The sequence below is a fragment of the Leuresthes tenuis genome, unplaced genomic scaffold, assembly GCF_036924035.1.
Source record: "Leuresthes tenuis unplaced genomic scaffold, fLeuTen1.0.hap1 SCAF_4, whole genome shotgun sequence".
Taxonomy (NCBI): Eukaryota; Metazoa; Chordata; class Actinopteri; order Atheriniformes; family Atherinopsidae; genus Leuresthes; species Leuresthes tenuis.
The window spans coordinates 1,513,125-1,654,414 of record NW_027325358.1 but is presented as its reverse complement, the minus strand read 5'-3'; the positions used below and the strand labels follow the sequence as shown (position 1 = coordinate 1,654,414).

Below are 141,290 nucleotides of genomic sequence, written 5' to 3'. Positions count from 1 at the left end.
TCATACTTGACCTTCTTCACTTTGGCCTGAACCACCAGGAAGTGGATGTACATCTCAGTCAGGGTCTTGGGCAGCTCTCCTCCCTCTCTGGTTTCCAACACATCCTCCAGAACTGTAGCAGTGATCCAGCAGAAGACTGGGATGTGGCACATGATGTGGAGGCTTCGTGATGTCTGGATGTGGGAGATGATGCTGCTGGCCTGCTCTGAATCTCTGAATCTCTTCCTGAAGTACTCCTCCTTCTGTGGGTCAGTGAACCCTCTGACCTCTGTCACCATGCCAACACAGCCAGGAGGGATCTGATTGGCTGCTGCAGGCCGTGTGGTTATCCAGAGGCGAGCCGAGGGAAGCAGGTTCCCCCTGATGAGGTTTGTCAGCAGCACATCCACTGAGGTGGACTCTGTAGCATCAGTCAGGGGCTCCTTGCTGTGGAAGTCCAGAGGAAGTCGACACTCATCCAGACCGTCAAAGATGAACACAACCTGGAACTGTTCAAACCTGCAGATTCCTGCTGCTTTGGTTTCAGTAAAGAAGTGATGAACAAGTTCCACCAAGCTGAACTTTTTCTCTTTCAGCACATTCAGCTCTCTGAAAGTGAATGGAAACAGGAGCTGGATGTCCTGGTTGGCTTTGCCTTCAGCCCAGTCCAGAGTGAACTTCTGTGTTAAGACTGTTTTCCCAATGCCAGCCACTCCCTTTGTCATCACTGCTCTGATTGGTTCATCTCTTCCAGGTGGGAGTTTAAAGATGTCTTCTTGTCTGATGGATGTTTCTGCTCTGCCTGCTTTCCTGGATGCTGCTTCAATCTGTCTGACCTCATGTTCATCATTGACCTCTCCAGTCCCCCCCTCTGTGATGTAGAGCTCTGTGTAGATCTGATTCAGAAGGGTTGGGTTTCCTGCTTTAGGAATCCCCTCAAACACACGCTGGAACTTCTTCTTCAGAGCAGATTTAACTTTACGTCCACAAAGTTCTGAATGAGGACAAGAAATAACATCAGTAAACAGACATTTCCACCCTGTAAAGAATGAGTATTTGAACATGTGTTGTTCTGTGAGCTGAGACATCAGTAAATGTGTCATTTATCCAGCAGGTTAAATCTTTAGAGAAATCCTCTTACTGCTCTGCAGACGCTCAGCCAGCTCCTCCTGCTTCATTCTCCTCAGGAAGTGAACTGTGATCTTCACTAATGCCTCTCTGCTGCTCCTCTGCTCTTCATCCTCACCCTCCCTCTGACTCTCTAAGCATTCTGGGTAATCTGCACTCAGGACCTTCTGGATCTTCCTCAGCTCCTCCTTCACAAAAGTGAGCATGTTGTCCTCCAGCAGCTGGAACAGAATACTATATGAATGAGCCAATCAGGCTGAAATCATGGAGCCAAACATCAGATCCATGTTGGACACACTGACAATCCGCTGGTCTGCAAAGTGCAGCCTGGAGATGACTGTGAACACAATAGATGGAAAAGTAGCTGCTGTACATGTACAGACCATAAATATGGAGTCCAGCTGTGTCTGATGCTGCTGGGCAGACTGACCACTGGGAACCTCTGAGCTCTGCTGGTCCACTCTGTGGAGGAATGATGAAGAATGAGCTCACATTGTGTCTGTCCACACAGAGACAAACACAAGGTAAAGGTCCATGGAGGGATGTGTGGATGTGAACAGTGAACCAGAGGACTCCCTGCAGTGGGAAAGCTTTACTGGTCCTGCTGATCCCGCTGAGAATCAGCAGCTCAGTCTGCAGCTGCTTGGAGCTTTCAGCTCACTTTGGTTGGGTCCAACAGCTCTCACCGAGCCCTTCAGAAAGCTTTCCCTCCCTGCTGAGGTGCCCTGGAGCAAGGCAGCCAGAGTGTGTGCTTGGATCAGACTGGTTGTTCTGGGCAGCTCCCAGTGTGAAGGCCTCAGACGATGACTGTACAACATCATCTGATGATTATCTCCCAAAGACAGGAGGCAAACTTTCACTGTAGCTTCCTAAAGCTCAGTTTAGTTCACTGGAAGAAGCAGAGTTACTGCCTGTTACCAAGTTTCATTTCAGTCTTTCAGGACGAACTTTTGTTCTGTTGCTCACTAATTTGAACTTCTCAAAGCTTTAAGCAGCTAAGCAGCAGCCTGCTGACTGTTCCTCTCCTGAAGCTGGAACACAGCACCTCCATCAGCTGGATGGGGTTCAGACGTACAGCTTTTTAATTCTAAATAAATCTATCTGTCCTCCTCCATCCAGCAACACCTGCCACCTGAGTGGAAGTTCCTGTTAGAGCCAAAGCCCAAAGGTGCCACCTGCTGGACCAGCTGCTGTCCTGCAGACACTCAGAAACACCTCCTCCAGCATCCTTCTTTCCTCTTTGACTGCTGTGTTTGTGGGAAACCTCCAACACACACCGCTTCACATATGAACATAGAAATGGATGAGAAACAGAGCTGAGCTCACATTAAACACATGCTGGAATAAAAGCTGTTCAGACCGACTCTGCTACATTTTACTCTGTGACAACATTTACACTCAGCTCACCTCCGAGAGGACGGATGTTGGCCTGATTTGATGTCAATAGGATGCTCCATTGACCAGTCACTCTTCATGGACACACAGCTGGGTCCTGGTCCAGGTTGGATCCTGTGAATAAAGGTGGTTTGGGGATGTGAGCTCTGACATGGAGAAGAGTCATGGACAGTTAGAGACGGTGGTCTCACCTCTGAGAGGATGGATGTTGGCCTGATTTAAAGTCATTATAACGACCCATTGAGTCGTCACTCTTCATGGACACACAGCTGGGTTCTGGTCCAGGTCCTGGTTCAGGTCCAGGTTCAGGTTCAGGTTGGAGCCTGTGAATAAAGGTGGTTTGGGGATGTGAGCTCTGACATGGAGAAGAGTCGTGGACAGTTAGAGATGGTGGTCTCACCTCTGAGCTTTGCTCCGGCTCTCATGTTCCCCACACAGAGTGGTTTTAGTGTCCTCACACTGATCCATGCTGCTGGATTCACATCAGCTCACACACTTCCTGCCTTCAGCTGCAGAGGAAACACAGATCATTCATCTGCACATCAACTCAAACCCTCCTTCCATCATTTGGGCTGTAAAAAGATCAGCTCCTCTGATTGGCTCAGATTCTCTGCCATCAGCTGCTGCACTTCTACTGTCAGTCCACTAGATGGAGATTATTTTACTGAGAAAGACGCACTTTTTAATGAGAAAACTGTCAAGAAATCATCAGATTCTCTTCTTTGTGTCTTCAAAGAGTCTTTCAGACACCTTCTACATGTAAATTTCTTCCCAGAAGCTGTAATGTGAACTCAAAGCTCATCAAAAAGTGGTCAGATAAGAGGATTATGAGGGAACACGGTTAACTGTTCACTCTCAATGTCAGAAGTCAGCACAAGATCAAGAGTATGATTAAGGCAGTGAGAAGGTCTGTGAATTAAAGGAAAGTTTGAACTTACACTTTGTTCACAGTTGAAGAAGAAGAAGACTCTCCGCTCCACAGACTGAGCCACAGGTGAGCTGCTTCCTGGAACCAGTCAGAGCTCCACCTGTGATGGAGGCGGGAAGGACCGGTCCAGCCGGTGGAGTTCATGTTAAAACACACCTCCAAGTTCCTGAACAACAAACTGATCTGACAACATTTCTTCTGTCTGAATGTCTTCTTGGATCCAGCCTGTAAATTCCAAAATCCAGAAATGTAGACTGTAGACACTGTTTTCTTTGGATTTAAAGCTAAAAGTGTGTTTGATGCACAGCAGCTTAACAGCATCAGAAGGTGAAGCTGAGACTCTCAGTAAAATCTGTTTTATTTGGTGTTTCAGTTGCAGAATAACAAGAGAACAAAAACAGAAACGAATGGAATTCATTTGTAGCTGTTATATGTTAAAGTCATGTTCAGAGTTCCTCTGTGAGCCTCAGTTTGGAAGCTTTGATATCTCTGCCAACATTAAGCTGATGATTTAGACCTCCATAAAGGACGCTCTTTAGCATCCTCCTCACAGCTCCTCCTGCAGCCTCCTGTCTCCTTCAGCTACATTTCAAACACTAAAACGAGTTTGAGTTCGGAGGACAGAGGAGAGGAGACAAGGAGGCACAGATGTAGGAGATGAGGTGCCTTCATCTTCACAGCTTCCTTCTCAGTTGACCAACATGGACTCAGAGATGCTTTTTCACATCTGAATCTGCTACAGCTGCTTCCCAGAGTCAGAGTTGTCAGAAAAACTCTCCTCCTCCGGCTGCTGCTGCTGCTTGGAGCTGCTGTGATCCTCCACATGTCTGCCTCCTGCTCTCAGGTGATGACTGCCGCCTCCAGAGGGCTCTGCAAACAAGGCTCATGGCTCCCGAGACACTGCGGTCCTCATAGTGTGAGGACCCAGCTGCTTGTGTAGCAGCAGGCATCCAAAAGGTGGCGATCTACAGCTGAGGCAGAAAAAGTACAGGAAGGAGGAAGCTCAAGTCCAAAGCAAGGGTGATTTAATGTGGGCATGGCAGGAAGACAACGGGGAGGAGAGGCTCGAAACGAACTGGATCAACAGACGGACAAACAACAGATGTGGAGACTTTATACAAGCTGAAGAGGACAGGAAGCAAAGCTACAAATCACACAAAGGGTCAGGATTACAGAGATAAAACTTCATGTCCACACGACTGATTTTACTGTGTTTCAGTGCAGAAAGCAAAGAAACTCACATCAGCTGTGAAGCACGGTGGTGGAAGTGTTTTGGTTTGGGGACAAGGTCAGCAGGTCCTTTTTTTCTCTTTTTTTCCTTTTTTTCCCTTTTTTCTCTTTTTTTTCTTTTTTTTTCCACTTTTTTCCATATTTTTTCCTTTCTTCCTTTTTTGTCTTTTTATCTTTTTTCTATTTTTTTTCTTTTTTCCCCTTTTTTCTGTTTTCCATTTTTTTCTTTCTTTTTTCCCCTTTTTTTCCTTCTTCTTTTTTCTTTTTCCCATTTTTTCCCTTTTTTTCTCATTTTTTCTTTCTTTTTCCCTTTTTCCTTTTTTCCGCTTTTTCCCCTTTTTTCCTTCTTTTTTCCCTTTTTTCTCATTTTTTCTTTCTTTTTCCCTTTTTCCTTTTTTCCGCTTTTTCCCATTTTTTCCTTCTTTTTTCCCTTTTTTCAAATTTTTTTCTTTCTTTTTTCCACTTTTTTCCACTTTTTTCCATTTTTTCCCATTTTTTCTGTTTTCCCATTTTTTTCTTTCTTTTTTCCACTTTTTTCCCTTTTTCCCCCTTTTCCTTATTTTTTTTCTTTTTTTTTACAGCAGGTCTTTTGAGAGAACACTAATCTTGTTCAACTGCAGACAGAACGTCATGGCATCAGGTGCGGCCGTGATCTCAGTGTGACCCGTTTACACATGAACTGGTTCTGCTCCAGCATCAGTGCAACGCACCAACAACTCCTTTATCAGAGTCTCAGTCATCATGGTAACCCCAAATGCATCAATGAACTCAACTGGACTTCTCCCCTTTGCTCTAAAAACTTTCATAATTTCTCTTTGACAGCACCTCACCTGTCTCAGTTTCTGTGAAAGCCCTCCTGATGATAATCTACCTGCCTGCTCACCCTCCTATGGCTCCAGCAGCCATCAGAGACCACCAGTGGCTCCCCTCTGAAGACCCTAAACAGTAAGACAAGACGGTTGTTGAAGGTAATTCCATCTGGATTCATCTCTGGATTTTCATCCACCAACTTTACTTTACTTTACTTTCCCTCCGTGACTCAACCCTTGTGTCTGAACAGACTCCCGGATTCTACGTGTTCAAGAAAGCTTTTGTACTGTTTATAATGTTTTATAACTCCATTGGTGTCTTTACAAGTCGTGACAGAAGCTCTAGATTAGCTCTGCACAGTTCATAGCTCTGAGTGGTTTGTTCAGAATGAGGGACAGCTTTCTCTTGAACGAGAGGACCTGGCTCATCGGTTTCCTGTTTGGTCGATATCTTGGAGGTTTGGGAAGGGAACCATGGTCTGAGAACATGCTCAGTTGTATTCAGAGTATTCAAGCATCAGCTGAGATCCAAACATTCGTGTTGGAGCCAGAATCTGCTCCCAAACATCAAAAGACAAACATCTAAATAAGATTTCAGCAGGACGTGAATCTGCTCAGTACCTGCTGGTAACTCTGATACTGAGGGATTAAAACTACTAAAACATGATTATAACCTTTTTTTAAAAAGCTTTTAAGGTGATGATTCATTTCAACGCTGCAGATAAGCCTGAAAACATGAAAAATCAGGCCTTTAGAGCTTTGAACGTGCACAGCATCATATGTGTTCTAAGAACTTTAACACAAAGCAATCACTCGCAGAACACATCCATGGACTGTTTTACAGAAACCAACATAAAACGTTCTTTAAAATCAGTTTCTGCTTCACGGTCTACAGTTGATGTCCAGTCTGGCTGTTATGACGCCTCATTGGTCTCCCATCCTGTAACCACACCCAGCTATTTCTGTAAATTAACGTTTGCACTGGGTGGGCAGCACATTTTGATGGCTTATCTGGCTTCATGTGGCGCCTCCTCACCTCCTCTGCTGGGCAAAACTCAAAGCTTCAGTACTATTCCCCAACCCTCATAAGTTTCCCATTGAATATGGAAATGTGACACTCCTAGATGAGGTCAGATGTAATGTCACTGACTTGTGTTTAACTACAGAATGTTTTAAAGTTGGTCTACAGCCCAAAAATTACAGAGGCTAAAAAGTTACAAGGCTCCAGAAATGTGGCATGGCTCCGTTTTACTCTGAAATTGTGACATTTACATGTTTTGCATGAATTCAAACTGGGGGACGGGTTCAGTTCTGAGATTGTTCCAGGTCTCGAAGGGTTAATAAATCCCTCTAAAGAGGCAGGAAGGCGGCTGGATGATCCTCAGCTTTCATCCATTTATGTTGAAGGCCAACATGTCACAACTGTTTATTCACAATCATTTTAATCGTTTTAATAGTCACGGATCTCCGTTACGGTCCTGTCACATGGAGGCTTCCCACACACAAGAGTCTCATGATTTTATGGAAGTATAAGATCATAAAACTCTCTAACATCTGCACTCACAAAGACGGTTTCTTACCTGTAACTTATTTTTACTTAATTCAGAGTAAATGAATGCATTAAAACCATCAAAGTTGTTATTGTGCAGCATTATTTCCTTTGTCACGGCATGAAGAGAAGGTTTTTAATCACATGATGAACACAACAGGAAGCAGCCACACTTTAGGGGTCAGAACTCCCATTGTGTGTGTTTGTTCCCTTTGATTTAGGGCTGTTGTGGAAATATTTCTTATCTGGACTGAGCAGGTGTGTTGACACAACACAACTAAAGCTGCTTCTATATGGGATGGATCAGGCAGATCTCTGATGTGTTATAAGTCTTTGTCTGTGTCGGTGTATTGCAGTATTAGATTTAAATGTTGAAATAAAACTAAGCTAAAGGGGGGGCAGGGAGTCCAAAATGCTACAAACACAAAACAGAGCTAAGTAAACTGAATTTAATGATACTTTATTATTCCCCAAAGGGAAAAGTTAAATTATTGCAGTATGAATTATGGATAAAAACCATTAAATGAATAAATAATAATGTTAAAAAAGTTAAATAACAATTAGTTGACAAACTATTTGAGGTGTAGCAGTGAGAGAGGTGTGACTCAAACCTCCAGAGACCATCATGCTCTCATTGGGGTGTTGGCAGGTGACACAGGCGAACTCTACCATCAGACTATGGATGAAAACTCAAGTCAACAGTTGAATATCCAGACTGCAGAGATGCTCCTTCTCAGTGTCACATCCAGGATTACAGGATCTGTTGTTAACAGGCAGCCCCTCTGCTTTACTGTTACCGTTCTGTCTGCAGTCTCTGTCTGACAGCAGGCTCTGACAGAAGAGTAGAGGTGTTAGGCCTGGAATAGACTCACTTTTAATTATACACGACTGCCTTGTTTGGTGTGTGATTTGCAATGTTTAGGTGACCAGATGAGGCAGTTTTAAAGACAATCTTTTAGAGATTACCCGTACCTTTATGATGTGCCACAGTGACACTTATGCTAAGTGAACGTTGGCCTGACTCATCTGGTGTGCCCCTCGCAGATTCCCCAGGCAACAGGTGGTTAAGGTTAAGGCTGATGGTCGAGGGCCCCTCAATACAGAACCAGTGGCTGCTACCACTGGTGATGGTGAGGTTGAGTGGGGCTCCTTGTTAGGTGGTTGTGTTGCGGTGGTTCCCTTAGATCAGGGATGTCAAACTCCGGTCCTCGAGGGCCGCTGTCCTGCAGGTTTTAGATGTTTCCACATCTCCAACACACCTGATTCAGATCGATGCCTCTTTAGCTGGTTTGTGCAGAACTTAACAATCTTTCGAAGAGATCCATTTCATCTGAATCAGGTGTGTTGAAGCAGGGAAACGTCTAAAACCTGCAGGACAGCGGCCCTCCAGGACCGGAGTTTGACATCCCTGCCTTAGATGCTGGTGCAGGAGTGAAGGAGTTATGGGGTGGAAACGAGGTGAGCAACAGTTCTTCTTCACCAGCAGGATGGAGTGCAATCTGCTTCCGAACCTAGAGATGTACATCAACCACTGCATTCCACTTAACCAGCAGGTCCAGCCCGATGATGCAGGGGTCTTGTATGTTGACTGCCCAGAACATATGGCTAGCACTGTGATCCTTAACAGTCTCTTGGTCACCTTTCCCTCTGCATTTTGGTGCATTCACCAGTGATGGCGGTTATACGGCGCTTGGTGCGTCTCCAACCCTGTGGCCATGGGTGCCAGGCAGGGTCCCAGGGTAGATCTGGGAGATGACGGACCCACTGTCCACAGGAGCTGCATCTGATGTTGGAGTTCACGAACAGTCGTGTGCTCTGCCCAGACAGCTGAGTCGAGCGGGAGGTTGTCATGGTCACATGTGACAGTTCAAGCATTGTGCCATTTTACTTTAAAACCAACTGGACTTCTTGGGATGGGCAGCAGCATTCGATGTGGCCTGGTTCCCTGTACCAATATAGACCATCGGCCAGCCCTCCTGGCTGCCTGTCGGGGGGTTGGGGGGTAGCTCTCTTGCACCCAGCATGTATTCGGTGCATTCGGCTTCACTCTGGGCCTCAGTCAAAGTCTTTGGAGTGCACAGAAGGATATGTTCTTGGAGACTTATAAAGGCCAGTTCTTCCTGTGCAACTAACTGGATGAACACTCACTTATGGTGCGATCGTTTTCCATCATAACTGACAGTAATCTAATAAAACAGGTATGAAACAGCACAACACTGACTGCTGCACAAACAATAAGATAATAAGATAGAACTTTATTAATCCCGAAGGAAATTCCTGTGCCATATAGCTCCAAAATTACAATTACAATATAAGAAAAATAAGTGGAAAAATAAGTGTAACAAGTAACTTAAAACACACTCAGACCCAACTATTGTTTCCTAAACAAGGTGTCACAATGCATGCTGGGAAGGATCGTCCAGATACACCACAATACAATCTTCCATCTCCCTCCTAACGTTTGTTTTGAGCAAAGCATGATGTTTTGGGAGAAACACAAGATGTAGACATATGACTTTACTCGAGGGCAGGTCATGTGTTAAACAACAGCAGAAAACCTGTGTGTGCACTTTTTATGTTAAGTTAAAAAGTAATTATCTGAGGCTTAATACAAAATACAAAGAAAACGTTGATGCCATTGTTTGGCTACTCTGAAAAATGCTCTCTGTGCTGGTTTTAGCTTTTAACTCTCCTTAAGTTTCATGTTTTACAGCATTTCTGCAGACAATAAAGTCTCACGTATACCCAGAATGAATATCTCATGTCTCAGCTCAAAGTACTGCAGCAATCATTCTGATGGTCTATATTACAGCTGGTTATAAAAGGCTTCAGTGACTGATTCCACAGGAAGCTGGTTCAGCAACAACAGCTCAAAGAAACTGAACGACAAAAAGAAAAAGCTTTGTGCTTTGGTCTCTAAAGATGTTTGGAGGGTGGTGGACGTTGCACAAGCTGCTCATTATAATGGAAAACAACATAAAACCTACTGTTCAAACACGAGAGTCATTGTTTAGAGACTCCACTGCAGTAAGAACCATACAGCAGATATGATATATAATCCCAGATATTCCCAGAGATGGAAGTAATTCCTGAAGAAGAGCTCTCTGAGCTACATTTTTGTGGATGTCAACCACAGCTGTTGTTTTTTCTGCCTTAAGTTTACTGCCTGTTTGGAGAACTACTTCTTCTGCTGAATTACAGCTACAACGACTCACAAAAAGTTAGGGATATTCGGGTGAAATTTCAGGACAAACCTTAAGCACATTTTTTTCCCTTGTCCTGTCCAGCTTTATGGCGGCAGAATTGTAGTCTGAATACCGTTTATGCCAAACAGATTTCCTTTGCCAAGGGAAGCTTTATGAATGTAAAGCTCCCCTTGATGCCCATTTATTTATTTTTGTTTACAATATTTAACATGTAATAGTGCTGAACCGGACCTTGGGACAGGGGAAGAGAAAAGAAAAAGAAACAGAACAGAAATAGAAATAGAAAGAAAAACCAGGCAACCAGCTGCTACACCTGTGAAAACAAAACAGAAAGACAATCCAAGGCCTCTGCTGGGAATTCAGCCTTAGAGCAAACAACAAAAAAACCCACAAGTAGCAGCATGCAACACAACTGGGGATATAGATGACCTCAAACCACTGGATAACACATCAACTGCTTAGCGAGCATGCTACTGGGCTAATGAATGTGTGTGTGTGCATGAACTTTTCAGAGAATCTGTGGGACAGCCCAATAATAAAGAATTACAGTCATCCAATCCTGAGGTAACAGATGCATGGAGCAGTTTCTCTGCATCATCTTGAGACAGGATGTTCCTGATTTTAACAATATTACGAAGGTGAAAGAAGGCAGAAACCTGTTTTATATGTGTGTCAAATGATAAATTCTGGTCAAAAACAACTCCAAGGTTCCTCACTGTAGAACTAGAAGCCAAGTCATCCAGGTCTTTATGTCTTTAAGTTGGAGTCTGACCAACCTATTGGTTTCATCTGGTTTCATAGATAAGTACAGCTGAGTATCATCAGCATAGCAATGGAAATTTATGCCATGCTGTCTAATAATGTTACCTAATGGAAGCATGTATAAAGTAAAAAGAATCGGTCCAAGCACAGAACCCTGAGGAACTCCATGACTTACTCCGATGTGTGAGGAAGATTCTTCATTTACAAGAACAAACTGGAATCTATCAGATAAATATGACTTAAACCACCCTAAAGCAGTTCCTTTCATAGCAGTTCATAAGCATAGGGAAGAGGCCCCCCGGGAACCAGGAGTAACAGCCCACGACCCCGCCAGGCCCCAGCCACCCAGGCCCCAGCCACCCAGGCCCCAGCCACCCAGGCCCCAGCCACCCAGGCCTGGGCCGTCACCCCACAGACCCAGCAGAACAACTCTTCCTCCTGGCCCCAAGTAGCAACCAGGCAACGGGGCTGTAGGAAGACCCCTCCCCTCGCCCCTCTGGCTCTTCAATATCTTCCAGTGAGTGAGTAAAATTGAGGGGCAGGCAACCCTGTACAACCGGAGCCCCGCCCACCATATAGAGCCCCGCCCACCAAGTAGAGCCCCGCCCACCAGATCTGCAGGTGAACCTAATGTGACCTCCTGTAAACTTGCACAGGTCCAACTGCTCAATGTTTCAGTACTTTTTGCACAAGTTGCTGCTCTCTAACAAGGAGAAACAGGTGTTTGATCCATGAGTCGACCAATAGATTTCCTGGTTCAATTAGAATTGGTATTTAAACAGTCCTCCTCATTATGTTCACATTTTGACATGACGAGACCAAGAGGACATCAAACCATTGATCAACAGCACCTCGCCACTGCGAGGCTTCAAACAGGATGTTCTCAGATGGATGTGGCGCCCTGCGGAAACGGATGATGACAACAGAGATACAGAGAGACTGGGACAGTCACAGAAAGGCAAAGAAATGGACGTCCTCCGGCCACATCCCACTCTGGTGACCGCTTCTTTGTGAACAGCGGAACCGGGTGATGAATGCCACTCAACTCCAGGCTCATTTTAGGGAGGTGAGAGGTCCCCGAAGTGTCATGTAAGACCATTCGAAAGCGTTTACATCAGAGTGGTCTGCGTGTTAGACGACCTGTGAGGGTACCTGACCACACCACCAGCCACAGGTGTCAGCGCCTTGCATCCCTGCACTTTGTGAATGGTACAGCCCATACTACCTAATTTCACCTTCATGGACGACAATGCTCCAGCTCATCGAGGACAAAGTGCCTTAGGAAACGGCTGCTGGAGGCCGGGGCAAATGGAGTGGCCTGAAAATCTATTTGTTTTAATAAATCACTTGAGGTGAGGAAACCATCAGTGCATGCTTCTACTTAAATAGCTGTAGCTCAGGAGGAAGAGCAGTCGCCAATCGGAAGGTCGGTGGTTCGACTCTGGCTTCCCCAGGATACATGTCGAAGCGTCCTTGGGTTGCTCCCCCAGTGTGTCATTGGGGGTATGAATGTGTGTGAATGCTGAGTTATATCTTAAGACGTGCTGAATGAATGTGTGTGAGTGGGGTGAATGCGGCATGTAGTGGAGCGCTTTGAGTGGTCAGTTAGACTAGAAAAGCGCTATACAAGTACAAGTCCATTTAAATGCTCTACTTTCAGAATATAATATAATTTTAGCGTGAACTTTTTCCATTTTCCAAAACCTTCACCCCAAAGCCAAACATCCCTAACTTTTTGTAAGTAGCGTATCATTATTTCTGGATGTAGGCTTTTGTTTTCTTAATATAAATATTGTTTAGATTTGTATCTGCAAAGATAAATGTGCTCCATGCAGTGCATCATCCTGCATTCAGGCTTTTCTGAAGAGTGCTCTCAGCATTTCTCTTCATATAAATCTGTGGCAGTGTTTGGTGTCTGCTCAGCTGTTGGTGTTTGTATGTTTTATAGCCGTCTTAGTTTAATAATCGGAGGTAGGATACTGAAGGAGAGCAGATTGTAACGAAACATCTGTAACAATTACAGATTACTGGAGGAGTGGAAGTAAAAGGAAGTAATAAACAAAGGGGAGGCTCTGCAACATAAACAGGAAGTCACAAAGAACAAAGTGCAGCTCAGTGATGGAGGTCAGTGGCCAGCAGATGCACGATTATGTTGATCCGCTTCATCGTCAGTGTGGTTCAGTTTCCCCATTTGGTCTCTCATTTCCTCTTCACTTCAGCAGGTTTAACTGTTGTTAACGACTTTCAGCCAAACTAAGTGTAAGTGTTAACCAGTTTACCCAACAGCTGGCACCGTTAGCAGAAGGAGATCGTTGCAAGCTGGTTCCTCACGACATGCAACACAGATAACCACAACCCCATCAGGAAGAGGCCTGCAGACACGGTACAGATGTGTTGATGCTTGTCTTTACTCTTGCGGCCAAACAGAGAAACTCCTGGTGCCAGATGCATATGTGTGAAGGTGCATGATTGAAGCTGTGTTTCTGCAGAAAGACAGAAATCAGCATTAATTCCACCAGCTTTTAAACCCTGTGTGAAACTAAATGAACAAACCTGATTTCTGCTCCTGCTTTCAGCCTTTAATGGATGTTCTCTGCTTTGTCATTTAGATATGAATGAACCACTAAATATGAATGTTAGGAGAGAAGAAGCACAGTTTACTGGAATAAAACAGAGACACTCAGCAGTGAAGCAGAGAAAAGGGAAATCAGGCTGTTTTGGTGTCTCAGTTCTGTCATTATGAACAGAAAAAGCAGCTAAAAGTGATGAGTTCTGTAAGTTCACAGCAAAGAACCCTGCAGAGGAAACGCAGTAAAACATTAAGCAGAACAGAGGAGATATGGGCAGGGGAATATCTGATCTGAAAGGCCGTTGATGCAAAGTCAAAGCAGATGGAAATATATGCAAATCACACATCAGTCTCTCATGTTTCCACACTTTGAACTTGGCTAATGGTACCTGCACATGTTTTCATATAGAGCGTCTTGAGGTAATTCTGAACAGGTATTAATAAAAGTTCCACACAGTCAAGCCTCCCACAGATGGAGGAAGTCTGGGCCCCTGCAGTCTAAAAGCGTGAACCACACTGAGAGAAACTGTGTCCTGTGGTTGGTTTCTGCAGAAGTGAAGCAGGTATCACGTTGTTTCAGTGGCTTTAGCTTCATGTAGGTCATGTTGTGGTGGCTGGACAGAGACAGCATATGTCTCCTTTTATCTGCCTTCATGTTCTTGGTTTGTGTGGAACAGGAAGAGATCAGTTTCCTTTCAGTCGGCCTAAAGAAGCCTCAGATGCAGAAGACCCGTCTGCAGCTTTTTACAGTATAAACCCCTGCTTCATACTATCTGTGCTCTCAGAAACAGGGATCTGACACATGAGGTGTTCTTGGTTTGAATCCTACCTGATAAAATCTACTTTTTAATTCTTCTCTTCTGCCTCCTGCTTGTTTATCTTCACCTTCCCGTGTTTCACTTTGCCAGCACAGAGCCACAAACAGCTGTGAAACCATCACAAAACATATCAGATATTATTACCATCAACATTTTATATGTTTTAAATGTTCTTTTATGAATAACATCTTGTTTTGGGAGATTTTCCATCCGTGGCATCCTGTTTTTATTCAAAATGTTGCACCATGTCCCCATCTTCTGGGAACTGGAGGTGTACAAAATGCTTTATAAAGCATGAGGGAAAGATGTCAGGGTTCATGGTCAAAAACTGGAGGAAAATTACCCAAAAGCAGGGAAGACTGGCAGAGCCTTATTAAAAAGAAAAGACATTTTCTAACGCTCTACTTTTTATATTAAACTAAATATGGAGGAGAATTTCCCTCCATCTTAAATATTATCTTTCTGATTTAAAAACATCTTTTTTTGGAGCGGATGACGTCAGTCCCATTCTGATTGGCTGGTTGACTGCAGCCTGAACACAGACGCACAGATGCTTTCAGTCTGCTTCAGTCTTCGTGCTCATGTCGGGTCGTGATGTCTGTCTCCGTTTAACTTCGTCATGGAGACGAGGCTGATATTTATTTCCCTCTGCCTTGGTAAGTGAGCAGTTTGTTCTGTTTGATAGAAACCTGCTCAGCAGGTAAAGTTCAGGGTCTCCGGGTTTACGGAGTCTAAGCAGTCATCAGATTACAGCGCAGCACATTCAGCTCAGAGTCCGTTTTTATCTTTATTTCAGTATTTCTGGTAGTTTGGAAGGTGCAGCTGACCGTCTCTGCCTCGAACTGTTACCTGATAATCATTTATTGATCTGCTTCATGCATAAGATGCTCGATAGAGGGTTGGGCTCAGATGAGTTACTTTGGATAAACGAAAAGGAATTCCGGGATGTTGTCGCGGTTTATGTTTTAATATTCTTGTTTTCAGGTTCTTTATGTTTCAGGTTCATGTTTTTCCCCTGCCGCTTAGTTTTAGTCACCTGTTTCTGTTCCACAGCTGCACTTCATCACCAATCACCCCCCCACAGCATTTAGTTTCCAGGTTCAGTCACAGTCTCAAACGCTAAGTGTGGTTTTACCTCATAGTCTTGTTCTTTATTTCAGCCATAGTCTTGTTTATCCACAGTCTTGTTTATCCATAATCTTGTTTATCCATAGTCTTGTTTATCCATAGTCTTGTTTTGCTAACCCACAGTTTAAGTATTTTTGATAATTCGGCTCAGCCGCGCTTTTTGTTCTTGCTCCTTGTCTTTTTGGAATAAACCTTTTGAATTTGAAGTTCTGCATCTACTTTCCACCACCGTAGCCTGACAGATGTGTTTGATCTATTAAAATAATCAGAATGAATCTCTGAGATATATAATATCTGGGTTTTCGGGCTCTTGAAGGAGCCGCAAAGTCCAGAATCTCTCCGCAGGTTGAGCTGAACTCAGATCAGTCGGTCAGTGTCAGTATGAGGTGGATGGAGGTTATTTCTGCTTTAAACACAGAAAAGACTCTAAATGCTGCGGCTCCGCGTGGTTTGACGTATTTTATTTGTGTTACTTCGTTTTTTTCTTTATTGCAGTTCTAAATTGGCAGATTATTGTGATCTTGAAATATTAAAATAAAATGATATTTTATTATTTTTATGCATTTATCAAGACTTTCATCCCCAGGTATGGAGAAATGTAAGAAAAGAAAAATATCTGAAGAAAATGGAACATTTAATGATGCCTGGACAGATTCATTTGCTTTTACCTCTTACAGTATGCTTAATTTGTGGTGACAAAGAGACCTTCAGCTCGGCTTTTTTATTATTATTGTTGTTATTATTATTATTAATATGATTATAAGAGTTCAAAATGTGTTCATTACAGAAATAAAATTACATTTTCACCGTAGTTAAAGGTTGGCGACTCCTGGTCTGAAGGCTTCAGAGGAGTCGCTGATAGTTCTTATTAATAATGTGTGAGAAAAGAGGAGCAGAGTGTGGCAGGGTGGATGAGTGGGCCTAAGATTGAGCCCTGTGGAACACCTTTTAAAATAGACAGGGGTTGGGACGAGATGCAGTCAGATTTCCCAAATCGAACCAGGCTAACGAGCTGTTTGAAACACAGAATAACAGCTTGTTCGGCTTTTAGTGTGAGCTGCGGATGATTAGTTTCTCATTAAATGTGATGCTTAAAAGGGTTCCAGGTTCGAATCCCGGCTGGTTCTTTCTGTGTGGAGTTTGCACGTTCTCCCCGTGGATGTGTGGGTTCTGGCCGGGTTCTCCGGTGACTCTGTGTGGCCCAGTGATGGTGAACCCTGCCTCTCCACCCTGAGTTGCATTAAGCGGGTACAGAAGATGCTGTGATCAAAAGAGAAACTATAAAACTGAAAGTGAACGTGGAAATAAGATAATAAACTGTAAAAAGTACCAGACTTTAAGTCCCCTGCAGTGGAGTTTCCGTTTGGTTAGTAGATAAACAGGAAAGTCTTTATTTGCATCATGTCTCATGACAGCTTTTACATAAGATAAGCCCAAACAGCGTCTGTTTACTGAAAACAGACGAGCTGAAGGGCACCCTTCAGGCGTCCTTTAAATAATTAAGGACATGGATTAATGCTATCCCTCCATTAAGAGAGTCCATCAAAGCTGGACTGAACACACAGAAGCTTTTAGGCACTAAATTAGAAGCTGATAAATTCACATCCGCAGACTTTTAACTTCCTCAATGAAGCAGTTAGTCCTCCCTGTTTTGCCTGTTTTGCCATTTCAGTTTCCTGGAACAGTGTCTCTGAGGATGTGCTGACGGTAAAAGATGCTTTCAGTACTGACCATCAGCTGGATTGATGCTGCTCAGAGGGAGGCTCGCCTTTCTGAGGATCCAACCTGGTTTACTGCAGAAGCAGGATGTGATGATGGAAAACAGCGGGATGCTAAAGCAAATACAGGATGCAAATCCGCCCTGTTTTCTTTCTGTGTGCTCAGACCAAACAGTGGAACTACTCTGGTAGTTATAAGCTTCACATGAGGCCTCAGGAGTGCTGCTGAGAGGTTCAGCCTAAGAAAAACAGACTCCAGAATCATCTGTAGATCCAGAGACTTAAGTGCTGGGTGCGCTTGCATCATTACTAGCTGCAGTTTAGCCACAGGATGCACATCTGTAATTAAACTCTGTGTCAGTGGGAGGCTGGAACTCACATGATTCAACAGGGATGTAGATGTTTGGGGTGAAGTTCTCAGGTTTTCAAACAGAACACGAACCCTTTTAAGAAACTAGAGAAGCGTCTGGTTTGCTGATGGCTTTTAGAACTGATCGACTTATTTAAGGCGTTTCTTTTCTTGAAATGTGGTTCTTATGAGTCGTGTCTCAGTTTGGAGAAGCAGAAGCTAAAAGCTGCAGAGGCCAGAACCTTTTCAGCCTTCTTAAGATGAGTCAAACCTCAGAATGTGTTATTTCTGTATTTGTTACATGAACTGGGTCTGTGCTGCAAACCAGATCGTGTTGCAGCAGAACAGAGGCTTTATGTTCTGTTTCACCATGAACCGCAGACTGTGCTGCAACAGCAGCCGTCTGTGGTGGGAAATATGGTGACAAAATACAGAAAACACTACATAAGGCTCAGATTCTTCTAACTTCTGTGTTCTGGGCCGTTCACACCGAGAACAATCACACATCTGTCATTTAAAAAGTTCTGTTTGATTTATTTGGAACTTGTTTTTCCTTCTTTGAGAGCTTTACTTCCTGCTTTATATTGTAGAGCCTGTTCCCTTTTGTTTACTTTAACGTCCCGTTTCCCACCTGTTCAGTTACTGATTAACTCAGTTGTTTAGTTAGTCGTGTTTAATTCCAGGTTACTGTTGCTGTGTTAGTTTTCCTCATTGCCAGGTTACTGTTGTCTTCACCTGAAGCTCCTCCCAGCTGTGGCTCCTCCTCTCACTCAGCACCACTGTGGGACTAATGAACCCATCCATCCATCCATCCATCCATCCATCCATCCATCCATCCATCCATCCATCCATCCATCCATCCATCCATCCATCCATCCATCCATCCATCCATCCATTAATCCATTAATCCATCCATCCATCCATCCATCCATCCATCCATCCATCCATCCATCCATTAATCCATTAATCCATCCATCCATCCATCCATCCATCCATCCATTAATCCATTAATCCATCCATCCATTAATCCATCCATCCATCCATCCATCCATCCATCCATTAATCCATTAATCCATCCATCCATTCATCCATCCATCCATCCATCATCCATCCATCCTTCCCTCTGTCCATCCATCCATCCATCCATCCATCCATCCTTCCCTCTGTCCATCCATCCATCCATCCATCCATCCATCCATCCTTCCATCTGTCAATCCATCCATTAATCCATCCATCCATCCATTAATCCATCCATTGATCCATCCATCCATCCTTTCCTCGGTCCATCCGTCCATCCATCATCCATCCATCCATTAATCCATCCATTGATCCATTGATCCATCCGTCCATCCATCCATTAATCCATCCATCCATCCATTGATCCATTGATCCATCCGTCCATCCATCCATTAATCCATCCATCCATCCATTAATCCATCCATTGATCCATCCATTAATCCATCCATTGATCCATCCATCCATCCATTAATCCATCCATTGATCCATTGATCCATCCATCTGTCCATCCATTTTCTATACCCGCTTAATCTGTCGGTCGGGTCTCTGGTCGTTGGGCGAGAGGCGGAGTCACCCTGAACGGGTCGCCAGTCCATCACAGGCCACATAGAGACAAACAGCCACAGACACTCACTCCTAAGGACAGTTTAGAGACACCAGTTAACCTGACAGCATGTTTTTGGACGGTGGGAGGAAGCCGGAGAACCCGGAGAGAACTACACAGACAGAACCAGCCGGGAGTTGGACCTGGAACCTCTGCTGTGAGGCGGATGTGCTGACCTCCTATCCCCCTGCAGCCCCCAATGAACCCAGTTTCACATATAATACAAAATGAATCTGAGAGCAGAACAGAAGTCTTGGAGGAAACATTTCAGGTGTTTTTGTTGGAAAAGCAGCTGCTGAAGTCTGGCAGAGAGAAGAGGCTCAGCCTGCAGGGCTGAAAGTTGGAAGGCTGGAGAAGGCTGGAGAAGTGATGCCATGGAAACAACCAGGTGGGCTGGCAGCGGTTCCCGGAGACCGACTTTGATCTACAGAAAGCACCTAAACACAGATGGAGTTTCAAAAACAGCTGCCACCCTGATGGATGATGGAATAATAATAAACTGGCGGGAAACCAGGACAGAAATCCTGTTGCAGCTCGACTGAATCCCGTTTGACTGCTCTGCCTGCAGCGGTTATGTTAACTCATCCACCCACGTTAACTTATGACCCATGCTTCATCCAGATGTGGCTCGTTGGGGGCGGAGCCTCAGCTGCTCTGTCAGCAGCGGTTAGCAAAGAGCAGGTTTCATGTCAGAACCTGAAACTGAGATAAAAGGCAGACAAATATTTGTCTGACGGAGACCAGAACTCATCGATCCATGTTCTTTACCTGCTTCATCCTCGTTGGGGCGTCAGCTGTGAGAAGAATCTCCCTGCAGATGTTTTCCCTCTTATATAAAATGTTATGAAGGGAAAACCAAGCCAGGCGGCAGATGTCGTGTTCCGTACCTGCGAGCTTGTTTATGCAAATATTCACTCAACAGCTTCATGAGCCTGTAGGAACCGGTTTGTAGTGTGTGCAGAACAGAAGAGTCAAAGCTGAGTCCATTATTATGATGATAAAAGTTCAAAATGTGTTCAGAAAATACAAAAACAGAAATACAATTCAATTTTCACTGTAGTTAAATGTTACCGACTCCTGGTCTGAAGGCTTCAGAGGAGTCACTGATAGTTCTTATTAATAATGTGTGAGAAAAGAGTGTGGCAGGGTGGATGATCTCCACCTTTAAAAGAGTCAGTTTTTGTTTTTAAAAAACTGAATAGGACTGGGCCTAAGATTGAGCCCTGTGGAACACCTTTTTAAATAGACAGGGGTTGTGACGAGATGCAGTCAGATTTCCCAAATCGAACCAGGCTGACGAGCTGTTTGAAACACAGAGGGAGAACTAGAATGTGACCTGAATTTCTTCAGAAGAACAGCTTGATCGGGTTTTAGTGTGAGCTGCAGATGATTAGTTTCATTCACTCATTTTAAATTCTCAACAACTTCATGAGCCTGTAGGAACCGGTTTGTAGTGTGTGCAGAACAGAAGAGTCAAAGCTGAGTCCAAACCAAACAGCGCAGAGTGGAAAGTTTAAAGCATGTTTGACTTGCTTTAGAAACATCTGGCTTTTTGCTTCCAGTTGTTACCGGTTTGCATCGTGATGCTGTGAAGATTCACATCGTGTCTCCGGCTCTGTTCAGTGTTCCTGTTGGTGAGACCGAGTCAGAGTTTGTGCAAATTAACTCGGAGAAACAAATAAAACCAGTAAAGTCTCAGGACTGAATTCCCTGCTTTTAAAAGTAAGCCAACATGCTGTGTTGGTCCATCTGGACTCTGTGTGATCCCTGTTGTATTTGAAAGGTTTTCCCTGCTTCCCTCCTGGATGTTTTACTTCCTGTCCTCCTGTTTCTTCACAGCTGTGTGGCAGCAGTTTCTCTGTCCTCCACAGCTTTCTTTGTCCTTTCTCAGGCTTCGCTGTAAAGCCACACATCCTTCAGACAGCTGTGAAAACATCTGGGACACACTTAGACAGCTGTGAAAACATCTGGGACACACTTAGACAGCTGTGAAAACATCTGGGACACACTTAGACAGCTGTGAAAACATCTGGGACACACTTAGACAGCTGTGAAAACATCTGGGACACACTTAGGCAGCTGTGAAAACATCTGGGACACACTTAGGCAGCTGTGAAAACATCTGGGACACACTCAGGCAGCTGTGAAAACATCTGGGACACACTCAGGCAGCTGTGAAAACATCTGGGACACACTCAGGCAGCTGTGAAAACATCTGGGACACACTTAGGCAGCTGTGAAAACATCTGGGACACACTTAGACAGCTGTGAAAACATCTGGGACACACTTAGACAGCTGTGAAAACATCTGGGACACACTTAGACAGCTGTGAAAACATCTGGGACACACTTAGACAGCTGTGAAAACATCTGGGACACACTTAGACAGCTGTGAAAGCATCTGGGACACACCCAGACAGCTGTGAAAACATCTGGGACACACTCAGACAGCTGTGAAAACATCTGGGACACACTCAGACAGCTGTGAAAACATCTGGGACACACTCAGACAGATGGAAAACATCTGGGACACACTCAGACAGCTGTGAAAACATCTGGGACACACTTAGACAGCTGTGAAAGCATCTGGGACACACCCAGACAGCTGTGAAAACATCTGGGACACACCCAGACAGCTGTGAAAACATCTGGGACACACTTAGACAGCTGTGAAAACATCTGGGACACACTCAGACAGCTGTGAAAACATCTGGGACACACTCAGACAGCTGTGAAAACATCTGGGACACACCCAGACAGTTGTGAAAACATCTGGGACACACTCAGACAGATGGAAAACATCTGGGACACACCCAGACAGCTGTGAAAACATCTGGGACACACCCAGACAGCTGTGGAAAACATCTGGGACACACTCAGACAGCTGTGAAAACATCTGGGACACACTCAGACAGATGGAAAACATCTGGGACACACCCAGACAGCTGTGAAAACATCTGGGACACACTCAGACAGCTGTGAAAACATCTGGGACACACCCAGACAGCTGTGAAAACATCTGGGACACACCCAGACAGCTGTAAAAACATCTGGGACACACTTAGACAGCTGTGAAAACATCTGGGACACACTCAGACAGCTGTGAAAACATCTGGGACACACTCAGACAGCTGTGAAAACATCTGGGACACACTCAGACAGCTGTGAAAACATCTGGGACACACTCAGACAGATGTGAACACATCTGGGACACACTCAGACAGATGGAAAACATCTGGGACACACTTAGACAGATGGAAAACTCAGCAGCTGACGTGAAACAGGACGTGTTACTGTTCACTTTGATGGGAGCTGAAGCTGACTGTTGTCTCTGATTGTTTTACAGGAACCATTTTATCTGCAGCTGAAGAAGTGAACCTGACAGGTGTTGTAGGAGGAAGCATCACTCTGCCCGACTCCCTGCTGGAGAGAGGATTTCTTTTATATGAGGGAATGCTCATTGCTTCAGTGAGAAACAAAGTCTTTCAGATCGAGGAGGAAACTTATCTGAACAAACTTCTCTGGGACACAGAAACTGGACGCTTTACTATCACAGACCTGCAGAGGAACAACTCTGGAGTTTATAGATTTGACTCTAAAAAAGGACGTAGTCTCAAGTCATCTTATCAACTTACAGTTTACGGTGAGTCCCATTTCCTCCTAAATCTATCCTGATCAGTGTATTGATTGTTCTAGAAACAGCTGCATGTGGGACCAGATGTTACTTCAGGATCATCCGTCAGTCAGTTTCCCACAGACGGTCACTGACTCCAGCTTCATTAAATGTTTGCTGCAGCTTCTTCTTTCTTTGAGTCTCATGCTTCTGCTTTCAACCAATCAGCATTCGACCTGCAGATATTCTCTAATCTCATTGGAGGAGACTCCACAAGCAGATCATAGCCGTGCTGCCATGAATCCTGCTTCATGAGATGGAGAAGTGGGTGAAAAGACCCTTTGAACAACTCAGGAGAGATGATTTTGTGTATTTTTATAGAAAGAAATATCAAACACATTGTGTTTACTGTAATAAATACAGAGTTGATGTGCTTTGGTGCACAGCTCAGACTTTTACTGACAATAAAACCTCTAAAAATGCTGCCAGCTGTGATGCAGCCCACCCTGAGGGCGGCCCCCGTCTGACAGATGATGTCACTGCTCTTTTAAACTGACCCAGTCCTCCATGTGCAGCAGGATTTACAGGCAGAAGTTCCCTCTGCGATGCCACTGGCGTTAATGTGCACAGCTCTTCCTTTTGGAGGAGGTCATGTGGATCCTTGATGCTGCAGGTGGTTTATTTGGAGCTGATAGTGGATCTGAGGAGGAGCCATCAGCTGCAGGACATCTGCCAGCAAAGGGAATCAGTCCACATCCATCCACTGCACCGTCTCCTCCCACATCATCAACATAAGAACAGAAGCTTACCCAACCTTTGCTCATGTTTACTGTGCATGTTTGTTGCTCTGTGCACGTCTCATTTTAAGGGTCCAGCTCTGCATGTATGAATCTGTCCGATTAATGAGTCTGAAGGAGAGTTTTCTTTATTTTGTTGGTAAATGATTGTTTATTACATTAAATACAGACACGACAAACCAAGACTTTCATTGGACTGATGACATGTTTATTACTGCATAATAAAACTTTTGACCTTTGACCTTTAACAAACGTGTGGAGAGAAAGTGAAAACGAGAAGGTTTGATCAGAGCTAATGAGGAACACAGTCTGCCTGATAACCTGGAACAAGCAGCAGCAGCAGCTCCTGTTACAGAGACTGTCCAACTTTATTTAGTATTTACTTTATTTTATTTATTCTTTACTGTCCGTATCACAGTAAAGAAGAGTTTCACAGACATTTTCAGTCCAACTTTATCTATGAAACGCCATCGTTATAATCGTTACGTAATGATTCACAGTCAGTTCCCTTTTTCTGGAACTTTGTGGCGACAGTTAGGGACAGAACTGCTTCAGTTAGAAGCAGTTGGGAAACAGAGGAGGAACCAAGAGAAAGAACAATATCAAGATAAACAGGCCGGTTTGGTGAGTAAGTTTCATAAAACACGAGCTCATATCCGGAGAAACTAATTGCTAACGTTCAGTTTGACTCGGCTGTTATTTACACTTCTGAGACAATGAACCTGAACACGTTAAAACTGCCAAACAAGAGATAAAGATCAGATTTATTGTCATGTACAGAAATACATGAAGTTACGCCTGTTAACCCTTCCAGGCACCTGGCTACACTGGAGCCCGGGGAGCATGGGGTACAGTGCCTTGCTCAAGGGCACCTTAGCCACGGCCAGGAGGTGGACTGACACCCCATGGGGGTACAGTGCCTTGCTCAAGGACACCTTAGCCACGGCCAGGAGGTGGACTGACACCCCATGGGGTACAGTGCCTTGCTCAAGGGCACCTTATGGCAAGGAGGTGGACTGACACCCCATGGGGGTACAGTGCCTTGCTCAAGGACACCTTAGCCATGGCAAGGAGGTGGACTGACACCCCATGGGGTACAGTGCCTTGCTCAAGGGCACCTTAGCCATGGCAAGGAGGTGGACTGACACCCCATGGGGGTACAGTGCCTTGCTCAAGGACACCTTATGGCAAGGAGGTGGACTGACACCCCATGGGGGTACTGTGCCTTGCTCAAGGACACCTTATGGCAAGGAGGTGGACTGACACCCCATGGGGGTACAGTGCCTTGCTCAAGGGCACCTTAGCCATGGCCAGGAGGAGGACTGACACCCCTCCAGCTGTCAGTTTCACCAATCTTTGAGTGGCGAGAGTGGGGATCGAACCGCCAACCTTCCGGTTATCGGGTGCTTAAAGTGGAAGCACCTGAAGTAGACACTGCTTGGACCCCTTTTGTTGTAGCATCGATTTGAGCCTTAAATTAGCTGCAGGGCATCTTCAAAGTCCTGGTGCGTGGAAAGGGAAACGGGTCTGAGATCGCTGAACAGCTTCCACCATGAGTTCATCGTGCTGCTCAGCTGATTGAGCAGGCGTCTACAGAGGCTTAGTTCCTAGATGCTGCCATCCTGGGGTCGAGACCCAGCCCTTTGCTGTATGTCCTCCCCCTTTTCTGTCTACCTACTTTCAAATAAAGGCCTCTGGTTCACAACAAGGCTTTAAAAGATTCATCTAACCAGGCATTTTAAATATTGTTTTCCAACCTTCAGAGGCAGCTCAGGTTCAGCAACACGTGCCTAAAAAACTACCACCTGACTTCCTGAACATGCTAAATTACCTGTTTTTACAACAATAGATTATTTCTCCCCTGATCACACGAATATATTACAACATCACAGTGTCAGGATTCATCAGGGTTAGATTGAGAAAGAGTGTTTCAGGGAGCACGAGACATCATTTCCACACAATTCTCTCTGGAAATGAATCTTGCGACACAGTATGAGCTTATCCAGATGATGCCACAGTGAACATGTGCGTAATTAGAGTTAAAGGTGGTGCAGTGACTGGTTTCAGGCGTAATCAGAGTTAAAGGTGGTGCAGTGACTGGTTTCAGGTGTAATCAGAGTTAAAGGTGGTGCAGTGACTGGTTTCAGGCGTAATCAGAGTTAAAGGTGGTGCAGTGACTGGTTTCAGGTGTAATCAGAGTTAAAGGTGGTGCAGTGACTGGTTTCAGGCGTAATCAGAGTTAAAGGTGGTGCAGTGACTGGTTTCAGGTGTAATCAGAGTTAAAGGTGGTGCAGTGACTGGTTTCAGGCGTAATCAGAGTTAAAGGTGGTGCAGTGACTGGTTTCAGGCGTAATCAGAGTTAAAGGTGGTGCAGTGACTGGTTTCAGGTGTAATTAGAGTTAAAGGTGGTGCAGTGACTGGTTTCAGGCGTAATCAGAGTTAAAGGTGGTGCAGTGACTGGTTTCAGGCGTAATCAGAGTTAAAGGTGGTGCAGTGACTGGTTTCAGGTGTAATCAGAGTTAAAAGTGGTGCAGTGACTGGTTTCAGGTGTAATCAGAGTTAAAGGTGGTGCAGTGACTGGTTTCAGGTGTAATCAGAGTTAAAGGTGGTGCAGTGACTGGTTTCAGGCGTAATCAGAGTTAAAGGTGGTGCAGTGACTGGTTTCAGGCGTAATCAGAGTTAAAGGTGGTGCAGTGACTGGTTTCAGGTGTAATCAGAGTTAAAGGTGGTGCAGTGACTGGTTTCAGGCGTAATCAGAGTTAAAGGTGGTGCAGTGACTGGTTTCAGGCGTAATCAGAGTTAAAGGTGGTGCAGTGACTGGTTTCAGGTGTAATTAGAGTTAAAGGTGGTGCAGTGACTGGTTTCAGGCGTAATCAGAGTTAAAGGTGGTGCAGTGACTGGTTTCAGGCGTAATCAGAGTTAAAGGTGGTGCAGTGACTGGTTTCAGGTGTAATCAGAGTTAAAAGTGGTGCAGTGACTGGTTTCAGGTGTAATCAGAGTTAAAGGTGGTGCAGTGACTGGTTTCAGGTGTAATCAGAGTTAAAGGTGGTGCAGTGACTGGTTTCAGGCGTAATCAGAGTTAAAGGTGGTGCAGTGACTGGTTTCAGGCGTAATCAGAGTTAAAGGTGGTGCAGTGACTGGTTTCAGGTGTAATCAGAGTTAAAGGTGGTGCAGTGACTGGTTTCAGGCGTAATCAGAGTTAAAGGTGGTGCAGTGACTGGTTTCAGGCGTAATCAGAGTTAAAGGTGGTGCAGTGACTGGTTTCAGGCGTAATCAGAGTTAAAGGTGGTGCAGTGACTGGTTTCAGGCGTAATCAGAGTTAAAGGTGGTGCAGTGACTGGTTTCAGGCGTAATCAGAGTTAAAGGTGGTGCAGTGACTGGTTTCAGGTGTAATCAGAGTTAAAAGTGGTGCAGTGACTGGTTTCAGGTGTAATCAGAGTTAAAGGTGGTGCAGTGACTGGTTTCAGGTGTAATCAGAGTTAAAGGTGGTGCAGTGACTGGTTTCAGGCGTAATCAGAGTTAAAGGTGGTGCAGTGACTGGTTTCAGGCGTAATCAGAGTTAAAGGTGGTGCAGTGACTGGTTTCAGGTGTAATCAGAGTTAAAGGTGGTGCAGTGACTGGTTTCAGGCGTAATCAGAGTTAAAGGTGGTGCAGTGACTGGTTTCAGGCGTAATCAGAGTTAAAGGTGGTGCAGTGACTGGTTTCAGGTGTAATCAGAGTTAAAGGTGGTGCAGTGACTGGTTTTTTGTTGTTGGACCAGTGCAACAGCCCTCAAATTAAGAAATAGAGGTTTGCAACAGCCTTTCCATGCGTCAGGGTCAAGCTGGGACATGAAAGTCGGCGTCCTTCGGAAGCTATTTACCAATACTTTAAGGCGTTCGTTCATTCATTCATTCTTCTTAAAGTATTGGTGAAATAAAGACAGATAATGCCTTATTTAGAGGCTGCATCCTCTAAGCCCCGTTCTCTCCGTTATATGGATCTCGAGTTATCTAAATATCTTCTGAAGGACGCCGACTTTCACCAAACTGTTCTCAGTGAGCAGATGAACGTATTTCATGCCAGAAATAAGGTCCAGGTTTAAAAAAAACAGAGTTCCCCTTTAAATCTAAACTAAATACACATTTTCCAACCTATTAGAAATAGAAACTACAATGAGGAACTGACGGCTGAAGTGACCACAGCTCATGATGTGTTGAGATGCTCGCTGCAGCGTGACTCTTCCTCATCTTACCCTCACATGATTCCAGCAAGCACAGGAAGAACATGTTTAAAACAGAGCCCAAAGTGTCCAAAGTTCTGGTAGCACAGCTGACCCAAAATATGGTATGAATGGAACCAGGTTATGATAAGCCTTCCACACCGGAAGGAGCAGCCAGGGAGTTTAGGGTCTCACTCATCACCAACTCCACGGCAGCAAGGTTTCAGGGGTGGATGGGATCTGCCCTGAGTTCCTTAGACCTTGGATGTTGTTGGGCGGTCTTGTTTAACACGCCTGTGCATCATTGCATGGAGGTCTGGGACAGTGTGTCTGAACTGGTGGAACGGGCTGGTATTTAAAAAGGGGGACCAGAGGCTGTGTTCCAGCTGTGGAACACGGGAGTTTGCCCAACCAGTCCTCGTGTGTTTCATGGATTATGAAGGCTGATGATCGTGTCCCTCATGGTGTCCTGTGGGAGGTGTTCTGGGAGAATGGGGTTCAGGCCTCTTGTTACGGGTCATCCGGTCCCTGTACAACTGCAGTGAGAGCTTAGTTCGCTTTGCTGGCAGTAGGTCAGAGGCGGTGCTGGTTGGCGGTGCTGGTTGGCGGTGCTGGTTGGCGGTGCTGGTTGGCGGTCCTCGGTTGGCGGTGCTGGTTGGCGGTCCTCGGTTGGAAAAGGGTCAGAAGGGGAAGCTTTCCATTTAGTTGATCTCCAACCCTGACCCTACGGTCACGAGCTGTGGGTAGGGACCGAAGGATCGAGATTACAAATACAGGTGGTGTAATTCTCCACCAAAAGTCACCAATGAATGTGATCATTTGTTTGATTAATAAAAAACCAAAAGAAGACCAGATTCAATTCTTTAGATATAACTTTCCGTGGCCCAGGAGGCCCTGGGTGTTATCGAGGGTTTCACCGCAAAGAATGATGTTTGGTTGCTGACCGACTCTGATGAAGCGAACTTAAATTCACAAAATATTAACAAAGTTGACAAGCTAAAACTGGCTTTCTTGAAGAAAAACTAACTGTGATAACATCTGCAGCAGCGGAGGTTAAAAACCTGAACAGACATGGACGAGATGACGATGGACGAACGAAAAACGTATCTTTCTACGACATTCTGTTTCTTTCTTGGCTCGGATCTTCTCTCTTCCTCCTCATCTTTCTATCCTGTCTTAGTCTTTCCACCTTCTTCCTCATACTTCTCTTTTCCTTCTAACTTTGGATCGCGGGTTCCGGGGTTTGATTCGCAGAGGCGGGGCATGACGGAGGCTTACGCTACACCTTCAGCCAATGGTATGCCTGAACCTGTTGTGACCTCTGCTGGGCGTGTTTTTTAAGACGATCTCATTCTGGCGTTTAGAGATTTTGGATAAACAAAGAAATTCGATTTCTTCATTTCTCCGTCTCATAAAACATTTGTCTAGTTGTTAAGATATGAAGGTTAAAGATATGACCGATTTATGATATAAAGACTATGATTTTTCATGATTATGAGTCTCAGAATTCAGATGGATATCTGTAAAGTTATGACGTATGAATAACGAACCAAACATTGTTATCTTCCTGTCTTAAAGAAGAAACAGCAAGAAACATTGGTTAACGGTTGCATTATTTCATATAAATGTTCGGTTATTGTTTAACTGTTCAATACTACGGACCACTAGGGGGCAGTGTAGCTACATAGGCTGGTTAGTCCCAAAATAATGACTTCTTCGGTATTCTTCATTCTTCATTTCGTACGTCTTCCATGTACGATCGTGAAAAAGGTCTTAAAATGCAACTGAGCACTTGAAAGAACTTGTACAAAGATATAAAGCATATTCAATACAGTTTCAAGAATCTGGGTGAGGTTATTTTGAGAGTCCATGAGGCGTCTGTCTCTCGTCTGGCCGGGTCAGAGCAGATGTCACCTTTGTTTACTTTGTCCAGATAAGGAGTGTTTTAGCCTGGTTATTCTGCAATGTTCTGCTGAGAGGGTTGTTGTTTGTTCAGCTTCGTTAGCACTAAGTCGTTAATGCATCCACCGAAGTTTATGGTGCAGATCTGTGGAAGGAGGGGCTGAGAAACTCCCCAAAATACTTTCACAGGGCAACAGTTGTTGTAAATTAGAGACAAACATCCCCACACAGGAATGTGGGAGTTTCCCAAAGGTTTAAGTTTGTATTAAATTAAAAACGTTACAATTCTAACATTTTATCAGCCATGAGCCAATAAACTGAAAACTATTTACTGCCCAGATTTTAATTATAAATCGTGTGGTTTATAATAAACTTTCTTTGTTTCTCTCTCCTGCAGAAGATGTAATTCATCTCATTCTTCTGCTTTTCAACATCTGCACCACAGCAGGAAACTCCGAACAACTGGTTATTTCAAAAGGTTACTTCCTGGTCATGTGATCAGGTCACATTCTGGTCAAACAAAAAAAGGATAAACTAAAAGAAAGACTTCTCTTTAAAAGTGTTGCTGTATCTGTCAGTAAACTGTCCCACTCAGCGGCCTTTAGCTCACACAACACTGCAGCCAAAGACACGCTTATCTACATCCTCTTATCGACTTCCTCCTGCAGCGGATAACGACTCGATAACTTGTGATTGTATCGAGTCAACACGGGTTTATTATTTCTCTCCCTCTTTGAATTATTACTGCAGGAACTGCCAAGACTAATGATGCTGGTTCCCAGCTTTAAATGTGTTATTACATTAAAACATATTGATGTTACCATCACCCAAACCTTTTAAACCCTGAAGAACTCCCACACTGCTGAGGTAACTCTGGGCCGAGCGTCTCTCTCCCACCTGACATCCTCTCTCACAACGTTTAAAATGAGCCTCCCTCTGCTTAGCAAAGATAAATATTGAACCTGGATGTGTCCAGACTCTCTGTACCTGCATGCATCATGAAAGCTGTCCACTAACTGCTTGGTTAACATTGATAAGAGTTGTTTTATAATTCCACCTGCTTCCTCTGAGGTTGTTTTCATGCAGAACATCTGGAGCGAATGCATTAACCTCAGATAGAAAGGCATGTGTGTGCATATCAGTGAAAAATATCTCTGGGCTGCTATAGAAAGGCATGTGTGTGCATGCAGAACATCGGGGGTGAATGCTTGTGGGATTTTATTAACCTCAGATAGAAAGGCACGTGTTTATTTTCTATTAACCTTTATTTATACAGGTAAAATCTCATTGAGACCCAGGGTCTCATTTACAAGAGAAACCTGTTTTAGGCAGCAGCAGAACCCAAAGTTACAGATTAACTGAACGTACAAGAGACAAAAACAGGAACATATGATCATTAATAATAATAAAATTAAAGAAAAAAGGAGCTAGTTAAGTACAGAACATGTGCAGACCCCCACTGACTGTCTCACCAGCCTTCCTACAAGTCATCTGAAGTCCTCTAGTGAAATAAAACTGGACAGCTTCAGCTTCTGTTGGAGCCTGTTCCATGTTACAGGAGAACGCCTTTTTAACAAGTTCAGTACAGACTGAGGGGCAAATGTGATGAAATCCAGGGACCGGAGGCTATGATCAGACTGTTTCTGTGTCAAGTCTGTGGGCAAATAGGAGGGGAGTCGTCCAATGATGGATTTATAGATAAACAGATACCAGTGGGTGGTTCTGAGCATGGAAAGTGAAGAGTACAAAGTGCAGTGATGTGTGAGGGCTTTACAACCAGTTCTGAACCTCAAAGATCTGCAGCATCCAGTAGATGTAAGGAGTGAGCAGAGGCATTATATATATATATATATATATATATATGTATATATCATATAAACAACATCACCATAATCCAGGAGTGGCAGGAAAGTGGCTGCAACAATACGTTTTCTTGCATTAAAAGAAAAACAGGCTCTATTTCTGAAGAAAAACCCCAGTTTTAATTGAAGTTTCTTCAGTAATTGGTCAATATGGCATTTAAAAGAAAGGCTATCGTCCAATGTTATGCCAGGGTATTTATAAGTGGCCACAGACTCAGTATGGGTACCCTGAGCAGACATCATACAGGGAAAAACAGCAAACATGTGTGCATATCAGTGAAAAATATCTCTGGGCTGCTATAGAAAGGCATGTGTGTGCATGCAGAACACCGGGGGTGAATGCATTAACCTCAGATAGAAAGGCATGTGTGCACATGCTGCTTTTAAAGTCAAGAATGCAGAGTCTGAGCCAACATTAACATTTATCCTGAAAGTAAACACAGAGATAGCGGGTGATTTATAATGTTGAGGCTGAAGGGAAGCGTCAGATCCACGCCTGTCTGATCACACCCATGTCTGTAAAAACAAGCCTATTTAACAGCTTAAGAAGGAGGGCGGAGCTTAGCCCCCAAACTTAAACAACAGAATCTGATAAAAGTCTATGAGCATTAACGCGGGAGGGAGACTGTGTTTGTTGGGTGAATAAAGTCAGGATCGACTCACACTTCACAGTGTGCAGTTCAGAGCAGCTCATCTGCATCCTCCTACGCTGATGAGAAGCATTTCACCGCTCTCATAACGCTGTTGTCTCCCGACCAAATGGTGCTCCAGCTATTTATGTTGTTTATGCTGATCACACAATGTTATGGGAAAAGGTGCTTTTCTCACCATTCATTATTATGGGAAGGAACATAAAAGGTGCTTCTCACCAGTTAATATTACGGGAAAGACTAGTACCAGAGTCAAAACACTTTTGCTTGAATCATAGAAGAGGAAAAGATGGAGAGAGTCTTCTGTCATAGTATAACTATATAATTTTTCCAACATGGCAGCAGCTCCTCTTACAGCCACTGTCCTTATTAAGTGTTTTCCAGGCATCTAATCACTGAATCGTGTCCTCCCCGCTGTTCCGGCCTGTAAGAACCTGTTTGGCCTTCCATTCAACCTGCAGATGAGTCAGGAACTCACCTTCACCCTAACCAGTATTAATGGATGTGGGGGAGGTTGAATGTTGTTGGGATTTTTACCTCCTGAGTTCCGCTTTATGTTAGAAAACAACTGAATGCCTCCTTTATGACTCCTGATCATCTTCAGAGCAGTTTCCTGTTGAATTAAACTGAGAGATTAAACTCCCTTGTGTTCTCCATCCATTTCCCCTGCAGACTCTGTTCCGCCTCCTGCAGTGAAGGCACTGAGTGTGAGCTCTGACGGCTGCTCGCTGCTGTGTTCGGTGGACAGAGAGGCCACGCTGCTGTGGTTTAAAGGCGAGCAGATCCTGAACCAGAGCAGCTCTGCGTCCTCTCTGCCTCTCACTGTGAACACAGAGGACCTCAGATCCTCTTACAGATGTGTTGCTGCCAACCCTGCAGAAAATAAGACTCTGACGGTCAACATTAATGAAACTTGCAGTGAAGAAGCTACAACACGGATTCTGTCTGACAAAGGTCAAAGACATAGTAAGTTTAATTTCAACACAGATTTATTTAATTTAAACACAGTTCCTGTTGATCTCATTACTTTTCATTTACAGATTATTGGATCATTGGACCTTTAATCTCCATCGTGTCTGTTGTATTAATTATTCTGGCTGTCTGGATGATTAAGAGAAGATGTTTTCCAGACCAAAAGAGGACAATCAGTCAAACACAAGGCAGGTATTAGTCTTTATTTATTCATTCCCACAGATATAGTATTGATCATTGATTGTATTTGTCTACAGACTGTAGGATATTCTGTAGGACTGTTGCTCAGTCTGAGGTTAAATGAGGCTTCAGTACGGTTTATTAAGTTCTTCGGGTTATAAACGTGTATTTCTCTGCATTTATTTCTCATCTGTGTGAAGTGCTTTGAACGACATTTGTTGGTTCAGTTGGTTTTTTGTTGTGGGATGGATGGAAAATCAGTGATTGCATCATCAGAAAGATCCACTGAGCGTTAACTCAGTAACGTGATTCTTTTCATGGGCGCCATTATGTCCTGCCAGATGGTTTCTGTTTGCATTCAGACCAGAATAGAGGGTGATTTCCATGTTTTATTGTGTCTCACAGTGTAGTCAGAGCCGAGGGACATAATGGCCTCAGATAACATCACCGTGTTTAAATAAAGACCCTTGTTGAACTTGGTTATTTTAGGTACTTTCCAAAGCCACAATTCAGACCAGTTAAAGTATCAGGTCCCAAAACCATATATATAATATATAATATAAGAATAAATCTTAGCAATAGTTTATTAGTCCTGCTTACAGTAAAGAATAAAGACTGATTCAGTTGGAAGGTTTTATATATCAGGGCAGAATAAAAAGAGAAATATGACCAGGTCATATTACACTGTGTCATTATTTACTGAACAAAACATAGAGAGATAGGCAGTGAGTGGAAAAACTAAGTAAACTGCTCCCACAGGAACTAAGAGTAGCAGCCAGCTGCTGCTGATCAATGCTCTGATTAACTGATCAATGCTCTGATTAACTGATCCTCAGTCAGTGTGAGCAGCTCCATAAAAGCAGAGGTTCTGTCAGTTTAACACGATGCCAAGGAGGAAAGACACCAGCAATGATCTCAGAGAAGCAGCTGCTGCTGCCCATCAGTCTGGGAAGGGTTATAAGGCCATTTCCAGACTATCTGGAGTCCATCATTCTACAGAGAGAAAGATTATTCACAAGTGGAAAACATTCAGGACAGCTGTCAATCTTCCCAGGAGTGGACGTCCCAGCAAGGTCACCCCAAGGTGAAGAAGCCCAGAGCTACATCTCAGACTCTACAGGCCTCAGTTAGCATGTTAAAGGTTAAAGGTCACCCCAAGGTGAAAAACCCCAGAGCTACATCTCAGACACTACAGGCCTCAGTTAGCATGTTAAAGGTTAAAGGTCACCCCAAGGTGAAGAAGCCCAGAGCTACATCTCAGACTCTACAGGCCTCAGTTAGCATGTTAAAGGTTAAAGGTCACCCCAAGGTGAAGAAGCCCAGAGCTACATCTCAGACTCTACAGGCCTCAGTTAGCATGTTAAAGGTTAAAGGTCACCCCAAGGTGAAGAAGCCCAGAGCTACATCTCAGACTCTACAGGCCTCAGTTAGCATGCTAAAGGTTAAAGGTCACCCCAAGGTGAAAAAGCCCAGAGCTACATCTCAGACTCTACAGGCCTCAGTTAGCATGCTAAAGGTTAAAGGTCATACATCTCAGACTCTACATGCCTCAGTTAGCATGCTAAAGGTTAAAGGTCATGACAGCACAGTTAGAAAAAGACTGAACAAGGACGGCTTGTTTGGAAGGGCTGCAGGAGAAAGCCTCTTCTCTCTAAAAAGAACATGGCAGCACAGCTTAGGTTTGCAAAGCTGCATCTGAACAAAGCTCAAGACTTCTGGAACAATGTCCTTTGGACAGACCAGAGCAAAGTGGAGATGTTTGGTCCTAATGCACAGCAGCACGTTTGGAGGAAACCAAACACAGCATATCAGCACAAACACCTCATACCAGCTGTCAAGCACGGTGGTGGAGGGCTGATGATCTGGGCTGGTTCTGCAGCCACAGGACCTGGGCACCTTGCAGGCATTGAGTCCACCATGAACTCCTCTGGATACCAAAGTATTCTAGAGTCAAATGTGAGGCCATCTGTCCCCCAGCTAAAGCTGGGCTGAAACTGGCTCATCAACAGGACAAAGATCCCAAACACAGCAGCAGATCTACAGCAGAATGATTCTCAATTCAGAGAGTTGAGGACTCGTACGTCTGTTTCTTTTGTCTTATTGTTCCAAAGGTTCAGGGAAATCAGTGCCTTGGATGGAGATTCCAACCCGCTGATGTGTCTTTTTTAGTTTAATCTCTTGACTTTGACAAAGATTGCTGCAGAAAACAGGAAACAGGATGTGAGTAAAGTGCGTCAAACGCTTTGTTTACCGTCAGAGTGTTTGTGGCACTATTACATCACATTATGGTCTGCTTTGTGCTTCATCTTCGGGTTACTGACGGTACGAGTTCATACTGGGATAAAAACAACCAGTGCCTTTATTTCCTGTTGCTGCTCAATAACCTCACATCACCCAGCTCTGAAAAATGTTTCCATACTTATTAACTCCAACATCTTGGGGTTCAAGCAGCTCTTAAAGCCGCCCTGAACACATTTTTTTCTGAATGGTGAGACATAAATGTTGATAAATGAGAGGAAGTTCAGTTAAAAGGCTGTGAAAAGACAGAGACTCTTCAGTTATTAGATAACATACTGGCATTTGTCATGAGACACTGCTCAGTTTACAGACTCTTTGTATTCATCATGTGAATCTGCCGATGACTCGCACGCACATGTGAAAACTTATATTGTTGAGCAGCCTTCCATCATATCTAAGCAACCACAGTGTGACATGACAAGCTTTGGTTTCCTGAGGCAATGCGAAGCATTTCAAACAGAAAGAGACTCTTGTTGGTGCATGAACTTCAGTTATATAATACTGTTGATCCAGCCTCGTTTCTCCCTGTTTTCCCTCCAAGCAGCCAGACTTTCCTGTAACCTTTAAAGTGTCCTGATCAACAGTTCTGCAGCTTTCTGTAACCTTTAAAGTGTCCTGATCAATAGTTCTGCAGCTTTCTGAAACCTTTAAAGTGTCCTGATCAACAGTTCTGCAGCTTTCTGAAACCTTTAAAGTGTCCTGATCAACAGTTCTGCAGCTTTCTGAAACCTTTAAAGTGTCCTGATCAATAGTTCTGCAGCTTTCTGAAACCTTTAAAGTGTCCTGATCAACAGTTCTACAGCTTTCTGAAACCTTTAAAGTGTCCTGATCAACAGTTCTGCAGCTTTCTGAAACCTTTAAAGTGTCCTGATCAACAGTTCTGCAGCTTTCTGTAACCTTTAAAGTGTCCTGATCAGCAGTTCTGCAGCTTTCTGAAACCTTTAAAGTGTCCTGATCAACAGTTCTGCAGCTTTCTGAAGCTCTTTCAGAGTTTTTCTTTGGACATTTTCTGCTTTTTCCCTCATCTTCAGTCCTTGTACCTGAGCATTTTCAGTGTTTTTTCTTTGTTCAGCCACTTAACTCTGACCTTTGACCCATTCAGGCAGAAAAAAGGCTCCTAACTCAAGGGATGAACCAGTGTTGTGTCGAAACAGAACAGACAACTTAGCAAAGAAGCCATTTTAAACTGGATCTTTAGGCACTTTGTTACCAGCAGCCTGTCACAAAGACACATAATTTGTTCCTGTTTCTTTAGCTGCATCTATGAAAAACAGCAAAGAAAACACAGTTTGACAGACAGAAAATAGGATTTCTGCAGCAACAAGGTGATTCCCAAAGAGCTATTAGCTGAAAACTTGGCATATCTCAGCATGGTGTGCAGTGTGTCCTTAAAACATTTGAGGAAACTGGACAAGTGGAGGACAAAAGAAGAAGTGTCAGGCCTAAAAAACTATCTACAGCAGATGAACAGGATCTGAAAGTGATGTCCTTAAGAAAGAGGAAAAAATCCAGCAAAGACCTTTTTTAATCTAAAAGAGATTCTGACCTGTGGAGTCCCACATGGCTCGCTGCTGGGCCCCTTCTTATTCTCCTTATTCGACTCTCACCTCGGCCCTGAAGTCTCCTGTTTTCTAACTAAAAGCTGTTTAAGTCGTGTTGAATTAACATTTGTCTTTTATCATCTCGAACAGATCATCCTTTGTTTTTGTATTGAAACCAAGAACCACATTTTGTGACTAATAAAGGCGCCGCAGCTGTTTTTCACTGTTTTATTCTGGTTTCCTGTGAGGTTTAACATTTAATTAGAAATCTAATATTTTCAGGCAGATTTTGCTCATCACACATGTTCACTTCATCCGAACAAAGGTCCCACACTGAGCTGCAATCAGGAGCTGAAATATGTTCATGTACCTTCTCACAAACCTGAATGTCTTATTGTCTTAATGCAACACGAGTTACTGCTCCGTTCCCTTTTTGTCCCGTGAAGCACTTTTTTATCACAAAACAAATTCACTTTGTACCTTTGTATCTTTGCAGACTCCGTGCGAAGCGAGAGCGAAGTCCAATATACGCAAATTCAAGTATGCAGTGACAGAAAAACTCAGGTAAGTGTTTTTTTTCTTGTTGCTAGGTTACCCAACATTAGCAGCAATGTCGAAACATCCTGTTCACTGAGCTCACTGTGGCTGTGCAGAGGTTACCGTTTCATGCCCTGAGCCACTTCACTGGAAGTTTGCTGCAGGCAATAAGCATTTTACATTATTTAAGTGGACTGAAAAGTGGAAAGATGGGTCAGAAAACCACAGTTCTGACCACTTTATGTTTATGTTTATGTATTTAGCAGAGGCTTTTATCCAAAGCGACTTACAGGTAGGCAGGTAGGGTAAGGGGGTCTTGCCTAAGGACCCCTACTGGAGGTAATAGTACCTTTCATGCAGGGGATTTGAACCCAGGACTCCCACATGGAAGGTGGCAATCACACCACTAACTATCCAGTCTACAAAATGTATTTTTACTACTTTGAAAACATTGTAGGTTTGGAAAGCTGCTTGGCTCCACACTTAAGTTGCCCGATGACTGCTGCTCAGACCTGTGTGCTGCCCTGTGGGGAAAAAAGTGGAAAGATGGGTCAGAAAACCACAGTTCTGACCACTTAAGAGCATTCTCACTGGTTGGATCTATAGCCGTGCTCTGAACTAATTCACTCACGAAGGCATGGAATCTGTAAAACTGCATGTTGCATCATCTCAACGGCTCAGAAAGGTAACAGGGTCAGACCTTAGAGACATAAGTCATGAACTTAGATGTATCCGAACATACTGATGACACCTAACTGGGCGACCATGAGGCCAGAGACTCTGAGGTCGAGCAGACGGAGGATTGGGTGTCATTTAATGAGTAGAAAGGTGAGCCGGGGTGTGTCTGAGCACTGCAGGGTCCCAGTTCTCGGAAGCAGGTCTGTTTGGGAGGTTTTTTTAGAAGAAAGTGATCCACAGAGACAGAAAACGAGGTTCATGTGAAGGCTGAGACAAAACAGAACCCAAAGCTGAAAGCCAGTCTTCTGAGGATAATGACTGGAAACAGATTACAGGTAGATCAGGGCTTGATTATAGAGGAGAGGTGAGGCTCAGTCTGTCTCAGTCTGTCTCTGTCTGCTGTGCATTAACATTAACTGAGCACTAACGCACCATTAAGGCAGCAAAACAAAGCAGAACCGATGAGCCGACTCAGGATGCTGTTAAAGCTGCTGATGCAGGCTGAAGGAGCAGAGCTCAGACTGGGGCAGTTTGAACTGAGTTCTGGGGATGGTTTCTGTTCTGTACTGATTTAATTTCAGAGTCAGACATTAAGAACAGAACCAGAGAGCTTTAAGCTATGGCAGGGATGTTACTGAGCGGGTTCTGTTGTTTCCGTCAGCTGAAACGGAGGAGCTGCTTCCTGTTTGCTCTGTCAGCAGGATGAATGTGAACTCAACCACCTCCAGGGTGGAAAAGGGTTCGTGTTATTCTGCTGGACGCTCACTTCCTGTGTTTTTTGCTTCTTCAGGAAGGAAATGGTCAAGATTCCTGTGGAAGTGTGGTGGATGAGTCCAATTTAACCACAGTCTACGATCAGCTGCAGGCTCACCGCATCACGCAGACAGATGCTGCCGTTAGCGTTTAACTGCAGATTTCAGGGTCTCAGACATTCATTTCCTTTGCTTTTTATCTCCTCTTATGTGAGAGCTGCAGGAGGATCTCAGGTGAACGTTTCAATCATTTCATATTTATTTCATCATTTCTGCTGCATTTATCTGTCGCTGCACATTATTTTTTCAGTTGTGCATTACATGTCAACACATTTCCAATCACGTTGTGAAACTACTGAGATAATAAAGATGCTTTGTTTGGCAGCCATAAGGAAGAACTCATCATTTCCTCAGCTGACAGTAAAGCTTTGTGTGTAAAGTCTGACTTTATGGAACAAGAATTGGAGGAATTTTGTGGCGGATAAACACAGAAAGCTTTATTTCTGTTATTTTAAAGGTAAAAATAACCCGACACAACAGTGTTCCCTTTGTTTTCCGCAGCATATATTCTCTTTGTGCTCCATCTGTTGTGGTGATGCCAGAAATGTCTCCAGGGGAAAAGATGCTGTAACGAGACACGAAAACACACCCAGCTCACAGTGTCTCCTTTAAACCGGTGCTTCAGCTTCATGTAAAATGCATTTCATGGAGGAAATGTTGGAAAAATAACAGAAAAACCACAAAATAAAGCATAAAAACAACCAAATAAAACAGGAAAAAACAGACTGTTATTATCTTTTGAGTCTGTAGCTGCCATTAGGAAGGAGTTCTGCTGCTGGAAATAAAGACATTAATTCAAAGCTGGAAAACAACAACAACATAGAAAGACTTTAAGATGAATGACATCATAAAGCAGAAAAACACTGAATAAAACACCAAAAATAACAGAAAAAACACAAAATAAAGCATAAAAACAACTGAATAAAACATGAAAAACATCAAATAAAGCATAAAAACAACCAAATAAAACAGGAAAAACACAGACTGTTATTATCTTTTGAGTCTGTAGCTGCCATTAGGAAGGAGTTCTGCTGCTGGAAATAAAGACATTAATTTAAAGCTGGAAAACAACAACAACATAGAAAGACTTTAAGATGAATGACATCATAAAGGAGAATAAAACACCAAAAATAACAGAAAAACCACAAAATAAAGCATAAAAACAACCGAATAAAACATTAAAAACATCAAATAAAACAGAAAAAACATCAAATAAAGCAGAAAAACCACAGAATAAAGCATGAAAACAACCGAATAAAACAGGAAAAACAGAAAAAACACAAAATAAAGTATAAAAACAACCGAATGAAACATTAAAAACATCAAATAAAGCAGAAAAAACACAGAATAAAACAGGAAAAACAGAAAAAACACCAAAAATAACAGAAAAAAACACAAAATAAAGCATGAAAACTACCAAATAAAACAGGAAAAACACAGACTGTTATTGTCTTTTGAGTCTATAGCTGACATCATCTGTTGGAAGCTTCATTTTGAGGCGCGACCGCACAGCTGAGCTCAATAATCACAGCTGGAAGGATGAAGATGAGCTGATGACTGAACGGGAAAAACCCAAATGTCTGTCAGACTCATCAGGATGACTCTTCCAGACGATGATGATAATTCTCCCTGTGAGGGGGGTTGTTATGGCCTGCATGGAATTTTGTGGCGGATAAACACAGAAAGCTTTATTTCTGTTATTTTAAAGGTAAAAATAACCTAATATATTCTCTTTGTGCTCCTTCTGTTGTGGCGATGCCAGAAATGTCTCCAGGGGAAAAGATGCTGTAACGAGACACGAAAGCACACCCAGCTCACAGTGTCTCCTTTAAACCGGTGCTTCAGCTTCATGTAAAGTGCATTTCATGGAGGAAATGTTGGATAAAGGTTTATTTTCTGTTGAAAACATTCAATTTTACAGCTAAATTAAAAAAAATCTGAACAAAATTCATGCAGTTAGTAATAATAATTAGCCTGAATACATCTATTCATCCTTTTTATCATTTCATCTCTTTATTATTCAAAGTTTTTTCATCACTTTTAGCACTTTGGTTTGTCTTTCTGCATAAACACTGAATATTAAAGTCTTTCTACGTTCTTAAAGGCCTTAAAAACTCACCTTTGCATGTCGGACTTCCATATATGAAGGTTTTTCTATGAGTAATCCCTGTTGCCTGAAATGTCTTTACTCTGCAGTTAGATACAAACATCTCGACTGCACAGACTGTATCTTTAAAGTGCCTTGAGATGACATTTGTTGTAATTTGACTTTATGTAAATAAAACTAAACTGAATTGAGTTGACATGCATAATTTGGGTCAACCGCAGGGCAGATGAGACATTTTCAACCAGGAAAACATGAACAGGAAGTGATGACTATCAACCGAGTTATCTCTATCCGGTCCAATTTTTAGTCAGACTAAGGTGTATACATGAACTTAGTAACTCAGTTTTATTGTAATCTAATTGGGTCTGTAGCTGCCATTAGGAAGGAGTTCTGCTGCTGGAAATAAAGACATTAATTCAAAGCTGGAAAACAATAACAACATAGAAAGACTTTAAGATGAATGACATCATAAAGCAGAAAAAACACTGAATAAAACACCAAAAATAACAGAAAAAACACAAAATAAAGCATAAAAACAACCGAATAAAACAGGAAAAACAGAAAAAACGCCACAAATAACAGAAAAAACACAAAATAAAGCATAAAAACACAGAATAAAACAGAAAAAACACCAAAAATAACAGAAAAAACCACAAAATAAAGCATGAAAACTACCAAATAAAACAGGAAAAACACAGACTGTTATTGTCTTTTGAGTCTATAGCTGACATCATCTGTTGGAAGCTTCATTTTGAGGCGCGACCGCACAGCTGAGCTCAATAATCACAGCTGGAAGGATGAAGATGAGCTGATGACTGAACAGGATTCATCAGGATGACTCTTGGTTATGGCCTGCATGGGCGCCACAGACACATCTGTCTTTAACTCTGTAATGTGCCGAAACATCTGGACTGATCAGCTTCACCACATTCATCTGACTCTCTAAAAGAGATGATTTTTACCAGTTCAAACTTCCTTAAATAGTAGTTTTATCAGTGAAAAATATAATAAATCACAGCCCAACTCCTCCCTCTTTAGAAAGAAGACACTTTAGTTTTTACTGAACCAGGCTGTTCATTTAGGAGGCCTGCTGATGAGAAGGTTTATTCTAAGAATGATGCGTTTATCCAAACTTTAGCATCACAGAGGACGGAGAGTCTCACAAACGGGTCAAAAACACCGGCTGAGGAATGTTTAAACTGGATGTGGACGTGTTTTTACCTGAAGGTCACATTTCATCTGATTTTATTCTTCATTTATTTAGTCTTTATCGGCTTCAGGTCGGCTTCAGGCCGACTTCAGGTCGGCTTCAGGCCGGCTTCAGGCCGGCTTCAGGCCGGCTTCAGGCCGGCTTCAGGCCGGCTTCAGGTCGACTTCAGGCCGGCTTCAGGTCGACTTCAGGTCGACTTCAGGCCGACTTCAGGCCGACTTCAGGCCGACTTCAGGCCGACTTCAGGCCGACTTCAGGCCGGCTTCAGGCCGGCTTCAGGCCGGCTTCAGGCCGACTTCAGGCCGACTTCAGGCCGGCTTCAGGCCGGCTTCAGGCCGACTTCAGGCCGACTTCAGGCCGGCTTCAGGCCGGCTTCAGGCCGACTTCATGCCGGCTTCAGGTCGACTTCAGGCCGACTTCAGGCCGGCTTCAGGCCGGCTTCAGGCCGACTTCAGGCCGGCTTCAGGCCGACTTCAGGCCGACTTCAGGCCGACTTCAGGCCGGCTTCAGGCCGGCTTCAGGCCGGCTTCAGGCCGGCTTCAGGCCGGCTTCAGGTCGACTTCAGGTCGACTTCAGGCCGGCTTCAGGCCGGCTTCAGGCCGACTTCAGGCCGGCTTCAGGCCGGCTTCAGGCCGGCTTCAGGCCGGCTTCAGGCCGACTTCAGGCCGGCTTCAGGTCGGCTTCAGGCCGGCTTCAGGCCGGCTTCAGGCCGACTTCAGGTCGGCTTCAGGCCGACTTCATGCCGACTTCAGGCCGACTTCAGGTCGACTTCAGGCCGGCTTCAGGCCGACTTCAGGCCGGCTTCAGGCCGGCTTCAGGCCGACTTCAGGCCGACTTCAGGTCGGCTTCAGGCCGACTTCAGGTCGACTTCAGGCCGGCTTCAGGTCGGCTTCAGGCCGGCTTCAGGCCGGCTTCAGGCCGACTTCAGGCCGGCTTCAGGCCGGCTTCAGGCCGACTTCAGGCCGGCTTCAGGCCGGCTTCAGGCCGGCTTCAGGTCGACTTCATGCCGACTTCAGGTCGACTTCATGCCGACTTCATGCCGACTTCAGGCCGACTTCAGGTCGACTTCAGGCCGACTTCAGGTCGACTTCAGGCCGGCTTCAGGCCGACTTCAGGCCGGCTTCAGGTCGACTTCAGGCCGACTTCAGGTCGACTTCAGGCCGACTTCAGGTCGACTTCAGGCCGACTTCAGGTCGACTTCAGGTCGACTTCAGGCCGACTTCAGGCCGGCTTCAGGTCGGCTTCATGCCGACTTCATGCCGACTTCAGGTCGACTTCAGGCCGACTTCAGGCCGGCTTCAGGTCGGCTTCATGCCGACTTCATGCCGACTTCAGGCCGACTTCAGGCCGGCTTCAGGCCGACTTCAGGCCGGCTTCAGGCCGACTTCATGCCGACTTCAGGTCGACTTCAGGCCGGCTTCAGGCCGACTTCAGGTCGACTTCAGGCTGACATCTTGTGTTCAAACAGAAGAGTTACTCTGTTATTAAAACTATACATTAAAATTAAATACAAGCTAAACTGGGAGTTTGTTTTCACATTGTTGAGCAGTGTATTATGAAGCCTTTTACTAAGCATCATGAAATTGTAATTTGATTGAATATCATATTAATTGCTGTTGATTATATTTAAATCAGTTCAGCTTACAGCACTTTAGTTGTTTTAAATGTGTCACTGAAATAATCTTCAACTTGACAAACACACACATATATTCCTAATTTGGAACTAAATGTTACATTTAAGAGTCATTATATTATTATCATTATAGCACAGCAGCAGCGGTCACCACCAGCTGACCTTTGACCTGCCAGCTCTGTAAAGGAATGAGGTCCAGTAAGAACTTCCTGTTTTCTGTTCTATGCGACTGAGTTTATCAGTTTCATTTGCAGCTTTTAAACTGCTCATTAAACAAATCTGTGCACAGAGACAGTAAATATATTTGTTTGGTTTGTTCTGAAGATGCACTGCCTCCACAGTGACTGCAGCAAACTATTTTCTTCCCTTTTTCCCCTCAGAATAACCCAAATAATTACTTCTCAAACCAAAACAAGACAAGATACGAGACAAACTGCAACTCTTTTCATGATTTCTTCCTCAGTTCATGCACCTTATTGTTTGGGAAACACAGATAAATACGTAGAGTAAAAGCTTTTCTGTTCGGTCGGATATTAGAAATAAAAACAGCTCCTTATAAGAGCTGCATATGGACTTTAAGGCAGTTATATTTAGCACATTCCTGGATGTTAAGACTACATTTCACAAGCATTCAAATGGAAATAAAAGGTTTAAGTTTGTTTTTAGGCTGAAATAAAGTTTAGTGACTTCAGTCTTTTCACAAACTGCTCAGATGACTTTTCAAGCACTGAAGATAAAAACATTGAATGTCATGAACCGAGTCAGGTTTGTTCATATCAAACATCAAAGCTTCTGTGGTCTGAGTCAAAGTCTCAGCGGCTCAGACGGAGGCTGCTGAGCTTCTCCTGAAGACAGCTTCTGATCAGAGGTCAAAGGGAAAGTTTGGGATGGTTTAAGCTGTTAAACTCAGTTCAGACTGAATCTGGATCCGGTTTCATATGAACGTTTATGTCGGTGTAACTCCTCCAAACCTGCAGCTGCTGCTGAGAATCATCGTTTTTATTCAGTTCATTTGCAGGTGGAGAGTTTATAGATTTAATTATCTGTAACACGGGACTTAAAGGCAGTTAAATATATCACATGGAATCATAGAAACTCTAACAGAGTCTTTATTACAGTACTGTGATGAGTTATTATTCTCCTTCAGACTTCAGCAGCACATGCAGCCATTTATTAGACGTATATATTAATATAATATGACAAAATACATATTTAACAGAAGCTCAGGCATCAAATACGGAAAAATGTGTAAAAGAAACACAAAGAAATCTGCTTAAAAAGAAAAAAGGTTTGAAAAACAGAAAGAAAATTCTCCAATTCAACAATAACTGGTTGTTTGGCTGTTTGACCACAAGATGTCAGTATAATTAAGGAGAAAACCCTCCTCCAGCCTCCAGAAACGTCCTAATTACACATTTGTCTTTCGTTTCCTCGGCCTTTGGCAGAATATTCTTCCTTCTTATTTGCTCTGTGACGGTCGGTCTTTGTGGAAAAGACTTTTTTGTTTCCAGCAGAGAGCCGAATCTTTTCCTTTAGCAGCCGTACGTCACAGGAGGAAAGCTTCTTCCACACTTTGTGTTCGGCCTCAAAAGTCTCCTTCCTAACACTCAATTCTTCTTCTAATCTAACATAAAAGCACATCTACCTTTACTGTTTGTTCCACGCCACGAGGCAGCATCAACAGTTCTGTTAAACTCGATAAAGAAGACTTCAGTTTGCAGTTAAAGTCCAGCTGCAGCGTCTAATGAGACACTTTTATAGCAGACTGTTGTCAGACAGGAAGGCTCAACAGCTGCTGATGAATCTGGGAAATTTCCTCCCTGAAGAAGTAAAAACACCAGAGATGAGTGCAGATTCATAACATCGGTGCCGTAGTTCACAAGCTGTGTGGTTCTGTTCTGATTCGCTGAGCTTGTTCTTCTCTGCTTTGACATTAATGTTCGACTCGGCTGCTTTCCACCATCAAACATCAGAACCTCAACCTGCTCCAGCTTGAGCCTTGTTCTGTTAGCCTGCTGGATATTTAGCTGCAAATTAGCACCGTTGGAGGCATAAGAAGCACCTATTTCAGAGTAAAGATGGACATAAATTAAACTGTACTTAATCAGGCTTGAATTTAAAGAAACCCTCCATTAAAAATACTGATTCTGACTTTATTAAAGCATCTGTGGAACAGGACATGAGCTAAATTAGCCCTCCGTGCTGCAGCTGAGGGTTTCTGCTGTGAACCTGCAGAGAACCAACCACAGTCTCAGAAAGACGAGGTGGGACATCCCAAATGTTAGAACCCTGGAGGAACCGATGGCCTGCTGGGAGGAGCTGTACACCTGTTCTGTGTCTGCTGTGTGGAGCCTATGGAGGAAGAAGTCAGCCGGGGGTGAGTGGGGCTCATTAATCGCCCCTGGGGGGCAAAGATATGAGCTGGGGCATAAAGCTTCTGTCTAACAGGAGTTCGGTAACCATCTACATTAAAACATCTGCGTGTTTGAACTGTGGGAGACTCGAACTGGAGCTCATCAAACTGCTCAGAGACAGACTCCAGCAGAGATCTGAGCTGCACTAAACCTGAACATCAGCATTAAAGACGCCCTGAAGGCATCGCATTGTAAAAAAGTACCGACCTGGATGCGTCTGTCACCACATGATGGGATTTCAGTATATTGGACTTTTGTCTTCAAAGAATCTGCAAAGATTAAAAGTTGAAGCTACATTTGAATTTAATATAACCTCAGACTGAGCAACAGTCCTACAGAATATCCTACAGTCTGTAGACAAATACAATCAATGATCAATACTATATCTGTGGGAATGAATAAATAAAGACTAATACCTGCCTTGTGTTTGACTGATTGTCCTCTTTTGGTCTGGAAAACATCTTCTCTTAATCATCCAGACAGTCAGAATAATTAATACAACCGACACGATGGAGATTAAAGGTCCAATGATCCAATAATCTGTAAATGAAAAGTAATGAGATCAACAGGAACTGTGTTTAAATTAAATAAATCTGTGTTGAAATTAAACTTACAATGTCTTATCTTATTTTCAGCCTCACTCTCTGTGCTGTTCAGACCACACTTTGTCCTCACATCCACCGTCAGAGTCTTATTTTCTGCAGGGTTGGCAGCAACACATCTGTAAGAGGATCTGAGGTCCTCTGTGTTCACAGTGAGAGGCAGAGAGGACGCAGAGCTGCTCTGGTTCAGGATCTGCTCGCCTTTAAACCACAGCAGCGTGGCCTCTCTGTCCACCGAACACAGCAGCGAGCAGCCGTCAGAGCTCACACTCAGTGCCTTCACTGCAGGAGGCGGAACAGAGTCTGCAGGGGAAATGGATGGAGAACACAAGGGAGTTTAATCTCTCAGTTTAATTCAACAGGAAACTGCTCTGAAGACGATCAGGAGTCATAAAGGAGGCATTCAGTTGTTTTCTAACATAAAGCAGAACTCAGGAGGTAAAAATCCCAACAACATTCAACCTCCCCCACATCCATTAATACTGGTTAGGGTGAAGGTGAGTTCCTGACTCATCTGCAGGTTGAAGGGAAGGCCAAACAGGTTTAAAACTCAGTTTAATTCAACAGGAAACTCTTTTAAAAGTGAAGACAAGTACATTTTATTAAGGCTCAGACTTCTACAACATTCAACCTTCCTTCATGTCTGTTAAGTTCTGTTTGATTAGTTTTTCTCATGAAGCAGGATTCATGGCAGCACGGCTATGATCTGCTTGTGGAGTCTCCTCCAATGAGATTAGAGGCTATCTGCAGGTCGAATGCTGATTGGTTGAAAGCAGAAACATGAGACTCAAAGAAAGAAGAAGCTGCAGCAAACATTTAATGAAGCTGGAGTCAGTGACCGTCTGTGGGAAACTGACTGACGGATGATCCTGAAGTAACATCTGGTCCCACATGCAGCTGTTTCTAGAACAATCAATACACTGATCAGGATAGATTTAGGAGGAAATGGGACTCACCGTAAACTGTAAGTTGATAAGATGACTTGAGACTACGTCCTTTTTTAGAGTCAAATCTATAAACTCCAGAGTTGTTCCTCTGCAGGTCTGTGATGGTAAAGAATCCAGTTTCTGTGTCCCAGAGAAGTTTGTTCAGATAAGTTTCCTCCTCGATCTGAAAGACTTTGTTTCTCACTGAAGCAATGATTTCTGGTCCATATAAAAGAAATCCTCTCTCCAGCAGGGGGTCGGGCAGAGTGATGCTTCCTCCTACAACACCTGTCAGGTTCTCCTTCACTTCTTCAGCTGCAGATAAAATGGTTCCTGCAAAACAATCAGAGACAACAGTCAGCTTCAGCTCCCATCAAAGTGAACAGTAACACGTCCTGTTTCACGTCAGCTGCTGAGTTTTCCATCTGTCTGAGTGTGTCCCAGATGTTTTCACAGCTGTCTGGGTGTGTCCCAGATGTTTTCACCGCTGTCTGAGTGTGTCCCAGATGTGTTCACAGCTGTCTGAGTGTGTCCCAGATGTTTTCCAGCTGTCTGAGTGTGTCCCAGATGTTTTCGCAGCTGTCTGGGTGTGTCCCAGATGTTTTCGCAGCTGTCTGGGTGTGTCCCAGATGCTTTCGCAGCTGTCTGAGTGTGCCCCAGATGTTTTCGCAGCTGTCTGAGTGTGCCCCAGATGTTTTCGCAGCTGTCTGAGTGTGCCCCAGATGTTTTCGCAGCTGTCTGAGTGTGCCCCAGATGTTTTCGCAGCTGTCTGAGTGTGCCCCAGATGTTTTCGCAGCTGTCCGAGTGTGCCCCAGATGTTTTCGCAGCTGTCCGAGTGTGCCCCAGATGTTTTCGCAGCTGTCCGAGTGTGCCCCAGATGTTTTCGCAGCTGTCCGAGTGTGCCCCAGATGTTTTCGCAGCTGTCCGAGTGTGCCCCAGATGTTTTCGCAGCTGTCCGAGTGTGCCCCAGATGTTTTCACAGCTGTCCGAGTGTGCCCCAGATGTTTTCACAGCTGTCCGAGTGTGCCCCAGATGTTTTCACAGCTGTCCGAGTGTGCCCCAGATGTTTTCACAGCTGTCCGAGTGTGTCCCAGATGTTTTCACAGCTGTCCGAGTGTGTCCCAGATGTTTTCACAGCTGTCCGAGTGTGTCCCAGATGTTTTCACAGCTGTCCGGGTGTGTCCCAGATGTTTTCACAGCTGTCTGGGTGTGTCCCAGATGTTTTCACAGCTGTCTGAGTGTGTCCCAGATGTTTTCACAGCTGTCTAAGTGTGTCCCAGATGTTTTCACAGCTGTCTGGGTGTGTCCCAGATGTTTTCACAGCTGTCTGGGTGTGTCCCAGATGTTTTCACAGCTGTCTGGGTGTGTCCCAGATGTTTTCACAGCTGTCTGAGTGTGTCCCAGATGTTTTCACAGCTGTCTGAGTGTGTCCCAGATGTTTTCACAGCTGTCTGGGTGTGTCCCAGATGTTTTCACAGCTGTCTGGGTGTGTCCCAGATGTTTTCACAGCTGTCTGGGTGTGTCCCAGATGTTTTCACAGCTGTCTGGGTGTGTCCCAGATGTTTTCACAGCTGTCTGGGTGTGTCCCAGATGTTTTCACAGCTGTCTGAAGGATGTGTGGCTTTACAGCGAAGCCTGAGAAAGGACAAAGAAAGCTCTGGAGGACAGAGAAACTGCTGCGACACAGCTGTGAAGAAACAGGAGGACAGGAAGTAAAACATCCAGGAGGGAAGCAGGGAAAACCTTTCAAATACAACAGGGATCACACAGAGTCCAGATGGACCAACACAGCATGTTGGCTTACTTTTAAAAGCAGGGAATTCAGTCCTGAGACTTTACTGGTTTTATTTGTTTCTCCGAGTTAATTTGCACAAACTCTGACTCGGTCTCACCAACAGGAACACTGAACAGAGCCGGAGACACGATGTGAATCTTCACAGCATCACGATGCAAACCGGTAACAACTGGAAGCAAAAGATCCAGATGTTTCTAAAGCAAGTCAAACATGCTTTAAACTTTCCACTCTGTGCTGTTTGGTTTGGACTCAGCTTTGACTCTTCTGTTCTGCACACACTACAAACCGGTTCCTACAGGCTCATGAAGTTGTTGAGAATTTAAAATGAGTGAATGAAACTAATCATCTGCAGCTCACACTAAAACCCGATCAAGCTGTTCTTCTGAAGAAATTCAGGTCACATTCTAGTTCTCCCTCTGTGTTTCAAACAGCTCGTTAGCCTGGTTCGATTTGGGAAATCTGACTGCATCTCGTCACAACCCCTGTCTATTTAAAAAGGTGTTCCACAGGGCTCAATCTTAGGCCCAGTCCTATTCAGTTTTTTAAAAACAAAAACTGACTCTTTTAAAGGTGGAGATCATCCACCCTGCCACACTCTGCTCATCATTTCTCACACATTATTAATAAGAACTATCAGCGACTCCTCTGAAGCCTTCAGACCAGGAGTCGGTAACATTTAACTACAGTGAAAATTTAATTGTATTTCTGTTTTTGTATTTTCTGAACACATTTTGAACTTTTATAATCATAATAATGGACTCAGCTTTGACTCTTCTGTTCTGCACACACTACAAACCGGTTCCTACAGGCTCATGAAGTTGTTGAGTGAATATTTGCATAAACAAGCTCGCAGGTACGGAACACAACATCTGCCGCCTGGCTTGGTTTTCCCTTCATAACATTTTATATAAGAGGGAAAACATCTGCAGGGAGATTCTTCTCACAGCTGACGCCCCAACGAGGATGAAGCAGGTAAAGAACATGGATGGATGAGTTCTGGTCTCCGTCAGACAAATATTTGTCTGCCTTTTATCTCAGTTTCAGGTTCTGACATGAAACCTGCTCTTTGATAATCGCTGCTGACAGAGCAGCTGAGGCTCCGCCCCCAACGAGCCACACCTGGATGAAGCAGGTAAGGAACATGGGTCATAAGTTAACGTGGGTGGATGAGTTAACATAACCGCTGCGGGCAGAGCAGTCAAACGTGATTCAGTCGAGCTGCAACAGGATTTCTGTCCTGGTTTCCCGCCAGTTTATTATTATTCCATCATCCATCAGGGTGGCAGCTGTTTTTGAAACTCCATCTGTGTTTAGGTGCTTTCTGTAGATCAAAGTCGGTCTCCGGGAACCGCTGCCAGCCCACCTGGTTGTTTCCATGGCATCACTTCTCCAGCCTTCTCCAGCCTTCCAACTTTCAGCCCTGCAGGCTGAGCCTCTTCTCTCTGCCAGACTTCAGCAGCTGCTTTTCCAACAAAAACACCTGAAATGTTTCCTCCAAGACTTCTGTTCTGCTCTCAGATTCATTTTGTATTATATGTGAAACTGGGTTCATTGGGGGCTGCAGGGGGATAGGAGGTCAGCACATCCGCCTCACAGCAGAGGTTCCAGGTTCAACTCCCGGCTGGTTCTGTCTGTGTATGCGTGGGTTCTCTCCAGGTTCTCCGGCTTCCTCCCACCGTCCAAAAACATGCTGTCAGGTTAACTGGTGTCTCTAAACTGTCCTTAGGAGTGAGTGTCTGTGGCTGTTTGTCTCTATGTGGCCGTTTGTCTCTATGTGGCCTGTGATGGACTGGCGACCCGTTCAGGGTGACTCCGCCTCTCGCCCAACGACCAGAGACCCGACCGACAGATTAAGCGGGTATAGAAAATGGATGGATGGATGGATGGATGGATGGATCAATGGATCAATGGATGGATTAATGGATGGATGGATGGACGGATGGATGGATGGACGGATGGATGGATGGATCAATAGATGGATCAATGGATGGATGGATGGATGGATGGATGGATGGATGGATGGATGGATGGATGGATGGATGGATGGATGGATGGATGGATGGATGGATGGATGGATGGATGGATGGATGGATGGATGGATGGATGGATGGATGGATGGATGGATGGATGGATGGATGGATGGATGGATGGAGGGTTGGATGGATCAATAGATGGATCAATGGATGGATGGATGGATGGATGGATGGATGGATGGATGGATGGATGGATGGATGGATGGATGGATGGATGGATGGATGAAGGATGGATGGATGGATGGATGGATGGACAGATGGAAGGATGGATGGACAGATGGAAGGATGGATGGATGGATGATGGATGGATTGATGGATGGATGGATGGATGGATGGATGGATGGGTTCATTGGTCCCACAGTGGTGCTGAGTGAGAGGAGGAGCCACAGCTGGGAGGAGCTTCAGGTGAAGACAACAGTAACCTGGCAATGAGGAAAACTAACACAGCGGGTATAGAAAATGGATGGTTGGATGGATGGATGGATGGATCAATGGATCAATGGATGGATTAATGGATGGATGGATGGACGGATGGATGGATGGACGGATGGATGGATGGATGGATGGATGGATGGATGGATGGATGGATCAATAGATGGATCAATGGATGGATCAATGGATGGATCAATGGATGGATGGATGGATGGATGGATGGATGGATGGATGGATGGATGGATGGATGGATGGATGGATGGATGGATGGATGGATGGATGGATGGATGGATGGATGGAGGGTTGGATGGATCAATAGATGGATCAATGGATGGATCAATGGATGGATCAATGGATGGATGGATGGATGGATGGATGGATGGATGGATGGATGGATGGATGGATGGATGGATGGATGGATGGATGAAGGATGGATGGATGGATGGATGGATGGACAGATGGAAGGATGGATGGACAGATGGAAGGATGGATGGATGGATGATGGATGGATTGATGGATGGATGGATGGATGGATGGATGGATGGGTTCATTGGTCCCACAGTGGTGCTGAGTGAGAGGAGGAGCCACAGCTGGGAGGAGCTTCAGGTGAAGACAACAGTAACCTGGCAATGAGGAAAACTAACACAGCAACAGAAACAGAAACCTGGAATTAAACACGACTAACTAAACAACTGAGTTAATCAGTAACTGAACAGGTGGGAAACGGGACGTTAAAGTAAACAAAAGGGAACAGGCTCTACAATATAAAGCAGGAAGTAAAGCTCCCAAAGAAGGAAAAACAAGTTCCAAATAAATCAAACAGAACTTTGTAAATGACAGATGTGTGATTGTTCTCGGTGTGAACGGCCCAGAACACAGAAGTTAGAAGAATCTGAGCCTTATGTAGTGTTTTCTGTATTTTGTCACCATATTTCCCACCACAGACGGCTGCTGTTGCAGCACAGTCTGCGGTTCATGGTGAAACAGAACATAAAGCCTCTGTTCTGCTGCAACACGATCTGGTTTGCAGCACAGACCCAGTTCATGTAACAAATACAGAAATAACACATTCTGAGGTTTGACTCATCTTAAGAAGGCTGAAAAGGTTCTGGCCTCTGCAGCTTTTAGCTTCTGCTTCTCCAAACTGAGACACGACTCATAAGAACCACATTTCAAGAAAAGAAACGCCTTGAATAAGTCGATCAGTTCTAAAAGCCATCAGCAAACCAGACGCTTCTCTAGTTTCTTAAAAGGGTTCGTGTTCTGTTTGAAAACCTGAGAACTTCACCCCAAACATCTGCATTCCTGTTGAATCATGTGAGTTCCAGCCTCCCACTGACACAGAGTTTAATTACAGATGTGCATCCTGTGGCTAAACTGCAGCTAGTAATGATGCAAGCGCACCCAGCACTTAAGTCTCTGGATCTACAGATGATTCTGGAGTCTGTTTTTCTTAGGCTGAACCTCTCAGCAGCACTCCTGAGGCCTCATGTGAAGCTTATAACTACCAGAGTAGTTCCACTGTTTGGTCTGAGCACACAGAAAGAAAACAGGGCGGATTTGCATCCTGTATTTGCTTTAGCATCCCGCTGTTTTCCATCATCACATCCTGCTTCTGCAGTAAACCAGGTTGGATCCTCAGAAAGGCGAGCCTCCCTCTGAGCAGCATCAATCCAGCTGATGGTCAGTACTGAAAGCATCTTTTACCGCAGAGACACTGTTCCAGGAAACTGAAATGGCAAAACAGGCAAAACAGGGAGGACGAACTGCTTCACTGAGGAAGTTAAAAGTCTGCGGATGTGAATTTATCAGCTTCTAATTTAGTGCCTAAAAGCTTCTGTGTGTTCAGTCCAGCTTTGATGGACTCTCTTAATGGAGGGATAGCATTAATCCATGTCCTTAATTATTTAAAGGACGCCTGAAGGGTGCCCTTCAGCTCGTCTGTTTTCAGTAAACAGACGCTGTTTGGGCTTATCTTATGTAAAAGCTGTCATGAGACATGATGCAAATTAAGACTTTCCTGTTTATCTACTAACCAAACGGAAACTCCACTGCAGGGGACTTAAAGTCTGGTACTTTTTACAGTTTATTATCTTATTTCCACGTTCACTTTCAGTTTTATAGTTTCTCTTTTGATCACAGCATCTTCTGTACCCGCTTAATGCAACTCAGGGTGGAGAGGCAGGGTTCACCATCACTGGGCCACACAGAGTCACCGGAGAACCCGGCCAGAACCCACACATCCACGGGGAGAACGTGCAAACTCCACACAGAAAGAACCAGCCGGGATTCGAACCTGGAACCCTTTTAACCATCACAGCACCTTCATTTCACTGACGCTGACCCTGGATCTGATATTTATCTTCATTTAATCATCCGCAGCTCACACTAAAAGCCGAACAAGCTGTTATTCTGTGTTTCAAAGCTCGTTAGCCTGGTTCGATTTGGGAAATCTGACTGCATCTCGTCACAACCCCTGTCTATTTTAAAAGGTGTTCCACAGGGCTCAATCTTAGGCCCACTCATCCACCCTGCCACACTCTGCTCCTCTTTTCTCACACATTATTAATAAGAACTATCAGCGACTCCTCTGAAGCCTTCAGACCAGGAGTCGCCAACCTTTAACTACGGTGAAAATTAAATTTTATTTCTGTAATGAACACATTTTGAACTCTTATAATCATATTAATAATAATAATAACAATAATAATAAAAAAGCCGAGCTGAAGGTCTCTTTGTCACCACAAATTAAGCATACTGTAAGAGGTAAAAGCAAATTAATCTGTCCAGGCATCATTAAATGTTCCATTTTCTTCAGATATTTTTCTTTTCTTACATTTCTCCATACCTGGGGATGAAAGTCTTGATAAATGCATAAAAATAATAAAATATCATTTTATTTTAATATTTCAAGATCACAATAATCTGCCAATTTAGAACTGCAATAAAGAAAAAAACGAAGTAACACAAATAAAATACGTCAAACCACGCGGAGCCGCAGCATTTAGAGTCTTTTCTGTGTTTAAGGCAGAAATAACCTCCATCCACCTCATACTGACACTGACCGACTGACCTGAGTTCAGCTCAACCTGCGGAGAGATTCTGGAGTTTGCGGCTCCTTCAAGAGCCCGAAAACCCAGATATTATATATCTCAGAGATTCATTCTGATTATTTTAATAGATCAAACACATCTGTCAGGCTACGGTGGTGGAAAGTAGATGCAGAACTTCACATTCAAAAGGTTTATTCCAAAAAGACAAGGAGAAAGAACAAAAAGCGCGGCTGAGCCGGATTATCAAAAATACTTAAACTGTGGGTTAGCAAAACAAGACTATGGATAAACAAGACTGTGGATAAACAAGACTATGGATAAACAAGACTGTGGATAAACAAGACTATGGATAAACAAGGCTATGGCTGAAATAAAGAACAAGACTATGAGGTAAAACCACACTTAGCGTTTGAGACTGTGACTGAACCTGGAAACTAAATGCTGTGGGGAGGTGATTGGTGATCAAGTGCAGCTGTGGAACAGAAACAGGTGACTAAAACTAAGTGGCAGGGGAAAAAACAAGAACCTGAAACATAAAGAACCTGAAAACAAGAATATTAAAACATAAACCGTGACAACATCCCGGAATTCCTTTTCGTTTATCCAAAGTAACTCATCTGAGCCCAACCCTCTATCGAGCATCTTATGCATGAAGCAGATCAATAAATGATTATCAGGTAACAGTTCGAGGCAGAGACGGTCAGCTGCACCTTCCAAACTACCAGAAATACTGAAATAAAGATAAAAACGGACTCTGAGCTGAATGTGCTGCGCTGTAATCTGATGACTGCTTAGACTCCGTAAACCCGGAGACCCTGAACTTTACCTGCTGAGCAGGTTTCTATCAAACAGAACAAACTGCTCACTTACCAAGGCAGAGGGAAATAAATATCAGCCTCGTCTCCATGACGAAGTTAAACGGAGACAGACATCACGACCCGACATGAGCACGAAGACTGAAGCAGACTGAAAGCATCTGTGCGTCTGTGTTCAGGCTGCAGTCAACCAGCCAATCAGAATGGGACTGACGTCATCCGCTCCAAAAAAAGATGTTTTTAAATCAGAAAGATAATATTTAAGATGGAGGGAAATTCTCCTCCATATTTAGTTTGATATAAAAAGCAGAGCGTTAGAAAATGTCTTTTCTTTTTAATAAACTCTGACTCTGCCAGTCTTCCCTGCTTTTGGGTCATTTTCCTCCAGTTTTTGACCATGAACCCTGACATCTTTCCCTCATGCTTTATAAAGCATTTTGTACACCTCCAGTTCCCAGAAGATGGGGACATGGTGCAACATTTTGAATAAAAACAGGATGCCACGGGTGGAAAATCTCCCAAAACAAGATGTTATTCATAAAAGAACATTTAAAACATATAAAATGTTGATGATAATAATATCTGATATGTTTTGTGATGGTTTCACAGCTGTTTGTGGCTCTGTGCTGGCAAAGTGAAACACGGGAAGGTGAAGATAAACCAGCAGGAGGCAGAAGAGAAGAATTAAAAAGTAGATTTTATCAGGTAGGATTCAAACCAAGAACACCTCATGTGTCAGATCCCTGTTTCTGAGAGCACAGATAGTATGAAGCAGGGGTTTATACTGTAAAAAGCTGCAGACGGGTCTTCTGCATCTGAGGCTTCTTTAGGCCGACTGAAAGGAAACTGATCTCTTCCTGTTCCACACAAACCAAGAACATGAAGGCAGATAAAAGGAGATGCTGTCTCTGTCCAGCCACCACAACATGACCTACATGAAGCTAAAGCCACTGAAACAACGTGATACCTGCTTCCCTTCTGCAGAAACCAACCACAGGACACAGTTTCTCTCAGTGTGGTTCACGCTTTTAGACTGCAGGGGCCCAAACTTCCTCCATCTGTGGGAGGCTTGACTGTGTGGAACTTTTATTAATACCTGTTCAGAATTACCTCAACACAAACCTGCTGTTACCAACACGAGTAACGTCTACAAGTGTGTTCTAATCTGATCAGAGGATCAACTTCCAGACGATGAAATGAATTCCTGGAAGAGTCGGGATCATTAAAAGTCCAGAAACGTTTCCATTTTTCCATCTTTTAAACGTAAAGCAGGAAAAGTTGCTGAATAAATCAACACTCAGTGTAAAGTGACACACAGTTCATATTCAGAAACTGCTGCTATGACTCCTGGGAAAGTGTGATGTCACAGTCTCAGTGTGGAGCCAACGCAACACGATGTTGATGCTGTCGAGGCTTCGTTCCTCTGCAGATAAAACAGGAGTTCGTCCTCCTGGAGGGACGAATGAACTCGTGTTCTTCTCCAGTTTATTAACCGGCCACTTTCTTTTTTACCTCTGCAGGGTTCTTTGCTGTGAACTTACAGAACTCATCACTTTTAGCTGCTTTTTCTGTTCATAATGACAGAACTGAGACACCAGAACAGCCTGATTTCCCTTTTCTCTGCTTCACTGCTGAGTGTCTCTGTTTTATTCCAGTAAACTGTGCTTCTTCTCTCCTAACATTCATATTTAGTGGTTCATTCATATCTAAATGACAAAGCAGAGAACATCCATTAAAGGCTGAAAGCAGGAGCAGAAATCAGGTTTGTTCATTTAGTTTCACACAGGGTTTAAAAGCTGGTGGAATGAATGCTGATTTCTGTCTTTCTGCAGAAACACAGCTTCAATCATGCACCTTCACACATATGCATCTGGCACCAGGAGTTTCTCTGTTTGGCTGCAAGAGTAAAGACAAGCATCAACACATCTGTACCGTGTCTGCAGGCCTCTTCCTGATGGGGTTGTGGTTATCTGCGTTGCATGTCGTGAGGAACCAACTTGCAACGATCTCCTTCTGCTAACGGTGCCAGCTGTTGGGTAAACTGGTTAACACTTACACTTAGTTTGGCTGAAAGTTGTTAACAACAGTTAAACCTGCTGAAGTGAAGAGGAAATGAGAGACTAAAGAAACCCCAAATGGGGAAACTGAACCACACTGACGATGATCGACGTAGTCGTCCATCTGCTGGCCTGAATCACTCACTCAGTGTGTTTTAAAAGAGAAGAAACAAACCAGAAAACCCTGGAAGAGGCTGTAATTCTGGCAGCTGATGATGGACGGATGCAGCAGTGTGAACTCAGTCTGTTCTCGACAGTTTGACTCTATTCTCAGATTTTCCACTTTATTCTTCACATTTTAGTCTAATTATTGAAGTTAGAAGCAGTTTTAAAGTAAATCTCAGGTTGATATGAGCAGGGATAAAACAGGAAAACTGATAATTATACAATCTAATCAGTACCTGCTGAGGTGTCATCGATAGATTTGGCGAATGCTTTTTGAGCTGAAAGAATCAATCAGAAACTATAGAACTCGCCCCGTGTTGTGGAGCTCTTATGGACAGGTCTGAGGATGTTTTCATGGATTTCAACACTAAACTGTTTCTGTTTGACAGCCAAATAAAGGCCTGAGCGTGAAGCTGCACAGTGAACCAACTTGAGCTTTTCCAGGCGACACTTTGGGTCCTCCAGCCTCTCTGAGAGCAGCTTCACTCCACACTCTCCTGGATGGTTGTAGCATGAAATGGAGCTCTTCAAAGGACTGCTAAGTTCTGCAGAAACCTGCTAATGAGGCATTGATCTGAATCAGGTGTGCTGACGCAGGGAAACATCTAAAACCTGCAGGACAGCGGCCCTCGAGGACATCCCTGCGTTAGTTGTCCATCAGCAGACCAGAACCCAGGCTCGCTGGGTGATGTTCGGGTGGAGGAGGCATAACCCTAAAGTCAAGCCTGTGGTAACTCCCACTCAGCGACACACCCACTGACGACAAAACCCAGGTAACTGATAGCTCTATAGTCAGAAACGTGGCTTTAGAGACACCAGCAACCATCATCAAATGTATTCCAGGGGCCAGAGCGGGCGACGTAGAATCCTATTGAAAACTGCTGGCTAAGGAGAAAGGTAGACTGTTATTCACACAGTTACTGACACCCGGTTACCAATCGGAGGTCAGTAAAATGAAGCTTGCATCAGTGGGTAACTTTCCCAAAGAAGAAGAAAAACATCAAACTATTAAATGTGGTTTGCTGAATATTAGATCTCTCCCTTTGAAGTCTCTGTTAGTGAATGATTTGATTTGTGATCATCATATTGATATATTTTGTCTTCCAGAAACCTGGCTGCAGCAGGAGGATCATGTTAGCATTAATGAATCAACTCCCTCTGACTATTTAAATGTTCACGTTCCTCCAACCACAGGCAGAGGAGGAGGAGGAGTGGCAGCTATCTTCAGGTCAGGGTTACTAATCAGTCCTAGACCCAAGATTAGTTTTAGCTCTTTTGAATCTCTGATTTTCAGTTTTTCCCAAAGTGGAAATCACAAAAACCTCTTCTACTTGTTGCTGGGTATCCTCCACCTGGCCCTTATTCTTTAATTCACAGACCTTCTCACTGCCTTAATCATACTCTTGATCTTGTGCTGACTTCTGACATTGAGAGTGAACAGTTAACCGTGTTCCCTCATAATCCTCTTATCTGACCACTTTTTGATGAGCTTTGAGTTCACATTACAGCTTCTGGGAAGAAATTTACATGTAGAAGGTGTCTGAAAGACTCTTTGAAGACACAAAGAAGAGAATCTGATCATTTCTGGACAGTTTTCTCATTAAAAAGTGCGTCGTTCTCAGTTAAAGAATATTAATTTCGGTCAGATTCAAAACAGCCTGATTGCAGCGCATGAACAGATTCTGTCCAGACTTCACAGCCTGTTCTTTTCTTTTTAAGTTGAAGAGGTTCTGTGTGCTTCAGCAGCCTCTGAAGGAGTCAGAACCTGAACACACCTGGACACACCTGTTCTAACGCACAGACAGCAGAGAAATGTCCCGGGCAGAGTGGAATTTACAGGCTGGATCCAAGAAGACATTCAGACAGAAGAAATGTTGTCAGATCAGTTTGTTGTTCAGGAACTTGGAGGTGTGTTTTAACATGAACTCCACCGGCTGGACCGGTCCTTCCCGTCCCGCCTCCATCACAGGTGGAGCTCTGACTGGTTCCAGGAAGCAGCTCACCTGTGGCTCAGTCTGTGGAGCGGAGAGTCTTCTTCTTCTTCAACTGTGAAGAAAGTGTAAGTTCAAACTTTGCTTTAATTCACAGACCTTCTCACTGCCTTAATCATACTCTTGATCTTGTGCTGACTTCTGACATTGAGAGTGAACAGTTTTCCACTTTTTGATCAGCTTTGAGTTCACATTACAGCTTCTGGGAAGAAATTTACATGTAGAAGGTGTCTGAAAGACTCTTTGAAGACACAAAGAAGAGAATCTGATCATTTCTGGACGGTTTTCTCATTAAAAAGTGTGTCGTTCCAGTAAAATAATCTCCATCTAGTGGACTGACAGTAAAAGTGCAGCAGCTGATGGCAGAGAATCAGAACCAATCAGAGGAGGAGCAGCTGATCTTTTTACAGCCCAAATGATGGAAGGAGGGTTTGAGTTGATGTGCAGATGAATGATCTGTGTTTCCTCTGCAGCTGAAGGCAGGAAGTGTGTGAGCTGATGTGAATCCAGCAGCATGGATCAGTGTGAGGACACTAAAACCACTCTGTGTGGGGAACATGAGAGCCGGAGCAAAGCTCAGAGGTGAGACCACCGTCTCCAACTGTCCACGACTCTTCTCCATGTCAGAGCTCACCTCACCAAACCACCTTTATTCACAGGATCCAACCTGGACCAGGACCCAGCTGTGTGTCCATGAAGAGCAACGACTCAATGGATCGTTATAATGACTTTAAATCAGGCCAACATCCGTCCTCTCGGAGGTGAGCTGAGTGTAAATGTTGTCACAGAGTAAAATGTAGCAGAGTCGGTCTGAACAGCTTTTATTCCAGCATGTGTTTAATGTGAGCTCAGCTCTGTTTCACATCCATTTCTATGTTCATATGTGAAGCGGTGTGTGTTGGAGGTTTCCCACAAACACAGCAGTCAAAGAGGAAAGAAGGATGCTGGAGGAGGTGTTTCTGAGTGTCTGCAGGACAGCAGCTGGTCCAGCAGGTGGCACCTTTGGGCTTTGGCTCTAACAGGAACTTCCACTCAGGTGGCAGGTGTTGCTGGATGGAGGAGGACAGATAGATTTATTTAGAATTAAAAAGCTGTACGTCTGAACCACATCCAGCTGATGGAGGTGCTGTGTTCCAGCTTCAGGAGAGGAACAGTCAGCAGGCTGCTGCTTAGCTGCTTAAAGCTTTGAGAAGTTCAAATTAGTGAGCAACAGAACAAAAGTTTGTCCTGAAAGACTGAAATGAAACTTGGTAACAGGCAGTAACTCTGCTTCTTCCAGTGAACTAAACTGAGCTTTAGGAAGCTACAGTGAAAGTTTGCCTCCTGTCTTTGGGAGATAATCATCAGATGATGTTGTACAGTCATCGTCTGAGGCCTTCACACTGGGAGCTGCCCAGAACAACCAGTCTGATCCAAGCACACACTCTGGCTGCCTTGCTCCAGGGCACCTCAGCAGGGAGGGAAAGCTTTCTGAAGGGCTCGGTGAGGGCTGTTGGACCCAACCAAAGTGAGCTGAAAGCTCCAAGCAGCTGCAGACTGAGCTGCTGATTCTCAGCGGGATCAGCAGGACCAGTAAAGCTTTCCCACTGCAGGGAGTCCTCTGGTTCACTGTTCACATCCACACATCCCTCCATGGACCTTTACCTTGTGTTTGTCTGTGTGGACAGACACAATGTGAGCTCATTCTTCATCATTCCTCCACAGAGTGGACCAGCAGAGCTCAGAGGTTCCCAGTGGTCAGTCTGCCCAGCAGCATCAGACACAGCTGGACTCCATATTTATGGTCTGTACATGTACAACAGCTACTTTTCCATCTATTGTGTTCACAGTCATCTCCAGGCTGCACTTTGCAGACCAGCGGATTGTCAGTGTGTCCAGCATGGATCTGATGTTTGGCTCCATGATTTCAGCCTGATTGGCTCATTCATATAGTATTCTGTTCCAGCTGCTGGAGGACAACATGCTCACTTTTGTGAAGGAGGAGCTGAGGAAGATCCAGAAGGTCCTGAGTGCAGATTACCCAGAATGCTTAGAGAGTCAGAGGGAGGGTGAGGATGAAGAGCAGAGGAGCAGCAGAGAGGCATTAGTGAAGATCACAGTTCACTTCCTGAGGAGAATGAAGCAGGAGGAGCTGGCTGAGCGTCTGCAGAGCAGTAAGAGGATTTCTCTAAAGATTTAACCTGCTGGATAAATGACACATTTACTGATGTCTCAGCTCACAGAACAACACATGTTCAAATACTCATTCTTTACAGGGTGGAAATGTCTGTTTACTGATGTTATTTCTTGTCTTCATTCAGAACTTTGTGGACGTAAAGTTAAATCTGCTCTGAAGAAGAAGTTCCAGCGTGTGTTTGAGGGGATTCCTAAAGCAGGAAACCCAACCCTTCTGAATCAGATCTACACAGAGCTCTACATCACAGAGGGGGGGACTGGAGAGGTCAATGATGAACATGAGGTCAGACAGATTGAAGCAGCATCCAGGAAAGCAGGCAGAGCAGAAACATCCATCAGACACGAAGACATCTTTAAACTCCCACCTGGAAGAGACGAACCAATCAGAGCAGTGATGACAAAGGGAGTGGCTGGCATTGGGAAAACAGTCTTAACACAGAAGTTCACTCTGGACTGGGCTGAAGGCAAAGCCAACCAGGACATCCACTTCATGTTTCCATTCACTTTCAGAGAGCTGAATGTGCTGAAAGAGAAAAAGTTCAGCTTGGTGGAACTTGTTCATCACTTCTTTACTGAAACCAAAGCAGCAGGAATCTGCAGCTTTGAACAGTTCCAGGTTGTGTTCATCTTTGACGGTCTGGATGAGTGTCGACTTCCTCTGGACTTCCACAGCAAGGAGCCCCTGACTGATGCTACAGAGTCCACCTCAGTGGATGTGCTGCTGACAAACCTCATCAGGGGGAACCTGCTTCCCTCGGCTCGCCTCTGGATAACCACACGGCCTGCAGCAGCCAATCAGATCCCTCCTGGCTGTGTTGGCATGGTGACAGAGGTCAGAGGGTTCACTGACCCACAGAAGGAGGAGTACTTCAGGAAGAGATTCAGAGTAAAGAAGCAGGCCAGCAGCATCATCTCCCACATCCAGACAACACGAAGCCTCCACATCATGTGCCACATCCCAGTCTTCTGCTGGATCACTGCTACAGTTCTGGAGGATGTGCTGAAAACCAGAGAGGGAGGAGGGCTGCCCAAGACCCTGACTGAGATGTACATCCACTTCCTGGTGGTTCAGGCCAAAGTGAAGAAGGTCAAGTATGATGGAGGAGCTGAGACAGATCCACACTGGAGTCCAGAGAGCAGGAAGATGATTGAGTCTCTGGGAAAACTGGCTTTTGAGCAGCTGCAGAAAGGAAACCTGATCTTCTATGAATCAGACCTGACAGAGTGTGGCATCGATATCTCAGCAGCCTCAGTGTACTCAGGAGTGTTCACACAGATCTTTAAAGAGGAGAGAGGGCTGTACCAGGAGAAGGTGTTCTGCTTCATCCATCTGAGTGTTCAGGAGTTTCTGGCTGCTCTTCATGTCCATCTGACCTTCATCAGCTCTGGAGTTAATCTGATGGAAGAACAACAAAAGAGGTTTAAATCATTCAAAGACAAAAAGAAACTAAAATATCTCCATCAGAGTTCTGTGGACAAGGCCTTACAGAGTCCAAATGGACACCTGGACCTGTTCCTCCGCTTCCTCCTGGGTCTTTCCCTGCAGACCAATCAGAGTCTCCTACGAGGCCTGCTGACACAGGCAGGAAGTAGCCCACAGACAGGAAGTAGCCCACAGACAGGAAGTAGCTCACAGACAGGAAGTAGCTCACAGACAGGAAGTAGCTCACAGACCAATCAGGAAACAGTTCATTACATCAAGAAGAAGATCAGTGAGGATCTGTCTGCAGAGAGAAGCATCAATCTGTTCCACTGTCTGAATGAACTGAATGATCGTTCTCTGGTGGAGGAGATCCAACAGGCCCTGAGTTCAGGAAGTATCTCCACAGATGAACTGTCTCCTGCTCAGTGGTCAGCTCTGGCCTTCATCTTACTGTCATCAGGAAAACATCTGGATGTGTTTGACCTGAAGAAATACTCTGCTTCAGAGGAGGTTCTTCTGAGGCTGCTGTCAGTGGTCAAAGCCTCCAACAAAGCTGTGTAAGTACAGATATGGAGGGATGTGTATGAATATACTGCTGCTGTTTTTATAGGAGAGAAAGTCACAGATTTATCTCATTATTCCCTCCTCAGACTGAGTGGCTGTAACCTCTCAGAGAGAAGCTGTGCAGCTCTGTCCTCAGCTCTCAGCTCCCAGTCCTCCAGTCTGACAGAACTGGACCTGAGTAACAACAACCTGCAGGATTCAGGGGTGAAGCAGCTGTCTGTTGGACTGAAGAGTCCAAACTGTAACCTGGAAGCTCTCAGGTCAGGATTTATTAACCTTTTAATCTGAGAGTTGATATAATTCTGTCTTAAATGAATGATAAAACAACTGCCAGGTGCCTTCATCAATGAAGCAGATTAATCTGTTCTGGTTATCTGGCTTAACTAACCTGAACAATCGATATCATGCAGTATAACAGTGTTGGATGTGGAATGTAATGTGGATTATGTGATGGTGTATATCTCCACTCAGTGTTTCTTCTCACCCTCACCACACACAGTGGAGCCATATAATCTGTGAGTGCAGTAGATGAGACTCAATTAAAAACAAGATCAGCAAAACAGTCGTAGAGACTCTCACACTGGGGTGAAATGAACCAAGTGCACACCAGTTTCTTCTCACCCTCATCACACCAGTGGTGTGAGATGATTACATTATAACAAAGATGATGATGTGCTGAAGATAGATATATGAACATAGATGCTGCTACCTCCCCAGCAAACCACAGCGTAGAAGGATGATGATGATGATGTGCTATCGACAGACAGACAGACAGACGCTGGTACAACATCTGCAGCAGTTTATTGCAGATGTTGAAGGACCCCAGCCTTCTCAGGAAGTACAAACAGCTCTGTCCTTTACTCTGTACAGATGCCAGATACTTTTTCACCATGTTTTTGAGCATTGAAGAAGCTACATTATCAACATTTCCTCATTTAATTTGATTTAACATGTAAGAAACTTGGATTAATGAAGTTAAACCAGTTGTGTTTGCAGCCTGTCAGGCTGTCTGATCACAGAGGAAGGCTGTGCTTCTCTGGCTGAAGCTTTGACCTCCAACCCCTCCCATCTGAGAGAGCTGGACCTGAGCTACAACCATCCAGGAGACTCAGGAGTGAAGCTGCTGAGGGCCGCACTGAAGGATCCACACAAACTCAGGTATGGAGAGGTACACCTGGCTCAGAGTCTGTGTACAGGTGTGCTCAAAGAATTTGGACGACTCAAAAGACTGCAACTGCTGGCGCATCGACTCGTGCCACAATATATGGCCGGCATGACACCGTGACGTCATCATGGAAACCATACTGGGGCCTTAAAACAAGCTTTAGCCATCTTTGCAGTTTTACTCTGAACATTTGTGCTGCTGATCTCTGATGAAGGATGTGGAACTCTGACTGAATGAAGCAAAGAACAACCTGGAAGATACAAGCTAACCATATTTTCTAGTTGAGATAGCTCTGTAGCATGAATTAAAAGCAGCTGTACTGATACACTCACCGCTGTTGTGCTGCTAACTTTAACAGCAGCTCTAATAATCCAAGAAAAGAGGCTGCAGCTCTGGGTCAGATCAGGAGTTTTTGCAGTGTTCCTCATGTGAAGAGATGAAAAGGAGAAGATGGCTGAAGGAAGCAGTTTGTACGTGTCAGTGTTGGTCAGCTTTCATTCTAGTTTCCAGATGCTCCATTCCAGTGGATGTGTCCAGATGTTGGACTGTTCCTCTCTGTGTAGAACAATGTGTGTGAGAGAGCCATGTAATGTCCATGTGTGCATGCTGAAAGAGACTCTCTGACCCCCCTCCTCCTTTCAGGGTGGAGCCTGCTGGAGAACGATGGCTGACACCAGGTCTGAGGAAGTGTAAGTGTGTTCTTCATCTGATTCATGACATCCAGCCATCTTCACTGTCACATCACTCGCTGATCAAAGTGAACAGATGATAGATCAATAACTGCAGCTGGATTGTGTTTGTTCTCTCCATCAGATTCCTGTCGACTCACCATCGACACAAACACAATGAACAGAGAACTGAAACTGTCTGTCAACAACAGGAAGGTGACATGTGTGAAGGAGGTTCAGCCATATCCTGATCATCCAGACAGATTTGATGGCTGGCCTCAGCTGCTGTGTAGAAATGTTCTGACTGGTCGCTGTTTCTGGGAGGTCGAGAGGAGTGGAACAGTTTATATATCAGTGAGTTACAGAAGAATCAGCAGGAGAGGAGGCAGTGACTGTTTGTTTGGATGGAATAATCAGTCCTGGAGTCTGAGCTGCTCTGATAGAGGCTACTCTGTCAGACACAATAACAGAGACACACACATCATACCTTCCTCTTCCTTCTCCTCCTCCTCCTCCTCCTCCTTCCTCTACTCCTCTGTCTCTGACAGAGCAGCAGTGTATGTGGACCGTCCTGCTGGCACTCTGTCCTTCTACAGAGTCTCCTCTGACACACTGATCCACCTCCACACCTTCAACACCACATTCACTGAAGAACCTCTGCTTCCTGGGTTCAGTTTCGGGTTTCCTGGTTCCTCAGTGTCTCTGTGTTGAGCATAAAGAGTTTCCTCCTGTCAGAGAATCACTGTTGAACAGATAGTTCAGTCTGTACATGTCTGTCTCTTTCACTCAGAAACACCTTTTCAGATTCATGGATTCAGTCAGTTTCTGTTTGAAACTCTTCTGAATGATTCCTTGGAAACTTCTTCCTCTTCCAGTCCTTTAAAGATGGAAGCTGCCATTCTTCCAGGATGTTGTTTTTCTGTGTTTCCAGTCAAAGCTTCACACTGAATATCAGTATGTTGTGTTTCTCTGCAGCTGAGACCATTCAGCTGCTGTCAGCTGCAGTTAGTTTGCTGCACATGTGACAAACTGTGACATCAGAGAGGAATCACTGAGCTGCAATCAGCCCAGATGAATTTCCAACCTGCTGACAGATCTTCTCTGATTCTGCTCCAATGAGCAGACGTTTGCTGAGCAGCCAGGGTTCATGCTGATGTTTGTTCACATTCACTTCCTGTTAGATGATGAAAGGACAGCTGGACTGGAGCTAGTCTCTGATGGCAGAATGTTGCTGAATGTTGTTGTTGAACGCCCACAAAGAGGACTGAACTGATCCTTTTCCTCTTCCTCCCGGCTGGAGTGGGAGAAGAGAAGAGCCCAGCAGCCATCCTTTCTTTAACTCATAGCAGCCTTTTGTCCCCCAGCAGCCACCGTCCTGTTTCTACAGACTTTAACAGTCCACAACATCTGCTTTGGATTTAAAGTTCCTGATGTTCAACATCAGAATCCTGCCACTGTTTCACTCTTAGTTTATTTGGCTCATTCTGTCTTTATTTGGACTTTTTGACATTTTTACATGGTGAATTATAGATTGAATTATTGATGTTTCATCTCAGAAATGGGCATGTTTTGCCTCATTATTCACCACAAAGTATTTTTTACAAATTTTTCATTGATTATTTTATTAAAGCTCAAAGTTTGTGAAATTTTGTCTCAGATCTTTTCTTTCATATTTTTATTCTTTATCTCAGTCATGTATTTGACTTTAACTAGAAAATATTGAGTATTTATCTCAATATATTTTATATTCTATTTTATAATATTTGATATTTTTTACTTTTATTATAAATATCTGAGTTTTTCAGGCAACAGTAAGAATGAATATTTAATGTTGGACAAACAGGACATCAGCAGGTGTGCTGATGTTTCTGTAAAATCACTGATACATTCACTAACTCAACTATATCATTATTCACACATGAATTCAGGACGCTGCTTTTACAAAATGTATTTCTCCCAGAAAACATCCTGGTGGAACCTGGACTGCTGGTGTGGAGTCCCGTCAGGTCAGTAGGTCCTTCAATGTGGCCCAGGATGGATTTGTGTTCACACTGTTCTGAGAATGTGGACACAAGTGTCACAGAGCACCTCTGACTGTGGTCTGAGCCATCGGATCTGAATGCGTTCACACCTGTATTTAGTGCTGTCCACCTGTGATCGGATCAGCCAGGACTCATGTTAGCAGCAGGTGTGAACAGACTCTGTGTTCAAAGCCACATTGTGCAGTTTGTGGTTTCACCACCAGAGGGCGACAGCAGACATGCATTAACGCTACATCCTAAAAAGAATGTATTTCAGCCCCAAACCTGATGTTTTCTAACCCAAACCGAGAAATTTTACCTTTTACTTGTTTTTGTCCTGAACTAGCCTCAATTGTCAATAAGATAATTTTGTGGTTTCTTCAAAGAAATGCTTGAAATCTAATTTTTTGTCTGTTGTGGAAATGTTCAGTGGGCATTTTTTTGCTGCAGCTCTATTTAGTTTTAAATTCACAGAGAAGGATAAACACAAAATGAATGAAGAATAAAATCAGATTAAATATGAACGAGTTGGACCTTCATGTAGAAACACGTCCACATCCAGTTTAAACATTCCTCAGCCTGTCTTTTAAACCTGTTTGTGAGACTCTCCATCCTCTGTTATGCTAAATAACTCAGTGTGGATGAATGCATCATTCTTAGATTAAACCTTCTCAGCAGCAGGAATCTTGTGTCGGCCTCCTAAATGTACAGTTCATCCTATGTATTCCATATTCAACAGAAAATTAATCCTCCCATAGAAAATAATTAATTCCCTCCTATAAACGTATTCTCATGGAATTCCAAAACATATTTGTGGTTTGGTTCCATGTGCTTACACAATCTCCAGCCTGCCTTTTGGTTCAGTAGAAATAAATGTGTATTTTCTAATAGATGTGCCTCTCTCCATGCAGGAGCTGGGTTGTGAGTTGTTGTTGCTCAGGCCCCGCCTTCGCCTGCCACTCAGCTGATATTGTAACTGACGTTGAATATCCTTCCCTCGATTGGTGAGCCAATGTGAGGGTGGTCTCCTGTTTCTTCAGGCACTTGCTGGTGAACCCAGGCCTGACTCTGTGGGGTTGCCCCAGTTTCCCTTTTCCAGGTGAGGTGACTCTCTTACATTTGTGCTGACGTCTTTCAATTGCTCTTAGTCTGACCCCTTTCCAGAGACTAGTTTGCCATGGGAGACTCTATCAGGGACTAAGACCCTCGACGACACAGCTTGTAGGGTTATGTGGATACATAAACTGCTCCACTACTTTAAGGTAACAATTCTACGGAGGGGATACATTTCCTACAATGTAATGGAGTACTGAACAGGGGTGAAAGTAATTTTAAATTCTTGCTGGTACTGCTACCAAAACCTTCCTCTCTCTCTCACTTCATGCATTCTAAAATAGCAAAGTCTGAATTAAATAAAAACATTTCTATATTTTACAGAAGTCTACTTGTAGGCCCATGGAGTAGGCAGGAATTAAAAACATTTGACAATTTGGTAAACTATTTCCTTACATATATTATTACAGACCTTACAGCCCTCCGTGTGCCAGCCAGAGGTTCCCTGACTGCCTTTAGGTGCCCGAGGGAGTGGGAGGCCCCTGTCCACTTTGGGCCACCTTTATCTTTTATCAACACCAGGTGGTGTTTAAGTTGAGCAAGTATTAACTTTCGGCCACCCTTGGCATAGGAAAAGTGTGCCAAATTGAACCATCTTCTAAAATTAGTCCAATTTGGCATACTTTTTCAGTGATGAAAGTGTTCCAAAGTGAAGCCTTTGTTTACATGCTGCATTTTCGAACCCTTTTAACTGATGAAAAGTGTGTCATATTTACTTATTTCACCTTGGGGAACTTTAATCAGTTAAAAGTTTCCAATATTTACTTGCTTCACTTTGGGAACAAGGACTTAGCAACCTCATCCGCAATAAAGCACCCCTCCTCTGGCACACACAACCAGGCTCCAGGCCCCCTGACCTGGCAACTGTACCCGCAATTGAGCACTCCTCCTCAGGCATAGAGTCCATTCAGAGCCCCTTGGTACAGCATGGTACTTTGAAAAAGAACCAGGCTCCAGTTCCCCTGACCTGGCAACCTCACTGGCACATAAGCACTCTTTGTTGGGTACATACTCCCGTTAGCACCCGATGGAGCTCTGGTTACCATCTGCCGCCTCTCCCCGCCTCCGGGAGCAAGGCTCCAATTTGGTCTACTCCAATTTGGTGCACTTTTCCCCAAAGAAAAGTGCCCGAAACACGGCCGTCTAGCTGCCACTACCACCCTCATCCACCTTCTCAACAAACCTCCAGGAGCCAGGCTCCAATTTGGCGCACTTTTGCCCCAAGAAAATCTCAGAAATTCATCCCCGTCAAGCCGGCAGCACCCGCCCTTGAGCTCCCCCTTCCGGTAACTCATCCACTGGTTCTCCAAACCTCCAGGAACCATGTCCACCAGCCGACCCTGTGCACCCACACTTCAGCACCCCCCTGACGGACTGAGCAATCCATCCGCACCCGCTGAAACTCTACGCCCCTGGTACTATAAACATTTTTAAAAAGTGGCCCAATTTGGAAAAAAGTATTTTTGGGGCTCCTTTTTTTTATAGTTTCATAGTACCAGGGGCGCGAAGTTCCTGCAGATGCGGCTGGATGTCTTAGTCCATGGAGGGATGCTTAAGTGTGGATACACAGGGCCGGCTGGTGGGCCTGTTTCCTTGAGGTTTGGAGAAGCAGTGGATGCCTGACCAGTCAGGGGTGCTCAAGGGCGGGTGCTGCCGGCTTGACATGGACAAATTTCAGAGACTTTTCTCGGGGCAAAAGTGCACCAAATCGTAGTATCGATAAAAGTTTCCTAAACTGAAGCTGGTAAGAATGGGCCACTTTTTTATATTTTTAAGGGTCCGAAAATGCAGCATGTAAACAAGCAACTTCTTCAGCTAGTTGGAATGCTTCTTTCTTCAAAGAACAAAGAAGTACTCAAAGGATCCAAGTTGTGCCTCTTGTTCATTCAGATATAGGACATGGCACAAAACCCTCACTTCATCTTCTCCATATCAAGAATTGTCATGGTCCCACTTGTCAGGGTTAAGGACTGTCATTTGATTTATTGTAAGTGTCTACTGGGATGACGTCATCGACTCCCACTGCTGCAGCACAGCTTATTCACTCCAATAAGAACGTCCATCTTACTCAAAATTGTCATCCACATTGTCAAAATTTGATAAATATCCTGCCATGTTGCACAAAACTATCAGCAGCAAACTCTGTGTGAAGTTAGCCGACTGTCACAGAGCACGGAGTGAATAAACTGTGCTGCAGGGGGGCGTGTGGATGAAGTGGTCCCAGTAGAGTGCCTGTGTAGAAATCCCTCCGTTAGCTCTCCTATAGCTGCAAGTAGCCACATAACAGCAGCTATGAGCTAACAGAGCTATGAGCTAACAGCAGCTATAGCACACGTTCATTCATTCATTCTTCTTAAAGTATTGGTGAAATAAAGACAGATAATGCCTTATTTAGAGGCTGCATCCTCTAAGCCCCGTTCTCTCCGTTATATGGATCTCCAGTTATCTAAATATCTTCTGAAGGACGCCGACTTTCACCAAACTGTTCTCGGTGAGCAGATGAACGTATTTCATGGCAGAAATAAGGTCCACCAAATGTCACAGTCTGCTCTGCTCCTCCCCTGCTCTGCTGCTCAGCCACAACCCTCATCAGTCTTACTGCTTTCACCTGCTTACCATCTCCAATCAAGCCAGTATATATGCACCCTCACTCCACTCACTCTTTGCCAGATTGTCTTTGCTCCCATGCCTGACTCTCCAGCACTTTTTCCCGGATTGCTTACCTGGTATCGACCCGACTTGCCTCCGACCATCGCCTCTCGTCTCTGCCCCGGTAAACCCACCAGCCCTCTGTCCCTGACCACGAGTTTGCCTGCTGGTTTTCTATTCTTTGTCTGCCTGTGGCTGGCTGGCACTTGGCCTGTTCCTGCTCCACTCAAGGATCCACCTGATCAGCTTCACCTCTCCAGCTCACATCCTCTGTTCCGCTTGGTAACTGCTTTTACCTGCTGATTTTCCAGACTGTGCCTCAGAATTTTACTTGCAAGGGGAGAACAACACACAAATCTTCTCTCTGCAGCTTCGCAAGAGTTCTCCAACAAGTGGTTGCCTCCCTTGCTCTTTTATTAGGTGACACACACACATACATACAATCATACATACATACAGGTAGAATAATAGTGAACAGTATTTTACTTTCCATCCATGTTTTCCTGGTTGAAAATGATCAACTGTCCTGGTGTTGACTGATGTTATGTATCAGTTCATCCGCAGACCATTTTAGGGCAAAAGAGATTGTCCAATAAAAAAAAAAAAATGTCCAGAAGAAAATCTGTGAAGAAAGCTCTGGTAAAACAATGTGAGAGATGTGTGGATCTTTAAGGTGAAACTGATGGAAGCCTAGAGCAAATTAAATAAATATATGTACTTTAGTAGGTTCAGTTCAGATCAACGCTCATCCCCTACGTCCAGCAAACACAGACTTCACACCCTTCTGTGCCCATATCCTCCCTGTCACACCCCTATAATGTCACCTTCCACCTCAGTCACGACTCTGAACACAGCCTCACCAACACCTCCCCCCACATCAGGACACATTGAAATCTGTTGGGCGTATCAACATGTCTGCAAGAAAGGACTTAAGGGACTGTACTTCTTAAGGAAACTTAGATCCATCAGTGTTTGTATCAAGATGTTGTATATATTCTACTGTTATACATAATATATATGAGTCTGTTGTGGAAAGTACAATCTGCTTTGCATTTGCATTTCTTTTGTTTTGTTTGTATTTAAAATTAGGCGATTGTTCCCACCTTACTTAATAATCCTTGATTAAGCCTGATATTGGTAAGTGATTTAAGTGATTTCCTCCTCAATGCTTCTTTGAAACAGCATCTTTGTTTGAAGTTTGATCCCTGCCTACCATGTTAACAGGTTAAGAATTAATCTGTTATCTGGGCTTAAATTGAAATTATTCTATTTGTCAGTTTTATGCTCCACATAAAAATAAAATTGTGTTTCTCACATTCACCAGTCTATAAGATAACATAGACTATATAGACCATAAGATAATGATAAAAAGCAATAATAAAAACGAATAAAAAGATATTTCCAGAACAATCTCTTATGTGCAGTTCACGTTCTCTGTTTAAGCGAATTACTGTGGGGGGAAAAAAGCTGTTTAACAGCTGAGCAGTCCTCTAATCTTCTGCTTATTTATATTTTCATGAACAAGCCATAAGGGGCATGAGTTGAGTCTTTTATAACAGTAAATGCCAAGCTGTATTGTCATGTGGTGGTTAGCACTGTTGTGGAGATCGTCTCTTTGTCTCCATGTATCCTGTTACCCAATGACAGCAGGGATAAGCTCCAGCCCCCTGCGACCCTGAGTTGGATTAAGTGCGTATAAAAAATTGAATAATAATGATTAATAATAATAATGCTGAATGCTCCCCACATGCAACCCTGTGTGGGCGTCTTGCCACACTGAGTGATACCACCACATGTGCAGGCACCACCTGCTCCTGTCTGTTTGTCCTGCACATGAGCAGCATGCACTAAAGCTTGTCTGCCATGAATGAGCAGGAATCTGCACCATAGGGAAATTAGGCCCCTTTGGAGGAATAAAACTATGGAACATTTCAACACACATATCACATTTCTTATATTCCCCTCAGCTATCCATAGCAAGTTTGTGTTGAGGTAATTCTGAACAGGTATTAATAAAAGTTCCACACAGTCAAGCCTCCCACAGATGGAGGAAGTTTGGGCCCCTGCAGTCTAAAAGCGTGAACCACACTGAGAGAAACTGTGTCCTGTGGTTGGTTTCTGCAGAAGTGAAGCAGGTATCACGTTGTTTCAGTGGTCTCTGCTGTGCTTAGCTTAATATAGGTCATGTTGTGGTGGCCCAGGAGGCTGGACAGAGACAGCATATGTCTCCTTTTATCTGCCTTTATGTTCTTGGTTTGTGTGGAACAGGAAGAGATCAGTTTCCTTTCAGTTCCAGCTCTCAGACAGAAGACTCATCGAGCTATCAAGTCAAGTCAAATTTATTTGTATAGCACATTTCATGTACAAAACAATTCAAATTGCAGCAGGAAGAAGCATTAAAAATATGTAAAAGAATATAAAGAGAAACAAATAAAGTAATTAAAATGAATAAAAACAAGTCTCGATAAGTTAAAAGATATCATGCAGATTTCATGCATAAACACATGAGAAAAGAACTGTTTTTAACCTGGATTTAAAAATGTCTCCATTTGGTGACAGTTTCATCTCCTCTGGCAGTTTGTTCCACTTGTTTGCAGCATAGCAGCTAAATGCTGCTTCTCCAGGTTTAGTCTGGACTCTGGACTGGACCAGCTGACCCGAGTCCTTGGATCTAAGAGCTCTGCTGGGTTTATATTCTCTGAACATATCACAGATTCTGGGATTTGTAAAGCTGGTGTGATGTGTTCAGATCTCTGAGTCCTGGTTAAAACTCTAGCAGCAGAGTTCTGGATGAGCTGCAGATGTGTAATGCTCTTTTTGGGAAGTCCAGTTAAAAGACCATTACAGTAATCTCCTGGAGATGAATGCATGGATGAGTTTCTCCTGGTCTTTTTGGGAGAGAAAACCTTTAATTCTTTTGATGTTTCTGAGTTGGTAAAAAGCTGAAAGTCAGATCTGAGTCTATCAACACTCCAAGGTTACGAATTTGGTCAGTGATTGTAAGGGCCCGAGTCTCAAGGTATTTACCAATGCTGACCCTCTCCTCTTTGCTACCAAACAGAATGATCTCAGTTTTGTCTTCATTTAATTGTAAAAAATTCTCTCTCATCCAGATGTTTATTTCCTCCAGACACTGACACAATACATCTGCTGGGCTGCAGTCGTCTGGTGACAGAGACGCATAAAGCTGTGTATCATCTGCATAACTGTGATAATTGATGTTAAAGTTCTGGAATATCTGACCCAAAGGGAGCATATACAAGTTAAACAGAAGAGGTCCAAGAACTGACTCCTGGGGGACTCCACAGGTCATGGCCACTCGCTCAGATTCATAGCTGCCAATTGTAACAAAATAACTCCGGCCTTCTAAATAGGACCTGAACCAGTTAAGGAGAAAGTCCAGAAAGTCCAACACAGTTTTCCAGCCTGCGCAGCGTTATTCTGTATCAGGATACAGTATCAAACGCAGTGCTGAGATCCAACAGAACCAGGACTGAAACAGAACCAGAACCAGTATTTAACCTGATGTCGTTTCCTTCTTTCTTTACGAGTGGCTTGGCAGCTGTCTTTAGTGAGTTGGGAAAAACGCCTGATGCCAGTGAGCTGTTAACTATTTGTAGGAGATCACTTTCTACTGAGGTAAAAACAGTTTTTAAAAAGTCAGATGGTATTATGTCCAGAGTGCAAGTTGTTGATTTCAGATGCTGAACTGTTTACTCCAGGATTTTTAAATCAATAATATTAAATTGTGACATAACGTCAGAGTTATTTCTAGGTTTTACACACAGATTAGTTGAATGCTTTGTCTAATTGTTTTGATTTTTTGGCCAAAAAAAGTTGGTGAATTTGATGCATTTCTCATTAGAGACTAGGTCTGGGTTTGACTGTTTGGGAGTTTTTCAACAGCAAACAGAGTTTGCAGCAACAAAGACTCCATGTTCTGTGGACTTTGTAGATTATTTAGGTCTAAATAAGTCTTCTGTCAGTGTCTGAACTTTCTGGCCAAAAGTTTAACACATTTCCTCTTTTTAATTTTTTTTTTTATCATTTTCTGTTTTTGTCTCATCTACTTGTTAGTTCCTCTCTTCTGCCTCCTGCTTGTTTATCATCCTACCAAGGAGGAAAGACACCAACAATGATCTCAGAGAAGCAGCTGCTGCTGCCCATCAGTCTGGGAAGGGTTATAAGGCCATTTCCAGACTATCTGGAGTCCATCATTCTACAGAGAGAAAGATTATTCACAAGTGGAAAACATTCAGGACAGCTGTCAATCTTCCCAGGAGTGGACGTCCCAGCAAGTTCACCCCAAGGTGAAGAAGCCCAGAGCTACATCTCAGACTCTACAGGCCTCAGTTAGCATGCTAAAGGTTAAAGGTCACCCCAAGGTGAAGAAGCCCAGAGCTACATCTCAGACTCTACAGGCCTCAGTTAGCATGCTAAAGGTTAAAGGTCACCCCAAGGTGAAAAAGCCCAGAGCTACATCTCAGACTCTACAGGCCTCAGTTAGCATGCTAAAGGTTAAAGGTCACCCCAAGGTGAAAAAGCCCAGAGCTACATCTCAGACTCTACAGGCCTCAGTTAGCATGTTAAAGGTTAAAGGTCACCCCAAGGTGAAAAAGCCCAGAGCTACATCTCAGACTCTACAGGCCTCAGTTAGCATGCTAAAGGTTAAAGGTCACCCCAAGGTGAAAAAGCCCAGAGCTACATCTCAGACTCTACGGGCCTCAGTTAGCATGTTAAAGGTTAAAGGTCATGACAGCACAGTTAGAAAAAGACTGAACAAGGATGGCTTGTTTGGAAGGGCTGCAGGAGAAAGCCTCTTCTCTCTAAAAAGAACATGGCAGCACAGCTTAGGTTTGCAAAGCTGCATCTGAGCAAAGCACAAGACTTCTGGAACAATGTCCTTTGGACAGACCAGAGCAAAGTGGAGATGTTTGGTCCTAATGCACAGCAGCACGTTTGGAGGAAACCAAACACAGCATATCAGTTTCTAACTCTCTGCTTTTTATGTCAAACTAAATATGGAGGAGAATTACCCTCCATCATAAACATTACCTTTCTTCTTTCTTTTTAAATCTGTTTCTGGTTCAGCCTCTGACAGATGACGTCAGTCCCATTCTGATTGGCTGGTTGACTGCAGCCTGAACACAGACGCACAGATGCTTTCAGTCTGCTTCAGTCTTCGTGCTCATGTCGGGTCGTGATGTCTGTCTCCGTTTAACTTCGTCATGGAGACGAGGCTGATATTTATTTCCCTCTGCCTTGGTAAGTGAGCAGTTTGTTCTGTTTGATAGAAACCTGCTCAGCAGGTAAAGTTCAGGGTCTCCGGGTTTACGGAGTCTAAGCAGTCATCAGATTACAGCGCAGCACATTCAGCTCAGAGTCCGTTTTTATCTTTATTTCAGTATATAAGAGAAAACTAATTCCAGGATGTGTTTCATCTATTAAAATAATCAGAATGAATCTCTCAGAAAAAGAATATCTGGGTTTTCGGGCTCTTGTAGGAGCCACAAAGTCCAGAATCTCTCCGCAGGTTGAGCTGAGTTCAGCGATCAGTCGGTCAGTGTCAGTATGAGGTGGATGGAGGTTATTTCTGCCTTTAGAGAAAAGACTCTAAATACTTTAATAATTTAAGTATCTAATTGAAGTATTTTATTTGTGTTACTTCGTTTTTGTCTTTATTGTAGTACTAAATACTAAATTGGCAGATTATTGTGATTATTATTATTTTATCTTTATTTTCATATTTTTTGTTTCTTTTATATATATATATATATATATATATATATATATAATATAATATTAAACTTTATATTTGATCATATTAAACTTTAACATTTGCCCCAGTAGTTTGAATCGACTGTTTTGGAACAACAGGTTTTGTGCTACGTATATTTTAGTTGTAATTAAAGTTTTTTACAGCCGCTATGACCCGTTTATCAGAACCTTAAACACTTTTTCAAAGCTGTTAACGCACATCACACCACATAACACACAAATCCCCAAACAGTTCATTTCACGCTCAAAACCCTGCAGTGTAACACTTCCAAAATACAATAATACACTCACACAGTTCACTAAATGTAAAAAAAACCGTTGTCTACAGAAACATTTAGTTTCAAAGTGTCGTAAAAAACACCGACAACTGACAAACTGAATCACTTTGCATGTGTCAGATCTACTTTATTCCTTTTACAATCAACAGATTATTGTATTGATCATACATATAAATTACAGTTTTTTACAACCGCTATGACCCGTTGTTCAGTACTTTTAATGCTTTTTCAAAACTCTTCACACAGTTACCACAACATCAGCCTGTGTGGGCCATACAGTTAACACAATTCTTCTTCTTCTGACTCAAAATACACACATTTTACACGTTTAAAGTTGGTTTTAACTCCTTTTACACACAAGACCAAAACAGTAGATGTTCACTGGTGAATTTTAAATTGCTTTCACGCGGTTTGTCAAACAGAAAACCTCATGTTCAAAACTAATGGACTGAAGGGGTGGCAACACCCATTCCGACATCCCGCTATTCCGACATTCAAACGTCCCACCATTCCGACAAGGCTTTCCGTTTAAGGAAATGTGCGTTACTCAACAGGTGAGTCCCTTCTTTCTGTTCATGCATATTACATGTTTTAACACATGTTTACAGATAATAAGCCTTATTAAAAACACAAAGTCCCGGCAACTGGAGGCGGAGAAGCAGACCGCGGTGGTTTTCAATCACACTCCAATGCCACTTGTTTCAACTTCCGAAACTTTAATCCAGGAAAAAAAGGCTTACAAACATGGACCGAAACGGCTCCATAACACGCACAAGAATCCAAAAGAAACGAAAGTTAACTAAAAGAAAGCAAATAAACATGAAGTGGTCAAAATTGGTTTTACGCATGCCTATGTGCGTCTGGCACATGCGTCTTCGGGCTCTCCCACGTTGGTTTGTGGATGAAAGCTATATGTTCAGCTGTAATGTCATGTAAAAACAATCTCTACATGACATTTACTCCCAGGTGTGACCAGTTAGGTCCTTAAGATATCAACAGGCTGTATAAAGCTGTGTGTTTGTGCCAAATGCGCAAAGCCCATCCGCGCTTCCCAAAATTGGAGCGAGTATGACATGAATAAACGTTTTTACTGCATTTTGTTGTGTTTTATACGTTCTATGCTGTCATTTCTCTCCTCTCCTATTGGCAAGGCAAGGCAGAGTGCTCGCAACTGTGTCCTGTGCAGTAGCCGTGATATCTGGAATTGCAATTATTACTTTTGCATATGATGACAGCGGGCAAAAGGCGCATGGGCTCTGTGGAGAGCTCCGCTCCAGCTGGCTGCTGACAGCTCACTGACACTGTATTTCTGCTTAATCAGCTTCAGTCTCACCAGAGTTACATTAATATCTGTATTTTTATATTTGACATTTCAGGGGATTTTGATAATAGATTATTAAAGTTTGTTTGCGAGGCTGATATGCCGGCGCAAATACGCGCGCCGGCATATCAGCCTTCATTAGTGTAAAATGTTTTGGGTAAAACATTAAAAGGAACTGTTGGAATGGCGGTATGTTAAAAAAAAACATACCGCCATTCCGACCATAGGAGGAAAAAAGTGTCGGAATGACGGGACGTTTGATAAAAAATTAAGTGTCGCCATTCAGACAATTGGAGACCAATGTCGGAATGGCAGCATGTAACCGGACTGAAGATCACAACTGAATGATGTTCTTTTTTTTTTGTTCATTTGCTGGGCATGAATTTGTTTTTGTACAAAAGGTGAGCGACCCGTGTCAGAGCAGCTCTGCAGAATGAATGAAAGAAGAAGACAGTAAATGGCACGATTTGCATTAAATACTTTACTGTATAGCAAATGAAAATGACAGCAGACTAAAGAGGGGGGAAAAATCAGCATTTAGCTGTCATTCATTATTGCGAAATACACAAAAAGAAAAAGGAGCAGAAGATTACTGTAAAAGAGGAAGAAAAAAGCTGATCTGCTCGATCGTCAGCATCGATATTATTAACATATTTTCATTTTTAGATCGTTTCTTTCTATTTATGTCCCGTTTCTCTTTCTTTATTCTCCCTCTTTCCTGGTCCGGTTCGGCACTCTTACATGTTAAGTATTGTAACAAAAATGAATAAATAAGCAGTTCTAGGGAAACATTATTGACATTATATATACTCATAAAGCTCTCCTTGGCAAAGCAAATGGTATTCAGATTACAAGTCTGCTGGACGGGACAAGAGAAAAATAAAATTAGGCCCAAATATAAACCTTTAGGGGAATAGAAATATATTTAAAATATCTGCTTCCAGTTCAGTGTTACAATAATATTTCAGAGGATTCAATTTTAAAATAAACAAGAATATATTTAACAAAAAATGTCAAATAAACAGACTTAGGTAATTGATCACTTTAACTTAAAGTTTATGTTCTTTCAATAAAGTGAACAACAGAAACAATTATTTTAAAGTGTGAAAAATAATTCAAAGCTTATTTGATTGATTTGGTTCCCGGATGACATGTAGAGTTTCTTAATGATGCTTAGTGGAGGGTTGGGGTAAGATGAGATATTTTTTTACTAATGCAGTGTTCAAGATAAAAGAAAGTAAAATGAAAGCCTTGATGTGAAATTTCATGATGTATTTTTATCAGTTTAAATACTCAGAATTAATCTATAGCAGAGAAAATATGACTTCCTGTAAAAAGATTCCTGTTGTTCAGTGTTTCTTCACAGCTGTGTCGCAGCAGTTTCTCTGTCCTCCACAGCTTTCTTTGTCCTTTCTCAGGCTTCGCTGTAAAGCCACACACCCTTCAGACAGCTGTGAAAACATCTGGGACACACTCAGACAGCTGTGAAAACATCTGGGACACACTCAGACAGCTGTGAAAACATCTGGGACACGCTCAGACAGCTGCGAAAACATCTGGGACACGCTCAGACAGCTGTGAAAACATCTGGGACATGCTCAGACAGCTGTGAAAACATCTGGGACACACTCAGACAGCTGTGAAAACATCTGGGACACACCCAGACAGCTGTGAAAACATCTGGGACACACCCAGACAGCTGTGAAAACATCTGGGACACACCCAGACAGCTGTGAAAACATCTGGGACACACTCAGACAGATGGAAAACATCTGGGACACGCTCAGACAGCTGTGAAAACATCTGGGACACGCTCAGACAGCTGTGAAAACATCTGGGACACGCTCAGACAGCTGCGAAAACATCTGGGACACGCTCAGACAGCTGCGAAAACATCTGGGACACGCTCAGACAGCTGTGAAAACATCTGGGACACACTCAGACAGCTGTGAAAACATCTGGGACACACCCAGACAGCTGTGAAAACATCTGGGACACACCCAGACAGCTGTGAAAACATCTGGGACACACCCAGACAGCTGTGAAAACATCTGGGACACACTCAGACAGATGGAAAACATCTGGGACACGCTCAGACAGCTGTGAAAACATCTGGGACACACTCAGACAGCTGTGAAAACATCTGGGACGCACCCAGACAGCTGTGAAAACATCTGGGACACACCCAGACAGCTGTGAAAACATCTGGGACACACTCAGACAGATGGAAAACATCTGGGACACGCTCAGACAGCTGCGAAAACATCTGGGACACGCTCAGACAGCTGCGAAAACATCTGGGACACGCCCAGACAGCTGTGAAAACATCTGGGACACACTCAGACAGCTGTGAAAACATCTGGGACACACTCAGACAGCTGTGAAAACATCTGGGACACACTCAGACAGCTGTGAAAACATCTGGGACACACTCAGACAGCTGTGAAAACATCTGGGACACACCCAGACAGCTGTGAAAGCATCTGGGACACACTCAGACAGCTGTGAAAACATCTGGGACACACTCAGACAGATGGAAAACATCTGGGACACACTCAGACAGCTGTGAAAACATCTGGGACACACTCTGACAGCTGTGAAAACATCTGGGACACACTCTGACAGCTGTGAAAACATCTGGGACACACTCAGACAGCTGTGAAAACATCTGGGACACACTCAGACAGCTGTGAAAACATCTGGGACACACTCAGACAGCTGTGAAAACATCTGGGACACACTCAGACAGCTGTGAAAACATCTGGGACACACTCAGACAGCTGTGAAAACATCTGGGACACACTCAGGCAGCTGTGAAAACATCTGGGACACACTCTGACAGCTGTGAAAACATCTGGGACACACCCAGACAGCTGTGAAAACATCTGGGACACACTCAGACAGATGGAAAACATCTGGGACACACTCAGACAGCTGTGAAAACATCTGGGACACGCTCAGACAGCTGCGAAAACATCTGGGACACACTCAGACAGCTGCGAAAACATCTGGGACACGCTCAGACAGCTGCGAAAACATCTGGGACACGCTCAGACAGCTGCGAAAACATCTGGGACACGCTCAGACAGCTGCGAAAACATCTGGGACACACCCAGACAGCTGCGAAAACATCTGGGACACACCCAGACAGCTGCGAAAACATCTGGGACACACTCAGACAGCTGTGAAAACATCTGGGACACACTCAGACAGCTGTGAAAACATCTGGGACACACTCTGACAGCTGTGAAAACATCTGGGACACACTCTGACAGCTGCGAAAACATCTGGGACACGCTCAGACAGCTGCGAAAACATCTGGGACACACCCAGACAGCTGTGAAAACATCTGGGACACACTCAGACAGATGGAAAACATCTGGGACACGCTCAGACAGCTGTGAAAACATCTGGGACACGCTCAGACAGCTGCGAAAACATCTGGGACACGCTCAGACAGCTGCGAAAACATCTGGGACACGCTCAGACAGCTGCGAAAACATCTGGGACACGCTCAGACAGCTGCGAAAACATCTGGGACACGCCCAGACAGCTGCGAAAACATCTGGGACACACCCAGACAGCTGCGAAAACATCTGGGACACACCCAGACAGCTGCGAAAACATCTGGGACACACCCAGACAGCTGTGAAAACATCTGGGACACACTCAGACAGCTGTGAAAACATCTGGGACACACTCAGACAGCTGTGAAAACATCTGGGACACACTCAGATAGCTGTGAAAACATCTGGGACACACTCTGACAGCTGTGAAAACATCTGGGACACACTCTGACAGCTGTGAAAACATCTGGGACACGCTCAGATAGCTGTGAAAACATCTGGGACACGCTCAGACAGCTGCGAAAACATCTGGGACACGCTCAGACAGCTGCGAAAACATCTGGGACACACCCAGACAGCTGCGAAAACATCTGGGACACACCCAGACAGCTGCGAAAACATCTGGGACACACTCAGATAGCTGCGAAAACATCTGGGACACACTCAGATAGCTGTGAAAACATCTGGGACACACTCTGACAGCTGTGAAAACATCTGGGACACACTCTGACAGCTGTGAAAACATCTGGGACACACCCAGACAGCTGTGAAAACATCTGGGACACACTCAGACAGATGGAAAACATCTGGGACACGCTCAGACAGCTGTGAAAACATCTGGGACACGCTCAGACAGCTGCGAAAACATCTGGGACACGCTCAGACAGCTGCGAAAACATCTGGGACACGCTCAGACAGCTGCGAAAACATCTGGGACACACCCAGACAGCTGTGAAAACATCTGGGACACACCCAGACAGCTGTGAAAACATCTGGGACACACTCAGACAGATGGAAAACTCAGCAGCTGACGTGAAACAGGACGTGTTACTGTTCACTTTGATGGGAGCTGAAGCTGACTGTTGTCTCTGATTGTTTTACAGGAACCATTTTATCTGCAGCTGAAGAAGTGAAGGAGAACCTGACAGGTGTTGTAGGAGGAAGCATCACTCTGCCCGACCCCCTGCTGGAGAGAGGATTTCTTTTATATGGACCAGAAAACATTGCTTCAGTGAGAAACAAAGTCTTTCAGATCGAGGAGGAAACTTATCTGAACAAACTTCTCTGGGACACAGAAACTGGACTCTTTACCATCACAGACCTGCAGAGGAACGACTCTGGAGTTTATAGATTTGACTCTAAAAAAGGACGTGTTTTCATCTCATCCTTTAAACTTACAGTTTACGGTGAGTCCCATTTCCTCCTATCCTCATATTTCCTCCTAAATCTATCCTGATCAGTGTATTAGTATTGATTTTACCTCCTGAGTTCTGCTTTATGTTAGAAAACAACTGAATGCCTCCTTTATGACTCCTGATCATCTTCAGAGCAGTTTCCTGTTGAATTAAACTGAGTTTTAAACCTGTTTTACCTTCCATTCAACCTGCAGATGAGTCAGGAACTCACCTTCACCCTAACCAGTATTAATGGATGTGGGGGAGGTTGAATGTTGTTGGGATTTTTACCTCCTGAGTTCTGCTTTATGTTAGAAAACAACTGAATGCCTCCTTTATGACTCCTGATCATCTTCAGAGCAGTTTCCTGTTGAATTAAACTGAGAGATTAAACTCCCTTGTGTTCTCCATCCATTTCCCCTGCAGACTCTGTTCCGCCTCCTGCAGTGAAGGCACTGAGTGTGAGCTCTGACGGCTGCTCGCTGCTGTGTTCGGTGGACAGAGAGGCCACGCTGCTGTGGTTTAAAGGCGAGCAGATCCTGAACCAGAGCAGCTCTGCGTCCTCTCTGCCTCTCACTGTGAACACAGAGGACCTCAGATCCTCTTACAGATGTGTTGCTGCCAACCCTGCAGAAAATAAGACTCTGACGGTCAACATTAATGAAACTTGCAGTGAAGAAGCTACAACACGGATTCTGTCTGACAAAGATCAAAGACATTGTAAGTTTAATTTCAACACAGATTTATTTAATTTAAACACAGTTCCTGTTGATCTCATTACTTTTCATTTACAGATTATTGGATCATTGGACCTTTAATCTCCATCGTGTCTGTTGTATTTGTTGTTCTGACTGTCTGGATGATTAAGAGAAGATGTTTTCCAGACCAAAAGAGGACAATCAGTCAAACACAAGGCAGGTATTAGTCTTTATTTATTCATTCCCACAGATATAGTATTGATCATTGATTGTATTTGTCTACAGACTGTAGGATATTCTGTAGGACTGTTGCTCAGTCTGAGGTTATATTAAATTCAAATGTAGCTTCAACTTTTAATCTTTGCAGATTCTTTGAAGACAAAAGTCCAATATACTGAAATCCCATCATGTGGTGACAGACGCATCCAGGTCGGTACTTTTTTACAATGCGATGCCTTCAGGGCGTCTTTAATGCTGATGTTCAGGTTTAGTGCAGCTCAGATCTCTGCTGGAGTCTGTCTCTGAGCAGTTTGATGAGCTCCAGTTCGAGTCTCCCACAGTTCAAACACGCAGATGTTTTAATGTAGATGGTTACCGAACTCCTGTTAGACAGAAGCTTTATGCCCCAGCTCATATCTTTGCCCCCCAGGGGCGATTAATGAGCCCCACTCACCCCCGGCTGACTTCTTCCTCCATAGGCTCCACACAGCAGACACAGAACAGGTGTACAGCTCCTCCCAGCAGGCCATCGGTTCCTCCAGGGTTCTAACATTTGGGATGTCCCACCTCGTCTTTCTGAGACTGTGGTTGGTTCTCTGCAGGTTCACAGCAGAAACCCTCAGCTGCAGCACGGAGGGCTAATTTAGCTCATGTCCTGTTCCACAGATGCTTTAATAAAGTCAGAATCAGTATTTTTAATGGAGGGTTTCTTTAAATTCAAGCCTGATTAAGTTCAGTTTAATTTATGTCCATCTTTACTCTGAAATAGGTGCTTCTTATGCCTCCAACGGTGCTAATTTGCAGCTAAATATCCAGCAGGCTAACAGAACAAGGCTCAAGCTGGAGCAGGTTGAGGTTCTGATGTTTGATGGTGGAAAGCAGCCGAGTCGAACATTAATGTCAAAGCAGAGAAGAACAAGCTCAGCGAATCAGAACAGAACCACACAGCTTGTGAACTACGGCACCGATGTTATGAATCTGCACTCATCTCTGGTGTTTTTACTTCTTCAGGGAGGAAATTTCCCAGATTCATCAGCAGCTGTTGAGCCCTCCTGTCTGACAACAGTCTGCTATAAAAGTGTCTCATTAGACGCTGCAGCTGGACTTTAACTGCAAACTGAAGTCTTCTTTATCGAGTTTAACAGAACTGTTGATGCTGCCTCGTGGCGTGGAACAAACAGTAAAGGTAGATGTGTTTTTATGTTAGATTAGAAGAAGAATTGAGTGTTAGGAAGGAGACTTTTGAGGCCGAACACAAAGTGTGGAAGAAGCTTTCCTCCTGTGACGTACGGCTGCTAAAGGAAAAGATTCGGCTCTCTGCTGGAAACAAAAAAGTCTTTTCCACAAAGACCGACCGTCACAGAGCAAATAAGAAGGAAGAATATTCTGCCAAAGGCCGAGGAAACGAAAGACAAATGTGTAATTAGGACGTTTCTGGAGGCTGGAGGAGGGTTTTCTCCTTAATTATACTGACATCTTGTGGTCAAACAGCCAAACAACCAGTTATTGTTGAATTGGAGAATTTTATCAAATCAAATATTTAAGTTTATTTTTCTGTTTTTCAAACCTTGAGACCAGAAGTCGGCCTGAAGTCAATAAAGACGAAATAAATGAAGAATAAATGAAGAATAACTGAAGAATAAAATCAGATGAAACGTGACCTTCAGGTAGAAACACGTCCACATCCAGTTTAAACATTCCTCAGCCGGTGTTTTTGACCCGTTTGTGAGACTCTCCGTCCTCTGTGATGCTAAAGTTTGGATAAACGCATCATTCTTAGAATAAACCTTCTCATCAGCAGGCCTCCTAAATGAACAGCCTGGTTCAGTAAAAACTAAAGTGTCTTCTTTCTAAAGAGGGAGGAGTTGGGCTGTGATTTATTATATTTTTCACTGATAAAACTACTATTTAAGGAAGTCTGAACTGGTAAAAATCATCTCTTTTAGAGAGTCAGATGAATGTGGTGAAGCTGATCAGTCCAGATGTTTCGGCACATTACAGAGTTAAAGACAGATGTGTCTGTGGCGCCCATGCAGGCCATAACCAAGAGTCATCCTGATGAATCCTGTTCAGTCATCAGCTCATCTTCATCCTTCCAGCTGTGATTATTGAGCTCAGCTGTGCGGTCGCGCCTCAAAATGAAGCTTCCAACAGATGATGTCAGCTATAGACTCAAAAGATAATAACAGTCTGTGTTTTTCCTGTTTTATTTGGTAGTTTTCATGCTTTATTTTGTGTTTTTTTCTGTTATTTTTGGTGTTTTTTGTTTTTCCTCTTTTATTCTGTGGTTTTTCTGCTTTATTTGGTGTTTTTAATGTTTTATTCGGTTGTTTTTATGCTTTATTTTGTGTTTTTTCTGTTATTTTTGGTGTTTTATTCAGTGTTTTTCTGCTTTATGATGTCATTCATCTTAAAGTCTTTCTATGTTGTTGTTGTTTTCCAGCTTTGAATTAATGTCTTTATTTCCAGCAGCAGAACTCCTTCCTAATGGCAGCTACAGACTCAAAAGATAATAACAGTGTGTTTTTTCCTGTTTTATTCGGTTGTTTTTATGCTTTATTTTGTTTTTTTTCTGTTATTTTTGGTGTTTTTTTTTTGTTTTTCCTGTTTTATTCTGTGGTTTTTATGCTTTATTTGGTGTTTTTTATGCTTTATTTTGTGTTTTTTCTGTTATTTGTGGTGTTTTTCTGTTTTATTCGGTTGTTTTTATGCTTTATTTTGTGGTTTTTCTGTTATTTTTGGTGTTTTATTCAGTGTTTTTTCTGCTTTATGATGTCATTCATCTTAAAGTCTTTCTATGTTGTTGTTGTTTTCCAGCTTTGAATTAATGTCTTTATTTCCAGCAGCAGAACTCCTTCCTAATGGCAGCTACAGACTCAAAAGATAATAACAGTCTGTGTTTTTTCCTGTTTTATTTGGTTGTTTTTATGCTTTATTTTGTGGTTTTTCTGTTATTTTTCCAACATTTCCTCCATGAAATGCACTTTACATGAAGCTGAAGCACCGGTTTAAAGGAGACACTGTGAGCTGGGTGTGCTTTCGTGTCTCGTTACAGCATCTTTTCCCCTGGAGACATTTCTGGCATCACCACAACAGATGGAGCACAAAGAGAATATATGCTGCGTAAAACAAAGGGAACACTGTTGTGTCGGGTTATTTTTACCTTTAAAATAACAGAAATAAAGCTTTCTGTGTTTATCCGCCACAAAATTCCTCCAATTCTTGTTCCATAAAGTCAGACTTTACACACAAAGCTTTACTGTCAGCTGAGGAAATGATGAGTTCTTCCTTATGGCTGCCAAACAATGCATCTTTATTATCTCAGTAGTTTCACAACGTGATTGGAAATGTGTTGACATGTAATGCACAACTGAAAAAATAATGTGCAGCGACAGATAAATGCAGCAGAAATGATGAAATAAATATGAAATGATTGAAACGTTCACCTGAGATCCTCCTGCAGCTCTCACATAAGAGGAGATAAAAAGCAAAGGAAATGAATGTCTGAGACCCTGAAATCTGCAGTTAAACGCTAACGGCAGCATCTGTCTGCGTGATGCGGTGAGCCTGCAGCTGATCGTAGACTGTGGTTAAATTGGACTCATCCACCACACTTCCACAGGAATCTTGACCATTTCCTTCCTGAAGAAGCAAAAAACACAGGAAGTGAGCGTCCAGCAGAATAACACGAACCCTTTTCCACCCTGGAGGTGGTTGAGTTCACATTCATCCTGCTGACAGAGCAAACAGGAAGCAGCTCCTCCGTTTCAGCTGACGGAAACAACAGAACCCGCTCAGTAACATCCCTGCCATAGCTTAAAGCTCTCTGGTTCTGTTCTTAATGTCTGACTCTGAAATTAAATCAGTACAGAACAGAAACCATCCCCAGAACTCAGTTCAAACTGCCCCAGTCTGAGCTCTGCTCCTTCAGCCTGCATCAGCAGCTTTAACAGCATCCTGAGTCGGCTCATCGGTTCTGCTTTGTTTTGCTGCCTTAATGGTGCGTTAGTGCTCAGTTAATGTTAATGCACAGCAGACAGAGACAGACTGAGACAGACTGAGCCTCACCTCTCCTCTATAATCAAGCCCTGATCTACCTGTAATCTGTTTCCAGTCATTATCCTCAGAAGACTGGCTTTCAGCTTTGGGTTCTGTTTTGTCTCAGCTTTCACATGAACCTCGTTTTCTGTCTCTTTGGATCACTTTCTTCTAAAAAAACCTCCAAAACAGACCTGCTTCCGAGAACTGGGACCCTGCAGTGCTCAGACACACCCCGGCTCACCTTTCTACTCATTAAATGACACCCAATCCTCCGTCTGCTCGACCTCAGAGTCTCTGGCCTCATGGTCGCCCAGTTAGGTGTCATCAGTATGTTCGGATACATCCAAGTTCATGACTTATGTCTCTAAGGTCTGACCCTGTTACCTTTCTGAGCCGTTGAGATGATGCAACATGCAGTTTTACAGATTCCATGCCTTCGTGAGTGAATTAGTTCAGAGCACGGCTATAGATCCAACCAGTGAGAATGCTCTTAAGTGGTCAGAACTGTGGTTTTCTGACCCATCTTTCCACTTTTTTCCCCACAGGGCAGCACACTGGTCTGAGCAGCAGTCATCGGGCAACTTAAGTGTGGAGCCAAGCAGCTTTCCAAACCTACAATGTTTTCAAAGTAGTAAAAATACATTTTGTAGACTGGATAGTTAGTGGTGTGATTGCCACCTTCCATGTGGGAGTCCTGGGTTCAAATCCCCTGCATGAAAGGTATTACCTCCAGTAGGGGTCCTTAGGCAAGGCCCCCTTACCCCCTACCTGCCTATCTGTAAGTCGCTTTGGATAAAAGCGTCTGATAAATGCATAAACATAAACATAAAGTGGTCAGAACTGTGGTTTTCTGACCCATCTTTCCACTTTTCAGTCCACTTAAATAATGTAAAATGCTTATTGCCTGCAGCAAACTTCCAGTGAAGTGGCTCAGGGCATGAAACGGTAACCTCTGCACAGCCACAGTGAGCTCACTGAACAGGATGTTTCGACATTGCTGCTAATGTTGGGTAACCTAGCAACAAGAAAAATACACTTACCTGAGTTTTTCTGTCACTGCATACTTGAATTTGCGTATATTGGACTTCGCTCTCGCTTCGCACCGAGTCTGCAAAGATACAAAGGTACAAAGTGAATTTGTTTTGTGATAAAAAACTTTCAGAAGCAGGTTTACTGAGTGCTTCACGGGACAAAAAGGGAACAGAGCACACGTGTTGTAAAAAAAAAGACAACATTCAGACGACAACATCAATAACAAGAACAGAATTTATCTTAAAATCAAATTTAAATTTAAAGTTATCTTGAAATCAGTTCTAAAAGCTGAAGAAAACATTTAGATTTTAGACATGAAAGTGTGTACAGAAACTTTTTTTTTGAGAAAAAAAAAAAAAAGGGACATCTGCAGGGAAGCAGATGTTTTTGGTTACATCCATGGAGACCATTTCTGATGAGGCTTGGGCCAACAGTAGATGGATCAGCTGAAGGTCCAGATGCATCTCTCAGGTCCTGTCAGGTCACAGCTGGATTTTTTCCTCTTTCTTAAGGACATCACTTTCAGATCCTGTTCATCTGCTGTAGATAGTTTTTTAGGCCTGACACTTCTTCTTTTGTCCTCCACTTGTCCAGTTTCCTCAAATGTTTTAAGGACACACTGCACACCATGCTGAGATATGCCAAGTTTTCAGCTAATAGCTCTTTGGGAATCACCTTGTTGCTGCAGAAATCCTATTTTCTGTCTGTCAAACTGTGTTTTCTTTGCTGTTTTTCATAGATGCAGCTAAAGAAATGGGAACAAATGATGTGTCTTTGTGACAGGCTGCTGGTAACAAAGTGCCTAAAGATCCAGTTTAAAATGGCTTCTTTGCTAAGTTGTCTGTTCTGTGTCGACACAACACTGGTTCATCCCTTGAGTTAGGAGCCTTTTTTCTGCCTGAATGGTTCAAAGGTCAGAGTTAAGTGGCTGAACAAAGAAAAAACACTGAAAATGCTCAGGTACAAGGACTGAAGATGAGGGAAAAAGCAGAAAATGTCCAAAGAAAAACTGTGAAAGAGCTTCAGAAAGCTGCAGAACTGTTGATCAGGACACTTTAAAGGTTTCAGAAAGCTGCAGAACTATTGATCAGGACACTTTAAAGGTTTCAGAAAGCTGCAGAACTATTGATCAGGACACTTTAAAGGTTTCAGAAAGCTGCAGAACTATTGATCAGGACACTTTAAAGGTTTCAGAAAGCTGCAGAACTGTTGATCAGGACACTTTAAAGGTTTCATAAAGCTGCAGAACTATTGATCAGGACACTTTAAAGGTTTCAGAAAGCTGCAGAACTGTTGATCAGGACACTTTAAAGGTTACAGAAAGCTGCAGAACTGTTGATCAGGACACTTTAAAGGTTACAGAAAGCTGCAGAACTGTTGATCAGGACACTTTAAAGGTTTCAGAAAGCTGCAGAACTATTGATCAGGACACTTTAAAGGTTTCAGAAAGCTGCAGAACTATTGATCAGGACACTTTAAAGGTTTCAGAAAGCTGCAGAACTATTGATCAGGACACTTTAAAGGTTTCAGAAAGCTGCAGAACTGTTGATCAGGACACTTTAAAGGTTTCATAAAGCTGCAGAACTATTGATCAGGACACTTTAAAGGTTTCAGAAAGCTGCAGAACTGTTGATCAGGACACTTTAAAGGTTTCAGAAAGCTGCAGAACTGTTGATCAGGACACTTTAAAGGTTACAGAAAGCTGCAGAACTGTTGATCAGGACACTTTAAAGGTTTCAGAAAGCTGCAGAACTATTGATCAGGACACTTTAAAGGTTTCAGAAAGCTGCAGAACTGTTGATCAGGACACTTTAAAGGTTACAGAAAGCTGCAGAACTGTTGATCAGGACACTTTAAAGGTTTCAGAAAGCTGTAGAACTGTTGATCAGGACACTTTAAAGGTTTCAGAAAGCTGCAGAACTGTTGATCAGGACACTTTAACGGTTACAGAAAGCTGCAGAACTATTGATCAGGACACTTTAAAGGTTTCAGAAAGCTGCAGAACTGTTGATCAGGACACTTTAAAGGTTTCAGAAAGCTGCAGAACTATTGATCAGGACACTTTAAAGGTTTCAGAAAGCTGCAGAACTATTGATCAGGACACTTTAAAGGTTTCAGAAAGCTGCAGAACTATTGATCAGGACACTTTAAAGGTTTCAGAAAGCTGCAGAACTGTTGATCAGGACACTTCAAAGGTTTCAGAAAGCTGCAGAACTGTTGATCAGGACACTTTAAAGGTTACAGAAAGCTGCAGAACTATTGATCAGGACACTTTAAAGGTTTCAGAAAGCTGCAGAACTATTGATCAGGACACTTTAAAGGTTTCAGAAAGCTGCAGAACTGTTGATCAGGACACTTTAAAGGTTTCAGAAAGCTGTAGAACTGTTGATCAGGACACTTTAAAGGTTTCAGAAAGCTGCAGAACTATTGATCAGGACACTTTAAAGGTTTCAGAAAGCTGCAGAACTATTGATCAGGACACTTTAAAGGTTTCAGAAAGCTGCAGAACTATTGATCAGGACACTTTAAAGGTTTCAGAAAGCTGCAGAACTGTTGATCAGGACACTTTAACGGTTACAGAAAGCTGCAGAACTGTTGATCAGGACACTTTAAAGGTTTCAGAAAGCTGCAGAACTGTTGATCAGGACACTTTAAAGGTTACAGAAAGCTGCAGAACTGTTGATCAGGACACTTTAAAGGTTTCAGAAAGCTGTAGAACTGTTGATCAGGACACTTTAAAGGTTTCAGAAAGCTGCAGAACTATTGATCAGGACACTTTAAAGGTTTCAGAAAGCTGCAGAACTATTGATCAGGACACTTTAAAGGTTTCAGAAAGCTGCAGAACTATTGATCAGGACACTTTAAAGGTTTCAGAAAGCTGCAGAACTGTTGATCAGGACACTTCAAAGGTTTCAGAAAGCTGCAGAACTGTTGATCAGGACACTTTAAAGGTTACAGAAAGCTGCAGAACTATTGATCAGGACACTTTAAAGGTTTCAGAAAGCTGCAGAACTATTGATCAGGACACTTTAAAGGTCTCAGAAAGCTGCAGAACTATTGATCAGGACACTTTAAAGGTTTCAGAAAGCTGCAGAACTGTTGATCAGGACACTTTAAAGGTTTCAGAAAGCTGTAGAACTGTTGATCAGGACACTTTAAAGGTTTCATAAAGCTGCAGAACTATTGATCAGGACACTTTAAAGGTTTCAGAAAGCTGCAGAACTGTTGATCAGGACACTTTAAAGGTTTCAGAAAGCTGCAGAACTGTTGATCAGGACACTTTAAAGGTTTCAGAAAGCTGCAGAACTGTTGATCAGGACACTTTAAAGGTTACAGAAAGCTGCAGAACTGTTGATCAGGACACTTTAAAGGTTTCAGAAAGCTGCAGAACTATTGATCAGGACACTTTAAAGGTTTCAGAAAGCTGCAGAACTGTTGATCAGGACACTTTAAAGGTTTCAGAAAGCTGCAGAACTGTTGATCAGGACACTTTAAAGGTTTCAGAAAGCTGCAGAACTGTTGATCAGGACACTTTAAAGGTTTCAGAAAGCTGCAGAACTATTGATCAGGACACTTTAAAGGTTACAGAAAGCTGCAGAACTGTTGATCAGGACACTTTAAAGGTTACAGAAAGCTGCAGAACTGTTGATCAGGACACTTTAAAGGTTTCAGAAAGCTGTAGAACTGTTGATCAGGACACTTTAAAGGTTTCAGAAAGCTGCAGAACTGTTGATCAGGACACTTTAAAGGTTTCAGAAAGCTGCAGAACTATTGATCAGGACACTTTAAAGGTTTCAGAAAGCTGCAGAACTGTTGATCAGGACACTTTAAAGGTCTCAGAAAGCTGCAGAACTATTGATCAGGACACTTTAAAGGTTACAGAAAGCTGCAGAACTGTTGATCAGGACACTTTAAAGGTTTCAGAAAGCTGCAGAACTGTTGATCAGGACACTTTAAAGGTTTCAGAAAGCTGCAGAACTATTGATCAGGACACTTTAAAGGTTTCAGAAAGCTGCAGAACTGTTGATCAGGACACTTTAAAGGTTTCAGAAAGCTGCAGAACTGTTGATCAGGACACTTTAAAGGTTTCAGAAAGCTGCAGAACTGTTGATCAGGACACTTTAAAGGTTTCAGAAAGCTGCAGAACTGTTGATCAGGACACTTTAAAGGTTTCAGAAAGCTGCAGAACTGTTGATCAGGACACTTTAAAGGTTTCAGAAAGCTGCAGAACTGTTGATCAGGACACTTTAAAGGTTACAGAAAGCTGCAGAACTGTTGATCAGGACACTTTAAAGGTTACAGAAAGCTGCAGAACTGTTGATCAGGACACTTTAAAGGTTACAGAAAGCTGCAGAACTGTTGATCAGGACACTTTAAAGGTTTCAGAAAGCTGTAGAACTGTTGATCAGGACACTTTAAAGGTTTCAGAAAGCTGCAGAACTGTTGATCAGGACACTTTAAAGGTTTCAGAAAGCTGCAGAACTATTGATCAGGACACTTTAAAGGTTTCAGAAAGCTGCAGAACTGTTGATCAGGACACTTTAAAGGTCTCAGAAAGCTGCAGAACTGTTGATCAGGACACTTTAAAGGTTACAGAAAGCTGCAGAACTGTTGATCAGGACACTTTAAAGGTTTCAGGAAGGTCTGGCTGCTTGGAGGGAAAAACAGGAAGAAACGAGGCTGGATCAACAGTTACAGTATTACATAACTCATGATATATTATATTATTATTATTATATATTATAATATCAATAACCGAGTGAATGAGCTGTTTCATCATCCCAGCAGTCGAGTGTGTAGAAATCCCTCTATAAGCCCCCCGATAGCCCCCAATAACAACAACACAGCAGCTATGAGCTAACAGAGCTATAGCACACGTTCATTCATTCATTCTTCTTAAAGTATTGGTGAAATAAAGACAGATAATGCCTTATTTAGAGGCTGCATCCTCTAAGCCCCGTTCACTCCGTTATGTCAGGTTTAAAAAAAAAAAACTTTCCCTTTAATAAACTGTACTGAAGCCTCATTTAACCTCAGACTGAGCAACAGTCCTACAGAATATCCTACAGTCTGTAGACAAATACAATCAATGATCAATACTATATCTGTGGGAATGAATAAATAAAGACTAATACCTGCCTTGTGTTTGACTGATTGTCCTCTTTTGGTCTGGAAAACATCTTCTCTTAATCATCCAGACAGTCAGAATAATTAATACAACAAACACGATGGAGATTAAAGGTCCAATGATCACATAATCTGTAAATGAAAAGTAATGAGATCAACAGGAACTGTGTTTAAATTAAATAAATCTGTGTTGAAATTAAACTTACAATGTCTTTGATCTTTGTCAGACAGAATCCGTGTTGTAGCTTCTTCACTGCAAGTTTCATTAATGTTGACCGTCAGAGTCTTATTTTCTGCAGGGTTGGCAGCAACACATCTGTAAGAGGATCTGAGGTCCTCTGTGTTCACAGTGAGAGGCAGAGAGGACGCAGAGCTGCTCTGGTTCAGGATCTGCTCGCCTTTAAACCACAGCAGCGTGGCCTCTCTGTCCACCGAACACAGCAGCGAGCAGCCGTCAGAGCTCACACTCAGTGCCTTCACTGCAGGAGGCGGAACAGAGTCTGCAGGGGAAATGGATGGAGAACACAAGGGAGTTTAATCTCTCAGTTTAATTCAACAGGAAACTGCTCTGAAGATGATCAGGAGTCATAAAGGAGGCATTCAGTTGTTTTCTAACATAAAGCAGAACTCAGGAGGTAAAAATCCCAACAACATTCAACCTCCCCCACATCCATTAATACTGGTTAGGGTGAAGGTGAGTTCCTGACTCATCTGCAGGTTGAATGGAAGGCCAAACAGGTTCTTACAGGCCGGAACAGCGGGGAGGACACGATTCAGTGATTAGATGCCTGGAAAACACTTAATAAGGACAGTGGCTGTAAGAGGAGCTGCTGCCGTCATGAATTTCTGGTTGAGAATCGTTCAAGTTTATCAAGAAGTTGAAGTTAGTTGTTTTTACAGGAAATTCATCTAAGATCCTCTTACAAGTTATTGAGCTACTTTTTCCTTTAGCTGAGAGTCAAAGTAGTGAAAGTCAATCTATAACCAGATGAGTCGTCACTGTGGAGCGTTGATGAGTATGGAAGTAAATCTGTGTCATCGGACTTTGAAAGAAAATAGAGATTGAATTTCTAGCACTGAATATTTATGCATTGAATTTATGTATCTGAATGTTTTTCAACGGTAAAAAATTCAACTCCAACATCCGGGGAACCCAAGGAAGAGCAATCAATTCTAGATTCAAGATCGGGAGCGTGCGTTAAGGAGCGAGCACGAGTCACCCCAAACTTCGGCTTGTTGGCTGGCAGTAATGGGGCTTCGGTGAGTGTTTTAACTCGTCTTTATGCCATCAGTGTGGTTTGTCTGTAAGATTCAGTAATAGACAGCTGACATCTGTACATTAACAGACATGAACTAAGCGGAAGTTAAACGAGAGCGTACAGCTGCTCAGAATACGCCTTTTCTTTTAGTTTTGAATTAATTTGATGATGCTGAGATCCTTCAATAAGCTATTAGGAGTGAAACCAGGAACGCGCTTGAAGAGCGCATATAAGCCGCTGCAGGGTAGAGTGAGGCAGCGGCTTTATCGGAGCATGCAGACCCCGACAGTTATGCTGTTTACATGCACGATGATGCATGTCCAACAATGATGGGGCTTCGGTGTGTTTTAACTCTATTAAATGCCATCAGTGTGGACGACGCTGAAGTTGGCCTCCGATTCAGCACTTAAGGGGAAATAAACTTATCGTACAGTACTGTTTGTCCACCGTTTGACTGTTTTTCTGTTTAACTTCTTGATGTGGAAAACTTTTTAGACATTTTAGCTTTGCCTGACACCAACTATTGTATCTGTGTAACTTTTATTCTATTTGTGAAAATACTAAAGGGGAGATTTCACCGTTTTTATTTCATACAAAGACCACATTAGACCAGGTACAGATCCAAAACCTCTGTGCCTGTGCAGGTCTGGCAGGGGGTCCTGTAAAGACAGAGACGGGGTCTGTAGCTGAATAGATCTGTTCTATTCTATAAACCTGTCTGACTGTAGTTCAAAACAAGCCTTTTGTCAGGAGATTTTTACCCGTTTTTGACCTGATGGCTGATATTTCTTTCTGTAAAAATACACAAAATCATCTCTCCTGAGTTGTTCAAAGGGTCTTTTCACCCACTTCTCCATCTCATGAAGCAGGATTCATGGCAGCACGGCTATGATCTGCTTGTGGAGTCTCCTCCAATGAGATTAGAGGCTATCTGTAGGTCGAATGCTGATTGGTTGAAAGCAGAAACATGAGACTCAAAGAAAGAAGAAGCTGCAGCAAACATTTAATGAAGCTGGAGTCAGTGACCGTCTGTGGGAAACTGACTGACGGATGATCCTGAAGTAACATCTGGTCCCACATGCAGCTGTTTCTAGAACAATCAATACACTGATCAGGATAGATTTAGGAGGAAATGGGACTCACCGTAAACTGTAAGTTGATAAGATGACTTGAGACTACGTCCTTTTTTAGGGTCTAATCTATAAACTCCAGAGTCGTTCCTCTGCAGGTCTGTGATGGTAAAGAATCCAGTTTCTGTGTCCCAGAGAAGTTTGTTCAGATAAGTTTCCTCAAATATCTCAAGTTCTCTGTTTCTCACTGAAGCAATGTTCTTTGCCTCATATAAAAGAAATCCTCTCTCCAGCAGGGGGTCGGGCAGAGTGATGCTTCCTCCTACAACACCTGTCAGGTTCACTTCTTCAGCTGCAGATAATCTCATAAGTAAGTATAAAATCATTCCTGTAAAACAATTAGAGACACAAGACAGTCAGATAAATCAGATGATGCAGATTTGTACCCAAATTCCTTTTTTTTTTTTTTTTAGATCATGGAACATTTTCTCTTTAACATGTCAAAGGTGTGCTGATGCTGTGATCAGTGCCATTAAACGTCCCCTTTTTAAATGGTGCAATGCCATCACACAGATTTGGAATAAACTTAAACAGGTACTGCACCGTGCCTAAGAATTTAATCGGTGCAGGTTTGTCATTTGGCTCAGGCATTTCTACAATGACTCCGATTTTCTCAGCTTCTGGTTTAAGGCCTTCAGCACAGAATATGTCCAATGTATAGTATCTCTATCGTGCCAATCTTACATTTGTCTTCGCTTAGCCTTATTAAAACTTCGCTTGAATTTGTATTGACCAAAAGGTCTGTTAAATGTACATAACACTTTTTTTTCCCCATTTGTATTTGCCAGAACCGTTTGAATCTAAAACTTGGAAGATTTTTTTTTTTTTTCATCTCTGTCACCACTTCTTCCACTGTTCTCAGGGAGCAGTGTTCTCTCTTGATTACCTTATTTAGGTCTTGGGTGTTATTGCAGATTCTTATTTTTTGTGAACATTCTGTTAACCCAGTTAGTTGGTTCAGTCTGTTTTGCAATAACACCAAGTTTCTCCATTCTTTCCAGTTCTGTTTTGATTTTAACACAAGAAGAACTCATCTTGGTAGATGGACGACGTTTTAATGTGGAGCAGTTCTGGCACACATCCTAATCCTGTGAACATATCCCTGTATTCAGTCAGAATGTCTGCTTCACTGTCTTAGCTTAATTTGTAGTCTTTATCAGTCCCGGCCGTGTGCAAGGCTCTCCTCCTATGATTGGGTAAATAGGGCTCTATAATCTGGAACCTAATCTCATGCATCACATTTGTATTCACCTTTGAGACTTGTCCTGCCCAATGGCTCCACTTAGTTTAAACACTGTAAATGGCAAAACATTGCAATCTACTCCTGTATCAAGTCTGAATTTGAGCTTTTGGCCATTTACTTTAAGTACTTCTGTCCATTTTTAGTTTTCACCTTCTGTAGACAGCTGGACAATATTATCTTTACTCTTTTGCTGGTTTCCAGAGCTCCAAAAAACATCTAATTTTCCTTATTGTCACTTCCATTGACGCTTCTCTCCGTCTTGCAACTGTTATTGAGCATTTCTGTTCGGTACACTCGGGCATAGTGGTTTATTCTGCAATATTCTTTCTTGCAGTCCTGACTGGGGGTCATCTTTGTGCCCACACCTGACAGCATTAGGGCTGTAGCAATACACTAATCTCACGATACGACACGATCCAAATTCTCTAATTACAAAACATCTTTTTTAATTTTTGAGAAGGAGCTCAAACAATAAATTACAATAATCCTACACTCTATAAACAGAAAAGCCATCAAAACCACTGAGCTATGCACTTTATATAACATTTTTATTAACTAATTTATCACAGTTTTGTATAATGTGACCCCCGGTAGAGCTGCGCAATTAATCGTATTTTGATTGTGATCACGATTTTGATGGCCACAATTAAATGAACCTGATCGTCAACGATATTTACATTCAACATGCGAGCTCTGCATCTAACCACACGTTCTCAACCAGTAGTTTACCAACCACCAGGGGGACGACAGCATGGTTAAGGCTTCATTAAGATGCCTGGTTTAGGGTGATCAGAATGCAAAAAAACCCAACAAAATGTCCCTGTTCTGCATTTTCACAAATCTCAAACAAGGTTTTTATTAATCTACAGCCTTTTTAGAATAATTCCATCCAGATTTGAGCAGCTTAAGTAATGTAGTTTCCATACAGGACCTAGTTTAGAACGATCAAACCAATTATATGCTGTTAGTTTTACTTTTTTCCCAATGAATATAGGAAGCCTTGTTTTAAAATTTGCAATTAAACAAACAATAGAATAAACTTGCTACGTAACTGTTGTGACTGGGGCGTGAACCACGTAACCGTGTGGCGGTTAATTCGAAGAGAGTCGGAACTTCTTCTAGAAGGCTCTGTAGCTTATAGCTAGAAACTGCTGCGTCGTCATTAGCAAGCTAATCGAACACCACATATACTGTTAGCTAAACAATGTACATTGGCTTAACATCGTAACTGCCAACACGGATTCGTGAAGAAGTTGACCAAATGTTCAGCGATATTACTTCTGCATTAAGTTAAAATGTTAACTAAAGTTAACTCATACAGTGACACGCGTTGCTGTTGAAGACATAAACAAAATCCGGTGTAAATCGCTTTTTTTCCATCGATGACTCCGTAGGTTCACTAACCGTTGCCGATAAGACAAGTCACTATCTTCATAAAGTTGATCATGTCGCTCTTAAGGCTTGTTTTCTGCTCTGATCAGACTCACGTGCTCTCTTTTTATTGCACCTGAGACCAGCGTTGGGCGAACTATGCAGTGATTGGTCCTCGTGACTTTCGCTAGTTCTGATCCCAGCCAATCGCAGCAGGAGAATGCCGTATGACGGCAGGAAGGAGAACACCTGTCAACCTCTCATTTGCCCTAAGTCAGTGGCGGATTTAGCTATTTGAGGGCCCAAGGCGAACTTAGGCCCTTCAAAACCGTTCTTTTAACACAAAGGGACCCGTCAATAGGCTACTTGCATTAAATAAAGAGAAGAATGTGAGAAATAAGTTTAAAATATAACACCAGTATATGTCAAAATGCAACATTTTTATTTTTTTTAAAAAGAAAACTCACCAGACAGTTGTGTGAGTGAGAAAAAGAGAGAACTTAGTTGGAGTAGAGAGTGCAACAAGGCATGTGAATTAATTCTGAATATGCTTACTGAGGTATGCATCTCTGAGCTGTTTTTCTTGAATTCTCCACAGATGCTCCTTCATGACGAGGTCAAATTGAGCCATCAATTGCACTTGTCCCAGGAAATTGCCATGTTCATACAGCTTCTCTCTGTGTCCTCTAAATGCAAGATTATGCTAAGCTAGATGGCTAACAAAGGCAAGCAATCTTTTTAAAATGTCTTTCCATCTAGTAGCTTCAGCATTTATGAGATCCTGTCTCACCTGATCAATAGGTGAGTGCTCAGTGTGTGCCAGGCATCCATGTGTGAGACGTGTTGGGCAGACCTCTCATGTTGCTTAAGGTGAGCTTGGAGGTTTTTCCAGTTGCTAAAGCCGGCGTTGGAGCTCAGCTGTGCATCTCCATCACCAAAAAAACAGCAACAAAAGCACATGACAGAATCCTTGGACTTGCTGTAGACTAGCCAGGACCTGTTGATTTTCTCCCCGTTCCCCATTAACATGAAATAGTTTACTTTTGTGAATCGCCGACCTTCTTCGTTTCGGGGGAACTCTAGCTCGAGTTGAACAGGTCCTTTCATCACAATGTCGCACCGTTCCCTCTCGTTAACAACCGCTGGCCACAGCGCCGGGTCATCTCCCAATACTAGGTCACTTTCACGGTGTTCAGAAGCCTCTGTGCTACTCACCAACTATCAAACTATGTCTTCCGAATTGTTCGGCTTGTCATCCATCAGCTCGTCTGATAACTCATCACATACAGGTAGCTCCCCTGAATCTTCAACGACCGGCTCGACATTAACGTTGTTAGAGTCAACCGGCGTTGTTGACACATTAAACAAACTTGTAAGTTTGGGGTGTGTAGCGTTCTTTTGTTTTGTTTCCTCCCGCTTTCTCCTTTTATTAGCCCCACTTGGATATTGTCGCTTCATTTTAAGTTAACTGTCAACAAACCGTACTTGTCACTTCCACTTAATTTCCGACTTTCGTGCTGACGTTTTGGGGTTCGCGCGTTCAGGCAGGGAATAGTCCATTATAACAGGAAAGAGGGGGGGTAATACGATTGTGGCATTTTCATGTTTTTTGTTTGCTTGTTTTTTGTCTTTGTTTTCCGTTTAAACATACACAATTACAATTTATAAACACAATGGTTGGGGGCTACTGTCCAGAGGCCCCAAGCCCTGCTTAACGGGTAGGGGGCAGCTGGTCGGGGCCCCCCTCAAGTTGGGGGCCCCAGGCAATTGCCTACCTTTGCCTTAATGGTAAGACCGTGTATGCCCTAAGTGACAGGTAGGTGTGTCCTGTATGGGATGCCATTTGCAAAGCGGTTTAAACCGAAAATAAGGCAACCTTTTGTCACATTTAGATTCAAAACATGTTTAAAAAAATTGGTGTGAAATTTTGAGAGCCCCTTTTTTTCCCATTTACAACAATATTTGTCAACTTAATGTGCAAGGAAATTGATTGAATTGCCGGGTCTTCAGAGGACGCATCACAGATCATGGCGCTCCCTCAAATTGTGCACAAACACCGTTAGAATTAGCTGAGCAGGTAGAATCTAATATGATGAGAGGTCTGTTAGCTGGATCCTGATTTATACATCTGTGCTGATCCTGGACCTGTTGTGGTTATTAACTTGTGTTTTCCCTGTGTATCCTTGTGGTCGAGGCGGATGGCCACCCTTCATGGTTCTGCCAGAGGATGAGCTGACTGTAAAGGTCTAGAACACATAATCCAGCATGATGTGCGTACGAGGATGAGTCCTCTGTGGCAACATCTGGAAGATGTTTCCATCCCAGTCCTCGTTCCAGCAGTTCCTGAACCACCAGCTCAGACATTTGGCCGCCAGGTAGATCACTCCAGCACCGAGGAGGATCTTCAGGAAGCCTCCGCCGCCGCCGCCGCCGTCGCCTTCATACCTTCGGTCTTCATAAAAACCTGGAGGCAGAAAGCAGGGTTAAAAACTGAGCTGTTAGTGTTTCCAGCTTCACATCAAACCCACTCAGACTGTGAAAGAGGAACAAGCAAATGTTCAGGATCGGTTCCCTGAAACCACCAAAACCAACCTCTGATGGTCCCGCTTGGGTTTAACTTACAAATGGACAGATCTGGTGTTGAATGGTTCGAGTTTCTGAAATCTTTATCACATAAATATCCTTGTGCATCACAGCAGGATGGAAGCGACTCTTCAGACTTCCTGTTCAAATCCTCAGCATGTCGGCCTGCTACTTTCAACATCTTCTCAGCGTCTTTTAGGAGGAAGCAGTGGTGGTCAGTTTAAGGTCCGTTTCCACAGTGCTTTCACTTCCTGATGGCTTAGAGTTAACGTGCACGCTGGGTCCTACAGGTCCCAAAACCTTCCTGTTATCTACCATCTCGTGATCTACAACCACAGACTGGGACGCTGCTTTGTTCTGTCACACATTTTCCACAGAGGTTTGGGTTTAAGTTCACATTACAGTGAGAGATGTTCATCTACTGACCAACCAGCAGCATGAGATGATCGGATACGTTGTGTTAAACCAGAACAAATCTGACCCAAACAGGTAACACTGGCCTTAAATCCCAGCTATGACCTCACAGCTACAGCTTCTTCTTCTGTGCTCTTAATGTCCGCCAGATACGAACTTCCTCTTCTGTCTGCATGCTTATTGTATGCATTCTGTAAATCCTGCAGCGCCCCCTGCTGGCCCCAGGCGTAGCTCACAGTAAAATGCTCCTCTGCTGCACCTGAGCCGACCTTAAACAGCATTTTCTCACCCTCACTTCCTGGATATGTTTAACCTGCTTCCAGAGCATCTTTCTTCTGCGTATTCAAAATTTTTAGCCATTTATTCAACTTGTAAATCCATTCTTCTGGAGCTGTTTGAGTTTCTTTGTTGTGTTTTTGTCCCGTGGAACATTTGTTGCTTTCTGTCCACACAGTTTTGGGTCTAACCTGGAAGTAAACTTTGTATTTTAAACTTTAACCTGCATCTGTGTCCTATCAGCGCTTTCTCAAAGCTTCATAAAACTCTCTTTATTAACCAGGATAAATACATAAATAAATATTAAAATACTTCTCAGTGCCTGAAAGCTGGTCACATGCATTCATACCTGAACAGACCCTGTGGAACTCCACCCTGACGGGACCCTTACCTTTGCAAGGCGGCTGCCAGACCAGCTCCCACCTGGAGTCGTAGTAACTCACAGCTCTTGGTTTCTTGGTTTTTCTCGACCTCTTTTTCTTCTGTTGCACGCCGCTGTATTGAATCACGGGTCCGCTGCCGTCTGCGTTGATGTTGAAACCGTTTTGCACGCGCTGGTCACCGAGGACGGGGTCAAAGTTAAGATTTAGGTGTCTGAAGGTCTCTGGGAAGAATCCAAACGGATCCTGAAGCGTCCGTCCGTCTCCATAGTAACCCATCTGGGTGAGAAAGGTGCTGATGTCCAGCTGTGGGTTCTGCAGAGCTTGGACCAGCTCGCAGCTGATTTCATGAGTCCTGTCGCGTCTGAACATCCCTGCGGCAGCTTCATCGTGCTCTGTGACGTACACCTTCTCCACCACCCGGGTCCTCACCTGGCAGCTGATGATGATGCGGTCTTTGTTGCAGTTATCGTAGGCACCTTCAAACCCATAATTTTCCCTCACATATAAGGGCAGGTTTGCAGATTCTGGATATCTTTCTGTGCTCAGGTTGCCGACCTCAAAGTATGCAAACTGGAGAGGGAGATTAGATCAGATTAGATCAGATTAGATCAGATTAGATCAGATTAGATCAGATTAATGACTTCAGGAGTGAGTGAGGAGGCTGGTGGGCTATCAAATATCAATATTAGGTGGCTGTTAGAATGTGCATCTTCAGTGTTATTACAACTACGTTGAACTGCATTTCCAAAAGACTGGCTGAATCATACGATACTTATATAAATATGATGAAAATAAATGTACTTTTTCGTGCTTGAGAGCATATATTTTGTTGTCTGAAGTGAGCATTAACTAAAAAGCCCTGATAAAACTCAGCCCTGGGTCTTCCAGATCTAAAGAGAAGTCATTAGAAGAGTCAGAAACCGCTTTTCTGTGTAAGTTTGACGCGTTACTCACGTGTCTGTGCGGTACGGGCAGAAGTTCCTCGATGTTTCCAAACCGGTGGAAGCCGTAGACACCCGTCTGTGGTTGGCATTCTGACACCAGCTGTGTGGACACCAGTCGTCTCATGTCAGCTGTGCTGCATTTATCTGCCTGACACATACTGTAAGTGATTAAAAATCATGACCTTACCTTCATGACGACCACAAAGGAGTCGAGTTCACAGGCCACACAGTGGTTGGCAAACCAAAACAGCAGCTGGAGGCCGTGACGTGGAAAAGGACGGCCGAACCCTGAACTCATCAGGTGCTCCAGAGTGCAGAGCTGCCACTGAACCATGGTGGGCCCGACACGCACTCTGGTGTTCGGCCACAAGGTGCTTAGTTAGTGCTGAGAGTCGAGTTTAGTCACTGGAGACACAAATCAGACAAAGAAAGACTTCACTCACAGAGAAAATGAGTCAGAGAGGAGGGCAGTTCTGCAGCAGAGTGCAAGATGAAAGCACTAAAAGTTAGACATGCATTACATTCCCATCATTATCACTTATTGATCTGTCATCAGACAACAAAAAACTCACTTTGGAATGACTTTTAACAGATTTATCTGTAAAAAACGAGTCAGTCACCCTGCATAGATAATAAAACAGATAAAAAGCTGGATAAATGTGTGGCTCTGAAGACTTTTTATGAGACTGCATCACCTTATTATTGATCCTGAACAAACACATTTGGTGTCAAAGTACTAAATAATTCAGCAGGTCATCACTGTGATTTCTTCTGTTTGACTCACTGTAACAAATGTATTAATTTTTTATCATTCCAGGCAGTAAGTGATGTAAAACATCATAGTAAGGTGTCATGGCTTTGCACATTTAAATGAACAAATTAGTCGAGTTGCATCATATTCTTACAACAACAGTTTTTGATTAATAATTGCCTTAAATAAGTTTGAGATTATTGCGTTCATAAGCACGAAAACGTACTTCCGTTATGTGCAAGAAATGAAAAGAAAAAACCCTAAACACTAAAACGCTTCGGTTAAAAATTAAACTGGACTGTTATGATTAAGGCAGCTGCTGCATTTAATGTTTGTTTACCGTCTCTGCTGCTGGTATGTCGCAGAAACCCGCTCCTCTTCCTCATTTTCTCCACCAGAACTCGATAACAACAGGAACGTCGGCGCCGCCTCCGCCTTGGCTCGCATGCGTGCTCGTCCCCGTCGCGCCGTGAGGCACGTTCAAGTGGACGACGTCCCTGCTGCGTCATTTGCGCGCCTCGCTCCCGATGCACTTCTTTTCCCGTCAGCCTGAAGATAGATGTTTCGATTTCAGGTGAGTATTGTCCTCTAAAAGCCCGCGCGCGCTCCTCCTGGGGCTGAAATCACGCATTTTACAGAAAGTTCGGACTTATTTCAGTCTGCGGCCGCTTTGTGAGCCCAGAGTTAGCTTTTGTTTACGCCACTGCCAGATTTCTGTGCGGTTGGCGGCCTGTGAAGCAGCCCGCTCGCCTGGTTCCATGAGCCCGGTGGGAGGGTGACCGCGTCGCGCCTCCGATAACCTCCATGAACGGGCTGTTTGATGAATAAACCTCTGCTATAAATGGCCAGAGTGTGTTAGTTAACCCGCCATCGCCTTTTTCGGCCGTTGCAGAGACGCAGTTCTGCATCGACGTGGGTCCTACGTGATGTAACGTCAGCGTTAGCATCGAAGCTAGCTGGTCCTGTGGCTGCCTGCAGGGTGTGTGAGGGTCGCGGGGGATTCTCAGAATATTTTAATGTGATTGATTCTTGGTTGTTCAGAGAGCGGATGCGTTAAAAGATGTTGGGATGTTCACGGCCCGCGTTTTTCTGTTTCTCCCAGCAGGAATCCATGCTCCGTCATGACTGCGTTATGCAAATTACGTGGTCGTTTTAGGGTAATTATTGATGAAACATACGTATTTACACCTCTATAAATGTTAACTGTTGTGTTACACAATGATTATTGGGCTGAATTTGACTTTAATTACAATACAGACGGTTTAAACCCAAGAAGACGTCTTTTGTTTTTCTCCACGAGTTCATTTGAGTTGTTAATATGCATCAGATTTTACACGTCAAGCTGCAACAAATTAAAAAGAAAAACAGTTGGGATGGGGGTCATTTAAGGCTCGAGATGAAGTCCACATAATAATGTGATTCAATCAGGTGAGTTGGTCCAGAAGCCTCCATGACAGGCTGAGATGTTCAGAGGATCTCCAGTTTGTCCACAAATATGAGGAAATAATGAAGGAGTTTAGAAAGACTGGAAGGGATCTGCATATTTCTGCCTCTACAGAGCAGAATATCATTAAAGCATTAAAGGAATCTGGAGGAGTTTCAGTGTAAAGGACGAGGGAGCAAGCCTAAGCTGGACCCCGTGACCTCTGACCCCTCAGACGCTGCATCAAGAACCGTCATTCATCAGCAGCTGATAGAAGCACATGGACAAGGGATTACTGTGGAAACCTTTGTCAAGCACCACAATACAGAGTTCCATTCACAAGCTTTACTGTGCAGAAAAGAAGCCTGATGTTAACCTCGTCCAGAGGCGGCGTCCACTTCTCTGGGCTCGGAGGCGTCTGGGATGGACCGTCACACGGTGGAAACGTGTGCTGTGGTCAGACCCATCAGTATTCCACATCTTTGCTGGAAGAAATGGAGCAAAGAGCAAAAGCAGCATCCAGCCTGCTGTCAGCAGCCAGTCCCTGCAGCCAGGCTCTGTGATGGTATGGGGTTGGATCAGGGGGCAAAGCTCATTTCCACTTCTGTGACGGCAGCATTAATGCAGAAAAGCTCACTGAGATTTTACAGCAACATATGCTGCCTTCAAGGCCACATCTTTTCCTGGGACGTCCCAGCATTGTTCAAGCAGACCATGGAAAACCACATTCTGCCACATTCCAAAGGCCTGGCTGAGGAAGAAGAGGTACGGGTGCTGGACTGGCTGCCTGCAGTCCTGACCTGTCCCCAGCAGAGAAACAACCACCCCCCCGCACTGCTACACACCTTAAGACCTGTTTAAGGAAGAATGGGACAAAATAACAGCTGGAACTCTGCATCACCTGGTTTCCTCAGAGTCAGAGCGGCTTTAAGTGTTGGCAGAAGGAAACAAAGTGTTTGGTCATTATTTGGTATAATTTGGTCATTATTTGGTATAATTTGGTCATTATTTGGTCATTATTTGGTGTAATTCGGTCATTATTTGGTATATTTGGTCATTATTTGGTATATTTTATCATTATTTGGTATAATTTGGTCATTATTTGGTGTAATTCGGTCATTATTTGGTATATTTTGATCATTATTTGGTGTAATTCGGACATTATTTGGTGTAATTCGGACATTGTTTGGTGTAATTCGATCATTATTTGGTGTAATTCGGTCATTATTTGGTATATTTTGATCATTATTTGGTGTAATTTGGTCATTATTGGTATTCAGACCTGTTTGCAGGAAGAATGGGACAAAATAACAGCTGGAACTCTGCATCACCTGGTTTCCTCAGAGTCAGAACGGCTTTAAGTGTTGGCAGAAGGAAACAAAGAATAGTTTGTCGTTTACTTCTCTCACACCTCAGAGGTGATGACTGGGAAAAGACCAAAGAAAAAACCCAGAGCAGATGTAATATGTCTCTCTGAAGGTTGATGCTCTGAGCTGCTCCCACTAACTGGACCGATTACACAGTTAAAGACTTAAAGGCTCTGAAAATCTATCTAAATGTCATCAAGTGAAATGTTTTTTCCTCCGACTCTGCTCTGCTTTCAGTCCCTGGATGACGACTGTACGCTGGAGGAGGAAGACAATGGAAAGGTAGAGGAGGAAGATGAGATCGATCAGTTCAACGATGACACGTTTGGGGACGGGGCCATCGGTGAGGCTCAGTCTGTTCTGCCTGCAGTTTTTATCCTTGTGTGTTGAGTTTCACAGTAACAGGTTGACTGTGTGAGGCGTAAAGAATTCAGATTTAGCTTTTTGGGACTTCCCCTTGTGCACGTTTGCAGAGTTTCAGGAAAGAATGAAATGCAAACCTGCATCACATGGGTCACACTAACAAGCAAGATGTTGGTCTTAGAATAAAGCTTTGAATAAAAAGCATGTTTAAGTTCAGACTTTACATTGAATTACTGATACAATAAATCGCTCTGACAGCTCATGGCTGCTCCATAAAAGGTTCAGTCTGCTATGACCTGTTCCTTGCAGGCTGAACCTTTTATGGAGGCTTTTAAAGATTTGAAGCTTAACGAAGCATCTCAGGCATAAAGTAAGAGGAGCTGCTGCAGTACAGTCGTGTTTTTTAATGTTAAAGCAGCAACTTTACGTGATTAAACTCCTCAAGGTGAACAGAAGAAACTTGTGCTGAAGAAAAAATGGACCAGACTCAGTGAATAATTCCCTATAATCATCAGTTTCATCCAGTTGGGCCCCTGATTCCTCCAGGAGGCCACACAGTGATCCCAGAGTCACTCCAGAGTCATAGCGGGCGGGAGTTCAAACCCTGGTTCAGGTGGGGGGTAATTAAAGTATAGAGGGGGCCAGAGGTGCAGGTAGGACAAGACACACCAACAGATTCAGCAGATAAACAGTCCTACAGTCACTAAAAATGATGCAAAAACAAGGTAATTCAGGCCAACTCACCTGGAAAAGGTGCTTCAAAAGGCTCACATGGGCCACACCCTCCACTGAGATGCATCCTGGACCCCCCCTGCATGACTAAATAAAAGCAGTTAGTTTAAAGGTGACATATTCTGACCTTTTAAACAATTTGACAGTTTTCTGGGGTCTTATTGAGTCGTATGAGACAGACTTTGGTCAGAATATCTGTTGGTTTAAGCTCAGCGGTTCCACTTCAGCAGGTTAGCTGTTAGTTAGCAACAGATGCTAATAAACAGTGCTTTCCTATCTGAACCAAGCCTCTGAGTAATGCATGTGTACCGGAGACCTTTCAATGCAGCAGCGAGAGTGAGGAGAGGACCGGTGTTGTGTTGGAAACACACCTTAAACACAGCTGCAGGTTGTCTGAGTTACAGAACGGAACCGTTCAGCTAGAAAGCTTCAGCTAACAAAGTAATGTGGGAACAATAATGTTCATCTTTCAGAAAGGAACAGCAGTAACTCCTTAGAAGTTGGTGTACGTCATCTTCATTAGCTAAGCTGTTAGCATTAGCTTCAGCTAACAAAGTAATGTGGGAACAATAATGTTCATCTTTCAGAAAGGAGCAGCAGTAACTCCTTAGAAGTTGGTGTACGTCATCTTCATTAGCTAAGCTGTTAGCGTTAGCCTCAGCTAACAAAGTAATGTGGGAACAATAATGTTCATCTTTCAGAAAGGAGCAGCAGTAACTCCTTAGAAGTTGGTGTACGTCATCTTTATTAGCTAAGCTGTTAGCGTTAGCTGCTGCTAAAGGAAGAAATAAATCAGTAAATAAACCATGAGGAGTTATTTCATTAGCTAAGCTGTTAGCGTTAGCTGCTGCTAAAGGAAGAAATAAATCAGTAAATAAACCATGAGGAGTTATTTCATTAGCTAAGCTGTTAGCGTTAGCTGCTGCTAAAGTATAAATAAATCAGTAAATAAACCATGAGGAGTTATTTCTGCATTAGCTAAGCTGTTAGCGTTAGCTGCTGCTAGAGGAAGAAATAAATCAGTAAATAAACCATGAGGAGTTATTTCATTAGCTAAGCTGTTAGCATTAGCTGCTGCTAAAGGAAGAAATAAATCAGTAAATAAACCATGGGGAGTTATTTCATTAGCTAAGCTGTTAGCGTTAGCTGCTGCTAAAGGAAGAAATAAATCAGTAAATAAACCATGGGGAGTTATTTCATTAGCTAAGCTGTTAGCGTTAGCTGCTGCTAAAGGAAGAAATAAATCGGTAAATAAACCATGAGGAGTTATTTCATTAGCTAAGCTGTTAGCGTTAGCTGCTGCTAAAGGAAGAAATAAATCAGGAAATAAACCATGAGGAGTTACTTCATTAGCTAAGCTGTTAGCGTTAGCTGCTGCTAAAGGAAGAAATAAATCAGGAAATAAACCATGAGGAGTTACTTCATTAGCTAAGCTGTTAGCGTTAGCTGCTGCTAAAGGAAGAAATAAATCAGTAAATAAACCATGAGGAGTTATTTCATTAGCTAAGCTGTTAGCGTTAGCTGCTGCTAAAGGAAGAAATAAATCAGGAAATAAACCATGAGGAGTTACTTCATTAGCTAAGCTGTTAGCGTTAGCTGCTGCTAAAGGAAGAAATAAATCAGGAAATAAACCATGAGGAGTTACTTCATTAGCTAAGCTGTTAGCGTTAGCTGCTGCTAAAGGAAGAAATAAATCAGTAAATAAACCATGGGGAGTTATTTCATTAGCTAAGCTGTTAGCGTTAGCTGCTGCTAAAGTATAAGTAAATCAGTAAATAAACCATGAGGAGTTATTTCATTAGCTAAACTGTTAGCGTTAGCTTCAGCTAACAAAGTAATATGGGAACAATAATGTTCATATTTCAGAAAGGAACAGCAGTAACTCCTTAGAAGTTGGTGTTCGTCATCTTCATTAGCTAAGCTGTTAGCGTTAGCTGCTGCTAAAGGAAGAACTAAATCAATAAATAAACCATGAGGAGTTATTTCATTAGCTAAGCTGTTAGCGTTAGCTGCTGCTAAAGTATAAATAAATCAGTAAATAAACCATGAGGAGTTATTTCTGCATTAGCTAAGCTGTTAGCGTTAGCTGCTGCTAAAGGAAGAAATAAATCAGTAAATAAACCATGAGGAGTTATTTCATTAGCTAAGCTGTTAGCGTTAGCTGCTGCTAAAGGAAGAAATAAATCAGTAAATAAACCATGAGGAGTTATTTCTGCATTAGCTAAGCTGTTAGCGTTAGCTGCTGCTAAAGGAAGAAATAAATCAGTAAATAAACCATGAGGAGTTATTTCTTCATTAGCTAAGCTGTTAGCGTTAGCTGCTGCTAAAGGAAGAAATAAATCAGTAAATAAACCATGAGGAGTTATTTCTTCATTAGCTAAGCTGTTAGCGTTAGCTGCTGCTAAAGGAAGAAATAAATCAGTAAATAAACCATGAGGAGTTATTTCTGCATTAGCTAAGCTGTTAGCGTTAGCTGCTGCTAAAGGAAGAAATAAATCAGTAAATAAACCATGAGGAGTTATTTCATTAGCTAAACTGTTAGCGTTAGCTGCTGCTAAAGGAAGAAATAAATCAATAAATAAACCATGAGGAGTTATTTCATTAGCTAAGCTGTTAGCGTTAGCTGCTACTAAAGGAAGAAATAAATCAGTAAATAAACCATGAGGAGTTATTTCTCAGATGCTTCCATTTCCCTGCTCTGAAGTTCAGGCTCTGAGAGCTGGAACTGATCCTCTTTGTGGCTCAGTTCCTTCAGTCCAGCGTTGAACTGGACCAAGTTGTTGAAACAGTGGGATGAAAAGTGTCTGCTGCACATTCACAGTCTTTAGCTAACTCTGCTGGAACATTAGCCTCAGATATAGTTTATCCACTGGGCTCTTATATCCTCTGAGGCTGCTGCTGGATGGAAGATGCATGCTCCTCAGTGCAGCTGACAGCAGAACATTTCCACAGCCTTCAGACGCCCTGATAGGGTGTTTATATCATGTTGGTTTGTTCAGAGGCTGAAGAATGAAGCTTTCTGCATATTTAAGAGGCTTATTGTGATGTTGACGACTTGTTCTCTCCTCGCTGGTCACCCTTTGTGAACAGATCATTACTTCAGAGTTATAAACCAGATAAGCATAACGTGATGAAACTGCTGCTGAGGCGACTCATTCTGGCTTCTCTCCTCTTCCAGATGACGACTGGCAGGAGGAGCACAAGCGCCTCGCTGAGCTCGACGAGCGCGATGGCTTAGGGGCGGGGCTTAGCCTGGGAGGAGGGGGGCTGGGAGGAGAACTGGATTTAGAAGAAGCTGAGGACTCGTCCTCCACACGCCTCCCGTCCTCTGAGGGTCGCCTCCCATCTTCCCTCGCTTCTCTCAGCCTCTCCTCCTCTGGACTGCCTCCACAAGGTCAGTGATGTCATCAGAGGCGCATGCATCCTGTTTGTCTTCTTCTGCTGTTGGCTCTGAAGTGTCTAATGAAGGCAGAATGTAGGAAAAGGGGATGGTTTGAAGTCAGTGAACCGTGATTTCAGATGCAGAGGAGCGAGCGGGTGAAGGTGACCTGGCTGAGGCCCTGGCCCGTTTCATCCTGGAGGCCGACCCAGCCATCGCTGGGGTCGGAGCGGCCGAGAAGCCCGGTCCATCGTCCAGCCTGGCCGCCCTGTCGGGGCTGGACCCACCCAGAGTCCTGCCACAGCCCACTTCCATCCCACATCCCCGGCCCCCCCGGCACCAGCTGCCTCCTGGGCCCTCCGCTGCAGGTGAGTGTGATGTCATCCCGAATCAGAACAGCGATGTCACTGAAAGCAGCAATGGGTGTGCTTACAGAGTCCTCCATAATGTGTGGGACAGGTGTGTTCCAGGTGTGGGACAGGTGTGTGTGTGTGGTTCCTCAGGTGTGTGTGTGGTTCCTCAGGTGTGTTCCAGGTGTGTGTGGTTCCTCAGGTGTGTTCCAGGTGTGTGTGGTTCCTCAGGTGTGTTCCAGGTGTGTGTGGTTCCTCAGGTGTGTTCCAGGTGTTTGTAGTTCCTCAGGTCTGGGACAGGTGTGTGTGTGTGGTTCCTCAGGTGTGTGTGTGTGGTTCCTCAGGTGTGTGTGTGTGGTTCCTCAGGTGTGTGTGTGGTTCCTCAGGTGTGTTCCAGGTGTGGGACAGGTGTGTGTGTGTGTGTGTGTGGTTCCTCAGGTGTGTTCCAGGTGTGTGTGGTTCCTCAGGTGTGTTCCAGGTGTGTGTGGTTCCTCAGGTGTGTTCCAGGTGTGGGACAGGTGTGTGTGTGGTTCCTCAGGTGTGTGTGTGGTTCCTCAGGTGTGTTCCAGGTGTGTGTGGTTCCTCAGGTGTGTTCCAGGTGTGGGACAGGTGTGTGTGTGTGTGTGGTTGCTCAGGTGTGTGTGTGGTTCCTCAGGTGTGGGACAGGTGTGTGTGGTTCCTCAGGTGTGGGACAGGTGTGTGTGGTTCCTCAGGTGTGTTCCAGGTGTGTTTCAGGTGTGTGTGTGGTTCCTCAGGTGTGGGACAGGTGTGTGTGGTTCCTCAGGTGTGTTCCAGGTGTGTTTCAGGTGTGTGTGTGGTTCCTCAGGTGTGGGACAGGTGTGTGTGGTTCCTCAGGTGTGGGACAGGTGTGTGTGGTTCCTCAGGTGTGTTCCAGGTGTTTGTGGTTCCTCAGGTGTGTTCCAGGTGTTTGTGGTTCCTCAGGTGTGGGACAGGTGTGTGTGGTTCCTCAGGTGTGGGACAGGTGTGTGTGGTTCCTCAGGTGTGTTCCAGGTGTGTTTCAGGTGTGTGTGTGGTTCCTCAGGTGTGGGACAGGTGTGTGTGGTTCCTCAGGTGTGGGACAGGTGTGTGTGGTTCCTCAGGTGTGTTCCAGGTGTTTGTGGTTCCTCAGGTGTGTTCCAGGTGTTTGTGGTTCCTCAGGTCTGGGACAGGTGTGTGTGTGTGGTTTCAGGTGTGTGTGTGTGGTTCCTCAGGTGTGTGTGTGGTTCCTCAGGTGTGGGACAGGTGTGTGTGTGGTTCCTCAGGTGTGTGTGTGGTTCCTCAGGTGTGGGACAGGTGTGTGTGTGGTTCCTCAGGTGTGGGACAGGTGTGTGTGTGGTTCCTCAGGTGTGGGACAGGTGTGTGTGGTTCCTCAGGTGTGTTCCAGGTGTGTGTGTGTGGTTTCAGGTGTGTGTGTGGTTCCTCAGGTGTGTTCCAGGTGTTTGTGGTTCCTCAGGTCTGGGACAGGTGTGTGTGTGGTTCCTCAGGTGTGTTCCAGGTGTGTTTCAGGTGTGTGTGTGGTTCCTCAGGTGTGGGACAGGTGTGTGTGTGGTTCCTCAGGTGTGTTCCAGGTGTGTTTCAGGTGTGTGTGTGGTTCCTCAGGTGTGGGACAGGTGTGTTTCAGGTGTGTGTGTGGTTCCTCAGGTGTGTTCCAGGTGTGTGTGTAGTTCCTCAGGTGTGTTCCAGGTGTGTGTGGTTCCTCAGGTGTGTTCCAGGTGTGTGTGGTTCCTCAGGTCTGGGACAGGTGTGTGTGTGTGTGGTTCCTCAGGTGTGGGACAGGTGTGTGTGTGGTTCCTCAGGTGTGGGACAGGTGTGTGTGGTTCCTCAGGTGTGTTCCAGGTGTGTGTGTGTGGTTTCAGGTGTGTGTGTGGTTCCTCAGGTGTGTTCCAGGTGTTTGTGGTTCCTCAGGTCTGGGACAGGTGTGTGTGTGGTTCCTCAGGTGTGTTCCAGGTGTGTGTGTGGTTCCTCAGGTGTGGGACAGGTGTGTGTGTGGTTCCTCAGGTGTGTTCCAGGTGTGTTTCAGGTGTGTGTGTGGTTCCTCAGGTGTGGGACAGGTGTGTTTCAGGTGTGTGTGTGGTTCCTCAGGTGTGTTCCAGGTGTGTGTGTAGTTCCTCAGGTGTGTTCCAGGTGTGTGTGTGTGGTTTCAGGTGTGTGTGTGGTTCCTCAGGTGTGTTCCAGGTGTGTGTGGTTCCTCAGGTGTGTTCCAGGTGTTTGTGGTTCCTCAGGTCTGGGACAGGTGTGTGTGTGTGTGGTTCCTCAGGTGTGGGACAGGTGTGTGTGTGGTTCCTCAGGTGTGTTCCAGGTGTGTGTGTGTGTGGTTTCAGGTGTGTGTGTGGTTCCTCAGGTGTGTGTGTGTGGTTCCTCAGGTGTGTATGTGGTTCCTCAGGTGTGTGTGGTTCCAGGTGTTTGTGGTTCCTCAGGTCTGGGACAGGTGTGTGTGGTTCCTCAGGTGTGTTCCAGGTGTGTTCCAGGTGTGTGTGTGTGGTTTCAGGTGTGTTTCAGGTGTGTTTCAGGTGTGTTCCAGGTGTGTTCCAGGTGTGTGTGGTTCCTCAGGTCTGGGACAGGTGTGTATGTGGTTCCTCAGGTGTGTGTGGTTCCAGGTGTGTGTGGTTCCTCAGGTCTGGGACAGGTGTGTGTGGTTCCTCAGGTGTGTGTGTGTGGTTCCTCAGGTGTGTTCCAGGTGTGTGTGGTTCCTCAGGTGTGTTCCAGGTGTGTTCCAGGTGTGTGTGTGGTTCCTCAGGTGTGTTTCAGGTGTGTTCCAGGCCAGCTCAATTCCAATATGAAAGTGTTGACCTGAGGGGAAAATTTCTGGATATCTGGCTTTTGCCATAATAGTGATGAAATAAGAACAAAGAGGATTAAATTGTTGTTATCTTGATTCTTCTCATCACAACACCCTGAAAGCGTTCCCTCGCTGGGTTTCTGTGGGTCTGTGGTCGTATGGCTTCAACACGTCTCGCTCTGCTTCGTTTCAGGCCTTCCTCCCTCGTCCATGCTCAGCTACCAACAGCAGCAGCACATGCTGCGCAGAGGCGCCGCTCCTGTGGGCCAGGTGAGTCTCTCTATTCAAAGATACCTGTTCTGTGAGTCCGTTTTAGTTTGTGCAGAGAGAAAATACCAGATTGTGTCTTTATGTGGTAATAAAGGGTGCGATCGGCTGTCTGAGCTGCATTTTCTCACTTCCTCTCTTAGATGAACTCTCACAGTATCTGGGAGAACAGTATGGGTTTTGGGCCGGTCAGTGTTACCCCCGGACTGGTCACACATATGGAGGTGGGTCACATCCCCAACTCACCATGATATGACTCCCCTTTGCTAAGTCTTATTTATTGGTTGCTGTGCTGTTTGTTTTCCGTGTTTTTCCCCATTGTTTGACTTCATTTTAGTCTGATAGAACTCAGTCTCAGCTGCAGGATATGATCGGGTCTGGTTCCAGGATATTTAAAGTTGAACAGGGACAGTTTTCAGTAGTAGCCAACAGAGTCTGTAATAATGAACAGAAATGTTCAGCTGGAAGCTCTTAAAGTGCTTTGGCTGAGACGTCAGATGCAGCTGTGTTTGCTCTCAGCTCATCGAGAAGAGAAGACTGGAGCTCACTGCCTGTGATGCAGTTAAACTGTGGCTGAAGGCTGGCTGAAGGCGGGCTGAAGGCGGGCTGAAGGCGGGCTGTAGGCGGACTGAAGGCTGGCTGAAGGCTGGCTGTAGGCTGGCTGTAGGCTGGCTGTAGGCGGACTGAAGGCTGGCTGAAGGCTGGCTGAAGGCGGGCTGTAGGCGGGCTGTAGGCGGGCTGAAGGCTGGCTGTAGGCTGGCTGTAGGCTGGCTGAAGGCTGGCTGAAGGCTGGCTGAAGGCTGGCTGAAGGCTGGCTGAAGGCTGGCTGTAGGCTGGCTGAAGGCGGGCTGTAGGCGGGCTGTAGGCTGGCTGAAGGCGGGCTGTAGGCTGGCTGTAGGCGGGCTGTAGGCGGTCTGTAGGCGGTCTGTAGGCGGGCTGAAGGCTGGCTGAAGGCTGGCTGAAGGCTGGCTGAAGGCGGGCTGAAGGCTGGCTGAAGGCTGGCTGTAGGCTGGCTGTAGGCTGGCTGTAGGCTGGCTGTAGGCTGGCTGAAGGCTGGCTGTAGGCTGGCTGTAGGCGGGCTGTAGGCTGGCTGTAGGCGGGCTGTAGGCGGTCTGTAGGCGGTCTGTAGGCGGGCTGAAGGCTGGCTGAAGGCTGGCTGAAGGCTGGCTGTAGGCGGGCTGAAGGCTGGCTGTAGGCTGGCTGTAGGCTGGCTGTAGGCTGGCTGTAGGCTGGCTGAAGGCTGGCTGTAGGCTGGCTGTAGGCTGGCTGAAGGCTGGCTGTAGGCGGGCTGTAGGCGGGCTGTAGGCGGTCTGTAGGCGGGCTGAAGGCTGGCTGTAGGCTGGCTGAAGGCGGGCTGTAGGCTGGCTGAAGGCTGGCTGAAGGCTGGCTGTAGGCTGGCTGTAGGCTGGCTGTAGGCTGGCTGTAGGCTGGCTGTAGGCTGGCTGAAGGCTGGCTGTAGGCTGGCTGTAGGCTGGCTGAAGGCGGGCTGTAGGCTGGCTGTAGGCGGGCTGTAGGCGGGCTGTAGGCGGGCTGTAGGCGGGCTGTAGGCTGGCTGTAGGCTGGCTGTAGGCAGGCTGTAGGCGGGCTGTAGGCTGGCTGTAGGCGGGCTGAAGGCGGGCTGTAGGCAGGCTGAAGGCTGGCTGTAGGCTGGCTGTAGGCTGGCTGAAGGCGGGCTGTAGGCTGGCTGTAGGCTGGCTGAAGGCTGGCTGTAGGCTGGCTGAAGGCGGGCTGAAGGCGGGCTGAAGGCGGGCTGTAGGCGGGCTGTAGGCGGGCTGTAGGCTGGCTGAAGGCGGGCTGTAGGCTGGCTGTAGGCTGGCTGTAGGCTGGCTGTAGGCAGGCTGAAGGCTGGCTGAAGGTTGGCTGAGTTTACCTGACTTCTCTTTGTCAGCTGATCCACCTGCTCGGAGGATGATGCGCTCACAGAACTCTGGAGTTTTCTAACAAATCCAAGTTTTCTTTCTTCTTCCTCCTCAGGACAGTCCGCTCATGTCTATAATCAAAGAGGTGGGGCTTCCCAAACGACCGGCTCAGGGCAGGATCGATGAAGGCCGGGACCTGTCTGAGAGGGTCCCACCCCCACGCTCTTCCTCCCCTGTGATTGGCTCCCCGCCGGTGAGGGCGGTGCCTATCGGGACTCCGCCCAAACAGCCGATGAGCCACGCTTTGAACCATCAGGTGAGTCTGTCCACCTGCTCCCTCTTACTGCTTTTAAGGATCCAGTGAACATCTGTATGAACAGAAGTCTCCCTGCGTCTGCTGTTAGTTAGTTAGTGGGTTAGTTAGTTAGTTAGTTAGTTAGTTTAGTTTAGTAATCAGTGCTGTAGTTTCTTAAGTCTGTTCTCTGTGTGTAGATCCACCATCCCACGGCGGTTCATGTGAGAGCCCCGGTCCAGCACCGGTACCCCACTCCTTTCCCCGAGCGCCTGTCACCCAACACCCTCCTCAATCTAGCTGTGAGTCCCCCCCCCCCCACTCCTGCAGATTCTGGGAGTCGGGTCGTACAGAAGTTTTAACCTTTGGTGCTGTCTTTGCAGAACTCTCCACTGTGTCGCGGTCCATTTCCTCCCAGAGTCGGTCCAGTTCTGTCTCAGATTCAACGCGCCCAGCTGCTCAACTCTCAGGTTGGTACCAGAGGTGAAAAGCTCCATTTAGATCGCAGAGATGCTGCTTCTCAGATGTGTAAATGGGTCAAACGACGTGACGTAGATGAATGAGTTCAGTTTGCTCTGATGGAGCCCTCTCTGATCGTTTGGGGCATCCAGAACAATGACTGTCTGAGCGGTACCGTTGCTCCTCATCCAGCAGCTTCTCCTGAGAACATTTTGGTTAATGTGAAGCACAATTTCAGCAGGATGGAGCTAATCGGAGCTAATAACATCAGTTCTGACCAACTCAGAGCATTGATTATGCAACAATGAGGTTGATCGACAGCCGGGGCGAGCAGCAAAGGTCTTGAAAAAGAAGGTTCAGCGCTGCAAATAATGGACTGTTTGCATAAACTTGATATAATCTCCTATAAAAGCCTTTGAAACATGAAATTCTTGCAGTTAAGGTCTTGAAAAAGAAGGTTGTTTGCATAAACTTGATATAAACTTGATATAATCTCCTATAAAAGCCTTTGAAACATGGAATTCTTGCAGTTAAGGTCTTGAAAAAGAAGGTTCAACGCTGCAAACTGTTTGCATAAACTTGATATAAACTTGATATAAAAGCCTTTGAAACATGGAATTCTTGCAGTTGTTCTGCAGAGAATGCCTCTGGTCTCTGAACGGCGGTCCGTTTGTCTGCAGGTGGCGGGGTTTCCCCGCGGCCCTGCTCCTCCTTTGCTACCGGGCGGAGGTTTCAGGCCCTTCTTCGGAGGCCCTCCTCCCCACGGCCACAGGATGGGGCTGCCTCACGGCCCCCCTAACCACGCACCTCCGATCCGCCACAACACTACGCACCTCCACCCGCAGCACCGCCGCCTGCTGACCCAGCGCATGCAGAGCCGAGGAGGGTGAGGACGTGCTGCAAGTTCCCGATTCAGCCGTCGGTAATCTTTGAAAATCCCGTTGAGGAGCCTTTGTGACTTTTTCCTTCCTGTAGAGAGCGTGTCAGGACCGGGGGGGACCGGCGCAGCAGGGACCCCTACAGCAACCTGATGACTCAGAAGGAGAAGGAGTGGGTCACCAAGATCCAGATGATGCAGCTGCAGAGCACCGACCCGTACCTGGATGACTACTACTACCAGGTTAGTTTTTCTGAACAAAGGAGAAGAAAAAACATGTTCTTCAGCAAAAAAATCTGTTTAACAAAGATGAGTTTTTTTTATTAACTCTGCCATGTTACACAAAGCTCACCTGCAGCTGAGAGTTTCTTCCTCCTCTGGGAGCAGAACTCTGCTTCCATCCACTCTGAGCTGCATTCCTGCTTCTTCCCATCAGAACCAAACTGCTGATCCAGATAAACTCAGAGCTGAGAGTAAAGAGCTTCTAACAGGGCTCTGTTTAAATGACTCAAAGCTGCAGGAAACAGCCGGTGCCGGTTGGTGCCGGACCGTGTTGGACCCACCATCGGACCGTCTGCTTTCAGACGCTTCAGTAACTCTGCATAGGATCTGTTCCTGGTTCAACCAGCAGCTGATGGAACCAGCTCTCTGGTTCTGTCTGCAGCTCTCTGGTTCTGTCTGCAGCTCTTTGGTTCTGTCTGCAGCTCTTTGGTTCTGTCTGCAGCTCTCTGGTTCTGTCTGCAGCTCTCTGGTTCTGTCTGCAGCTCTCTGGTTCTGTCTGCAGCTCTTTGGTTCTGTCTGCAGCTCTCTGGTTCTGTCTGCAGCTCTCTGGTTCTGTCTGCAGCTCTTTGGTTCTGTCTGCAGCTCTTTGGTTCTGTCTGCAGCTCTCTGGTTCTGTCTTCAGCTCTTTGGTTCTGTCTGCAGCTCTTTGGTTCTGTCTGCAGCTCTTTGGTTCTGTCTGCAGCTCTCTGGTTCTGTCTGCAGCTCTTTGGTTCTGTCTGCAGCTCTTTGGTTCTGTCTGCAGCTCTTTGGTTCTGTCTGCAGCTCTCTGGTTCTGTCTGCAGCTCTTTGGTTCTGTCTGCAGCTCTTTGGTTCTGTCTGCAGCTCTCTGGTTCTGTCTGCAGCTCTTTGGTTCTGTCTGCAGCTCTTTGGTTCTGTCTGCAGCTCTCTGGTTCTGTCTGCAGCTCTCTGGTTCTGTCTGCAGCTCTCTGGTTCTGTCTGCAGCTCTTTGGTTCTGTCTGCAGCTCTCTGGTTCTGTCTGCAGCTCTTTGGTTCTGTCTGCAGCTCTCTGGTTCTGTCTGCAGCTCTCTGGTTCTGTCTGCAGCTCTCTGGTTCTGTCTGCAGCTCTCTGGTTCTGTCTGCAGCTCTTTGGTTCTGTCTGCAGCTCTTTGGTTCTGTCTGCAGCTCTCTGGTTCTGTCTGCAGCTCTCTGGTTCTGTCTGCAGCTCTCTGGTTCTGTCTGCAGCTCTCTGGTTCTGTCTGCAGCTCTCTGGTTCTGTCTGCAGCTCTCTGGTTCTGTCTGCAGCTCTCTGGTTCTGTCTGCAGCTCTTTGGTTCTGTCTGCAGCTCTCTGGTTCTGTCTGCAGCTCTTTGGTTCTGTCTGCAGCTCTCTGGTTCTGTCTGCAGCTCTCTGGTTCTGTCTGCAGCTCTCTGGTTCTGTCTGCAGCTCTCTGGTTCTGTCTGCAGCTCTCTGGTTCTGTCTGCAGCTCTCTGGTTCTGTCTGCAGCTCTCTGGTTCTGTCTGCAGCTCTCTGGTTCTGTCTGCAGCTCTCTGGTTCTGTCTGCAGCTCTCTGGTTCTGTCTGCAGCTCTCTGGTTCTGTCTGCAGCTCTCTGGTTCTGTCTGCAGCTCTCTGGTTCTGTCTGCAGCTCTTTGGTTCTGTCTGCAGCTCTCTGGTTCTGTCTGCAGCTCTTTGGTTCTGTCTGCAGCTCTCTGGTTCTGTCTGCAGCTCTTTGGTTCTGTCTGCAGCTCTCTGGTTCTGTCTGCAGCTCTTTGGTTCTGTCTGCAGCTCTCTGGTTCTGTCTGCAGCTCTCTGGTTCTGTCTGCAGCTCTCTGGTTCTGTCTGCAGCTCTCTGGTTCTGTCTGCAGCTCTCTGGTTCTGTCTGCAGCTCTCTGGTTCTGTCTGCAGCTCTCTGGTTCTGTCTGCAGCTCTCTGGTTCTGTCTGCAGCTCTCTGGTTCTGTCTGCAGCTCTCTGGTTCTGTCTGCAGCTCTCTGGTTCTGTCTGCAGCTCTCTGGTTCTGTCTGCAGCTCTTTGGTTCTGTCTGCAGCTCTTTGGTTCTGTCTGCAGCTCTCTGGTTCTGTCTGCAGCTCTCTGGTTCTGTCTGCAGCTCTCTGGTTCTGTCTGCAGCTCTCTGGTTCTGTCTGCAGCTCTCTGGTTCTGTCTGCAGCTCTCTGGTTCTGTCTGCAGCTCTCTGGTTCTGTCTGCAGCTCTCTGGTTCTGTCTGCAGCTCTTTGGTTCTGTCTGCAGCTCTTTGGTTCTGTCTGCAGCTCTCTGGTTCTGTCTGCAGCTCTCTGGTTCTGTCTGCAGCTCTCTGGTTCTGTCTGCAGCTCTCTGGTTCTGTCTGCAGCTCTCTGGTTCTGTCTGCAGCTCTTTGGTTCTGTCTGCAGCTCTCTGGTTCTGTCTGCAGCTCTCTGGTTCTGTAGATCTGTCCTCATGTCGTCCAAACGTCATCAGGAAGCTTCCAGAACAGCTGATTGGCTCATGCATGCTCTGCATATCGGACACTCGTGTTCGTGTAATCGTAGGAAGTCCAGATGGAGATTAAAGTTCCTTCCTTCCACATCTGCAGCAGTGTTTGAGTTCTGTTTATGTATTTATCAGACGCTTTTATCCAAAGAGACTTACAAATGAAGATATAACAGCTTTATAAAAAGCTAACAATAAGCTCCATAGAAGGAACCCAGGAGTCCGACTCTGTCAGAGGGGACAGAGTAGAGATAGGGTGCAGGCATTGAAGGAAGTGCAGAAAGACTTTATTATTCACGTTTTAGCAGTTATTTGGTTCATTTAAGTGCAGATGTTGTCACAAAGGCGCATCATCAACCACATCATTGTGAAATGTTGGTTGACAAATCCATCTTTAGACAAAATGTGACCTTTTCTTGTAGAATTTTGGCTAATTTTCGGGTCCTACTTGCACCGAGGATTTTCTTTTGGGTGCCAGGATTCTCAATATTGACCTTAAAGTCAGAGTAAAACTGAAATAACTGCAGAACAATGTGTTATGAACTATTCGGTCAAGCATAGAGTTTATATTTATGTATTTATCAGACGCTTTTATCCAAAGTGACTTACAAATGAAGATATAACAGCTTTATAAAAAGCTAACAATAAGCTACATAGAAGGAACCCAGGAGTCCGACTCTGTCAGAGGGGACAGAGTAGAGATAGGGTGCAGGCATAGAAGGAAGTGCAGAAAGACTTTATTATTCACGTTTTAGCAGTTATTTGGTTCATTTAAGTGCAGATGTTGTCACAAAGGCGCATCATCAACCACATCATTGTGAAATGTTGGTTGACAAATCCATCTTTAGACAAAATGTGACCTTTTCTTGTAGAATTTTGGCTAATTTTCGGGTCCTACTTGCACCGAGGATTTTCTTTTGGGTGCCAGGATTCTCAATATTGACCTTAAAGTCAGAGTAAAACTGAAATAACTGCAGAACAATGTGTTATGAACTATTCGGTCAAGCATAGAGTTTATATTTATGTATTTATCAGACGCTTTTATCCAAAGTGACTTACAAATGAAGATATAACAGCTTTATAAAAAGCTAACAATAAGCTCCATAGAAGGAACCCAGGAGTCCGACTCTGTCAGAGGGGACAGAGTAGAGATAGGGTGCAGGCATAGAAGGAAGTGCAGAAAGATAAAGTGCAGAGATAGAGGGGGGAGGGAAGTACAAGGTAAGTGCTGGGATAGGAGATGCTCTCTGAAGAGCTGGGTTTTCAGGAGCTTCTTGAAGATAGACAGGGACGCCCCTGTTCTGGTAGCGCTCGGTAGGTCATTCCACCATCGTGGGACGACACATGAACAGAGTTTGGATTGTCTTAGGCGTGGTGTAGGAGCTGCTAGACGACAATCCTGGGACCAACGGAGGGACCCAGTTGGGACAGAAGCCTTTGCAGGAGCATTCAAGTAGATGGAGCCGCTGTAGGTACCAGATCTGCTCGGGGCCCTGAGCCTGTGGTTTACGTTTATTTACATTTTATGAATGAAGTATTTTTTGTCAATATGAGGTTATTTAATAGAAACTCCAACTTTATTACAAACTACATTGCGTCCCATTTCATAAGAACCAGATGAGCTCGGGGTCCTTTTCGAAAGATAATGCTGGATTTCTTAGTAAAATGTTTCCTACAAAGAGCCGCGAAAACGACTTCAACAGGTTGGTTTTTTTTTACCTCTTCAGTAGTCCGGACCAATCACATTCCCTTACGTTACCGTGCCAACGTCCAGCCAATAGGCGCAGGGCCCCGAGCAGATCTGGTTCCTACACCGGTCCATTAAGCTCTTTGTAGCTAACATCAGGGACTTCGGTTGGATGTGCAGCTCTGTCACTAACTGCAGACGCTGCTCAGAGGCACAGGAAACACTCGGCTTAATTTATTCCGAAATGAGCTGAACTGATTGGTTCCAGAAGTGTTTGACTTCCTGTTTATCCGTGCAGAACTATTATGAAAAGCTGGAGAAGCGGCAGGAGAGGGAGCGGGACAGCAGCAGTAAGAAGGAGCACACCACCAAGCTCATCACCCCGCAGGTGGCCAAGGTGGAACACACCTACAGACCAGGTAGGTCCGGGCGGGGCGCCGCTGCAGCACCCCCCCACGGCGTGCCGCTGACCCCTGGTTCTTCTTCTGCACAGTTCAGTTCGCGGGGTCTTTGGGGAAGCTGACGGTCTCCAGCGTCAACAACCCCCGAAAGATGATCGACGCCGTGGTGACGACCCGCTCGGACGATGAGGTTCGTGTTGCTGCCAGAGACCTGAAGCCGGAGCTGAAGGTCATCGGCGCTTAATCTGAGTCTGTTTGTCTGCAGGAGAAACGAGAGAAGCAGGTGTGGAACAAGAGGCGACAGATCCTCTACACCGTGGAGAAGGTAGGGGGCGCCGCTTCCACTCCGGCGGCCGGAGACTCTTAAGCACGGCTCCGTGACGCCTTTCTCCTCTTTCGCTCCTGTCCAGATGTACAGTTTGCTGCTGGAGGTTCAAGACTTCGAGAAGCGTTTCGTCCAGACCCCGGAGGAGGACCGCGAGGCTCTGCTGGAGCAGCACAAAACCAACACGGAGCAGCTGTGCGGCTCCCTGCGGGAGAAGGAGTGGGACGACAGGTGAGGCGACAGGTGACCTCTCACTGCCTGCTGTCGGCACGCCACTCACACGGTTTCTTCTCCCCTTCTGAAGAGTGAGCGATGAGCAGTGCGTGATGATCATGTCGGTGAGGAAAGGCAAGCGGCTCGTCTCCAGGCTCCTCCCACTCCTGCCTTCCACCCAGGCTGCTGCTGTTGTCATGGCGATCGCCCGCAACCTCCCCGCCTTGGCGAAGAAGGACAAGCAGGACCAGGTAGAACTGGAATGATCTGCATGGGTCCACTTTAACGAGGTGAGGTGCTCACCTGCAGCCTGTCTCTGCTCACCTGTTCAGGTGTTGTTCTGGTTGGTGGAGCCGCTTTCTGCTGTCATCCAGTCGCTGTCGAGCTCCGCCCTCACCGACCTGCTGCAGGAGCTCCAAGGCGGCGAGGGCCAGCTGTCCACGGTGCTGCAGAACAAGGTGACCACACCACTTTAACCTTTTATTCTCTGTAGATTCAGGAGAACCAGGAGTCCAACTTCCTGCTCTCCTGGGTCCAAAGTGTTGATCCTGTGGATAAACCCGGCTGTTCCACCGTATAAATGTCCAGCAGGTCTTTAATCTGTAAGCTCCTCCCACTCCTTCTGTCACCTTTGAACAAACTGGACCGCGGTTTGTTCCAGGTCCGACTCTGGAGAACCGACCCGGTTCCAAACAGCAGCAGCAGCTGGACCTTTAAGCAGTTTTCTTTAGGAGACTGTATCCAGCATCTCTAAGATCTCTCTGGCTGGCTGAGCTGTTGAACTATCTCTGAAATAACCTTAGAAGGTTTAATTCCTTCTCGTTTTTAACACAAAGCAGACTTGGCTTTCAGTTGGGTCCAAACTGCTCCAGGTTTCCAGTAGGATCAGGATCTGGGCTCATGCAGAGGCTTTTAAGAGGACTCTGATGGGTTTTTCTCAGCCGTTCTTTAGTGCTTTCAGCTGCATGCTTTGGGTCCTGTTGGAGGACCTGAGTCTTTCTGACTCTGGGCAGGATGTTTTTCTCCAGGATGCCTTGGTAGCCTTCAGACCTCCATGTTTCACAGGAGGTTTGGTGTTCTGTTCTTCTGACACAGCCTGCAGGCGTACGTTATCTCCTCTGTTTACAGAACCAGGTGGATTCTCTTGATTCATCTTATCGTCTTCACCTTTGAAACGAACCTTTTAAAGGAAGAACTGCTTGTTTTTGCTGTTCCTGTGTCCAGTTCGGTGTGACCCTGCTGTATCTGATCCTGAGTGAAGGAGAGAGGATGCAGAGCTCCGACCCCAACTGTCAGCTCATGGACGACAATCGATGGTACGCCGCCTGAGTCTTCCTCTGTTCTTCCTGCCTTTCTGTCTCCCCGCCTCACGTCTTTCTTCTTCTTCTCGCCCCGGTGGCCTCGCTCCTCCACCCAGGACTGAGTTGGTGTTTTCGGTGACGAGGGAGCTGCTGAGCGTCCCGTCTTCATCGCTGTCCCCCCCCCTCTTCACCCCGCCCAACCTGCTCTCCCTGTTCTCGCGCTACGTGGATCGGCAGAGGCTGGAGCTGCTGCAGGACAAGCTACAGTGAGTCACCGTGCACGCACACGTGCACACTCACACACACACAGGTTGGTTTCAGTGTGAAAATAAACTGATGTTTCTGTCTGCCTCAGGATCTCTGCTCTGTCCAGGTAGAAGCTACTGCACCATCACCACAGCTCCACCCCCGATGCAGAACCTTTGTTTGAGTGGATGTGTGTCAGCAGCGTGTTCTCTGGAGGAAAACCCACGGCGGATCATTTTAACGCAGCAGAACCTTTGTTTGAGTGGATGTGTGTCAGGAGCGTGTTCTCTGGAGGAAAACCCACGGCGGATCATTTTAACGCAGCAGAACCTTTGTTTGAGTGGATGTGTGTCAGGAGCGTGTTCTCTGGAGGAAAACCCACGGCGGATCATTTTAACGCGGCAGAATCTTTGGTCACTTTTGTTTTTCTTTGTGTTTAGTCTGTGTGTGAGCGAGTGTGTGAAATGGTCTGAATGACAATAAAAATGAAATCTGCATTTTTAAATATCTTGTTTACGATTATGCCTGTGATAAAATTAAAAGTATTTCTATTATATCGACATGTCTGCTTTTTTCTTCCTGGAGTTGATCTTATTTTGGAGATTTACATTTTTAAAGTAGCTCCATTTTACTCCTGGTTCCCCAGAACATTTGACTCCTGGTTCCCCAGAACATTTTACTCCTGGTTCCCCAGAACATTTAACTCCTGGTTCCCCAGAACATTTGACTCCAGAACATGTTACTCCTGGTTCTCCAGAACATTTGACTCCTGGTTCTCCAGAACATTTGACTCCTGGTTCCCCAGAACATTTGACTCCAGAACATTTAACTCCTGGTTCTCCAGAACATTTAACTCCTGGTTCTCCAGAACATTTGACTCCTGGTTCCCCAGAACATTTGACTCCAGAACATTTAACTCCTGGTTCTCCAGAACATTTGACTCCTGGTTCCTCAGAACATTTAACTTCTGGTTCCCCAGAACATTTGACTCCTGGTTCAACTGAACATTTTACTCCTGGTTCCCCAGAACATTTTACTCCTGGTTCCGCTGAAAATTTTTCTCCAGAACATTTGACTCCTGGTTCCCCAGAACATTTGACTCCTGGTTCTCCAGAACATTTTACTCCTAGGTTCCCATGAACATTTAACTTCTGGTTCCACAGAACATTTGACTCCTGGTTCTCCAGAACATTTAACTCCTGGTTCCCCAGAACATTTGACTCCAGAACATGTTACTCCTGGTTCCCCATAACATTTAACTCCTGGTTCTCCAGAACATTTGACTCCTGGTTCCCCAGAACATTTGACTCCAGAACATTTAACTCCTGGTTCTCCAGAACATTTGACTCCTGGTTCCTCAGAACATTTAACTTCTGGTTCCCCAGAACATTTGACTCCTGGTTCAACTGAACATTTGACTCCTGGTTCCCCAGAACATTTAACTCCAGAACATTTGACTCCTGGTTTCCCAGAACATTTCACTCCAGAACATTTGACTCCTGGTTTCCCAGAACATTTGACTCCTGGTTCCCCTGAACATTTAACTCCAGAACATTTAACTTCTGGTTCCCCTGAACATTTTACTCCAGAACATTTGACTCCTGGTTCCCCAGAACATTTAACTCCAGAACATTTAACTTCTGGTTCCCCAGAACATTTAACTCCAGAACATTTAACTTCTGGTTCCCCTAAACATTTGACTCCAGAACATGTTACTCCTGGTTTCCCAGAACATTTGACTTATGGTTCCCCAGAACATTTAACTCCAGAACATTTAACTTCTGGTTCCCCTGAACATTTGACTCCTGGTTCCCCAGAACATTTAACTCCAGAACATTTAACTTCTGGTTCCCCTGAACATTTGACTCCTGGTTCCCCAGAACATTTGACTCCTGGAAACAGAATTAACAGAACTGCGATGTTAAAGAATCTTACTGATGAATAATGGTTCATACTGAACCGGAATGAACCTGTTTACATGCAGGTAAAATGATTCCAATGACGTGGACCCTCTGGCGCACCTGTAGGTTGGCAGGACAACGCCTGCCTTGGTGGTGGTACCTGTCTGGGTGTAAGGAAGCACACCTGGTCCTGTGTTACGGCCTTGGGGGGACCTTTGGGCCCCGTCTTGTTGGTTTTCAGGTGATGATCAGTAATAAGGTGCACCTGGCTGGGCAGAGACTATTTAGGTCCGCCTACCCCGATGCCTCGTTCTCTCCTTGGCTTCCACCGCAGCGGCTTCTTTGCCGTTTCTTACTTTTGACATGCAGACAACACGCATTCTTCATAGACCACTGCAGCCACCCATTTACACACCACTGACACGGATACTCACACTTCATTCTCTCTTAAATATCTGCTTTAATACAATGTGTTTTAACTTTTAATCCGTGCATTTGCCTTTTTGTTGCGGCTCTTTGGGGGCTCGTCTTTTGGTAAGTTGGTGTTGCTGGGTGCGGTGTTTGCAGGGCAGCGTGTGTCGGTCGGGTTAATGGAGTGGGAATTCCTTTAAGGTAAGCAGCTGTCTTGCATAAGTGATGTTTCCCTGTGACATATATGACCTTGTGTGGTGAGATTGTCGCGCTCTGGGAGAGTATTTTTCTGTGGTGAGTTGGAGCAGAGGAAGGTGAGCGTTGCTCTGTCTGTGCGCATCACCTGTTGGGGTTTTCCCTGGTAGGTTTAGCGGCGTCTCCCCTTTGGGTTTCGTCGGTGGGGGGTTGTAGTGTTGGGGTACGGCGGTTGAGAGCTTCCCTTTCCCTTTTTCCCAGATTCGCTCGGGAGCATTGTCCGTGGCTTGGGGGTCGTTGCCAGTTGTCTGGTCGCTTCTCTTGAGGCAGCGGGCTTTAGTGCATAAATACCCGCCGCTACGCCCCATGAAGACTAGGGGGAGTTATCTAGCAAGGTCTTTGGTTAGGTAGATAGCGGGGAAACTCCTTCTGGAGGCCGCCCATTCCTCCGGTGCGCACGAGCGGAGCAAACATATTGCATTCCTGGTGGTATTCAACTGTTATTCCGGGGTTAAATATAGATAAAAGTGTAAAGGCGTTTGGAGATTAACCATCTGAACAGGTCAAAATAGCAGACTACTATGAACTAGATGTGGGGATAGAGGCGTGAAGGAGACGGTAAAGGCATATTTGAAGGTTAATTTGTTTAAGATGAATGTTGAGTGGTAAGGAGGAGTTCTAGGATAAGGTTTGGGTGCCCGTCGGCTCGTGATACTGGTGTGAGTTTGTCCTTCGAGCAACAAAAGGAGTTACTGCGTATGACGGTGGAGACAGAGTAGTTGTCTTTGGAGAAGATGAGGCAGGGACTGACTTGGCCTGGCTCGAAATACAGAAGCATAAACTGCATTTCTTTGCTGAGGGAAAGATGGTCGCTGATGCTTCAGTGTTCAAAAACTCCATATGGAGCATATAGCAACTTTCATCAGTGAGCGGAAGGTCACTGGAAAGTGATTTTTTTGCTTTGAGATCCAGGTCTGAGCAGGTTGGACCCACTTTCGGGCCCCAGCCGGCTAGGTTTGTCGCGCCTGCTTCTGGACACTGAAGTGAGGTACAGCCACATGTACAGAGCCAAAGTTTTTTTCAGCCTTTCATTAGTGAAGGTTTTGTTTCACTGGTTTGGAGCAATGAGGACATGCGCATTAGAGACTGCTGCTTTTGATTTTGTTTTGGCATCAGTTTTTCTCAGATGACACACAGGTTCTTTCATCCCTGTGCTGGACATCGGGTTAAAAGTTCTGCATGTACCGCTACATAAAATGTTGTCTTGTGATCCGTTTCAGGGGGGAAGTAACAGTTGGTTTGCGTCCAGCTCCCCCCTTGGATGGGGTCACGATGATTCTGGGTAATGACATTTGTGGGAATCGAGTTTGGGCTGATAGTCCACCTCCTGCTTTGTTTGGGCTGATGGTCCACCTCCTGCTACGTTTGGGCTGATGGTCCACCTCCTGCTACGTTTGGGCTGATGGTCCACCTCCTGCTACGTTTGGGCTGATGGTCCACCTCCTGCTACGTTTGGGCTGATGGTCCACCTCCTGCTACGTTTGGGCTGATGGTCCACCTCCTGCTACGTTTGGGCTGATGGTCCACCTCCTGCTACGTTTGGGCTGATGGTCCACCTCCTGCTACGTTTGGGCTGATGGTCCACCTCCTGCTACGTTTGGGCTGATGGTCCACCTCCTGCTACGTTTGGGCTGATGGTCCACCTCCTGCTACGTTTGGGCTGATGGTCCACCTCCTGCTACGTTTGGGCTGATGGTCCACCTCCTGCTACGTTTGGGCTGATGGTCCACCTCCTGCTACGTTTGGGCTGATGGTCCACCTCCTGCTACGTTTGGGCTGATGGTCCACCTCCTGCTACGTTTGGGCTGATGGTCCACCTCCTGCTACGTTTGGGCTGATGGTCCACCTCCTGCTACGTTTGGGCTGATGGTCCACCTCCTGCTACGTTTGGGCTGATGGTCCACCTCCTGCTACGTTTGGGCTGATGGTCCACCTCCTGCTACGTTTGGGCTGATGGTCCACCTCCTGCTACGTTTGGGCTGATGGTCCACCTCCTGCTACGTTTGGGCTGATGGTCCACCTCCTGCTACGTTTGGGCTGATGGTCCACCTCCTGCTACGTTTGGGCTGATGGTCCACCTCCTGCTACGTTTGGGCTGATGGTCCACCTCCTGCTACGTTTGGGCTGATAGTCCACCTCCTGCTACGTTTGGGCTGATAGTCCACCTCCTGCGATTATGGTGCCAGAACCAGCGGTTAACAGTGGCCCTGACACAACGAGGCTGTTTCCAGATGTGTTTGCATGTCAAAACCCGCGGTGAAAGATGATCCTCAAGAACAGAATGATGTGAGGTGTCCTGATGTTCCCTGGTCTGTTTCCCACAGTGAGGAGGTGAAGGAGCAGCAGGGTGATGCATCCCTGGGGGAGTTGCTTCAAATGGCCCTTCCTGTTTGGGAGGTGAAAACCACGTTTTTGCTCTGTTATTTTGTGGAGGATGTTGCTGAGAAAGTGGCTGCCGCAGTGTGATTTTGTTGGTGACCCCATCAACCAAGTGCCATCTAAGTTGTTGCAGGTTTCCCATGATGAGGACACATGGGTATTAGGAAAACGTATGACCGTATATCGATTTATTTATTTGGCCTAATTTGAAAAGTGAGGCGTCTGCTTACATTAAATCATGTTATACTAGCAAACCGAACCAACCTGTGCCACTATGTCCAATGTCTCCAGTGCTGGTGAAGGGTGATTTAGGAGTTTAATAAACCTCAAACTGCTCTGTCAAAGGAAAAGCTGGCCTTGATTCTAGCTTTGCAGCCCTTCAGTGTGCATGTTGGCTTTGGGACGGTGGTGGTTTTCTCGGACCACAACCCTCTCACCTTTAACTCTTTGCATTGTCCAAATCAGCGGCTAATTCGTTGGGCTCTGGTGTTTATGTCTTACAGTCTGGACATTCATCACTTCAGCCACACATTTACACACCACTGATACTGACTCTTTCTTCAGTATTAGATTTAATAAGAAGTGTTTGAAGTTTTAATCCGTGCACATCTCCCTTTTTGTCACGGCTCTTGAGGAACTTAACGTTCCCCTGAACTTGCCAGATGTGCTGCATCCTTTCTTGGTCCAAAAGAGGAACACCAAGAAAATCCCTCCTTTACCCCATCAGTTCATTGAGGAGCTGCTCTCCTCTCGTCTGCCTCCGGCAGAGCAGAGCCAGCTCGGCTTTGATGCCAGGGACACCTTCCTGTCTCAGCTGCTCCTGCTTGGCCTGATGCAGCAAGGCAACGTCTCCTCTGTCCCACTCAAAGATGCAGCTCGACAGCTTCGCCATGCAGACGGGGTACAGAGGATGGGCATCCTTTGTACACCCAGATGCCAGTCACTGCCTGAAATGGTAGATTTCCAGCTTGACTGTCAGGTCTGTCCTCTGCCCTCCCAGTCAGTCAACATAGAGCAGCTGAAGGGGAGCCACACTGGCATTACTGTACCTGCAGATGAGGCCAGCTGCCATTCTGTCCAGGCCAGGACCCCTCCTGAGCAGGGCAGGACCCCTCCTGAGCAGGGCAGGACCCCCCCGAGCAGGGCAGGGCCCCCCCTGAGCAGGGCAGGACCCCCCCTGAGCAGGGCAGGACCCCTCCTGAGCAGGCCAGGGCCCCCCCTGAGCAGGCCAGGGCCCCCCCTGAGCAGGGCAGGACCCTAAGGATTTGCCCTCTCATTGCTTACAGATGTAAGCCACAAGGCTGTCCCCTTAGCAATGCCTGAGAGCTTCTTGGTGATCTGAAATAGCACAGAAATCACAGTGAATGCCTAAAATAGTTGAATTTGTATCTGAGCACCAGGGTAATAATTATTTACATGCATTTACTGTATTTTACAGCATTAGCAGTTAGAAATACTTGCCTTCTTTGTGGAGTCCATTTTTAGGATGCTGCCAAAGGTGGAGGTTATGCTGGCTTTGATGTGGTCCAGCCTGCTCAAAATGTCCTGTTCCTCACAGACAGCCAGCATCCATCTGATGGAACAGGCTCAGGAGGATCCTGGAGTCGCACCTGGAAGAGGCTCGGCCAATCAGAGCACACTCCAAGGTAGCGCTTAAGCCATTCCTCGCTGTGGTTCTCCCTCAGCTGTTTCCGAGCGCCGTCTCCCTCAGGACACGATCATCCAGAATGTGGCGGGTTCTCTCCTGAGCTGCCAGAAGCAGGACAGCCTGGCCTTCCACGGGTGGTAAGGCATCCACAGGAGAAGCCGGTGGTGGAAAAAGCGCTCCGAGTGGGGACCTGATGATGTATCAGGGACGGCTCTGGATCATACCACAGTTTCAGGTCTGTGCGCAGACGCTGGTTTTTCCACAGGAGATCCACTTCTGATCTTTAGGTGGTCTGCAGCAGCTTTGTGGGCAGAGTCTGAAACGGGTGGAAACTCCACATTTCCAGGCAATGGTGAGGTGAGAGGAGCAGAGGGGGTTCCAGAGGAGCTACAGGAGGCCTGTGACTCTTCCTATTTCATGAAAAATAAAAGGTAAATGCATAGATATGATAACAATAGACTGAATAGCAGTTCCTGTTTCAAGTGTAGTAGAATATCTTCTTACAACTGTAGCAGTGGAGGGCAGAATGGAAGAAGCTGGGCTTGATACAGGAGATGGAGGAGAAACGGTCTGCAGAAACTTCTTGGGACTGCAGCCAGGTGGTGACAGTTTTCTTTTGGTGAGGCTTGTGGATAATTCAGAGGTCTGAGGGGATAAAGGCGCAGGTCACAGTATAGGATAACCATAGATGATAAGGAATCTATCATTATTGGTGCAGCAGTCAGTAAAACCAGATAATTTCAACATGAAATGAATGCATGAACTGTAGCTACATGAAAACAGTAAGTGTACTTTTAAAAAATGAATATCAATCTATGGCTGATTCTCTTTACCTTTGTTCAGCAGCACTTCTCCTCAGGTGTCGCTGCTCTGATTCAGGAGAGGCTCAGCTTTTGATTGCTCTGATTACCTGGATGAGTTGCACCTTGGGGCCCTCCTTTAAAAGAAGCTCAGAGCTCACTTAGAGGCTGCCCTCCTCACTCAGACATCTCTCTGCTCTGAGTTATAATCTGTGAAACTGGATGCTGCTGCGGCAGATATGTGGGAGGAATGTGGTCTAGTAAGCTGGGGTTCCCTGTGTCTAAATCATTAGTTGTAGTGGTTGGTGTATTTGTTTTGACTAACTCTCTTTAGATAAGTTAGGTTTTGGTTGTTTGATTTCTACTTCTAGCTTTAGAAGACAGTTAGGCTTGGTTTTATGTTTATTTAATTAGTTTATCCCAACCATCTGTCCCTTCCTCCCCCACAGGTAAAAGCAGCTGATTTCCTTTTCACTTCAAGCAAATAAACTTATTTCAATAATTTTATATCCTGATGTCTTCATTCCTTGGTTGTTGATATGTTCTGTCTTCTCAAACCCCAGCTGGTCCAGGCGGATGGCCACCCTTCCTGGTTCTGGTTCTGTCAGAGGTTTCTTCCTGGTTCTGCCAGAGGTTTCTTCCTGGTTCTGGTTCTGCCAGAGGTTTCTTCCTGGTTCTGGTTCTGCCAGAGGTTTCTTCCTGGTTCTGGTTCTGCCAGAGGTTTCTTCCTGGTTCTGGTTCTGCCAGAGGTTTCTTCCTGGTTCTGGTTCTGCCAGAGGTTTCTTCCTGGTTCTGCCAGAGGTTTCTTCCTGGTTCTGCCAGAGGTTTCTTCCTGGTTCTGCCAGAGGTTTCTTCCTGGTTCTGCCAGAGGTTTCTTCCTGGTTCTGGTTCTGCCAGAGGTTTCTTCCTGGTTCTGGTTCTGCCAGAGGTTTCTTCCTGTTAAAGGGAGTCGTTCCTTTCCACAGTCCCTCAGGCTCAGGACGGGAGATTGGACTGAAGACAAGTTTCGGTCCAATCTGTTGGTTTCCTTAGCTCGGATATTATTTTTGAATTGGCTCCATATGAATTAATTGGATTATTTTTTAAGTTATTTCATTGGATTATGATTACAATAAATTGAATTCCAACTGGCTTGAATTGGACTGTATTATTTAAGTGCCTTGAGATGATAATTGTTATCTGGTGCTATACAAATAAAACTGAATTGTGCCAGTGTACATGAGGGTCCTGAATGCACTGAGGCAGGAAATGAACTGGGAGGCTACAGGTTCACAGACCAGATTCAACACCAGCATGTATGAGAGCCTTCTGATGCCTTCTTTGCATGGAAAGCACAGCTCTGTGCACCTCTAAACAGTGACGTCTGTTTAGGGCATTTCTCAGTCTGTATTAATGTTTAACAGAAGGTGTTCCCTTTAAATATGTCACAGCTTTACATTTAATATGATGCACACATCACTCTGTGCAGGTTTACCTTCAGATACAGATCATGACACTTTTTCTGCCAAGCAGGGCAGAAATCCACTGGGACAATTCTGACTGCACCGGCCCACAATGAGCCCATAACTGGCCCAACCCTTCCCCTCCACCTCCCAGATATCAACTACACAAACAAAATGTGTGGACTTAATGGGAATGTGACTAAGCATTCAGCTCAAATGTTATGCTGTGTCCTCTCAACTCACCTGCATCACCAGTTGATGCCTCCAGCATCCGCCTCTTCTTCATTCTGGCCTTTTCGGCCCCTCCTTTCTCTGCTTTCCCTCCATCAGGTGTAACACAGCAAAACAAAAACATCCGATTCCTCTTCAACTGTAAGAAAAACTGCTACTTCAACCTACTTCTCCCTCTCTCAGCTGCTCATTCATCGCCCTGCGTTCATTGGATATAAGCGGGTATTTCCCATGAGGCTTTGCTCCGACCATTCTACATTAATTTATGAACAAAAAACAAACCGATGGCCTATTTATATTTGTGTTAATAAAAGTTATGTAATGTTTGAATAAGAATAATTAGATCAAGACAGGAGGCTAAACCAAAATCAGTAAGATGGATTAATGACAGTGAGTTTGACACTCGAGCATGAGGAGAGACAACAGGTCTTTTATTTATATTTATATATCCTCGAATATATATTGGTTGGACCGGAGGTTGGAAACATGCTTGATGACCAGTTTTAACTCAAATTGCTGCTCATGAACTTCACACGGCTGCGCAGGGCAGTCTGCAGGCTGGTTCTCTGGAGCTCATTGGCCGGGCGACGAGCTCCCGGTGGCCACTCCGCCCCTGCTGCCGAGGTGCTGGTCTGATTCCTGCCTTAAAGGGCCAAACGCAGCGCTGAGGCCACTCCTCCTCTCCCATGGCCCTGTGCGTTTTTTGTTTGGAAGCCATTAACAGAGCTAATATTTGTACATCACAGAAATATGAACAATGTGCACTATTTTAGCTTACTAATATACATATTCATGCACACACACAAGTTCTTACTTGTATGCACCAGAGCTATAGAGTATATACAGAGTTACACACTCCCATTGACTCTCGTTGTAAAAAATGGCGGCCGACACTTCCGGCTTATGGAGATGCCAATAGTTCCACACTAGGCACGGAGCTCCGTTGAACTCAATTGCTCGTCAACAATTAATGAAATAACAGTATCTTAGAAGTTTTTTGTTTTTTTACATCAGAAGTACACTGTTAGACATCGTTATTTTTACATCTGGTTTACATGAAATGTCAATGTTAATGTTAAAAATGTAACTGATTTAGGAACCGAACTGAAAAGCTTGGTAACGGAAGCTAACGTGCTAACACATGCTAATGTGACATTAACGTGATAATTTCACTAAAGTCCCGTTAACTTTTTGGTGTCAGGTGACATTATGTAAAGTTGATTAGCTTCCGGTTTGGTTGGAACCGTTGGAACTATTGAGGCTTACGTGAACCACGTGACAGCCCTAGCGGCGGCATCAGAGCGTGTCGTAACTGGTATACACCAAGCGTCTGTATAAATCTCCTCCAATCACGTTGCGCCGTTTCCATCTTTCTCTGTCTTTGCCGTCAGCCAATCACAGAGGTCCTTCTCCAAAATTGCTGGGACGACCAATCGCGGCCCACCATTTCCATCTTTCTGACAGCCAATCATGATGGCACTTCTCCAACATTCAGCCTGCCGGACTTCAGGTGCCTTTCCCTACAAAAGGTAAATATATCACTAATACCATTGTTTTCTGTCAATTATCTAGCTCGGTTGGTGTTAAATATGCATTATAGAGATTTTTTAAATCAATTTTTTCACTCGGTAGCTTAGTAGATATTAAAGCTATATTAAAGAGAAAATTGCAATTAAAAGAAACGACGCTGACGTCGCATCGCCGTTAGTGTTTCTGTGTTCAAACGTGACTTTGGAGAGCCAGTTTGTTCTACCTTTTTACTATTTTTTTTTACTTTGACCTCTTTTTGACTTTTTACTTTTTCCTCAAAGATGCTAATGGTATTTTACCTGTTATCACTGTGCTGCTCATCAGTACGACATCGGTGTAACGTCGGTATAAGTATGTTCTTATGCACTTTTAGCAAAACAGTATGACTGACATCTGTATAATATTAACTTCTGTTGTCACAAAAGTCTTGAATATCACTGCTGCTACTAGTATTAGTGTAGTGTTCACTTCTGTAGTAATATATATTATATATATATAGGCTACTGCTATTATTTGCTGCTCTGTCACATCCTAAACTCACCATTTAAACCTGTGTTCTCTGATGGAAATGACTCCCCTTTGCAGAGTATTATTTATTTGTTCGTATACGATTTGTATTACTTATATTTACTATTTATTATACATGTCTGATCATAATAATGACAGTCACATTTAACAGAAATTAAACTGACATAACAACAAGTCTTTACTTGAACTAAATATCCTTAAAAAAATGAAAATGTTACCGCCCGAACAGGGACTTGAACCCTGGACCCTCAGATTAAAAGTCTGATGCTCTACCGACTGAGCTATCCGGGCTCTGAAGAAGCATCGGTCTGCTGCAATAATCAACATTGCCCATTGTGCATTGCGAATCTTATTGATTATGGAGTTGAATCGCTGTTAGATCGCTGTTACCCATTATCAAAAACCTAAATATTGTTTCCGCTTTTTATCTGTTAGAGTAAAACCACAAACATTCATGTTAAATTTCTTAAACATCTTAAAGAATGACTGGATTTCTGTTTCTTAAACATCTTAAATAATGACTGGATTTCTGTTTACATCGTTTACAGCAACGATGAGACCTTCAGCTTTCCAACACGAGACCCTGCTTTTTAATTGCGGGCCCTTTTCAGTTCATATATGTGTGACCAGTGGCGGCTGCCCCACAGGGGGCGCTGCGTGTCTGCCCCACCAGCTGTTGCTTTTTTTTCCTTCTTTAAATCAATGTCAGTTTTACTTAATAGTGTGTGTCTACATGCAGTCATCATTTAAACAACATTTTCACCAACTGACACTCATTAAACAGTGAATTTCCACTGGCAGACCATAGATATGTACACTCGATGCCGCCTCCGACGCTGCTGTCCATTGGAACGTCAACGCGGCCGCCATCTTGGGACGGGGGAAGCCGTGTCTGCTACCTGCATTAGTCAACAGAGCCAGAGATCTACCAGCGATTAAAACCACCACAACTCACTGAATTTTCAGCCGATTGTCACGCCGTTTAGTTTAATATAAATTACAGACATATATTTGTGATACAACGTAGATTCGTTTATACGATTTTATTTATATCATACATACATTAGAAATGTGATTATTTAGACAAAGATTTCAAGTATTTAAGGATAACTCAATCATGCGTTTTTGTTAAAAAAAACTATGTGTTCTATGTTAATATAATTGCGAGGTGATACTTGTGTTTTTAAAGGTTTATATCAGGGTTCATTCAAGAGGAACCACTTCTAATAGTATATTCTATTATCATTTAGTGGGCGCTGCGTTGTGTTAGTAAAATATTAAGATTATATGAGAATTTGTCATGACACTAACAGGAAAATTAAAAAGTGATGTTTCACTCCTTCCTTTAAACAGTTGAGTCCAGTCCTGTCAAAGTGTTGTGGTTTATAGTGACAGCTGCAGACGACTGAACGGTCCTTTGGGATAAAACCTCTCCTCCTGAGTGCTGCTGCCCATGCCTGCCTCTTCCAGTTATCTTTTGGAAACCTACACAAAACAACTCCATCTGAACAACGCTCAGCTCTCCGTGCTTATGGAGCAACAGTTCAGTTAACGTTCATGTTAGTTCTGTGAAACTGATTCAATAGATCATTTAGGAATAAAATGGCCTACTGAGCACAATTATATACAGTGGCTGATTGCCAAATGTCACTTTCATCATTGACTGATGTCTTCCTAACACAAACATCTTCTGTTTTCTTGTCCTGACGTAAACTAGTAATAAACTAATTTAATTTATCTTAAGAGATACATCAAATGCAACACGTTAATAACAGTTGAATAAAATAAACAACTTTTTACTTGCATGTTATTTCGAGTTTATTCATTTCGGCGTCTCCTCCGCGGGAACATCCGTAAGCGGCACGAAAGTCTGGCATTTTGCCAGAAGCACAGTTGTAAGACCCGCTCCGACAATCTAACTGCTGTCAGAAACCCCGTCCCAAGATGGCGGCCGCGTTGACGTGCGTCACAGGCCCGAATGCGGCATCTACGTTTATAAAAATTCAAATTTGCTTTATTGGCATGAATTGTAACCATTGTTGCCGAAAGCTGAAACATATACTTAGACATACAATTAAAATATGATTTAATTTGACGTTATATATTCATACAATTACATATGATTTACATTAGATGCATTTAATTTTAAATCGGTAGACATGAACTATTTTATATTATGCACGTTCTACACCAAACAGACAGAGTGTTATTAGGAGACTGAGGAGTTTTATTGTTGTGTCTCTCTCAGGCTGTGACATGTACTCACATATTTTGCTGCCTCTATGACACTGACTCTGTGTTCTCCAGGCGGATGTTTAATTTTCTAGTGGTCAGAAAGGGTATCAAAATCTTTTATTTTTTTTTAAATAATTTAATTCCAATTTCTTCATATGCGTCACAGTGTAATAATATAATATGTAATGTATATATATATGGTATCATTCTCTCATGGGGCTATCGGTTAAATAGCTCCAGACCTGCAGCTAAACAGCCAATCCGGAAATGGTTGCTAGGGGGAAATCATGAATAATTGGCCTATCAACGTCGCCAAATTTGACGCCGGCGGGGCGCTGGAGATTTAGCCTCAACCGCTACGTAAAATGCGTGAAAGTTAATGATTGCTAAAGCCATAGACAAATAAAGAAATATTATATTTGATAATTTTACTTCATAATGTCTATGTCCATAGACATATAAAGACATGTTATATTTGATAATTTTTCTTTATATGTCTATGGCTAAAGCTACAAGAGGAACCAACGATAGTTTTTTGTTTGTCGACTCCCAGACTCTGACTTACGCTACGGGGGAAAAATACGTTCGACGAAGAAGAGAGACGATGGCGACGAGTTCAAGCGCAGCTTCCACCAAATTCTGTGAAATCATTAGTAATGCAGTCTTTTAATAACCCTTTTGCGACACGGACGACGGAGGAAAAACTTGTCGTTTAGAATCTGGGACCCGACAAGCGACATTTCCAGCAGGTCACGGTGAAAGATGAATGTTACAAACGGAGTTTTCGTCGGAGCTACTTCAAAGACGCGGCTGGCAGGTTGTGGCGCAGCCAATTTGCACTTTTCTGTTTCCCCAGTATCCTCTTCAGAAGTTAGAGGTGTGATTCGACTTGGACAAAGACTGAACTAACTGACTAAATACGCCTCTCCGACCGGATAAAGGAGCTTTATGGATCCAAAGTTCACAGGAAAACTGCGTAAAGCTAGCTGTGTTCGGGATTAGCTTAGCATCGCAGCTAGATGAAAGGCACCGCGTTGCTGTAAGAAGGCACAATGAAGGTAGATAAAACCCATAATATTTTATCTAAGATAATCG

General features: G+C 44.5%; 6 protein-coding genes, 3 long non-coding RNA genes and 1 other non-coding gene across 10 annotated transcripts in view; 5 read left to right on the top strand and 5 right to left on the bottom strand.

Annotated features, from left to right (window-relative positions):
- The window catches only part of LOC140305140 (NLR family CARD domain-containing protein 3-like), a 6,876-nt gene extending 3,835 nt beyond the window's left edge, over nt 1–3,041 (bottom strand). Inside the window, exons 1-5 of the mRNA XM_072383902.1 lie at nt 2,903–3,041; nt 2,694–2,825; nt 1,491–1,569; nt 1,121–1,328; nt 1–973 (exon numbers count right to left, since the gene is read on the bottom strand). The exon at nt 1–973 is cut by the window's left edge and continues 894 nt beyond it. Coding sequence (XP_072240003.1) covers nt 1–973; nt 1,121–1,328; nt 1,491–1,569; nt 2,694–2,825; nt 2,903–2,970 — 1,460 coding nt within the window. The 5' untranslated portion in view covers nt 2,971–3,041. The remainder of the gene's footprint in view (nt 974–1,120; nt 1,329–1,490; nt 1,570–2,693; nt 2,826–2,902) is intronic.
- A 30,219-nt stretch (nt 3,042–33,260) lies between these two features.
- Nucleotides 33,261–41,530, top strand: LOC140305290 (uncharacterized). The gene is made up of 3 exons (XR_011915347.1): nt 33,261–33,378; nt 37,702–37,769; nt 39,211–41,530. It is a non-coding gene; the product is annotated as an uncharacterized lncRNA (long non-coding RNA).
- Nucleotides 41,531–45,964: 4,434 nt separating this feature from the next.
- Nucleotides 45,965–47,130, bottom strand: LOC140304932 (uncharacterized). Its single transcript, XR_011915304.1, has 3 exons — nt 47,013–47,130; nt 46,804–46,865; nt 45,965–46,002 (listed from the first exon to the last, which is right to left on the bottom strand). It is a non-coding gene; the product is annotated as an uncharacterized lncRNA (long non-coding RNA).
- A 28-nt stretch (nt 47,131–47,158) lies between these two features.
- Nucleotides 47,159–56,428, bottom strand: LOC140305179 (T-lymphocyte surface antigen Ly-9-like). The gene is made up of 4 exons (XM_072383934.1): nt 56,308–56,428; nt 48,155–48,457; nt 47,207–47,501; nt 47,159–47,168 (listed from the first exon to the last, which is right to left on the bottom strand). Exons 1-4 carry the CDS (start codon nt 56,342–56,344, stop codon nt 47,159–47,161), a joined length of 645 nt encoding a protein of 214 aa, XP_072240035.1. The 5' UTR covers nt 56,345–56,428.
- A 4,529-nt stretch (nt 56,429–60,957) lies between these two features.
- LOC140305286 (NLR family CARD domain-containing protein 3-like) lies at nt 60,958–68,042 on the top strand. The gene is made up of 9 exons (XM_072384062.1): nt 60,958–61,047; nt 61,125–61,226; nt 62,170–62,248; nt 62,411–62,618; nt 62,766–64,620; nt 64,714–64,887; nt 65,624–65,785; nt 66,435–66,481; nt 66,606–68,042. Exons 1-9 carry the CDS (start codon nt 60,980–60,982, stop codon nt 67,169–67,171), a joined length of 3,261 nt encoding a protein of 1,086 aa, XP_072240163.1. The 5' UTR covers nt 60,958–60,979; the 3' UTR covers nt 67,172–68,042.
- Nucleotides 68,043–77,394: 9,352 nt separating this feature from the next.
- Nucleotides 77,395–85,179, top strand: LOC140305178 (T-lymphocyte surface antigen Ly-9-like). Its single transcript, XM_072383933.1, has 4 exons — nt 77,395–77,508; nt 84,071–84,373; nt 84,788–85,081; nt 85,124–85,179. Exons 1-4 carry the CDS (start codon nt 77,472–77,474, stop codon nt 85,177–85,179), a joined length of 690 nt encoding a protein of 229 aa, XP_072240034.1. The 5' UTR covers nt 77,395–77,471.
- A 16-nt stretch (nt 85,180–85,195) lies between these two features.
- LOC140304931 (uncharacterized) lies at nt 85,196–86,792 on the top strand. Its single transcript, XR_011915303.1, has 3 exons — nt 85,196–85,279; nt 85,427–85,488; nt 86,290–86,792. It is a non-coding gene; the product is annotated as an uncharacterized lncRNA (long non-coding RNA).
- Nucleotides 86,793–102,687: 15,895 nt separating this feature from the next.
- Nucleotides 102,688–106,307, bottom strand: LOC140305285 (uncharacterized). Its single transcript, XM_072384061.1, has 5 exons — nt 106,173–106,307; nt 105,269–105,486; nt 105,092–105,181; nt 104,146–104,707; nt 102,688–102,945 (listed from the first exon to the last, which is right to left on the bottom strand). The coding sequence occupies exons 2-5, from the start codon at nt 105,413–105,415 to the stop codon at nt 102,728–102,730; spliced, it is 1,017 nt and encodes a 338-aa protein (XP_072240162.1). The 5' UTR covers nt 105,416–105,486; nt 106,173–106,307; the 3' UTR covers nt 102,688–102,727.
- Nucleotides 106,308–106,311: 4 nt separating this feature from the next.
- On the top strand, nt 106,312–127,389 carry patl1 (PAT1 homolog 1, processing body mRNA decay factor). The gene is made up of 20 exons (XM_072384060.1): nt 106,312–106,406; nt 108,860–108,965; nt 112,896–113,111; nt 113,237–113,464; nt 116,419–116,495; nt 116,636–116,716; nt 118,467–118,667; nt 118,844–118,945; nt 119,027–119,113; nt 119,783–119,988; nt 120,078–120,222; nt 124,648–124,768; nt 124,843–124,940; nt 125,016–125,075; nt 125,161–125,306; nt 125,380–125,539; nt 125,621–125,746; nt 126,513–126,604; nt 126,706–126,855; nt 126,945–127,389. The coding sequence occupies exons 1-20, from the start codon at nt 106,392–106,394 to the stop codon at nt 126,964–126,966; spliced, it is 2,439 nt and encodes an 812-aa protein (XP_072240161.1). The 5' UTR covers nt 106,312–106,391; the 3' UTR covers nt 126,967–127,389.
- A 10,789-nt stretch (nt 127,390–138,178) lies between these two features.
- Nucleotides 138,179–138,251, bottom strand: trnak-uuu (transfer RNA lysine (anticodon UUU)). Its single transcript has one exon. It is a non-coding gene; the product is annotated as a tRNA-Lys (tRNA).
- Nucleotides 138,252–141,290: the final 3,039 nt, after the last annotated feature.

Excerpts from the sequence above, each read along its gene's own strand:
- LOC140305179 (XM_072383934.1), bottom strand. The coding sequence starts at position 56,344 with ATGGAGACGAGGCTGATATTTATTTCCCTCTGCCTTG. Across the intron at positions 48,458-56,307 it reads ATTTATTTCCCTCTGCCTTG|GAACCATTTTATCTGCAGCT; the intron begins GTAAGTGAGCAG and ends ATTGTTTTGCAG. Across the intron at positions 47,502-48,154 it reads TTATCAACTTACAGTTTACG|ACTCTGTTCCGCCTCCTGCA; the intron begins GTGAGTCCCATT and ends TTTCCCCTGCAG.
- LOC140305286 (XM_072384062.1), top strand. The coding sequence starts at position 60,980 with ATGGATCAGTGTGAGGACACTAAAACCACTCTGTGTGGGGAACATGAG. Across the intron at positions 61,227-62,169 it reads CAACATCCGTCCTCTCGGAG|AGTGGACCAGCAGAGCTCAG; the intron begins GTGAGCTGAGTG and ends ATTCCTCCACAG. Across the intron at positions 64,621-64,713 it reads AAAGCCTCCAACAAAGCTGT|ACTGAGTGGCTGTAACCTCT; the intron begins GTAAGTACAGAT and ends TTCCCTCCTCAG.
- LOC140305178 (XM_072383933.1), top strand. The coding sequence starts at position 77,472 with ATGGAGACGAGGCTGATATTTATTTCCCTCTGCCTTG. Across the intron at positions 77,509-84,070 it reads ATTTATTTCCCTCTGCCTTG|GAACCATTTTATCTGCAGCT; the intron begins GTAAGTGAGCAG and ends ATTGTTTTACAG. Across the intron at positions 85,082-85,123 it reads TGACAAAGATCAAAGACATT|TTCCTGTTGATCTCATTACT; the intron begins GTAAGTTTAATT and ends ATTTAAACACAG.
- LOC140305285 (XM_072384061.1), bottom strand. The coding sequence starts at position 105,415 with ATGGTTCAGTGGCAGCTCTGCACTCTGGAGCACCTGATGAGTTCAGGG. Across the intron at positions 105,182-105,268 it reads CCTTTGTGGTCGTCATGAAG|CTGGTGTCAGAATGCCAACC; the intron begins GTAAGGTCATGA and ends GTGTCCACACAG. Across the intron at positions 104,708-105,091 it reads TGCCCGTACCGCACAGACAC|TTTGCATACTTTGAGGTCGG; the intron begins GTGAGTAACGCG and ends CTCCCTCTCCAG.
- patl1 (XM_072384060.1), top strand. Across the intron at positions 125,540-125,620 it reads AGAAGGACAAGCAGGACCAG|GTGTTGTTCTGGTTGGTGGA; the intron begins GTAGAACTGGAA and ends TCACCTGTTCAG. Across the intron at positions 126,856-126,944 it reads CTGCTGCAGGACAAGCTACA|GATCTCTGCTCTGTCCAGGT; the intron begins GTGAGTCACCGT and ends TGTCTGCCTCAG.